Here is a 144179-nt window from a genome sequence, read left to right on the forward strand (position 1 = left end):
AATGCACTTTCATAGGTAAAACCTATTTCCGTTTCGGTTTTAGGTGTGTTTTTACAGATTAAACAATCAGTTTTATGAGACACACTAGCCCCTTAACATGGGGATAGTTGAGTTCAAAAGCAATCATTTTTAATTATTGTGATGCCAGAATTGGCATACACATATTTATTTTCTATCTTTTAAAATATCTTTCATTACTTAAGCTGATTTTTTATTAATAGAATTACATTTAAAATAAATCACAAACTTAATCTTTTCAAAACAAACATAAAATATTTATTTCTTCTCTTCCAGATCAATGTAACGGATACTTTTTTATTTCATTACTAATGCAGACTTATATATTCACTGTCGCCTTTAATCGAAAACAAAAATCTATTTATAACTTTTTATTCTAATTTTCCAACGGCTAAATGTTTCGGTTGCATGGTTGTAATAATTCACATAAATTTGTTGGCGACTCGTGATCGCCAAGGTATTATTTTAAACCCAATATTGATAGGCTGGTTGGCTTTGTTTTGGCTATGTAATATTTTAATAGACCGCCAATTTTTGGATCTCCTACCCATGCTTCTCCTGTGTCCGATCGGAACAAATTACATGTACTTTTAATTTGGCTTTTGATTAGGCAGGTCGTGGGGATTGTCTCCCATGGCCTGACCTATTTAGATATTACTATGCAAAACTTATTAAACTGAAATTCTTATGGATAATATTTAGTTTTGTATCTCGAGCTCTACAAATACTATACATAAAATAAAAGCCTTTTTATTAAATTCTAATCCAGCTCAAATATTGTTTTCATCTTCTTCTGTTTATCATCACCATCTACAATTGGTCAAAATCTCCAACTACGCCTAACCACCTGAATATCCACCATCACCACCTCAACATAAATTGGCACACTGAATATATCTTTATAAATATGGTGCCTAGCTACAAGGAGCGAAATTGGGTTATAAACGCAAAGTTAAAAATCATCGAATCTTCAATTCTTCATTCTTTTAATCTTTACGGCTACTTCATACTGGAGGAGAATGCTATGCTTAGCGGAGAATTTGCAATGCTGCGAATGAAATTGGAATTATGGAATTGGATGAACCTTGACTGTGGAATGGTTTACGATGCTCTATTTCGTCTGATGTTCGACATTCCCCCTCCTACGCTACTCGAAAGAAATATCTATTAATTTATGATTCATCATAAAGAAGAAACTAAATTTGTGTTTCCTTCAACTCTCGTCTTGCTTTTGATTTCGTTTTCATCAGGATTTCATCGAACAGTCATCCGTTACGTATCCTTTCAATTATTTATATTTTATGTTTACAACATTTAGTTGAATTTAAAATTTTTTTAGAAGTTAAAAATATAATAGAAAATTTTTAATTTTATTTAATTACAGCCTGAAATTTTGTAATTTATCCAGTTAAGCGGCATATTTGATTTTATTATTGGCCTTTTGGTGATGTTTATACAGGTGAAGAATTTATTGAAAATTGAATTATTGTTGGAACTAACTTGAATTCTGAAACGAATATATTTTCACAGGATTTGAATAATTTAGTTTATATTTTTATTTGCAATTAATTAATATACAAAAGAAATGATATGTAAAATCAATTTTTCCATACTTTATTTTCTATGCAAAAAAAAAAAAATCGAGTGTTATATATTTTGTTTGAGTGTTACGTATTTTATTAAGGAACATTAACGAAGTTTTCAGTGATTTTAAAGAATTTTTGTATATTCTTAGCAATAACATTTAAGAGTTTTTATTATCCACGTTTATTATTCTATTAAATGATATTTGAGTTAAGATTCAAATTGCTAACTCTTGAATTAAACTATTTTATTGTTTGAACAGAATTATGCAAATCTAGTATTGTTTTCAAAGAAAATGTTTTTGGTAAATAAGAAGGAATGTTCTTAGACTTCCTTGCGTTTTGTTTTATGATGTTATGGGAGCTTTTGTGTTTTTGCATCTGATTTTACCAGTAAGCAATTTGAGAAATCTCTTCAACTCTTGTATTCATATTACAAGCTATTTCTTCAAATCGAAACAAGAAATGATTATAGTGTTGGTTAGGTGTAATTTGCATGTCAGGTTTCTCTGGGTATCTTGTATTTACAAATCGTGAGGTGTTTGTCATTCTACTTATGTATAGATTTATTTTCAAAGATTAATTTCTGCAATCACATTTTGATATCTAATTAAGAATAACAGAACGTAAAATATTCATATCATATATTGATTCTTAAAAAGAATTTCAATTTTGTATGTTTTAATTGGTCATTTTAACATTATATATGTTACCGTTAATACCATTATCAATATCAAGATCATTATCAAGAATTGCAATTTTACAATAAAAAGAAATTGATTTTATACTGTTTGCCATAAAATGATATACTATATATATTTCAAGTGCATTTTTAAAATTATTGTTGTTGATTTACAAATGTTATTAAACTAAACCAGAAATGTATCTTAAATAATACTGATAATAATAATGATATATTTGATAAACCCTTATGCACACTTGAATTTTGCAATTTAAATTAGCTTCAAGCTAATTAAGTTACTTTGAAGTACTCATAAATATCAATAATTAACTCTCTATTTTTTTGAAATGTTGCAAATTTCAAATAAGATAATAATACTATAATATGAAATATTGACCTCTACACAAAAACACAATAGGGAATAACATGTTATTAAAATGTATTATAAGGATTAAGTTATCCCAAAGTGATTCTTAATCAGTACTTATAGTAGTGTAACATAATTTCACCCAGATTTTTTTAAGAATTATAAAGTAAAATAATAAACACACAATTACACACTTTTGTTATCTTATGAAACCATATTAATCTGATATTCCAATCCTTTAGAAGTTAGGTTGGTATGAGTGTTTGCAAATTTGAAAATTAAAGATTTCAGAATCTATATTTTTTCTTTAATTAAAAATTTAACTGTCTCATTGTTGCTGTTGTTTTGCATGGAGGCATCTGTGCAGAATAATTTATGGTGATTTTCTTTACTAGGGCCCAGGTAATTAAAATTCAGTAAGTGACATAAAGATATTTTTATAATAAAATGAACATAGTAATAAATAATTCATCTAATATTTTTTTCTAATTTTACAATAGCTATTATATTCATCACAAATAGTTTTTCTCTTAAGAAAGTAAGCTATTTTATTCAATGAAAGTGCATATTAAATAGGGTTAATTCAAATAGTTACTCACGAATATTTTGTTTTATCAAAACATAAGTAAATTCAGAAATTTTATTATTATATATAAAAATAAAAAATATTCTATTGATTTGAACAATGCAACTACTGAATATCTTGTAAGCATTTTCATTTTTATTGAATAAGTGTCTAACTGAGCTAAAAATAAATTCATGAAATTCAAAATGAGAATAATTGAGCATTTATATATAATATGACAATATTTCCCTTCATTAAAATGAAGTGAATTTTTATAGATGCAGTGAAAAATAAAATAAATAAAAAAAATAACTTTTATCATCTTGAATATAATATACAGCCATGATAGTATAAATGATAATACAATGCATCAAGCATGCAAAAATTCAGGTTAGAATCCTGATCATAGGCTTGCTATAACATTAATTCAGAAGTTGATGGGGTTAATAAAAAAAAAAACTATAAAATTACTTTACCTTGAATTTAATACTAGATAGCTGTGATAGTATAATTGTTAATACATTGTGTCACAAAGATTCAGGTTGGAATCCTGATCACATGCTTTCTAGATCATATTAGTTAGTTCAAAGGTTAAAAAAAAAAATTTAAAAAAAAATGTTAAATAAAAATATAGATATACATGCTGCATTTTTAGATAATTTTGCCTCTGAAATAATAGAGATGATTTTACCTCTTGAAATATAAGAGATGAAAATTTTGCCTCTTGAAATATAAGAGATGATAATTTTGCCCCTTATGAAAAAGGGATGACTAAACCTAGGTAAATAAAATAACAGTCTGTTCAACTGTTTGTTTAGAGCTAAAAATAAAAGCTCATATTTTTTTGAATGATATGCTATGCTCAGTATGTTTTTAATAATAAACTAAAGAATTTTTATTGACACTTATAATTATTTGAATATTTGATAGTAATAAACATTTTATTAAGTTATAATAAGAAATATAGAATATGATATGATAAATTGCACTTATATGTTTAAATATTTTAGATTGTATATGTATATCAATGTAAAAAAAAGTATAGATAATAAGGAAAATATTTGGTAAATGAAATGATTATGCAAATTATGTTGTTTGTTGCTGATAAAGTTTTCTCAAATTCGAGAGAAATTAGAATATCCTGTCCAGGTGATGACAATGCTCAGCTAATTTCACCTCAACATAAGATTTATTAACATGAGTATTGAAAATATATTTTTGAAGTATGTCAAAAAAAAAAAAAATTTGAATAGTAATTTTACTTTGATATTTAACTTTACATAAGTGTATATTATTATTTTGTTTCTTGAATATATTATGTTTCAATGCATAAAATTTTTTTGTAACATGGGGGAGATCCATTAATTAAAAAAAAATATATATATCTATATATATACATATTTTTTTTCTGTGTTCAGCGGGGATATATGTGATGCCAGAATTGGCATACACATATTTATTTTCTATCTTTTAAAATATCTTTCATTACTTAAGCTGATTTTTTATTAATAGAATTACATTTAAAATAAATCACAAACTTAATCTTTTCAAAACAAACATAAAATATTTATTTCTTCTCTTCCAGATCAATGTAACGGATACTTTTTTATTTCATTACTAATGCAGACTTATATATTCACTGTCGCCTTTAATCGAAAACAAAAATCTATTTATAACTTTTTATTCTAATTTTCCAACGGCTAAATGTTTCGGTTGCATGGTTGTAATAATTCACATAAATTTGTTGGCGACTCGTGATCGCCAAGGTATTATTTTAAACCCAATATTGATAGGCTGGTTGGCTTTGTTTTGGCTATGTAATATTTTAATAGACCGCCAATTTTTGGATCTCCTACCCATGCTTCTCCTGTGTCCGATCGGAACAAATTACATGTACTTTTAATTTGGCTTTTGATTAGGCAGGTCGTGGGGATTGTCTCCCATGGCCTGACCTATTTAGATATTACTATGCAAAACTTATTAAACTGAAATTCTTATGGATAATATTTAGTTTTGTATCTCGAGCTCTACAAATACTATACATAAAACAAAAGCCTTTTTATTAAATTCTGATCCGGCTCAACTATTATATTCATCATCTTCTGTTTTCATTACAATTCTTCAACTGGCCCACTATACGATACAAATTCCACCCATACCTTGATATTCCACCATCTCACCAATAATAAATGGCACTCTGAATATTCCTATCATTCCGTCTTCATAAAATTGGCACCTTCTAATTAAATCTTCTTCATAATTATTATTAAAAATTATGTATCTCAATGTACACTATCTAGCCATTAATGACCGGACACCCCTTGAAAGGCAGGTGGACTCGTCCTGGTGGAATAAATACGGAACCTGTGGTGGGGGAAAGACCATTTGCAGCCAGGCAACGGCCATACGAGCGTAAACAGTGAAAATGAGTGAACGGCGAGAGGTGAATGAGGCGGAAAGGGGCATGATCATAGGCGCCCACCGATTTGGTCATTCCATACGTGCCATCTCCGACAAGTTTCAGATACCACGGTCAACAGTTGGTAACGTCGTGTTGAAATGGGAACGAGAGGGAGTGATAAAACAGCAGTCCCGACCCGGCAAGCCCAAAATAATGTCCGACAGGGATCGACGATCTCTTCGAAGTGTAGTGAAGGCAAACCGACAAATGTCGTTGGGCACTGTCGCTACCAACTTCCGGGCTGCATCTGGCCGTGTTGCCAGTACACGTACCATTCGTCAGCAGCTGATTGCACAAGGATTCCATGGACGAGCAGCAGCACATAAGCCAAACATCTCTCCACCAAACGCCCGCCACCGATTTCAGTGGCGCAGAGCACGTCGCCAGTGGACAGTAGAGCAATGGAAAAGCGTTATGTGGAATGATGAGTCACGCTACATGTTGTGGCACTCTGATGGACGAGTGTGGACCTGGCGAATGCCCGGAGAACGGTACGTACCGGAGTGCATTGTCCCCATTGTGAAGTTAGGCGGTGGAGGAATTATGATGTGTTCCTGTTTCTCATGGTTTGGCCTTGGACCCTTGGTGTTAGTGCGTGGAACCCTGAACACAGAATGGTATAGAGACATCCTGAACAATTCCGCGCTTCCCACTTTGTGGCAACAGTTCGGTAATGGCCCGTTTGTGTTTCAACACGATAACGCTGCCATTCATAAAGCACATGCCATCACGGACTGGTTTGATGAAATGGGGGTGCAAGAGCTTGACTGGCCATCCCAAAGACCCGACATCAATCCAATTGAGCATCTCTGGGATGAGTTGGAGCGCCGGTTGAGGGCCAGATCACAGCGCCACAAAATCACCACTCAACTCTTCGCCATGTTACAGGAGGAATGGCGCGCAATACCTGCCGCCGTGTACCAACACCTAGTAGATAGCCTTCCTAGAAGGGTTAGAAGCTGTGATTCGGGCGCATGGCGGCCCTACGCCCTACTGACTTGATATTAGCAACTCATGTATCCGAAATGAGGGGTGTCCGGTCATTAATGGCCAGATAGTGTATTTTCATGCTGTAAAAAACGGAGCTAATAAAAATATAGTTTTAAATTAAAAATATGTGATTTTGATTGTGAAGTATACGTTTTTTAGGAAATAATGGATTAAAATTCACTCTATCTCATGTTCTGTTACATTAAAATCGATTGGTCTAGTAATTTCTTGAAACTGTTCAGTTTGAATTTTTTTTCAAATAGTTATATGCTTGTTCGGTTTTTATTCGCCAATATGTACAGTGAGCGAAACTACGAATCACCATGAATAATTTTTAATCTAATGAACGGATTTTCAGGTACTAAGGTTCAATTTTATTCATTCAAAGCCCTGACTTTAAATATGCTAAATAAGTAGTGCTGGCTATATTTTAAGTTACGAAATCAGACTGAAAAATGTACTTCCTCTGAAAAATATAACATTTTCTCAAAGGATTTGGATTTCTGACCCCTAAAATATGGGGGCATGTGCAATGCTTATTCAGAAAAAAACTTTTTTAAGTTTTATATCGTAACTTAAAACATTTTCTATAATTGTGAAATAGAGGTATTTTAGTTGGACCCTCAAATGATTAAGATTGAGTTTTTATTACGTGAAAATCCTATCATTAGGATCAAAAGTGATGTAGAGTGTTTCACATTTAATTTTCATTAAGTTCCAAACATTAGTAAGTACTAGTTAACTCTAAATGTTCGCGTTCACTCCAGTAATTTAATGTATTTTAATGTGATTATATGGCTAATAAACGATAAAAAAGCACCTACCCGTTTCTTTAAAGTTATATTGTCAGTTAGAAAATTTTCTAATTAGTTTTAATTTTATATATTTGATAACTTTTTGTCTATTTTAATTCTTTGTTTTTCAGTTTGTATTTTTGTTCCTCATTGTATATACTATACTCCAGAGTAGTTAGTACATTATATATGCGCCATTTTTATATTTTTATTCAGTTATATAGTTAATGGTAAATAAAAGAGAAATCACATATTTAACCCACCATCAGCGATGCACTTAGCAGATTATTGAGTCAAAGAAATTACTTCCGCTCAATGATAAATCATCTTTGGTCATCCACTTCCTGATAAAAGTTAAATACGCCAGAAAAGGATGATTTTAGATCCTATATCAATAACCATACAAAAACAAAACAAAAGATAATAAAATATTGTTTTTTTAACAAAACAGCATAGATTTTTGCCAATACTTATTGTCTCTAAACAACGCATAAATATATTAAATGAAATTTAACTGACTTTTTCAGATAATCAGTTTCATTATAAAAATGTTTTTTGCAAAATAAATAAATAAGCATTTTATACGAATTAATTCTTATTTTCAAAATAAATTTTCAAATTACAAATTTTCTTTTCTCTGTACATATAAAAGTGAAAATCTGTATGTATGTATGTTTGCTAATAACTCAACGGGTCGTAAACGATTTAAATAGCGATTTTTTTCAGTAGTTGTCTAATTTTCAAATAATGGTTCGTAACCAATCATCTCTTTCAGGCGTTATGTAGTTCGGGCACGGTATCGAATTTGTGAAATTTCATTGATCAAAACTATTGTTATAGTTTAAAATGAGCGCAACCACAGAAACTTCATTTTTGCAAAGTATCAAAAAAGAGCAGTGATGGCTCAGGGGACAGAGCGTCCGTATTCCAATGAGGCAGACCGGGTTCGAATCCCAGTCGATACGAATTACGCATCCGGCTTGCTCCAACCACAGTGCTGACGGGAAATATCCTCAGCGGTAGGCGGATCATGGGTTAGTGTCCCCTTGCCGTCAGACTAACCTTGGGAGGTTCTCGTGGTCTTTCTCTCCATGTAACGCAAATCAAATGCGGGTTAGCTCCTTCAAGAAGACCTCTACGAAGGCAAAATTTCTCCCAATACTCGTCCAGGTGTTCCCTTGTCTTCTGGATTGGGTTCAAAATTACATGGCTTCCGGAGTTGAGCATTGGTAATCATAAACCCATAAGATTAGGTCGGCTGCTCAACGACGGTCATGAAAAAAAGTATTAAAAAAACGCAGAAGCAAATGAAATTACTAGAAAAAATTAATAATTCTTAAGGCTCTCGAAACTTGTAGTTTAAGAGCAGAAGTAAAACGTACTGGAAACAAATATGTAAGCTAACATAAGTTTTCGAAAACTGAAGAGAGTTGAGAGAAGTTATATAATGTTAAATATTAATAAGTGAACTTTTATTCGTCAAACTGCATTTCAATTTCAAAGCTTTAAAATTTATTAAATTCTAGTATTAAAACTTTTTAATACCAACTATTATTCCCAATAAATTGTTCTCATGTTCATTGTTCACGAATTTTAAATTCCCAAACTTAAGATTATTATCCTTTAATCATAATATAATAAACTTTATAAAAAGAAAATCAGTACTTGTAAAAATGTTTCCAAAATTTTCTTCCCTTGAGTTAGTCCTTATTACACCGGAATTTTATAAAGTAACATATAAACTTCTCTAAATTTGTTTCTACGCTACTTTAGAATTAAGTCTAATTTTTAATACATAAAATTCCAAATTATATATAAAAATAAAAAATTTTAAACAATATTTAGCTACTTTTTTATCTTTTGCGCCAAAAAGCTATTTTGAATCACAGGATCTCATTTCATTACTAAAGCCTAAATTTGTCAAAAAATGTGAGAAAAAGTTATTGATTACCTTTTTACAGAAAATCAATTACCAATCAGTAAGTGGCAGTATCCTGACGGGATAATCTATATCCTTAATCAGAGATAATGGATCCATCAGTCAAAATGTCATCTTACACTTCAATTTAACTAATTACGTCTCTGATTTTAAAGGATTAATACCTGACTATTTTAATTGAAATTTCATAAAATCTAAGAAATAATATTTACTTGTCTTTAATCAATAAATTCTTGATAAAAATTATTTATTTGCAAGAATTTAACTTACGAAAATTTAAAAAAGCTCACCTTAAATGTCCTTCATTATTAATACTTCGTTATTAAAATGTTGAGGGAATAATATTTGTCAAATGGCTACTTATACTTAAAATAAATGTTTTTTTTTTCACTTGTAAATGTTTTGAAAAAGTTAAAAATTATATAAGTGTGTAATTAAATGCTGCGAAAGTGAGATTAAAAAAAAGTAAATATCACTCTTATGTACCATCTTTAATCTTCAATGAGAAAAAATATAGACGAAACTAACAAAATATGATAAATTTACTTTTTTCTGGTTCTATGGAAGCGAAAAAAAAAAGATTCGGTTATCGGTAATTGTTACCGATGTGCTTTGGTGGTGATTTTGTTTTGATTAATAATAAAATATTGTTTTATAAAGCATGATAAAGCTTGGGTAATGTGGAAAAATTTGGTAACTTTATCATTATGCCTTAAAACATGGCATGAAAATCATTTATTCGGTCAAATTTTCTTCTCAATTCCGTATATTTTACTAAAAATTATGTAATAAGAAATATAATTTTGAAAATCAGAATTTCCAATAAACTGCTACCATGTGAACGCAAAATTACCAAATAAATGGTTTAAATGCCGTATATTTTGCTTTTATTAACTAGAATTATGTTGTTTTTTTTAAATAGTATTACCAAATGTATAGTAATTGTACTTTAATTTATTTCGCCGTAAGGGAATAATGTCATATTAGGAAAATTCAAAAATGAATAACATTTTTAAAAAAAAAAAAAAATTAAGTGATTCGTAAAATTTCAGAATTTGCATACTCTACTGATTAATATTAATTTATTCTTCCAATTACCCACGAATATGAGTAAATATAGAGAAATATTAGAAAATATGTAGAAAAAGCCGGCATTAACTCATTGAGTGAGTAATAAATTTTTAAATCTCTAGTTTGCGTTAATGCTAAAAAAACGATTAAATACTTTTTGACCAAAACTTATTTAATTGCCACTGAAATTACTTCTACATCTCCTTCAAAACAGCTTTAAACCATGAAAGTGTTGTATTTTATTCGGAAAGAAATAGTTAATACTCTTTATAAAACTACGGTAATTTTTTAACATTTATCGTTAAGAATAACATAGCAAATTTCTATCAGTTAAACATAGCATAAATTTTTTTAAAATTTCAACAAATATAAGTCTATTTTTCTAAATATGTTTTTAAAAAAAACATTAACGTAATTTCATTTCTCTTCAAGAATATAATGTTTATCTTGTTTTATTCATATTTCAAGTATTTATACAAAGGGCAAATGAAGAGAATCTCTTAATGTTAATTTAAAACCCCTGACATGCATATTTTTATTACTTTAATCTTAACTTGGATTTTAAAAGTACATATTAAGGAATGTGGTTACAGAGCATCCTGATACGTTTCAAGTTAAATAAAAAAATGTATGTTAGTGTAATAGTATATTAATAAAGATAAAAAATGAATACAGTTGGCAACATCACATATTTTATTCTCACATTAAAATACATATTCTGAAATATTACTACAATAAAGATGTTCAGAAAATTTCAAGAGATTAATTTCATTTAAATATATTTTCGTACATTTTTTAATAAATTGAAATGAATAGATTAAAAACCTTTTTACATTTCTTTATTTCACGCACACTTTATAATCTTTAAAAAAAATTTCGTTTGAATAAATATTTTATTTTTTCATATTCTTCGGTTTTAGTTATAACTACTATTGAAACGAAGTATTATATATCCATTACTAATGAACACCGATACATAACATGTAACACAGACTTCATGAAAGAATTTGTCAAAATAATGCAACCATATAAGTTTAGAAAACAACTAGAACATCTATCATATTTAAATACCAAAACATCGAGTACATGCAGTAAATGGAACAGAAAAATTTAATAACAGTTTATTTATCTCTTAAAAAGAAGATAAATCATTTTTTTTTTCATATCTGTTCGGGAACTATTACGTTGTGTCACTAGTAATAGTAAGCAAAACTCAACAGCTGTTTTATCAAGCAATCCTTGATTAATCAGTAACCATAGTGATTTTGTATAGTAAGTAAAATAAATAAACATAGATAAATAAAAACAAAACATAACATCCTAAGGACCATTTGATATGTTAATTGGATTTTCACAGTGGCTTTTTGTTTCAATATACGTAGATAATTCCTTTAATATACATTGGCATTTTATGTCGCAGAAAAAGAATCAAAGAGTGTAATTTAAAACACTAATCCTTAGACTTAATAATAACATTATTTTTTTAAAGAGTGTGACACTGTTATGTGCCACTCTGCGTTAATGGATTGGATATCACAAAAAAAAGTAATTATAATAATAAAATGCATATGTAGAAATACTGGTCTTTGTAAAAATGTTTTAAAATAAATTATATGTGTAAGGTGACGATTAGTTTCCTTACGCATATTATTTATTCTAATAAAAATATAAATTAAAGAACTTTTGCAGTTAACAACTATATTCTGCAATTACATTCATGTACATTTTGAAATGTAGATTTTATATGAACCGAAAATTAATATAAAGTACAGGAATTCTGGGATGTACAGGGATTCAGATCAAAATACTTGTCGTAGCTTTTGTTTTCATGAAAGAATGCTTAAATATAACATTTGTTAAAATATAATTTAAACACCCGGTGACTGAGCGGTAGCGCTTTGCGCTGTCGTGCCACAGGTCCTTGGTTCGATCCTCGGGCCGGGCAAGGTTGACTCAGCCTTTCATTCCTTCAGTGGGTCGATAAATGAGTACCAAGCATAAACACTGGGGGTTCCGCGTTCGGCTGACCACCTATCCGGAACATCTGCTCCTGCACCCCAGAGCCCAGGGTCAAGAAAACTGAGATGGGCACAGTAGGCCTTGGCCCTCTATGGGCTGTCACGCCACTGAGTTTAGTTTAGTTTAGTTTTAAAATATAATTTGTAGAAAGGAACAGTCAGCTAATTTTAAATACTTAATAAACAAAACATTAAATTTTTTCTTTAGTTATCCTTTTCTTTTCATTAAAACATGAATAAGTTATGTGACACTGTTGTGAATATATTTTGTGATATTCAAAATAAGCCTCAACCGTTTCAGCGTTAAGTTACCGCTGATGCATGAAATGCCGGTAATCTATAGAACCTGTTCATTTTATAGAATGCCTGGTAAATTATAAAAAAAGAAAATGGTTTCATAAATGGCCTAGTTGTTGAATAAATTGCCTATACCTTGTATAAAATGACAAATGGACTTTATACGAAATATGAAATATTTAAATCTTCTTATACTTTTCCTAGTTATTGTATAGAATTCCTGTGGGCTTGTCAGGAATAGTTCTATAAAACACCTAGCAATGTCTGAAATATTAAATGTTTCATACATTTATCTTTTGTCATTCTATAAAATAACTGGGCAATCAGCGAAATGTTAATTATTTCCTACTTTACTGGTAAAGAGGCATTGTCTAGCCCGATTCCATGCATTGGTGGCAAAATAAATTGTTATCGTGAAAAATTGATTTTTTTAAAAATTAATTACACTCGCTATGACGATTTATTTTAAAACCATCATTGCACACACCACATTAAATTAATATCAGGTGATTGGCGAAACTCGATATCAAACCAAATAAAATAAAACACTGTTACATAAATATTACTATTTCTTCATTATAAAGAATTATCCTTCATTCCCTTTCCCTGTTTCCCGACATTTCGTACACATTTAATTTCTTATTTGTATATTGCTTCATATTAATACCTTATTCGCTTATTATAATTGTGAATTTCTTTTGAAAATATTTTATTGACTTTGTTGACTTTTTCGTCAGAATATATTTCTGTCGTTCAAAGTGTTTTACTTAAATTGATTAGGTGACTGCAGATGCTTATTCTAGTGTCTTACTCTCTGTAGTACCTGTTAAATGATAAGTTGAGAAAAATATTTCAGTTTCTTCTTCTTTTGGTTTTGATTTCGACATTAAATTAAGTTAATTGGTCCAGGTACTTTTCTTGGGTACTTGCAACTCGAGAAGATGTGATGTAATTATGCCTAACCACGTGATTCAAATCAGATTTAATTGGGTACCCGTGTCAAGCACGTGTGTCGAACTTGATTGGTTTTTGACTCGACAAATGCCATGATGAACCGACAAATGCGTCAATGACGTCATTTACAGGCATTCAATTATCCTTTAGTTACATTATTGTATAATAACAAAAAAATATTTTAGGCAATTTTTTATCGAGCATGAGGTTTTGCTTCACCTGATATTTTTATTTATTTTTAAGAAAATGCAAATGTTTATAAATTTTAGAACATTCATTAAAACGATACAAAACCACAGAGGTTTATACAGGTTTGTTTTCAACATCAAGAACATCTTGGAAACATACTTATACAATTACCAGGTAACACCTACTGCAAGGAAATATTGTTTGCTCATTTTTTAAATTCGTAACAATATTACTTAACATTGAAGATTAAATCATAAGAAAATAAAATATAATTTTTTTTAAAAATACTACTTATTCCTTATATGAATTGCAAACCATGAGAATGTAACAGTATAATTTATGTAGAAGAAAAAAGCAGTTAACGTTACAATAATGAATTAATTTGCCTTAAAAACTGCAGGAAAAATCTGGGGTATACATAGAAATTATAGACATAAAAGCCTGTAATTAAAAAAGGAAAGAAAAGCTTTCTATTAAATAACAATTAGCATACTGAAAATTAGGGTTTGTGTTAAAAACTATTTAATATTAGATAACTTTTAAAGTCAGAAATTTCTATAATTTATCACGAAATAATGTAATTTCATCTTATATTTGGAAAATAGTTAAATTTTAAAATATACTAATCATTCAATAACAGTAATTATTGACTTTAAATAAAAAATCATTACATTTTCAGTCATTATGTTTATTTATTAGAAATAAAAAATTGTTGAAAGCCAGAAAATAAGTATTGATGTTTAATAAAAATATATACTATATGTATGTGCTTTTATTAGAATTTTAGTTTTTTAGAAAAATTTAAAGTACAGTGCACAAAAAAAAGGACTACCCTGAATAACGTTTGATCTAATGATCAGATCTTCACGTTCTATGACTCAATTATAATGGTACGAGGAGGTGACCTCAAATATGCTGCTTAAATAGTACAGTCGATATTTTAAATTTCAAGATCAGACTTACTCGGAATAAACATACCTTTTTTTCAACGGATTTGGATTTCTGACCCCCAAAATACAGATTGAGGGCAGCCACAATCTGGGAAATGTGGTCCCAATAGTTTCGTCAGAAGAGAAGTCAAAAGTCTGGGTCCTGTAATGTAAATTTGATTTTTTGCGTAGTTCGCTATATCTAGAGAATCTTTTAAGAAAATTGAAAAAATTTTGTGCTCAATTATAAAATTTGTTTATCCGAAGACATTTAATGCAAAAAATAACTTTTAGTAAATATCCATTATTTTTTAATATTTTATTTAATAATGGTCGAAAAAAATTGAACTGTAAGGCATACTATTTTTGAATCATTTGAAAGAATGTAATTTCAAATGGCAAAATTCGAAATTTGAGCGAAATTGGCTGAATAGTTCCTGAGAAACTGATTTTCAAAAAAGTCAGATGCTTAAAATCTGGAACTATTCGATCGATTTTGCTCAAATTTCGTATTTTGCCACTTAAAATGATGCAAATAAATTTAATACATTATAATTTAAATTTTTTTTTTCGATTATTACTAAATAAAATACTAACAAATAATAAATATTTACTAAAATTTTGTTTTTGCATAGAATTATCTTTGGACAAACGAATTTTTAAATTGTATGCAAAAAAATTTAAATTCGCTCAAAAATTTTAATGAAATACTTCAAAAAATTTAATTAAAATAAAGGGGTTCAAACTTTAGACAGCTCTCCTGACTAAACTATTGAGATCATATTTTTCAGATTGTTGTAACCCCTATATTTTTGGTGTCTGAAATCCAAATCCATCGAAAGAAAAAGATATATTTATCCAGAGAAAGTACATTTTCTTCTCTAATTTCCTAACTTAAATTATCGCCTGCGCTTATTGAATAGCACATTTGAGGTCACCTCCTCAAATAATTAAGATTGAGTCCTAGAAAGTGAAGATCCGATCATTAGTTATGAAGGATATGACAAAAGTTATGAAGGATATTCCGTTTATATTCTTGCACACTGTACATTAGAAGCTTCATTCAGGTATTATTTTTAGTTCTATCTGAGTATTGAAACCAATTTCAGATAATTTAAACTCCAAATATTTATATAAAAAAATGACCAAAACTAAAATAGTCAGTTGGCAGTATGAGAAAAATAAATTTATAATAGAGCTCGGAAATTTAACTTATTTCCAAAAACGTATTTTGGCACCAAGTGTGTATAAGCCTTAATGCTTAACAGCATAGGCTTTAAAAATTGTGCTTGACAGTATTCATATACATATGTGCAATACAATTACAATTCAATTAGTGGGCAAGTAGAAAATTATCTGCATACATTGGTCGTCTTGTTCATATCAACAATACGTTAACTTTGCTTAAACAATGGAGCCTCATTATTTTCGCTCGTCTTATTCAGGAGTTAAATAGCGTCAGTAATGCTTTGCAGTCAGTTGGAGAGCATTATTAAGGCTGGAATATTTGAAAGATTCCACAAAACACTCTGAACCATTGTAGTGTTACCTCACCAATCGATATGTACCTTAGCAGAACAAAGATACTAATGCTATCGTGATTATTTTCAGTCACGTAAAGCAGTTTTTTTATCGTTACCTTCGTCTATTACCGTCTGTCGTTATTTACGGGAATCCTCTTCCCATTAATTGATAGTTTTCATTTTATATTCAATCTCTTCCAATATTCATTTAAACTCATATAATATCTCTTTGAACTTCCTCAAGGTTTATTGCAACTCTTTCAATATTAACCTTTTCAATATTTATTGAAACGCTTCCAATTTTAGTCAGAACTTCTCCACAACAGTGTACCCAACTTAAATAAAGCCATCTTGATTTCGTGCCAGTGCTTTATGTAAAGAAAATCGATGAAAACTTAACATATATATTAAGATAGTCTACCATTAGACAGATATTTACTAGGAATAACTTACTTCCTACTCCTCCTGGACTGGACTTCACCTAGGCTGTAATCACTTCCGGCCTAGCAGTGACGGAACTGATTCCCCCTAGTTTGGATGTAGGCTTTCTTAATATATACATTTGATTATCATTTGTTGTCTTTGTGTACAGTTATGGCACAAAATCAAGAGGCGAGACACATTGAAGGAGATTAGCATCAATATTTAACTCTCTTAAATATTGGCAAAACTTCAAACATTAATTCAATGTTTCTAAAACTTTTCCAACATTTGCCAGAATATATTTACTATTATCGCATTTTAATAATATAGCTACTTCATTCAAAATCATATTGGAGGAATAAAACACTTTCCAGGGATCTTCCGATATGCCCTTACCCAAGTCTGCTCTCCCAGTAGTCAGTCACTACTTAAGCCGAACTCGTTTTCTAGGAAATATGCAGATAATTTCAGACTTACCCTGACAGATATAAAGTTTAATCAACATCTTTGGTTGGAGATTTGAGGGGGATAAACTGGCCAGTTCTATCTTCTTCATTAACACCGGATGCCACTTTGGTTCTTGTCCAAGGATAGCGGAACCCTCGCAACAATCTATTATCGTTGGTATCTTCATGACATCGAAATGAGTCATCTGCAGAAAAGACAGCAACATTTTTAGAAAAGCTTAACTGCTGTTGACGGGGAATAGAAGTTGCTGGCGCTGACTGCTGCCTGCGGTACTGCTTGTTTCCCATATTCTGTTGTGACAAATCTGTAGAGTTTCCATCCCATGTTTTTGATAATGCTGGGGTACGAACACTGTATTTTCTTGAAGCTGCTGGACTTTCACCATCCACGGTTGTGTATCCTGTGTTCTGACACACAGAGTGGAGTCTTGTCAACCTACTTTTCAAGCAAGGACAAAATATCAGGATGAATGTCCTTCGGTATTTTTGACTCAAAAGACAGTAGAGAACAAAGTTTCCGGCGGCATTGACTGCTACCAGAAAGTTGAATATATTGCCCAAACCACGCAACAGAAGATCTTCATTGCTTCTGTCTTTGATATGATGGAATGCTTTATAAAGAAGGGTGATTGCTGTCGGAAGCTGGCACACAAGAAATAAAATAACTACAGCAATGAGCATCACAGTTATTTTGCTTTCTTGTCTCGCTTGGCTTTCTCCTTCTCGCTTTCTGGTCATTGTTTTCCTTCTCGTTTTCGAAGAATGAACTGATTTGATTAGAAATGCGTTAAAAACAGCCAATAAGAACAAGGGAATAAAAACGAAGAGAACGGAGATCACCCAATAATAAATCTGAACATAAACGGGATTGTTTCCCAAGTCTGAATACACCACTTGAATTTTTGTGGTGTTTGTTATTGTATCAATAACTTCAATTGTGTTCCATTCAAATCCAGTTGGCAACGTTACACAAAAACAAAAGATGAAAACTATCATTATCATTTTCTTAGCTCTAGATTCTGTGCATATCACTTTGCCTTTCATGGGATGACATACAGCGATATAACGCTCTATAGTGAATGTGACGGTTATCCACACAGAAGAGTTACTCGATACATCAGTTATTGTAAGCATGTAAGGCCACAATATCCAATAAAAATTGTATTCTTGTTCATGAATATGCGGATAGTGCTGCAATGATAATGCGAATGAGAACACTAAGTACGTTACGTCGAATATGGCTAGGGCCGCTAAATACCAGTTCGTAGAGCTGCGCATGCGCCTTTGTGTCATTATGAACACAGTCACAGTGTTACCAATCACTCCGATAGTCATGATAATGGGTACGAAAACTCTCTGAATCCAGAAGCGACTGTTTAACTGAAACGCTTCATATTCGGGGTCTGGTTCCATATCGTTAATATTTGGCTCGATCATGGTCCAATTTGTATCGTTGCAACTTACAACGGAAAAAGAGCAGTTTTTCCCACTGCAGTTGAGGTTCTCGAGGAACCTACAGTTTGTTTCTTGATCAGACACGTTTAGCATCTCGAATTGTTTAAATGCCACTCACAAAAACATAAATCAATTTGATGTTTTCCATTTTTGATGCTTAATGAAAGACGAACATTAAGTGATTAAATCGAAATATATTCTCTTTAGATTCATGGCTAGTAAAATCAATATGTATGAAGGGAAAATAGAATGTGATAAATCATTTTTTATCTTTAAAAGCAAATAAACAATACTGTGATTTCTTTTAACATAAAAATTTCTAATGGTCTTTCACCAGCCTTGGGAAATTCTAATGCCGGTTATTTTTCATGTTATTTCTATGACATGCAAATTTCTTACAATTTTTTTTTCTATAATTAAATTAAATTGAAGCTTCTTTTGTGGAATAAGCAGTTCATAAGTCGACATCAAAATTAGTCACCTGAAAATAAATAAATTCTTTTTAATAAACAATTATGCAAAGAAAAACAAAATATTATATAGAAAATTTCAAAACAAAACAATTTTTTTCACTTTAAATGTTATTCTAGAGACCAAACACAAGCGATGAATTGATGATTAAAAATAGTTGAAATTTTACTGTATAGACATGCTCGGTATAGGTCCATAAATATTTTTTATGCTAAATCAAATGATATTAGATCAAGTTAATTAGTTAAAATGGTTTTAAGTATAAAAAATTCATTTGTATTCGTTTATATATTTGGGATTTCTTTTGTATTCTTTTATATATTTTATATATTTAGGATGTTATGTATATTTATGCATAAAAATGCATGAATTAACATATTTATGAACAACACTCTCAAAAATTCGAAACTATTGGAATATGGTCTCATATATATGGTCTAATATATAATTGAATATGATCTCATTCGATTAAAATTTTTAAAAAAATGCCTACAAAAAATTGCATTCTCATCTGGTTTAGAATGTTTATGCTTCCACTCCTTTTGAGACCCGTTTTTAATAAAATTTACTTCAAAGAAGGAAACAAACTTTTGATAACTATATTAAGCCAAAATCACTAAAGCCACAACTTTCATAATTATTTCTAACTTAATCTTTGTTTTTGGTCCTTAACTAATTAAGAAATGGCCCATAACCTGTTTTTTCTTCAAAAGCATTAGTACTTATCACCTTTATTTAACTGACTACACTTGAAACAAGGTATAAAATATATATTAAACTAATAAAGATTGAAATGAAATAATAAATAGCAGAAAGAGAGAGAGATTACTAAATATATTGTTGTAAACCGTATGGTTGATTACTAATATATTGCTGTACTTCCGTCTCCCAGAGGTGTCAAAAATATTTAGTGGTAATATAGGTATTTATTTATTATATTTATTTTTTAAATGTCTTCCAGAATTTCATTAAATATTGAATATTTCTCATACGCAACATTTTTTTTAAATGATGATAGGTCGCGGTTTTTGATTCAAATTTTTTTTTCGTATGCCTGTTTAGGCAGTGGGGGTGCGATTGTTTCTGTTTTTCAGTGGCGCCATCTATGGCCAGGAATTCGACTTCTGTCACTCCATTCGCACTACCACAACCCGTTTACAGGGCGGATCACATTCACACACATTCACACACAAAGGAGAAAGAACATAGAACACACCGAGAAAGAAACGTCCATGCCTTGCCCGCGATTCAAACCCAGGACCTTTCTGATGCAAGGACAGTTCCCTGCCCCCCTACACAGGCCGGTCGGCTTTTGATTCAATCTTGATATAAAATGGTCTTTATCCAAGATTAATGCGAACCTCATTATGCGTAAATTAGTATAGTTAAATATAAGATTTTTTTCAAGCTTCCATTTTCTAAGCATTTGTAAACCTTATTAGAGTTTTGTGATAAAGATTGCTGCTACTTTAAAATCAACCTTACAATGCTCTTGGGATAGATTCATACATACTACAAACAAGAATACATCATGCATACATACTACGTACATGCACTACTGTACTGTATGTACAAAGATTATAAAATATACTCTGCCAACCCTCAATTAGGGATTACTTTACATTTTGAACAAAGCCGTTTCTTTGTATCTGACTGCATATTAAAAAAAAATTCTGCAAGCCCTGAATTAGTGATTACTTTATGTTTTGACTAAAGCCATTTCTCTGCATATGACTGCACTTTTCATGGAAACTTAATCATCATTGTTTTATTCTCATATTTTACACTTCATTTAAAGTCTCGTAAGAAGCCTTTCGAACTTCATAAAATATTTTCTTATTTTGCTGACTTAAAATCCTGAGAAGTATTTTTTATTTCCAATTAAATGTTTAATTATCGTATCTAATACTCTAAGATTTCTGAAAATCTCGAGTATTTGCTCTTCAGTTTGAGGAAACCATCTCAAGAGCAAGTTTTTAAGCAATTGAGATGCTTTTAATTAATGTCATACTTTAAAAGAAGAATGATCGATAGCATCACCAACCAGACGATTAAAGTATTCTTTGTCTGGAATAAAAAGAGATTAAAGTACATACACTTCATTTACCTCCTTTAAAATGCTTTGAAAGTTAAAATCTTAAACTTGTCGAATTTGTATGGAAAGTTTTCTTTTATTGAGAAGAATAAAATTAATCTTTAAAGTGTTTATATACACTTCAATTATTTTTTTTAAAAATATAAATAAAATTATATTTAAAAACTCTGCCCGAGAAAGATATTTAATATACTAAACTAAGAAAAACAATAATAAAAATGGGAGACACATAAAAACATTAATCATGGGCTCAATAAAGTAGAAAGAAAAAAATAAAGCTGTTGCTTGGAAAGGCTGCACAGTTTTTTCCAAAAGTAACAATAAATATAAAATCTATACCAAAAATTGTAAGTCAATTACTGTTATGAATGCAATGAAGAGTGTTTTGAATTATTTAAAAGTAAGAACGCTACAGAATTATAGTAAAAATTTTTTGAATATTTTGCTTTATAAAAAATCTGAAAAACCCTTTTTTCATTTCCAATTAAATGTTCAAATGACCGTATTTAACATTAAAAATATCAAACAAGAATCTTTGAAGAAAGAACAGCACATGGAAAAAAAGTAAAGACAGACCCAAAATCTTAGAAAAAAGCTATTGAAACTCTAAATGAATAGGTGAAACATACATAACAGTATAAAAAAAATTAATGCAGTGAAAATTAGTATAGACTAAAACTAAATTTATGGTCGTAACAAGCAAGATAGTTTAAACAGCTGAAAAAGACAAACAAATACACAGGGATAATTACAAAGTTAAATTAAAATTTCTTAAGAAACACATAAAAACTATAAAAACAAAACATGAACATGGGGATAAGAACAACACATGGGGATAAAAATGAAACCTTCACGTTAAAATTATGCATGTAAAAGAGCCGACACGTGTAGTATAAAAGAGAAAACTTTAAATTTATTTATTCTAAATTAAACAATTTTTGCTTGCAAATACACAAATTTCATATATAAGGATAAAAAAACTTAATTTAGAAAGCATATTTTAGACTTTCTATTTAAAATAATATATAAGATATAAAGTTGAATTTTTATTTGTTTATCCTCAAAAAATAAACGTAAGTATCAAATAAATTGTACCAAAAAAGAATATTTGATATAATCCCAAATTTAATTTACTTATTTTTTTAAAAGTTTAATTCTGCTTGAATAAATATGGTTTCGATCAAATTCTTTCTCATATCAAATTGATAAGGAGCACCTGTATCTGATGTTGTCAGCACAATGGATAAAGTTATTTTTATTTTTTATTGCATAAGGAAAACATAAATCCCTAATTTTGTGAATTCTGCAACAAATTGGGAATTTTTTGTCATTATCCAGGGAATGAATATTATTTTAAATTAGATAATACAATTTTGATAAATTTAATATAATTGAATAACTAATGATATAATTGGAATATATTTACTGATTCTGTAAAGTCTGTAGCCAATCGGGAATGCTCTAGTTATTATTCAGAGTATATGTATTATTTTGAAATAAGTAAATGATATAAGCTAAAAAAAGAGCTTTTTTTTCTTCTAAGATATATTATTTATGCATCATAATTATTTAAACATAATGCCTATTCTGAATATTTATTATTGACATTTTCTAGCAAATAAATGTACATTTCTATACTTCTAAATGCCTTCTTTAAACATTTAAATATTTCATTTGAAATATTTGAAATGAAAAATTTGAATGAAAAAATACAAATGTTAAACAGCATAAAAATAAAATAAATATGTACATCAGATAAACATTTCAAGATATAGATGATATTATCGTTGTATGATTCCATTATATGATACACGTTATATGATTACGTTAGATGACACACGCTCTATGATTCAATTTTGAAAATGGAATTTTTTCTGATTCCGAAACTAATTTTTAACCATGAAAATAGATTCCATTTCGGAGTTAAGTTTTTGTTTAGAAGTACATTTTGCGAAAAATAAATAAGAAAGTTTAATAAATGGCATAGAATATATTTATACATGTGATATGATTCCCTTTCAAAATGATATTTCCACTGATTTCGAAACTTGTTTAAAACTATAAAAATATTTCAATTTCAGAATTAATTCTTTTGTTAAGAAGCACTTTCCATGAATGAGAAATAAGAAAGTTTGATAAATGGCTTAGATATCATTCTATTTTTCAAAATGGTATTCTTCTGATTTCATAAATTGATTTTAAATTATAAAAAATAGTTCCATTTCAGAGTTTATGTTTTGTTGTTAAAAAGCACATTCCATAAATGGTAAATTAGAAAGTGTGATAAATGGCTTAGTGTGATATAATTCCATTATAAAAATAGTATTTCTTCGGAATAAAAAACTGAGTTTAAGATATAGCTTTAATGTAGAGTAAATATGTCTATAATTTTTCAGAAATAAACAGTACTTTGGTAAAAATCTTCTACAGAAACTAAGATATCATGAAGCTTAAAACCTCTATATAGAATAAACTGATGAAATGGAAAACATGAAATGAGCTATTTGCGTGCGAAATGCAAAACTTCTGCCTTTATAGTAAACTTCAAAGAGTTATAAAATTGAAGATCATTAAAAATACTACGTGCTACATGAGGTATAAAATCATTTTATGCTTTAGTTTAAGATTTTTGGAATGAAAGTTACATTAAATGTATTTATTTACTTCTTAATGCTTCCCGTAAACAGAAATATAAGTTCAGCCTTAGATTTTCTTAAGATTGAATGCATAAGATGTAACAACTTTATACACAAAACTGTCATTTGAAAATTTTCTTTATATAAATTGTTTATAAACAGTGTATAAATAAAAAATTGTTTCTTAATTTTGATTATATTTAGAGAGAAAAATACTAATTTAGAGATCATTAGCTTAAAACAACCTTGGTCTACTTAAGAAAAGACCCGAATTAATTTTAAAAACAGGAATTATTTGCAAAATTAAAATGATTAAAAAGTTAACAAAGTCTGCAATTTGCAATAATAAAAATTCAGTTTAATATTGCTCATTAAATAGTACTAACTTAACTAAAGATTTAAAAAAATTTCCATAAAGTAGTTAAAATCGAAAAATATAGCCAAAAACTTTTTCAGATTTCATTAAAAAAATTTCAATGAACTTAAAATTATAAAATATTTATAAGCTACTTTTTACTGTTATCTAAAATTTAATATATTCTATTCAGGGTAAATTTTGGAAGAAATTTGGCCCATTAAATAACCCTACAACCTTTTGAAAGATATAATTATTGTGTTTATTGTTTTCACACGGTAATTTTAAATTCACAAAATCATGAGTAAAATTTTCTGAAAATCGGACTTTTTATAAGAATCCAAGACGAATGTGATTTTTTTATTTTTAAACAATGTCTGGAATAACTTTTAGTATTAATCTTGTATTTATTAACCTCCCATTTTTAGTTGTTCTTTTTTTAAAATTGTTCTGAAAAATTTTGCACTTAGATATACCATTATGTCAATAGTTTTAAAATTAATCACTTAGAAGTGATTAATCAGAAACTTCCATCAGGTTTTGTTAGCTCTATAAAAATACCTTAAACTATTGGTTTTAAATTAGTGAAACTTTGTAGTTATATTACAGCAGGGTCTGTCTATACAGCTCAAAAGATTATCTATTCAGAAATTTAAAATCAGATATGGTTACGAAATTTGCCAATTTGTATCTGAAATTAATATTAAAATGCATAAACATTAAAGAGATTATAATAAGTTTTAATTTCCACACACTACAGAGTGTTCTGTTATAGCCAACCTAACAGTCATCCCCACACTTAACTCATTTTATTACCTGTTTCTTATCCTGTATTTACTATTCTTATCCTGTATTCAATATTTACTACATTTTTAACCAAAACATTTTACTGTCTGTACCACTTTCTGACTAATTAAAGTGCTTAAATGTTAGCTGAAGCTATCTAATGATAATAGAGATAATATAACAATCGTTTCCAGTCCAATAAAAGCATATATATATATATATATATATATATATATATATATATATATATATATATATATATATATATATATATATATATATATTATGGGTTTACGACTGCTAATGTTCAACTTCGTAGCCTCGTAATTTTAACCCCAATCCAGAAGACATTGGAACTCCTGGATCAAGTATTGGGAGAAATTTGCTTTCGTGGAGGACTTTTTGATCGAGATAACCCGCATTTGCGTTGCATGGGGAGGAAGACCACGAGAACCTCCCACGATTAGCCTGATGGCAAGGGGACTCTTACCCATGATCCGTCTACCACTGAGGATATTTCACGTCAGCACTGTGGTCGGTGCAAGCTGAATACGGAATTGGTATCGACTGGGATTCGAACCCGGTTCGTCTGATTGAAAGGCGAACGCTCTATCCCCTGAAACATCACGGCTCAAGCATAATTTTCGTAATTATTTTTGCAAATTATAATTAATATTCTCATTTCCATAACTTTCGTAATACTCTTCGCATAATTTTATTATCGTAATATAACCAAATGAAGTTCATGATCAATCAAAACACCAACTAATTCAAGATTAACTAAAGAATTCAAATTTTTACTGGAGCTCTATGCTGGAAGGCAATATTTTTCATATTTTCTAACCACTGCAAGAAGGAATTTATCCAATAATATCCTCATCCTGAATTTATTGCCAATCAAAGTTCTGACTACTATAAGATTAGTTTGAAAAGTAAAATTTCAACTGAAGTTCTGTATTAGATAACATTACGAGTTTCAATCGCTAAAAATAACCATTTCTGACAGCCAAAATTCGAATTTATCATTGATAGAAATTTCGACTACTTACGTGTCCTCTAAGTTTGATTATGTCCTCAACGCTGCAAGCAAAACTTTACGCCGAATACAACGCCAATCAGAATTTCCTATCGATATCTGACTAGCTAGGTTAATATATTCTCAATTAAAGCTTTTGTTAAATTATAATTTAAATTTTGACGATTTTACAATTTTACAAATTTACAAGCAAATTTACAGAACAAATTTACAAGCAAACAATTCAAAAGAAAAAGTAATAAAATAGAAAAAAGAATAAAAACTGCATATTTTTACAAGTAGAGTAAAAAGCAGAAAATAATTCTGTTTCTGACAGATCAAAAACGAAGAGCATAGAGCATACAAACTTGTATCACCCCTGAATGAATCTCCCCCACACTTCTACAGTTTTGGTTTTGACAAAAAACTTTTAATTTCTTCATTAATTCCATTCATAAGAGTATATTTTTATTCTAAAAAAACATTTTTATTTAGATATAAATAAATAAGCACTGAAATAGCACGAGAACTTTTATAAAATGTTAAAATCATTGTTATCAAAATCTAACGATTTATTGATGGTGTCAATCAATAAAAGTGGGAAAAAATCATCATAATCAGTTTCAATGATTATGATAATCACCATTCACTTTCATGATAGTCAATATGACTTTGATCTTTCAGATCATGCCATATTGAATAATTTGATTATGACATTTACAACTTCAACGGCAAATCTATTATTTTACATTAAAAAAGATAATTATCACATACAATGGGCATAATTTAAGAATATTTTAAAAATTTTTCTTAGAAAAGATCTCAACCGAACATTTGTGTTCTTCGAAGTAATAGTTTCAAACATTATTTAGATGTCATAAAAAACATTAAAACCAATTATTGTTTTTTTAAACCTTTCTCAGCTCGTTAAAATTAAAACTTTAAATTAATTAAAAGAATGCTCATTTTAAAATAGTTCTTACATATTATGCTTACTACATTTTAAGAATATTTTCAATATAAAAAAGACATGACTTGTAGACCATGTTATTGTCATATTAAGGGTCAAAACGCTTAGTCGCTATTTTGAAAGAAACATTAAAACCCATTGTTCTTATTTAAAATCCTCTTACAACTCTTCTAATTATAACATTTAAAAATTGTTTTTATTTTAAAATAGTCTTATTTATCTATTAGAAATAAGTAAGTTTGAATAAAAAATCCACATCAAAATAAACAGAAAATCTGATTTTATAAAATAACAAAGCTACCTCTTAATTCAATCGCAGCTAGTAGAAAATCTCCCGACAGCTTCCGTTTATAGCGACACCTTTTTTCTTAAATCTTTAAAAGGCTAGAAGAATTAAAAAATATATGTCATTGTCTTAAGCGATATGTTAAAAGGTGAATTAGATAAGATAAAGAAACTGCTTAACGTTATGTTTGCGTTATAAGGTTGATGGAATAAATAATTGTTTGTAAAGAAAAAAATGTTATCTAAAAAGATAAAACATGCTCATCTATTTAATTTTTTTCTTATATCTCATATATTTTTCGAAAGAATTGCGTACTTGTTTGCATGTAAGTTTAATCAAAGAAGAAATTCAATACAACAGCAAAAAATCCTTTTTTACTGTTATAAATTGATTTGGAAAGGCACTATTACTAAGAAGGAGTATAGAGAATAGTTTTTAAAGTTAAAATACGATGTTTGTTTAGTGCGCAAAAGGAAGGATGGCCTTGAACAATGTTTGATTTAATGATCAGATTTTCACGTTCTAGTACTCAATCTTAATGGTACGAAAAGGTGACCTCAAATATGTAGAGTTCCTAGGTTTGATCAGCGCCTTTCGAAGACTCCCCGTGTAGTAAATGGTGACTGATGCGCGTTAAATCTGTCTAGTTATGAAGTCCCTCATGTTCCCATAACAAGTCGATACCTCTGAGGATCCTGATTCAGGAACTTTCTTGTCTTCTGGATTGGTTCAAAATTACAAGGCTATGGAGTAAGCTACGGATATAAAATAATTAGTGTAGATCCGGGGTGGCTTAAGAGATAGGACATTCGCCTTTCAGTGAGGTGAATCGGGTACGAATTCCAGTGGTGGCTTATTGATACAAATTCTGCACTCTGCTTGCACCGACCACCATACTGACTTAAAATATAATTATTGGTAGACGGATCATGGGTTAGAATTCCCTTTTCCGTCATGCTAATCATGTGAGGTTTTCATGGTTTTCCTTTCCATGTAACGCTAATGAAGGTTAATTCCATCAAGAATTCCTTAACGAATAATATTTTTTCTCCAATACTTGATCCAGGAGTTCCCTTGCTTTCTGGAGCTTGGATTGAAAATTGCAAAGCTGCGAGGTTGAACATTAGTAGTCGTAAACTGAAAAAAATTTGGACGGCTGTTCAACTATGGTTGTAAAAATAAAAATAAAAATAGAAAAAATAGTTCAGGTCCGGGATAGCCAGCTTAGTAGGGCATTGGACTCGTGTACATGAGAACGGGAGTTTGAATAAAGCAGGCCGAAGAATCCCCCTGTATTAAATGGTGACAATAGATTATGCTTTTTATTACTGGAATATTTTTTTTACCAGAAATGTCATCACCATACACTACTCTGATTTTACCAGAAATTTATTTCTCTGCGTAAGCAAATAGTACATATATTATATACGCATGAAATAAAATTACTTAGACATGCTCTTATTTCACTAAAATAAGTCGAAGTAACAAAACACAGCTTAATTGCACACATTTCTGTTAATGTAAAATTTTGTTAGCAGCATATTTTTGTCTTCAGTATAATCTGAGAAAGAAATGCAAAATATACTATTTCTGCATCTTTTGATGGTCATGTGACCTACAGAAATATATGCCTGCTGTCAGAACCTTTCTGAATGTAAGTACCTCTTTTTGAAATCTTTTGACATGTGCGACACATGTCATTTTCTATAGTGAAGAAAGAAATCTCACGAGGAACACTTGTAAAACCTACGTGAAACTTATATGGTTGCAGGTGTCACTTTTTCACAAAAGAAAAAATAATAATGAAAAAATCTTTCAAGAAGTCTGATTTAAAAGGAAGAAAAGAAAAAATCCAAGCCAAAATCAGAAAAGAACTATCGTAATTTAGGTATAAATTTTTTGACGCAGATTGAAAGCCAGGGCTCTTTTTATGTATTTTTTTTCTGACGCTGAAAGTACAAGTAAAATGCATTTTTTTAATTTTAAAAAGTAGTCTAATAGTTGCAAAAATATCTGTTAGACATTTGAAATTATATTTTTACTAAGACATATAATAATAATATGATTTTTTTCCCTATATATTACAAGATATATCGATAATTGATTTAGTAAATTAAATAAATTTCAGTGATGAATAACTGTTTCACTTAGATATTTTCTTTTATTTCCAATGAGCTGCACAATCAGTCTTGCCGATGAGCAGAGCTAGTGCGTTCTCCAGAAGTGGTATCCACTCTTTCAGGACCACCACAATGGGTGATATACCATTGGTCATTTTAATTTGGACGTCTAGTTTCTGCCACACTAGATGGCAGCATCGAGACTATTTTGCCGGAAATGCCAATAGCCAATAAGGCACTCCAGGGATATTTTACATGCCGCATAATCATACGACATGGCCGGTGAGAATTTTCTGCATCCTGAAAATCCGGATTCTGGGCCGGGGATCGAACCCGCAGACTTGGGCTCAGAAGGCCGACGACACTTAGTTTCCCTTAGACATAAATTAATGAAAATAAGTGCAAATTGTATACGAGCCTTTTCATGAAGATTTTACCATAAACGCAGAAAAAGACACCACGTTTTATGCTGTCTTTCATTACAATAAATTTTTCACTTATTTTGTTCTTAAATAATACCAAATAATGAAAAAAGTTTGAAAAATTTGTTTAATAAAAATTCTGCATCAAGAGTTAAAGAATTTACTAATTCTATTTAAAAAAAAAGTTTAATGCTTAGTTAAATAATATTTTTTTTAAAAAGAATTGCCTATTACCTGTCATATTAAGTTTAAATAAAAATAAATTATTTTCTTTAATTTACTTTTTAGATCCTCTTGAGAAAAATATTTTTAGACATAAAGCCTCCTTAAAAGCCATTCATAGGACTCAGCAGTACTTATTTCCACGCTGCGTTTAGGACAGGAAATGAAAAATTCATTTTTCTATATGTGAGGCGTATTAAAGTGCTCTTAAAGAATTTTCAATGAAATCGTTGTAGGTCATAAAACAGTAATGAATTTTTATGGTCAATAGAGTTTTTATTGTATTTTATCTAATTCCATTTACTGCTTAAAAATACATTTTGAGCCACTTAAGCGAATAAAAATGCATCAAATGCATTTAAATACTATATTGAATTAAAAAGAGAAGTATTTTAGTACTCCTGCAAAATCACTTTATTTTGATCTTATAGTCGACTTTTAAATTTTACTTTTTAATGTAAATTCAATAGGTCTAAAGGAACTTTGATAGCCACCAGTATATTAAAAATAGTGTTAGTTCTTTTAAAGTATTTTTAATAAAAAATATCAAAATAAGTGCGTTTGAATGAGTTTTAAAATTACAAAAGTGCAATTATTAACTGAGTAACATTAATTTTGTAAGAATAGTGATAAGTATAGTAAAAAAATAAAAAGGAAAGTATCTAGATTAGTTATTATCCAATGATTAGTTTTTTTACTTATAAAGACTCAATATAATTAATATATATTATTTAGTTCTAGCTATTTAAGCGAAGAAAAACGGATCAAATGTTTTTGAATACCATGTTAAATTGTAAGAATATTTTAATTCTCTTTCAAAATCATTTTATTTTAACCCTATAGTTGAGTGCCCATTTGTTGCAAATTGAATAGATTTGAAGGGATTTCGATAACCAAAAGTATATTATATAAGTATTAGTTCCTTTTAAATTTTTTTTAATAAAAAATACAGAAAATATGCTTATATAAAATAAACGAAACTATGTTTTTCGTTTTCTTAACTATAGATTGAGCTATATTAAATTCATAAGGATAAAGACAATAACAGTGCTCAAAATAACAAAAGAAAAAATACCAATAATAATTTTTGAAGTAATGATCGGAATTTTTATGCATTAAAATTCGATATAATTAGATCGACAGTCTAACTTTTTAATTTTTAACTAATTAGCGAAGACTATATTTTGAGCTAAGAAATCATGCTCAATAAAATACTTTCACTGAATACGCATACTTTTATTTTGACTTATTCGAATTCTTGACTCTTAAAATGAAGAGGGTAGTCTCAATCTGGGAAATACAGTTCAGTAGTTTAAGCAGTTAAAAGTCCTGGCCCTTTACTGTTGTCACGATTTGCACCTAAAACAAGACACATTCCTGCATTTTTATTATTCAGCCACTAATCGATTGATTTCCATCACATTTTGGATTTTGCCATTTAAACCTAAATAGATAAAATACTGTGAAAATTTGTTTTTCTTCAATTTTAATTTATCTTTTCATTAAACTGATTTATAAAATTAAGGAATAATCACAAGGAATTAATTTTGCGTGGATTTAATTATCTTTGGGTAAGTACATTTTATGATCATACATAAAATTATTTTGATTCACTTAATTATTTCCGGAGATACAGCAAAATATACAAAAAGTGAAATTAACATTAAGGAGTCCAGACTTTCGGTCGTTCCCTTAGGCAGTAGCGCATAAGTAAAAATATAGGCAAGAAGGCTGTCTCTACATTCACTGTTAGAGTTTTAATTCTAAAATTATGGTAAAATAACCAGTAAAGATCATTTACCGGTTATTTTACCATAATTTTGTGCGGACAATTTTTACTTTTACGGTTTTGAAACGGTTTCAAAACCGTAAAAAAAGAAATGTAACTGAATATAGGAGCAAGGCTTTTCGCTCGATAATGGACAATGGACAGTGCAGGACACTGGAAATTCATCATGAGTTAAAGGAGAAAATACTGTGGCGTCGATGTTGGAACTCGAAACCCAGTTGTGTCGGTCATGAGACTGACAGATTAGCCCTGTCGCCTTTAATAAGTACCCACTACAAGAAACTAAGTTTTAGAATTTAGAAACAATTAAGTAAATTACTATTAAGTCAATTTTCTCAAAAAAATTTCGAACAGTGTATAATCATTCTTGAAAAAAGTACGATAAAAATACTAAAGCAGAGAAACATGGACTCATTCAAGATTCTTAATATTTATTTAACTTAACTATAATGTCAGTACTTTTTTCCATACTTTCAGTACTTTATTCTTTTAAACTATCAGTTCAAAGTTATATTTTATTTCTTATATATTCATATGTTAATATCATTTATAGTTTTTTGGAGCAAATATTTCCTAAATATGACTTAAAAGCATCTTTCAAAATATTTATAGCAAATTAAAAGTATTTATCAATTTTTTTTAAGAAATTAAATTTATCCTTATCAACACTGACATATTTCCTTTACTTACTGAATACATTACCTATTTCCATAATCTGATAGCTTGAATTGCATCTCATTCTACTCTAAACATGCCACAACTCTTATGAAGAATTAATCAAAGATGCGTTTCTAAAATCTCATGTAATTCCCGTAATCACCTAACATAGGTTCTCGATTTCTCCTTAAGTATCTTCATTTTGATTCTATAATTAACCTCGTCCGAAAATTTTCGGTCGAATCTCTTCGGAGGATTCTCATATCTCACCGAGGGTATTAAATGCTCATTATGCAATCTGCTATTCTAAATAGAGATAATCGTATCGACATAAGGTTATTCTAAAATCGAACTAAACTTTCTTCGGAATTAATTAGATGAGAGACAACTTAGTAACGTTTCTGTAAATAGGTGAGAGTTTAGATATGTCTGTTAAGTTTTTACCGCAATTAGAAATTGTTGTTGGTTTGAAAATCCTGTCGAGTGATTCTTAAGGAAGATAAAGTTTACTTTTAAATGATACTTTTAATTTTAATTATTCGAGATATAACACATAATTTGCTTTTAGGGAAAAATTATTGTAATTTCTTAAATATATTGTTCCTCTAGGCTAATAAAATAATACTTAAGAGAATTTTGAACTTTAACAAAATTAGTTAATAAAAAAATATCGTGAAATTAAATCTGAATTAAGACATAATGTACAATTTCTATTTTTAGATATTTGTTTTTAGATTTAAGTAAAGTTATTGTGTGATTCATTCTCATATACTGTCACTTATTGGTTTAATTTACTAAATAAATTGATAATTTTCATGCTATGATAGTCTATATATCTCAATTTAAAATCTAAATAAGTCACTCACTGTAAAAAAGTTTGTATCAAATAGCGGTATAAAATACCGTAAATCCGTGAAATTCCTTTTAACTGTAAAATATATACCGTAATACTTACAGTAATATTTACTTAATTAGAAGGTTTCAGAAAATTTAGAAAATTTAGATATATCAGATATTTTATTCCGTAGCATGTTCCAGTGAAAATGGATTTTTTGGTAAAAAGTACCATCAGCTTGTGTATCAGTATTTTTTACTGTAATTTGATCCAGAATTTCTTACAGTGCAGTTTCTATAAAATATAAATCAAAAACTATTTTTTGATGCTCTAAATAGGCTTTTCTTTTCAAAAAAAACTTTAGTAAAATCTGATATATATATATATATATATATATATATATATATATATATATATATATATATATATATATATATATATATATATATATATATATATATATATATATATATATATATATATATATATATATATATATATATATATATATATATATATATATATATATATATATATATATATATGGATATTCAAGTACGTGTCTACTAATTCTTCAAATTTTATAAAAAGGGATGTTCTAAGTTATGCATCATGAAGTACTTAGAAAAAAGTATGGGTAAAGCTAACAGAATATGGTAAAATTTAACTTTTACCGAAATGCTTTGAAAATGATTTTGGTAAAAATAACGATAGAATATAGTGTTTAATTGTGTAGGAAAATTCGGTAAATGTGGTAATTTTATCAAGATACCTAGATCATAGAAAAAGAGACATTAATTCGATTGAATTTGTTAGATTTTTTCACTAAATCTGTAGTTATAAAAACTATAATTTCAAAAACCAGAATTTCCGCTAAGTCGTTACCATATGAGCGTAAAACTATAAAAGGAATGGAAAAAGTACTGTATATTTTGGTTTAATAACCGGAATTATTTTCTCTTTACCGGAAATGTCATTACCAGAAAGTAGGGTAATTTAACCAGATTTTTTTTCTCCGTGTATAAAGGGCATTTTTGCATTCTTATCTAATAAAATTGGTTTTCATTGGTTTTCATTGCATCCAGGTCAATGTTACAAAAGTCAATGTTGCTTTATTTAATCCGAGAAAAATAAATGTGGCTTTGTTTAATTTTGGAAAAAAAATCACTGCGACTTTTTAGAAAACACAGTATTATATCTTATCACCTATTTTTTTATAAATCAAATCATGTTTATTAAAATTTTACCTCATTTAAAAAATAAAAACTGTTCTTATGTTCTACACTTCATTGATTTTCTAAACATTATTTAAGATGCATTTTATTAGCATTATTTTGCATACTTTGAATTGATACAAATGAGTGATACAATATAATGATGAAGATAAATGATACAAATCAAAACACATAAAACATAATATTTGATAGAAAAAAATTCTACGAATTTATTCGCATGCATAGACGATAACACCTGTAAATGTGTGTTATTTTCAATATAAATAAGCGAGATATATTTTACTCAATGATAAATATGAAATTTATTGGCAGGCTCTATAAATTTTTCTATTCTTCTGCAAATCTTCATAAATCGGTCATAACGCTTTTCGTAGAGCTTACTTTATTCCTTTGCACGCAAAGTAACGAAGAAAAAAATTAATTAAATTGGAAACTTCCAAATGCAGGTTTTTATTATCGACTAACTTACCTGTGAAACTCTTTCAAACAAAAGTAATACAAAACGAAAATGTCCGATAAAATGGCGAATTTAATAACTAAATTGCTTTTATTAAAATATAAAAGTGAATAAGAAAGCAATAATATTATGTAAAAGGCGCAGTAAAAATTTTCGATTCAGATTTCAGTAAAACGTATTGGCACTCAGGATGCCGGCACATTTTACCGTAAAATCCATTTTTACCGAAACATGTTAAGGAACAGAAAATTTGCTGTAACGCAACTTTTACAGTAATAATCACTATAAAACTACAGAATCCCATTAAATTAAATAAATTTTATTGTAAAAATTGAAATTTATGTTTTGCTGTAAAAAGTACGATACAATATTTTACGATAAAAGGGATTTTACTGATGATGCACCCAAAATGCAACTTTATACTGTAATTTGATCCGGAAATTTTGACAGTCTGGTTTAGTACAATTTAAAATCAAATTTATTCAAATCAAAAGTATTTACTAGAATTTTTTAGTATTATTTTTAAATTTGCAATATATTTTCAATAAAAATTAATAAAAATATTTATTCATTTAATCATGATAAAAAATATTTGGAGCTTGAACATCTCAATTCAGATTAAACAACATTTATAGATAAATGAATTTTTATAATAGCAAGCTCTTTAAAACGTACGAAGTTAATTAGCTTATTTTATTTTTCATTGTTGTCTCCTTTAAATAAAATTAAGTTTATTTCATTTAATTGTTAAATACAATAAACGTCATGGATTTTATTTCTGCAAAAGATAATTAATTGTAAAAAAATCGCATTTGGTGAAAAGATTTTTCCCTTTTTTTTGTTTTGATACAAGTCAAAAGAGAATTTGCTTAATTAATATAACAATATTTTTTTAAATTTAAAATCACACAAAATGCATACAATTTCAAAACTTCGTAATAACTAAAAAAGTATCCTTAATTAAATGGAGTATTAGTAAATGTATTTTTTGAGACAAAAAGACTTCTACATCCCCAGGAAAATGGTTTGAATGAAAGTTTTAATTGTTAGGTTTCTTTAATTACGATCAAATGTCTTTCAGAAATAAGAAAGTAAGCGTTTTCTGTTTATCGGCATAATTTTTAATATCTGTTTCTTATTGAATATTAAGTGATTTAAGGATAAAAATTGAAAATGTTTTTCATGATGGCAAAATATTATTCCGATGAAGTTAAAGCGTTATCAAAGTTAAAAAAATCAATTTAAGACATTAAATAATATTTAAATTTTAGATAATATAATTAGGTATAATTAGGTTAGGATAACAATAAAATATGCTTTTATAATATGCAATAGCATTTACTAAATCTGCTAAAATGTTATGATGATACTTAGAGCTTAGCATATTAACTCTTCTACTCGATTTACTTTTCAGCTTTGGATTTTTTATTAAATGTGTAGTAATAGGAAAATTGCTTTTTTTTTAAAAAAAAAAGAGATATTTTCTTGTAAACCATTACCATGTGAACGAAAAAATTTCCAGACGAATGGTTTAAAAACCATGTATTTTGGTCTTAAAAGCAGAATTATATTTTTTTACCAGAAATGTTCTTACCATACAGTACGATAATTTTATAGGAATTTATTTTTCAATGTGAAATGAAAATTAAAAACAGAAATTTTATAACTAAATATATCAAAACAAAATCTATGAAAATCCATATTAATAAATAATGAAATGAATTTTGAATAATGAAATATAAAAAAAAGTAATGAATTTAAGCAAATGATATAGAATAATCATATAAAAATGTAGATGGATTTTGAATAAAATAATAGTGAATGAATTAATACTGAATGATTTAAAATAAATTATAAATAAATGAGTTTTAATGAAATAATATAAATGAATTTTTGAAATAAAAGAATTTTACTAGACTATTATTTGTCTCCTGTGCTTATAAGATTTTAAATTTCTCTCAATGTTTGCAATAAAATAAAAATATTATCCCCGGACTCATTAGAAAAACTCAGCTACAATTTTTAATCAACAGCTTTCATATAGTGTTATTTATTATATTATTCCACTTATCCTGAAAATTTATAAATAAGATCATAAATTTTTCACAAATTATTGGTTTCAAAAATTTAAATGTTTCTTATCAGTATTCTTACTCTAAGATTTTGAAAATTACGAAAAATATAAATATTTAACGATATCCAATTCGAATAAAATTAGATAAGGAATGATGAAGCCTTAAAAGACGAATTCAAATTATCTTAAAATATATTAATATTCATCTTGTGTACATAAATTTATTCTAATTACCATGTGTTCTTTAAATTAAGTACACACATTTTTTTTAAAATTTACGTCAAAATTTATAATACAATAGAAAAAAAAAATGAGTCTGCTAAAAGCTAGGGATGTAATTTGCGAGTTCAGTGTGATCTTAAGATTCATTGTAATCTTTTTGAAAAGTTCAATGAAATATGTAGAACTTTCCCGAATTTTGAATGAATAAGGGCGTAAAATTATATTAAACTATTTCTGAAAAGTATACTTGAAAGTACATGAAATATACATATATATTCTTCCGTCATATAAGTGTGATAGTTTATGAAAAGAAATTGCTTGGGTAGAAAGTAATAACAACGTATCTACAATATCCAAGTACTGTGTAATAAAATTTTAAAGTATATTTTTAAAAATGGACTCAATGTACTTCATTGTAAACGTTATTTTTTTTAATTCAAAGTTGTCCCAGAATATTAAAATTGCAAATATTTCTAGTTCAGAAAAATAAAAATTCGCGAAGTATAAACGGTGAAAACGGAATGATCAATGATTACCCTTTATTTTTTAAATAGTTTAAAAAAATCTTGCTACCATCTGCATAATTACGCATGTATTAATTTATTTAGTTAAATCAAATTAAAAAGTGAAAATTGAAAATTAGAATTACATAGTTTCTACAAACTTATCATTAAAAGAATAATATAAAGGATATCTTTGTGATTTAAATCTATTTATCACTTCTAAATATTATTTCTATATTACTAGAATATTGTAAGCTTTTAGGTTTCTTAATTAAGATGATTTTTTAATTAATGTAATTAAAAAAATTATCTATTACATTTTTTTATGTTTAAGCCTACATTCTACACAAAACAATATATTGTTTTACAATCAGGTGCAGCATGAAATTATTTTTTCGGAATTAAAATTCCGGTAAAGATCCATTGGATACAAAATTGTCACCTTGGTCACATATTTTTAAAAAAAAAACTTTTTGAGCCACATTTAAAAATATTTAAGTCTTACAGTATGTTATAAACGAAGTTTAATTTCGTCTTTTTAAAAGTTAAAAAACATTTTTTTTCATGCTGAAACATAAATAATCTACATTATATAAAACGCTAATACGTATGTATCAATAAAACCGATGATATTTCTTTTCTCGCGTTGACAACAGTTTTCATTTTTAATTGATTTGCTTCGGCGCGCAAGAGCACGTAGTGAGCATCATATGGCCAATCTATATTATAAAAAAACTCTAATACGCTTTAATTGAAAGGCTTCCGCGCGCAAGAGCACGTAGTGAGCATCATATGGCTAATCGGGTGAATTCTCACTGAATTAACAAAAAAATTCTCACAAAATTATCTTCATCGAAGCCGATGCTTTACATGCGGCGTTCAGTACTATTTCATATTGTTTTACAACACATGGTTTTAGCCCTCTGGTGTGAAAGACTTTAGAACAAAACTTACAACAGTTACTTTTCTCAACAACTGAAATATGTGAACTGTTTGCAATTTCAAATTAATATTGAAATGCACAGGTATAGAATTTTCTACAGTGAAAAGTTTTCGGAACTTCAGTGTTTAAAAGAGTATACAAAAGCTAGACATTAAGAACGTATTCAATGAGCGAGCAAAGCGAGCATCGGATTGCGAAGCAATCCGAAATGAACTGCGAAAGCAGTTCCGGGGGTTGGCGAGCAGGGAGCGAAGCCTCCTAGCAAGACAAATTTTAGTTTTCAAGTTCAAAAACCTTAAGTAAAAAATATTATAAAGAAAACCGGTGAATGAAATGTAATTTAGCTCTCCTCAAAATTTTTTGCTCTTACTTTGTATATTACGAGGAGAAAGAAATTCTGGCAAACTTGCCATACTGTTTGGTAATGACATTTATGGTAAAAAAAAACATAATTGTGGTTAATAAAAAATAAACGGTATTTAAAGCATTCATTTTATAATTTTTCCGTTCATATGTTAACGGTTTTCCGGAAAACCTGGTTTTCAACATTGTAGTCTTTACTACCACACATTTAATAAAAAATACAAAACTGAAAAGTAAATTAAAAGAATAATTGGTTTTTTGGCCATGGCCATACTCCTAAGTATCTAAATTACCAAATTTTATCGCATATAATAAGACCATATCTTATTGCGAATTTTACCGAATTTATTACAAAAGAGCTTCTTTAAAAATTTAATAGGTTTTTTGGCGTTTCTCTATTGCCAGATACATGATAAATTTTTCCATATTTAATCCATGGTAAATTTTACCATACTCTGATAAGTTCGATCATACTTTTTTTCCTCACTGTAAACTCTTACTGTTTTTAACTTAACTAAGGTTTATTGCTATTTATACTATAAAAAATGTAAAACTTGCATTTCCGACCCCGAAAAAAAAATATTTTCAACCATCTCTAGGAGACTAAAATATTTCTCAAATTATTTAAAATAAAATTGGAAAATATGTGACCATAAAGACAAATTTTTATCGACTTGAATATTGCAAGAAAATATAACCTAATTTACTTGAACATTGCAAAAAATATATAACCTATTCATATAACCTAATTCACAAAAATTTATATCGAAGTAAGATGAACCACCACTCAAAGTTAGATGCTTGGAAATCATAATAAATCAATGGCTTCCAACAACGGATCCTCTCAAGGGAAAAGACAAAAGAATTGCTTTTCGAGGAACACTTAACTAAGATAGTTAGGAGAGTCTTAGTTAAGATAAGTACTAACATAACATCATATCTAAACATATATCCATAAACAAAATCGCGCAGTTATTTATTAAATCAGAATATGGTGCATTGATTCTACTAATCTATAAAATGATTGAGTTGCTTATATATCTAGAAAACTTATTTAACTCAAGAAAAGTTTTCTGACGAGTGCTTATATAAAATTATAATATCATTGATAAAGAAAAAAATATATTTACTTCATATATATGTAAGCACGTTTGAGCATAAATAGAAAATAAAATTTCAGATAAAACTATATTTTTTCAGATAAACTATATCTATAGCACATTTTTTAACTTGTTAATTTTATTCACATAATTTATTTTTCAGTTAATATATTATTTAACTGATTAAATTTATTCATATGTCAAGAAACTTTTTAACTCAAGAAAAAGCTTTGTTCCGAGCGCTCCTCATATAAGAGGTTACAGGCAGTTATATAAAATTAGAATATCATTGATAATGACTCTCTCTCTCTCTCTCTCTCTCTCTCTCTATATATATATATATATATATATATATATATATATATATATATATATATATACATATATATATATATATATATATATATATATATATATATATATATATATATATATATATATATATATATATATATATATATATATATATATATATATATATATATATATATATATATATATATATATATATATATATATATATATATATATATATATATATATATATATATATATATATATATATATATATATATATATATATATATATATATATATATATATATATATATATATATATATATATATATATATATATATATATATATATATATATATATAATTATTTAATTATCTAACTAATTAATTGTATGCATATGTATAGGAAACTTGTTTGACTAAAAAATAGGTCTTTGCGCCCGGCTGCTGTTATAAGCTCAGACTATCGGCTACTTATTTAAAATTAGAATATCACTGATAAAGTAGAAAATATATTTATTCAAAATACCTGCAAGTACAATTGGGCATAAATAGTAAATACAATTTCAGATAAAAATATATAGATTATATCTTTATTAATAACATACTTCTTCTTAACTAATTAATTCTATTCAACTAATTGATAGTCAATTTAATTTTAGTTAATTCAATTAACTAACAAATTAATTTTATTCATTTGTCTAGAAAACTTATTTAATTCAAGCAAAGGTTTTTTTAGCGGCTGCTCAGATAAGCTTAGGATATAGGCAAAATTAAAATGTGATTGATGTAAAATTAGAATGTGATTGATAATGAAAAGAATATACTTATTCAATACATATGTAAGTGCATTTATGCATAAATAATAAATTAAATTTCAGATAAAAATATATAAATTATATCGTTATTAATAATATATTTTTTTTATACTAATTGATTTTTATTCAGTCTATTTATGGAGAACTTAATTGTATGTTTATTTTATTATTTAACTAATAAGTTTTATTCATATGGTTATTCATAAGCTTTATTCATATGATTCTTACGTTTTAGGCTGCTTTTCTGAAATTATAATAACTATGATAATGAAGAAAATATATTTATTCAATCAACATGGAAGTGTGATTGTGCATAAATTGCAAATAAAATTTCAGATAAAAAATATGTATCAACTGTATCGTGAATAAAATTATATTTTTTTAGCTCTTTAATTTTATTCAGCTTTCTCATGAAATTTCAGATACATTAATGCTTTTCAATTTATTTTTTATTTGTTTAATGCTTTTTTAAAATTTTACTTTGGATCTTTCCATTCAGTAATTTTTTTAGACTTCATGAAAAAGAAATAAACATTTTCAGGCAATTATTTTTCAGTAACTTTCTTAATTTATTTCACGTCAATTAAATTTTATTATGTTTTCAGTTTATAATGTTTTCAACTATTTCAAATAGAAAAAAAAATGAAGGCAATAACTTCTTCAGTGTTTTTTAAAAGTATACCCCAATGTTTAAAACTCATAATGATATTTAATAATTATGAACCTCTTAATTTTATTAAACGAAAAAATAAATTCAGGTCAGAAATTATTTTAATTTATTTATAGCATTTAAAAATGATGTATAAAGCCTCGTAGTCATTAACTGGTTAAGATTAGTTTTTCAGCAATTTTTATCTGATTTAATTTTTTTATCGAAGTTAATTAATTCAGGAGACTACATAAAGTGTGTACGGTATCTCGTTTAGAATTTTCCTGATGACCTAAAAGAAAATTATTATTCCTTTGAATAAAGCTAGCAATAAATTCTAGTTCTATTCACCTTTCTTCATTTTCGTAAACAGCCTTCCCCGAAGTACTCATTAACTTTCCATTACTACGTTATAATAACTACGCCGCACAAAGCAAACTATAACATAAAACTCCTTTCGGGAATAATAGTTCTGCATAATCTGAGATTAGAACTAATCTTTTGGCTTTAGATCCAAATTATTTTGGTTTTAGTAAATTCTGCAAAATAATGGTTAGTTAAAATATCTGTATTAACAATTTTAGTATCATGATTTTTATATTTTTTGCCAGATAAAGCGATAAAGAACAAATAAATTTAGCTTTCAAACATTTAAAAGATGAATATTTTGATCGTAAATAGATATAATATGCTTAAAAAACAGTTTTAATATAAGTACTACGATTTTATTATAAGTAATACGCAGTATATCAATTGCATTTTGAATTTATTATCTATTAAATGAACCTATACTCATGACCCACTTATTAGACAAACAATAATCATAAAATAAATGATGAACTAACTAATTTAAAAGTTTTTATTGTCTTGGATACAAGACCGAAAGAGATGAAACTAATTAATAAGTCATTTAATATCCAAACAAATTTCTCTAAATAATAATAATAAATAAATAAACCCAAAATTTGTCAACAAACGATAGTTATTATGAACAATGGTACTTAATAAACATAAAATATTCATCTACTTAGTAAAATATTGGTAACATGTAATAAAAGTTTAATTATCATACATGGAATTGTGATATGTATGTAATTGCATAGTTACATAGTCTAAAATCATGAGCTCGTAGTCTACTAAGAAACGTGAGCTTTTGTCATGTGTAAATGCTTTGAAAAGTGTAAATGTCTCATATAATGTATCATATACAACATATCATATAAGTGTGATACACGTATTGTATATACGTTGCATATCCAAACAATACAGAAACTAATAATGTACTTCAAGGCATAAATTAATGGTCTAATCTTTAGACATTTAATCTCAATTTTAATAGAGATAAAATTAAAATACACTCAGAATAATCGTTTGATGTAAGTAGAGGACAAAAAATTATAATATATCTTGCAGACATTAGATTTTGATTTGCATTTTTGGTATAGGGGAGAGTCGGGTAGCCCCACCCAGCGGGTACGCCCGCCAAATGTCAATTTCATATGTATAAAATATTTTTTCAAGTCAATGGGCCATCCGACATTAATTGTTATATTAAAAAAAGATTATTTTCAAAGTTTCAAGTATTTATGCAGCTTTTAATATGGTAAACAATGATTTGGAAAATATGTTGAATACAGTAGTCATGAAATTAAGAAAAATTGGTTGAATTTTTCGATTAAACTTCATTTTAATACTAAAAAAATAATTTTTTTATACATACAGCATTAAAGTATGTAGTCTTAAGTTTAATTTCCACATAGAAAGAAGTTTATATGCAAGAAATTGTTCGAGTAATTACAAATTTACAAAAAAATTGGATTTCGAGTAGCCCCGCTCACATGAATGTCGGGCATCACCGCCCAATTTTATTTCGTCGATAAATGTACGATTGCAAAGATTATTATTTTATTGCTTCAAATTTGAATGTTATATGTATTTTTAACAACAAATATTGTTCTTATAAAATGATTGTTATTAAATGATAGACTTCACTAAAAGTATATAAATATGTAATAAATAAAATAATTTTGTGATAAAAATGATAAACGAGGTTTATCTATTGTCAATACATTGGTCATTTTCATTTACACCTGAAAAAATAGTCAAGAAGCATAATTTTTGTAACTGGGCGGGGCTACCCGAAACAGTTTGAAAAGAGCTGAAAAACATGTTTTTTTAAATTTCTATTTTTTTAAGTTAAACTATTCTTTTTTTTTGGTTTATTCTCTTTGCATTATTTAATTAGATGATAAAACAATAGAAACGTACAAAAATATTGATTATTACTCAATATTATTCAGAAATATAAGCAATACTCCTTAAGTGGGCGGGGCGACCCGACTCTCCCCTACCTGTTAAACTCATGAATTTTAGGTTTCAAATAATATGTATATACTTGATGTATTTTCAGTAGACTAAATCATATCCTTCTTAAATGAAGAAACTCTAGTTTCAAACAGGAAAGCACTGTAATAAAAACTGCATAAAAATGGAATTTTTTAAAATGAAGGAATTTATTTATTTTTTTGCTGTTGCAGAAAAGATAACACGTCTTTCCGATCCTCTCATAATATACTAAAAGAAAAAGAGACAGTGTTATGGATGATTTTTCCAAAACGGAAAGACAATTACAGACTGTTTCAGAAAATAGGTGAAATGAACGAGACACTCAAGCACCCTCTGCCCCATAGAATAGCTCAACTGAAGCACAACATTGTCTTAACTGTCAAGTCAAGGGCAACATCAATGACAGAAAAGAAAAGTTGAATCACATCTCTTAGTTCCAGACCCTGATGTATTCCATACTTTTTTAGTCTCTATTCCATTTTCTCTCCAACTGGAAAGCACCCTTTTTACTTTTATATACACAATGATAAATTTCATGAACTATCTAAGGGTTGAACCTTTTTCAAGACTAGAAGTATATGGTTTCTTGAAGGAATGGAAAATTTTGCGAACGGGATATTCTACAAATGATGACATATGTCAGGGTGCTCGATATAGAGCTGCACCGCTTCACTACTGTTTTTGGCTTAAACGTAAGCTTGGTTTGGTTTTTTGAAATGGAAAAAAAACGAGTTCCTTGAAATTCTACTTTTTTTTAAGAAGATTTCTATGTTGGAATTTTACTGCTTTTTATATACAATGACAAGCGTTAGTAGAGTTTTTATTAAATCCCTGTATGTCGTGACAGAAACAGCTGGTGAAATAATACTTAAATGTGAGATCTTCTAAGAATGTGATACTTTGAAGTTTCAATGTATCGAAACATTTACGCTAATAAAAAAAAATTCTGAAATTCTTAAAATAATCATTTTGTTGAGGACAGAAGAAAAAAAAACATATTTATAAAATTACTAGCTGAATACCCGTTCTTCTCATGGGGAGAATAAAATAAAAAGAAAAGAATCAATAAATCAGTACTGAGAAACACAACGCAATTATTCCATATACCGACATAATTAAAGAGCTTGATGGAAGAACTTGGCGAACGACATATTTAGGGTAATTAATGCATTAGGGAAAATAACATAAACATAATTGTTTGCTTTAATATGGGTACGTTTAATATAAAAGAACTGTTTCTGTTTTCACTTTCATCTTACCATAAATAATCCATATTAGTTTCTAGTAAGCTTGCATGATTTTTATTTCAAATTAGGCAGTGGTTAATCAAATAAATCAAAGAATTATTAGTCCCATTTTCTAATAAATTGAGAATACATTTTCTTTCTCCGATCTGAAAATGCCACTTACCTGGTTCTTTCACCACGTGTTTTAATTAATATAGCTAAAATAGTGCAATTTTTTTAAATTTAATATTATACGTCGTAATTTTCGGTGGTTTTACGTTATTTTTATCTTATTTTATATCCGTCGTTGAATAGCCGACGCAATATTTGGCCTACGACAATTAATGTTCAACTCCCTAGCCTTGTAATTTTGAACCAATTCAGAAGATAAGGAAACTCCTGGATCGGTACAGCAAGAGGTTTGATTTGTGACTCGTGGAGGACTTTGTGACTCTACAGATTTAACGTGCATCAGTCACCATTCACTACGCGGGGAGTCTTTGGCTGGCGGGTATCGAACCCATGACTTCTTGGACATGGGCTTAGTGCCCTACCAACTAGGCTATCTCGGCCAATGGTTTTACTTTATTGAAGTAAGCAAAGCTTGTTGTTTGTAATTCATACTATTGTTATAAAGAGAAGATGTATTTAGCGTCACTTGGCTATTGCTAGCTGCCAATTCATGACAGTTAAAATTTACCATTATTAAGTGATTTTTCTCAGGTACATATCCCTTACGAGGGGCCGAAAAACACTTAATTCCAAATTATCGGTACTGAAATAGATTAGTATTGGTGCAGTTTTAATAATCTCCAAATATATCAATATAATATTTAATACCTATATTAGTATACTTGTAGTTATTAAATGACCCACCAACGTGTGAACTGAAAAAAAATAATTGGAAGTATTCATCACTTTTGACAATAGAATAATTGAACAAACAGATAGTAATAATTACCTACAAATATTCATAAACAATTTTCGACCAGTGTTAATCATCATGTTCAATTTAACTATTCTACCAATACTACCTTACAACTAATACTGCAACTAAGTACTACAATTAATGGGAAATATATCAACTACTTCAATCAACAATATTTCATAACAAGTATTAATTTCTTTCGAATGAAACCGTCTTTTTAGTAAAATTGCACATATTATTCATTGAACTCAACTCAAAGGGCTAAAATTCGTATAAACAATTCGCTAACAATTATTTCATTTGAAATAAATTAATGTCATTGATAACGTCAACTCATATAACATATTGAAGTTCATCGTTTTCCATGTTTGTAATAATCCATGTTAATTCTTGAACCTACTGCAAAACTTTGAATATTTTACAATTGTAAAAACCAAGCAAATAAAAAATGTCACAATTACTTTTTTTTTTGCTTACGCAGACTATGAAAGGGATACATGGAGTAACTCATTGCGTTTGTCAATTCAGAAGTCAATCTGGTTCAAAACACGCGCTCAACGTCGCTTACAGGTGTCCAAATAAATCTGATTTAAATCGCATGGATAGAAATAATCCCTTCACATCTTCTCGAGTTTCAACTACATAATAGTGTTACACTTAAATAAAATTGAAAATGAGCAAAAGTCGGAGAATTCCTACATCCACATTAGCTGTGCTAAAAATATATTTCCTTAAAGGCATAATTAAACTGTTTTTTTTTCTTTACATTTTGAAATAAGTTTCTTATATAAAGATATAGTTAAGGTCTTACCAGAGTTACCTGTTCAACATTATCATTGGTAAATAAATAAAAAAAACGAATAACTACAATGAATAAAAATTCATTCAAAAGAAACGGAAAATCAGCTATGAGAAACAACTCGGGCCAAAAATAACATTTTAAATGTTGTAAAAATAATTTTTCTTTAAATAGTTGACACATAATAGGTACATACATCACAAGTCATTAAGTATCTAAGAAAGCCGCCATGACATTTTAAATGTAGGGCTTTTAAAGCTTTGAGATAAAGTACGTCTATTGTGATCGATTCGCTATTTTTATTTCCCTGAAACTTTTTCTCATATGGATCCGTTTTCTTGGGAGGGCTTTTATTCACATTTATTTCTTTTTCGGAATCAAAATGAAAACTGCAATAATAGCCGCATTTTTACAACCTCTAGTTTACCGTGTACAAATATGCCACGGAGCATTAAAATAGTTTTCAATTGATAGAACTACAGTTATAAAACAAGTATCTAGGAAATATGCGTGAAATTCCACTTCGGTATAAAGTGCGCATCCACTATAGGTTCGTTAAAGGTTACAAATTTCGATTCCTTCATAGTCTATCTTTCTGTTCCGCTGTTGAGTTCCACTGTTCTGTTTCACTGTTTTAGTTTAGAATCCTGATTTTTAATTTTTGATGAAAACACATTTATGATTCAAACTAGACAAAAGATATGTTTCATATATATATATATATATATATATATATATATATATATATATATATATATATATATATATATATATATATATATATATATATATATATATATATATATATATATCTATATATCTATATATCTATATATATATATATATATATATATATATATATATATATATATATATATATATATATATATATATATATATATATATATATATATATATATATATATATATATATATATATATATATATATATATATATATATATATATACGACAAAATGAATAAATACAAAAAAACACGAAGAAAATTAAGAAAAACAATAAGTTTCGTTTATTACGCATAAGCTGCAAATAAACAGAACTCATTAGATAAGTTCAAAATGAAGATAAAACAAAGGAAAAGAACAGATATATGTAAAAAAAAAGGGGAAAGAGAAATAATAATAAAAAAAATAACAAACAACTGGGGAGGAAAAAAAGAAAAGGATGAAATTTTTTTAAAAAATCATTTGTTGTAATTTTTGTAAAAAAAATTTTTGAGTACTCATCACACTATTGTATTAATATATTTTGCTTTGGCTATATTGATACAACATCAGAAAGCACTTTTTTTGCGGATATAATCGTGCGGGCTGATGAAAAGATTATATCTTTTATTTTCCGGATTTTTAAAAATATTTCATCCTTTTTTTAAGCTGTTTTTATTATTATTATTATTATTATTATTCCCCCTCCCTTTTTTTATATGTCTATAATTTTCCTTTGTTTTATCTTCATTTTGAATTTTTGAATCTGTTTACTTGCAGCTTATGCGCAATAAATATGACTTATTGTTTTTCTTAATTTTCTTTCGTGTTTTTTTTGCATTTATTTATTTTGTTGTATAGATACGTATTTACATAAAATTATTTTTAATATTGATTTAAAGTTCATCGATTTTATTAAAGCCATATTATTTAACATGTTTTCAAAAAAATACTGACATATGTCTATTTATTGAATTAGAAGGCGTAAAAAAATATTGAATTATTTTTACGAAGAATTTTCTTAAAGAATGAATAATTAAATTGAGTTTTATCTTCCTTTATAGAGTATTCTTTATTGCTAACTATATTTATCAAGTTTACATGGCAAGGCGAATAAATTTTGTCTGTCAAGTTAGAATAATAGCTCAAAACTTTTAGCTAAAATAAACTACTATTTCTCATTTTATGCTAGGACTTTTTACTCTTCCTTTTAAGTTATAAACTTGAATACAATGATTAATGAACTTAATTTTTCTCTATAAAAGAATTTTGAGGTTCATATAATCAAAATGAAATTAATAATTCAATAATGGTTAAATTTTGTTGAGGCATAAATCATGAACTATAAGAGAGCCATTCTTATTTTTAATGAAATTTGCATTAAATGGAAATGTATTATAGAATTTCTCAAAAGCCTAAAGCTTTATTAGTTAAACAAATCAGAAAAGATAAGAATTGATCACTAACTTTAGCTGTGGAAACGAAACTTAAGTTTCAGAAATTAAAAAGATTTCGTGTTGAAAAGTTAAGTTAGATTTATTCGTAAAATGTCTTATGATTTGGATTGATTCTAACAACGAAATTTGCTTAAAAAATTAAAAGCAAATTTTAAAAATATATATTTTATTTTGAAAAGAATTCCTCAAAAGCCGACAATTGGAAAATTTATTGTGTTTATTTAACTCTGCATTAAAACATTGATATCGGACTTAATATTGCTGAGAAGGGTTCAAAATGTAATAATCTATTATAGGAATTATTTAATGATGTAAAGGCGTCTTAATTAGTTTTTGATTGAAATAACTCGATAAATATCTATCTAAAAGTAATCTATAATTATGAATATCATCCAATAACAATTTTTCCATTTGAAACAATAATCAAATAAAGTTCCAAAAATAATCTCTCATAAAAGAATTTCTCAATAATCTATTTTTCAAGCTATTTATATCATTTTTCAAAATGTATAGAATATGGTGTGTGTCTTAAAGTTGGTTTTAAAAGCAGTTCCAGGACTTTTTCTGCGGTGATATAATAGCTATATAAATATTACAAGTGAATCAGTTATAGGATCATTAGAATATATAAAGAAGCGCATTATATTAACTAAATCAACTAATCTAATTTGACAATTCTTTCTTAAATTCTCGGTATTAAACTTTTCCCCGTTTTTGCTTGAGATACAAATTTAAAAATATTATTTCAGATCGCTTAAATAGAATAAAAAGAATTCGCTGTAATACTTATTTATTAAAAAAACAAACAAATGGACCTACATTTCCAAAATTTGGTTAAAAACTACGAATATCAAAATATGTAGTTCAATTCAATACAAAATTGTGTTAATTGTAAATTAATTAAAGAGTATTTTTACGTAAAAACATTTTATATAGATTTATATTTATGCTTATGCCATATATATATATATATATATATATATTATATATATATATATATATATATATATATATATATATATATATATATATATATATATATATATATATATATATAAATTGAACTATTTGATTAAAATAAGCATGTTAATTAAGATAACGTTTTATTTTTACAAAACATTAGGTTCAACAGATGGTTATAGGTTTTAATAAGTGCATAATTTCACATTTCAGTATAGCTCTCAAGGAAAAAAATAAGTTATTGTTGACATTTTTAACAAAAAAAAATTATCTTTAGCGTGTAATTTCTCACCGACTTTCTTACTATAAGAACTCAGAATAAATCGAAAGTAAGCGTTAAGAAGGAAACACACTCAGACATTTTATCTTAAAGATTAACAAGACAGCCAAAATATGATTTCCTAAGATGCTTTTTATCTTCCTTGTCATCTCTAAATGCTCCACACTAGCTATAAGTTGGAGTTTTCTCAAACTATAAACACGGAAAGTATGTATTGCTATCTTCTTAGCTTATCTTAGCCAAATACACTTTTTGATATTGGAGTCGAAATTTTGGGGTATTTTTACGAAACACTTTGAGGTATTTTTTAACAATAAAATATTAGATAACTTTATGATACTGCCATTTTGTATTACTTTAAACTTGAAATAACCAGACATACAGGTTGCAATATCTTTAAATTAAATTATTGAATATAATGGAAAAGAGTGGTGTTTAAAAACATGAAATGTGTTTTAAATGTACAGTTTGTAATTTAGTGTAGAGTGAGCAAAAAAAGTGGACCAACCTTAATAGCTTTTGATCTAATTATCGGATTTTCACGGTCTAAGATTCAATCTTAATGGTTAGAGACAGTGACCTCAAATATGGTAATTAATCAGGGCAGTTAAGAAAACATACTTTCTCTGAATAAACATCCCCCTATTTTGTTGGATTTGGATTTTTAACTCCCAAATTTATGGGGTCGACACAATCTTGGAAATATGGTCCTAATAGTTTAGACCCTTTAATGTTAATTTTCCTTTCTGCGTATTTCGATATATCTCGAGAACTTTTCAAGAGAATTGAAAAATTTTCGCATGCAATTATAAAATTTGTTTATCCTAAGATAAGACTTTGGAAAAATTAATTTTTAGTAAATACTTATTATTTGTTATTCCTTTATTTAATAATGGTTGGAAAAATTTTGAATTGTAAGGTATACAAGTTTAAGGAATATAATTTCATTTTTAAGAATATAATTACATTTTAAAGAATATAATTACATTTTAAGGAATATAATTTTACGAGGAAAAGTGCAAATTTTGAGCAAAACCAGCCGAATAGTTTCAGAAAATTCTAAATTTAAATATCTGACTCCTTTGAAATTCACTTTCTTAGTAACTATTTTACCAATTTCCTCTAAATTTCTTATTTTGACATGTAAAATTATATTTTTAAAATGATGTGAAAAATTAAATGCGTTACAGCTCAAAATTTGTTTGACCATTATTAAATAAAATAAAAAAAAAGATATTTACTAAAAGTTAATTTTTTGCATAGCTTTGGATAAACGAACTTTATAATTACGTAGAAATTTTTTTCAATTTGCTTTAAAAGTTCTCGCGATATAGCGAATTATGCAAAAAGTAAAATTAACATTAAAGGGTCAAAAATTTGGAGAGCTCTCCTGACCAAACTATTGGGACCATATTTCTCAGATTGCGGTCTATATTTTGGGGGTCTAAAATCCAAACCTGTCAAAAATAAGTATGTTTATTAAGAGAAAGTAAGTTTTTCGTAACTTGAAATATATACTACTCTTATTAATGAGCATATTTGAGGTCACCCCCTCGAGTCATTAAGATTGAGTCCTAGAACATTATGATCCGACCATTAGATCAAAAGTTATTCAGGGTGGTTTATTTTTTGTCTCACTGTACGTATTAGAATAATATAAATATCTTTTTAATAAAAATGCTTTTGATTTTTTTAGAATGCTCTCAGTTCGTCCAAGGGATCAAAATGTGTTGGAAAATAAACACTAACTGCAAACATAATTTAAAAACTCTTAATAAAACACTTAAATTTAAAAAAAAATTCTTTCTCTCAAGGATTAAGAAAGTGAAACCCGATTAATTTTTTCCACCCTTTTTAATGTCTTTAGACGAGTTTTAAATTAGTATTTTCGCCTTATATAAAAGGCGTAACGTTTTTTATTACTGGTACAGAACTCAAGCAAGATAGGAATTAATTTTTTTTTCTCATTAAAGCATATGCTATTTTACAAAGTGAACTCAAGAAAATTCAACTTTTTTTTTAAGTTTTCTAATTTAATTTAATGTAATTTTTTTATTTCCTTTAATTTTTCTTTGTTTAAAAAATATATTTTTAAAAAAATTAGTTGTCAAAAATTTACATTTCTTGGCAATTTTCTGCTTTGCCCGGCTAAGTGAAAAGTGTCGAAAATGTTTACATCAAAATATTTTTTAGGTTATATACAACAAGGTTTTATCAACACTGTAACCAAAACTAAAACATGATCTCTTATGAAGTTTACTATAGTTTTTTCTTATGTTAGTTGATTCACTTATAATGTAAACTAAATTATCCTATATAGTTCGGCGACATTTGCATTAGAGATTTATCATGTTTTTCTGACTTATTTTATAACAGCCTTAAATTATTTCTTAGGCAAGTGGTTGTAAATTTGACCAAAGTAAGGCTTAAATTTGACTTTAAGTCATTATTAGGAATTAAAAATGAACTTATTAACTACGCATATAGCATAAATACCTTATATTCTTAATATAATTAAATGTTTAATAATATTTTTCCCCTTCACTTGGAGATTTTTTTAGAATATACTTTTTTATTTCATAACCATCATTTGTAAATATCATTTGTTTTTTATTTCATAACCGTCACTCATAACCGTCAGCCGACCAAATCTCGGATTTACGGCTACTAATATTCAACTCCGTAGCCTTGCAATTTTCAAACGAATTTAGAAGACAAGGAAACTCCTGGATCAAGTATTGGGAGACTTTTGCTTTTGTGGAGGACTTTTTGATGGAACTAACCCACATTTACGTAACATTGAGAGGAGAAAACCACTAAAACCTCCCACGATTAGTCTGACGGCAAGGGGACTCTATCCCATGATCCGTCTACCACTGAGGATACTTTAAGTCAAAACTGTTGCCGGTGCGAGCCGGGTGCGAATTCGTATTGACCAGTCATCGCTGGGATTTGAACCCGGCTTGCCTCATTGGAAGGCAAAAGCTCTATTTTTTGAGCCACCACGGAAGAGAGAGGGAATAATTTAACTTTGTTGAAGAAATACTTTCTTGAAAAAAAACGGCTTTCGCAAAAAAGCAAAGCAAAGAGTGAGAAAGTCCATGGATGCATCGCTAGATTCGAAGTGGATGCATGACAGTGTTGATTTTTTTTAAATACTATCAATAATTTTACAATTTTAGAAAACTTACCATGGGGTTAAAACTTAAATCAAAAGTAAGCAATTTGATTTAGGCCAGTGGTTCCCAACCTTTTGTGGGCCATCACCCCCCTCTTGGGGTTGGCTGTCACATATCGCCCCTTTCTCTTTTTGCTCAAAAAACCATTCATTGTTACTTGTGAGCAACCAAACACTGAAAATATGCTATGTTATTTGATTTTAATTTAAATTGTAATATTGTAATGCAAATAAGGAGGCACATTTATCCTGTCATTTTTATTAATTTAAAAAAAATTGCACATCTTTTTTTTTCAAAAAGAAATGATATTTAAAACGGAATAATCAAAACAAAAGAACATTTTTTTAAATTCATATTTTAATGTAATCAAGAAAAAGTTAAAACGTTAACAACTAAAATTTGAGAAAAAAATGAAGAGGGAGAAAGTACACTTTCACCACTTCAATGACTGCTCTGTGCTTGTATTTCAAGTTAAAGCTTGAATGTCAGGTTTTATGCTCGTCAGATTTAAACGTGGGTCTCCTTCGAAGCAAATATCCAACCTATCTCTTTGCTTTGTGAGCAGCTGGAAGACAGAAATAAATCCTCTCTCCACTAAATATGTTGACGGGAACGAGATGAGAAGCGGCTCAGCTTGTTTCTACAATTGTGGATAAGTGTCCATAAGCTTTACCCAAGCTAACTCGTAACCGTATTTTTTAACGACGACTTTAGCCCCACAGTCATACTTCAAATCTAAAATCTCAGTCTACAAGGAGAAAGTGAGCTTATCCACAACTTCAAAAGCGAAAGGATCGAAAATCCAATCCGGAATTTCTAATTTCATCAAATCTTTAAATCTTGATTCCATAACTGATCAAGGTGATCAGTGAAAATTAAGATTTTATTTTCGAGAATCTCGATATCTGCCATTGAACACTTTTTAAGAGTTGGAAATTGCATTAGCTCTTTTCGACACATGTTTGACTTGTAAATATCAAACTTGGCGATGAATGAAGATATTATTTCCTTAGCCTTGATAATGTTCCTTTTATTTCCCTGAAGTTTTACTTGGATTTCGTTCATTTTTTCGAAAATATCCGTGAGGTACGCAGTTTCCAACTTGCGTTGCTTCAAACTCTCACTTAATACAGGATCAGTGGTGTCGAGAAACTCAGTAACCGAATCCAGCAATTCGAAGAAACGGCTCAGTTTCCTTTTGAAAGCCATCTCACAGCTGTATGTAGGAGCAGGAATTCGAAAGCTTCATCATTTTCATGGCAAAGTTCTCGGAACAAACGGTTATTAGGAGAATTAGCTTTTATTTTATTGATGCCAGAAATAACCAATTTTTCGCAGCCAAAAGTTGACGATGAATGACATAATGAATGATGAGATAACTTCCGGTACTTCTTTTTTAAGGTGACCAGAATCTGACGACCAGACATGGTTGGAGCACCATCTGTTTCACAAGCACTTACATTTGTGAGGGGAATCTCTTTCACCTCAAAATAATCTTTGACCAATTTAAAAATCGACGATCCTTTTGTATCTGTGTATCTGTGTTCAAAGTTCTTGAAAACAACATTTACTCGTTAATCTCCTTACTCTCATTTATGAATCTCACTTAAGCTGAAACAGCTTCGTTATCTATCACAGTTGGTTCATCAATCTGCAACGCAAATTTACCTTCTTTCAGAAATTTTTTTGATTCAACGTCGACGGCCATCTCATCAACACGCCTGGAAACTGTATTATTGCTCAGAGGAACAGAGTGACTTATCAGATTTCCGCCTGCGATACCAAATAGTATGACGAAAACGATCCTGCACTTGAATTTTTTTTAATTTTTAACTATCATTTATTTTTTAATTTATAACTATTTTTAATTTTTAACTACACCAGAACCATAGGTTTCATATATATTTTCAATTTCAATCTCAAATAGCTTTTATTATTAATATTATTAGCAATTTTTATCTTTTGAGTACTTGTCGCCCCCTGATCGCCCCCTTAAGGATTATCGCCCCCTTGAGAAGCTCTATCGCCCCCTTTGGGACGATTGCCCCCAGGTTGGGAACCACTGATTTAGGCCCACCGAATTCTCTAATTCTTACACTGGACATTTACCAATAATTCAGAGCAATGGTACTGAATATAATCTTTTTTGTTATGTCTTCAAATTTCTAAATTTATAGTAATAATATAAACGTAAAAACAGTTTAACTTCGAAGCCATTACTCTTTCTTATACCTTTTGCTGTCAAGTCAGTTTTAGTGTTAACTGTTAAAGACGAGGTGAAATTGTGAAAAATCTCATGGCTAATAGTGGTTAGATTAATTTACATACTATGTATTTAGATTACGTTTCACATTGAAGAGTAAGAAGATGATATACCGTGAAAGAAGATAATCAAGAATGCTAAGTAAATAAGACAAAAATGTATACCACTAAATAAAGACAAAGAAAGTAGTTGTAACGACAGTAAAAACACATTAGCAAAGTTGGCTATAATATAATATAATATAATATAATATAATATAATATAATATAATATAATATAATATAATATAATATAATATAATATAATATAATATAATATAATATAATATAATATAATATAATATAATATAATATAATATAATATAATATAATATAATATAATATAATATAATATAATATAATATTACCACATATAATGTTGCCAGCAAGATTTGAAAAATTTAAGTTAGGACAGTACTTTTACGCTAGTGTTAGTAGAAATATCTTTCTTTATGATACCGCCAAATTCTTAAGGGGTTCAGTATCATGGAGTTTTAATATTTAAATTTTAATGAAAAATAATGTATAGTACTGATTACAAAGGTATATAATATTTCATGGCCAGTTGAAACCCTGTTATATCAATGATGTCAATAATAGTTTATTTTTAATGGTCCCGGAAAGATAATAGTACTAAGTACCGAACTTATTATGTAAAGTAAATTTAGAAGATGATATGCTTTATATTTCCTCATTATTTAATACTACAGATAATAATAAGGTCTGAACAGTTAAATTCTGGAACAAACAAAAAGGTAAACAATAATGTCCATGCCTCAGTTTAAACATATGTCGTTGTTTTATACTTTTTTTCGTACTTCAACGAAAATTCCTTCGTCTCCAAATTCTGTTTATTGCTAAAAACTTCACGAACCTTCTAACGATTATTTCTTTTCTCGTATTGAAAAAAGGAATTGTTTTACTTGTTTCCTAATACCGAAAAGATTTGGAGATCATTACATTGAAAAAACTATGACATATGTCAAAGCACTCGATACAATGACAGAGAGAAAACAAAATCATAGCTTTTATAATGTAGCAGCTGCTATTGAAAAAAAAATATTTTGTCAAGATATTATAGAAAATTTCCTAGTTTCTTCAGAACATTAACGTCAAAACTTTTTTTAAACTTTTAATGTATTTGAAGTATTAAGTATTTTTCTTATTTGACATTTTCAAATTTCCCATTTTCGTAAAATCCTTTGAATCGAGCTCGTTAAAAGAGATCTTTAAAATAATATCTATGACTGAATTCACTTTTGTAACGGCTCTTTCAATGCATTGAATTGAAAAGTTCAGTATGATTTTATTTATACATCATTTATACATCATTATCATTATCATTTATACAACATTTATGAATAAAATAATTATTCTGTATACGATAAAATTAAAATATGAATATCAACATCCAAAATTAAAAACATGGCATAAAAAATTAATGAGATTTGCAGAATTTTTAAATTTTAAAATAAACATTTAGCATTTTGAAAATAACAAGACACCCAGAATTACAAAATCAATTTAAATTACACTAGAAAACTGACAATTTTAAAATGAAATTTTTTGGAGAATTATTACCGTTTTCTTACTTAAATGATAAAACATTTGCATCGCATTTATGACAAAAATAGAGTTTTAGGAATAAATCTATATTTTAGGGAGAAAAAAACGAACGCCGTATTATATTCATTCTATAAAAAAATATTAAACTGATTTAATTTTTCGGAGAAAGTAATCGGCTAGACACTGCAAAGGCAGATTAGTCATCGTCTACACTTGTAGAAAAATAACACGGCATTGAAAATCTACAGTTAATATTAAATTGATAAAATTTTTCCGATAATGTATTCTGCTATACACTGCAATGACAAACCAGTGCTCATCTACATTTGTAGCACATTAACGCCTTACTGTGTAAAATTTAGAGTTAATATTAAATTGATTAAATTTTTCTGAGAATGTATTCTGCTAAACACTGCAATGACAGACTGGTACTCATCTACATTTGTAGCACATTAACGCCTTACTAGGTAAAATTTACAGTTAATATTAAATTGATTAAATTTTTCTGAGAATGTATTCTGCTAGACACTGCAATGACAGACTGGTGCTCATCTACATTTGTAGCACATTAACGCCGTATTAGGTAAAATTTACAATTAATATTAAATTGATTAAATTTTTCTGAGAACATATTCTGCTAGACACTGCAATGACGGACTGGTGCTCATCTACATTTGTAGCACATTACGCCTTACAAGGTAAAATTTACAGTTAATATTAAATTCATTAAATATTTCTGAAATTGTATTCTGATAGACAATGCAATGACGGACTGGTGCTCATCTACATTTGTAGCACATTAACACGCTATTAGGTTCACCCTACAAATGATTTTAAATTGATTCCAATTTTCCGAGAATGTATTCTGACAGAAAATACAATGGCAGACTATTGCCCATTGTAGACCCGCCTATAGTATGAAAAAATATGTCTCATAAATAAAAACTTATTTTAAATAACAAAACTTAAAATCAATGTAATGTTTAATGCCAAAAGAGCAAAGTAAAAGTTTCTTATATTGACTTATAAAATTCTTTATAATTTGTATGTAATGCTATTAATATTTTACAATTCACTTTGAACTTGAATATTATACAATATGCATATTTCTGTAAATCGTCATAAGTAGGTTTTTCTAAATTTAAAATTGGAAACATAATTAATCACTAATTTTTTATTTATTGTATTAAAAAAATTTAAACATTTTTAATGAAATACACACCGATTTGTTTCATGAAAAAATTATTTTAATTACCGAAAACAGTTCGAATGCATTGCTTCAATTTATTTTTAATACTTAAAGAATTTTTTTTAAAATATTTTTTATATTGTAAAATTATTTTTCTTCATGCAAAAAGTTTTTATTTTTTTAGGTCTGTTTAAAATTATTACTGTTCATTAAAAAGATTCTGAAAAAATTATAAAAATAAACAAGCGTAACATAAAATCTATTTAGTAATGGCAGTTCAATTAAAATAATCATTTAAAAAAACTTGAAACGCATTATTTTCTCAGAAAAATAATTAGCTTAAAATTAAATTTTGTAATTGAAAATCCCGCTTTTAACTTTTTATTTTGTATTATAACAACTTTTTATGGTATTTCTTTTTAAGAAATTCAATTATAAATCCATTAAGCACAGTTTTTTTGTATCGATACAAACACATTTTTAGCTTATTTTCTGTATATTTAATTACATTTCAACAGAATCAAATACCTCCGTATAAAATTGCTTCAACCAACAAAATAAATGGATTAGGGATTAAATTTATTCATGTTAGAACTTTTTTCAGACAAAGAATAACATTTGCTATGTTTTTAAATTAGAAAAAATGAGTTTCGAGTCAAATTAACGTATTTAAGCTTTCAAATAAGCAATTTTATTTGAAAGTAGATGAAAAATATTACCTTAAAGCAGCGTTGAACATTAGATAAAAAATATTTTTTATTCGTTGTAAAAACAATTAGAATTTTTTTTAAAGTTCGGAAATACATGTGGTGATTCACTTTTGTAAGCTTGGTAAGCTTAAGGGTAAAAATAAAAAATTAAACTTTCTGAGTTGTATGTACTAAAAATAATTCTATCAAATTGTTACTGTCTTCCAAAGTTGTTATTGAAAAAAATAATAATAGTATACGTATTTTTTCTTCCATTTGTATTTTAAAAGAAAGGCAATATTTGGCCACAAAAGGTAATATTTGGCCTATGAGGTTGTGGCGGTAAGTCGCGAGAACTGTAAGGCTAAAGAGCATCATCGGATTAGTAAGCTGTTGGTTCTTGCTCTAAAAAAAAAACACTTTAATTTCTCACTTATTTGTCAATGATGTTTTACTTAGAAGGAAAATGACGACCTTAAAGAAATATGATAAAAATTCTGACAAAACTATGTAGATTATAAAACCGAGACCCGGCTGTTTTGACTTAACTATTGCCTCACTGTTTGAGTTTTCATTCTGAAATTACGCTGAATATCCGGCATTTGTCTGTCAATCGGATTAACTATAAAGTTCTTAATTAGGAACCTTTACGGTTTTGAAACCATTTTTACCTCTACGGCTTTGAAACCATTTAAAACTGGTGCGTTTTAAAAACCTTGAATACGAAACTAAACGGTTTTGTAACCATTTACAACTAACACAGTTTCTAAACCATTGAAATGAAACTTGAATGGATATTAGAGCTCTGCGGATGCTGCGCGATTTATGCATGGATTATGCTTTCGTATTTTATTAGTCTATGGTTACATACCGTTTGAAGAGTGAAGGATACCAGAAACTCTTCATATATTGAAGGAATGAAAGAAATATTTGAATTGTATTGAAGAATATTGTGCAGAAATATGTAACCCCTGTGCAATCGATCATGAGATTGAGAGATTATCCCTCTCAATTGCAACATGCAACCAGCTGCAATAAACAAAATAGCTTTATAAGGTGGGTCTATTTGGCGAAGATAGAATCTTGGTCACTAGACCGAATTAGGACAAAACAATCAATAAACGCTTTTTCTCACACTTAAGAGTATAAATATTATCTTTTTCTATGATTATTTAATGATTGGTTGAATATGGTAAATAACAATAAAATAAATTGCTATTTAAAACGTGTTGTCAAAAATGATCTCAAACTAGTAGCAGAAATACGCCATGCTATTTGGGATAAATGAAACACAGAGTGAGCAAGTGGAAAAAGCAGAGATCTGTAAATAGTATTTTTAAAAATTTGATTCGAAAACTAGTGAATGTTTTACTGTGCTAAATTAGTTTTGATTTTAGATGACTTCAAAATTTTAACACGCATTTTTTCATCTATTGCTTGCAATTCACATTTAAAAAGGGTTTCACATCACCTTTAAAATATGCTAAGCCTTTTTTCCAGTTAAATGATGCTGTCAGAAAAAAAATTGGAACTTTTTTAATTTGACAGGAATGATTCGCTGTTTTAATATTATTTCAAGTCAAAATACCTGGAAATGTGGATTTTGCTTTACACTGTCTAAACTATAAACGATTAACACTTGAAGTCCGAAGAGAAATGTGACTTAATTTTAATTTGTAATTTCTGTTCTTAAATTTGGATAATTTTCTTAATTTACAACTATTTACAAACATATTCCCTTATTTTAAAGGAGATTTAGAAGTCAATATTTCTTATATTCAATAATTAATAATACCTATAAATGAAGTTAATAATATTTGTACCTTTCACCCTTATTATCTAGTAAGATCAGTCGTAACATTACTAGCATGATAGAGAGTAAATCAAAAGTTATTATCTAAGATTATATATAATATTTATTTATCTATTGAATCAGGATATATTAATTAGTAAAAAGAAATTATCCCCAAAATTTTATGATTTAAATCTAAATCTATTAATTATGTATCAAAATAATGAACACATTAAATTAAGAAGTTAAGCACCATTCTTTAAGTAAAATTTTAGCTCATAAAAATATAAAATTATGTAAAATTATTTTACAAAAACAATTTTATGCGTAAGTTCAAAAATGCAGTAAAATAAAAGAAATTATTAGAAGATAAAACAACAAACTTTTTCGGTGGTTTCTCTGCGTTATATCGCAAAATAAATCTCCCAAAAAGCAAACGAAAAAAAATGAAAAATCATGGAATATTTAAAGAAAACTGATGCTACAAGAACTTATATTTTTTTCAACATGTCATACTTTTAGCTTATTAATTAATCAAAATAATCATCTGATTTTTATTAATTTTATTCAATTTATAAAATTTTAAACCATGTATGCTTAAAAATGTCTGAATTTTTTATAATTTGCCTACCATTTCTTATAATTTATCTGCCATTTTCAATAATTTTATAATTTGTATGCAATTTTTTGTAGTTTGTCTGAAATTTTTTTAAAATTTTATAATTCGTCTGCCGTTTTTCATAATTTAAAATAGATCGGCTGGTATTATCGAAACTCCTGGTTTGGATTAAAGAAAATGAAATAGATAATGAAAACTTAACAAAACTGAAAAAGTTCCATTTTATAAAAGTAATTCTAAATAATACAAAAAAGGAAGTTAATAAGGAATATCGTCTCCAGTTGACATAAGGGGTAAAGTTGCTTTTATTTAGTTTTTTTCTGCCACAGTGAGCTCTAAGCACAGGCATCTGCTGACAAACCACATCAAAGTGTTTCTCCATCCATAGTACTTTCCGTCAGATTGGAGACCTAAAAGAGTCGGATTGAAAGTTTCTTGATTTTCTGCCAGGCGCATTTTTTTCTCAGTTCAACATTTTGTTGCTTTGTAAAGTTTCAGAGTATGCTGGGGCTTTCTTTTTCTATAAATTAAATAGGTTAATAATCTTTTTTAGAATAGGAATTCTTAGTGAATTTCTTGAAAAGCAAAGAAAATCACTTTGTCAAATACAATATCAATTAAAAAAAGTATGTCAGGGTGCTGTTTTTTATCTTTCTTCATCTATGTAAGCAGATTTTTTTTATCCAATAGTGAGTCGTAGTCCTGTATAGGAAGTTTTATAATTCTTATATTTTGGTAAAGAAAAGCCTAGTGTGATAATACTAAATAATTTTGTTTTTTTAATAAAACGATAGTTTTAGATGTATTTTCCCCTGAAATTAAATTAAATAATAAAATAAAAAAAGCATTAAAACTAAGGAATATTATGGAATTTGTTTCGCAGTTTTTTAGCTTTTTAAAGGCTAAGGTATATTGTATAGGATATGTATATGTAAAACCTAAATTATTGTATACAATAATTTAGTTTTTTAATTAAACGATAGTTTTCGATATATTTTCCCTTTAAAGTTAAATTAAATAATAAAATAAAATAAGCATTAAAACTAAGAAATAATGTAGAATTTGTTTTGCAGATTTTTTAGTTTTTTAAAGGCAAAGATATATATAGAAAAATTTTAAAATTAAAAATTTATCATTAAGAAGTTTAAAATTTAACCTTTGATAATATTTCTTGTGTTACATAACAGTTGTAATATTCCGACATTTACAGAAATAAACACCATACGTTGAAGCAATTATTAAAAATTATCCTCTTTCTTTCAAATTTAAAGTAAATTTTGATTTTGTTTTATCATGTTTGTATTATCATATTAACATGCATTATAAAATTAATATACTTTTGCAAAAAAATTAGGACAAGCAGTTAAAAATTTTAAAATGCTATAAAGATGCAGATTATTTTTTATATTTCTATTGTGGATAATTTAACAATTTTACATAAAATATTTTAAAATTCTAATTATATGAAAGCCTAATACATAATTATTTCATAATTTTTACTAAAATCCATGAAGCATTTGCAAAACATCAAAATTCCTTCATTCATTAAAAATATATGGAAGAAGATCAAAATATTTATTTGGTAATAAATGCAACTTTTTTATAAAAGCAGAGAAAACAAAAACAATATAATTAAAATCGTCTGTTCTTTTAATTTGAAATCTTTTGTGAAAAACAATTGCAAGTAAAAATATTACACGAATTTAAACTTATTAAATTAATAAATAAAATTATTATATGCATAAGATTACATTGCGGAACTCAGTCAAAGTTTTAGACTAAATGTGCATGCAAATAACATGATGATACTCATTTTTTAATCAAAGAAATATATATGTACAATTTTTTATGTTATATTCTTCCAAAGTTATAATAAAAACTAACAAATTTATTTATTTTGAACAGTTTTGTTCCGTCAAAATCCTAATAACATATTTAAATTTTTTTCAGAATAATTAGAACTTGTGTTGAAAACATTTAGAAGTGATAAACGAAACAACAAACCCATCTTTGATGACGATTCACTATTTACAACCCATTAGCCTTGATTTATCTTCTTCCGTTACCTTCAACAACTAAAATTAGAATGTTTCTTCTCAAACAATGACTTTTAATACGCATTGCGATGTGCTAATTTTTTCATAAATGTATTTTTTCTTGATTAAATATTTTTTTTTAAATTCTCAGCATATTGCTCAGCGCAACATTTGTTTTAATCACATTTTTTGCAAAAAAAATTACAAATATTATCAAAATCACTCGAAATTTTTTTTTTTAAATTATCGTACTGCATAGTAATGACATTTCTGGTTAAGAAAAATTCTGATTACCATACTTATTGTACTAAAACCCAAAAGCCAATCATTACCATACTAACGATCATAATTATAGTTCTTATTATCAAACATTTAGTAAAACTACATAACTTAAAAGTAAATTTAACCAAATAAATAGTTTTTATGTCATGCTCAACGGAATCATTATAAAATTACCAAATTTTGCCACAAATATCAAATTTCATCACATATTATAAAACTATAATTTTTTGTTAATTTCAACAAAATCATTACCAAAATGCTTTGGTAAAAAATTTTGTGCTTTTTATTGTTCGCATAGAGCTAAAAACAAAATACATTTTATTATTTTAAGGCAGTTTTGACCATATTATAAAACTCTATCATATAACTATTGTTCAAAACAATTTATTATTATAAAAAGAAGCACCCTTCCTAATTTATAGTAAATAAGGAAGAAAATAATATACCCTTTACAAAAGATTTTAATTTACGAGCTGCGTAAATATGTGAATAACAACGTAATATCTTTTTATCTAAATAAATTATTACTGTATTCACAGTTTTACTTGTAACTCAATTCTCAATTTAAAAAACATAAATAAAACTTCTAGGTTTGAATCGCTTTGTTCCAAATCTCAACACAATTATGCAAAACATTTTCACTCTGCAATATAACTTTCAATAAACAAATGCACACTGGGAGATAAACATAACAACAAACTCATTCTTAACAACAACCCATTATTTACAACCCATTAGCCTTGATATATCTTCTTCATGCACCTTCAACAGCTAAAAATAGAATGCGTCTTCTCGAACAATGACTTTAAATACTCACTGCAACGAGCAATTTTTTTTTTCATTCCCTAGAAATCACAGCACATTGCTCGACGTCTGCTAACATTTGCTTCTTTTTTTTTTTTTTACTTATTCTACCTTTCCCTTCTCTTAATTTAGAAAGCAACCTGTGTGACAATATCGCAGATGGAAGTCATTCTCCAGTACTTTCAATGTTTGTCTTCCAGAAAAAGAGCAAATATCGTTTTATTCTATCATTATTTACTTTAACAATAACTCTCTGAAGGTAGAAAAGCGTCTTCCTTATTTATGCTATAACTTCACAGAAACCGTACCTCTAAAGAAGAAATGGAACGTCTTGTAAGGATTGTAAGTGAAATGGAGTCTTGCTGTTAGAATTGTTAGATTAAAAAAAAGGTTGCTTTGGACTGGATAAGTTGTTTGGAGAGATTTTTGATGTTGAGTGTGAAAACAAAAAAAGATTTTTTGCTGCTTCTGCATCTTAGAAAAAAAATTCTGGAAAAAATAGTGCTCAGAAGTTATTTGTATTTCTTATATATTTCAAAGGTTGTAAATTCAAATTTTTTTAAGCTGAGTGAATTGCCTCTTTTTTACTTCAAACATTTACTTTGTAAGCACTTCACTCGGTGCATGGTTAAGATAGAACAACACGACTATTTAGAAGAAAAAAAAATTTCAATGTTTTCATTAATTGGATAAGTGCATTTTTTATTGCATTTTTATCACCGGTATATTGAACAGCCTGCTCTTTGTAAAATTATGGCAATCTATGTTTGATCTCTCAGATTTGTAAGTTTGAACCTAGTTCAGAAAAAAATTAAATTCTGGATCAAACTCACGTGGAAGATTTTTCTCTTTTGTGACGCAGTGTTTTTGTCATAATCTCATGAATAGTCTGATAGCACGAAGATTCAAACTCAGAACACGTCTATCAATGGGAATTTTTTATGTCTTTGGGATTCTAACCTTGATCGCTTCATTAAGAGGGTATTCCTCAGAACTATTCTAGTTTTGTGTTCACATTTGAGATTATTGTCTAAAATTATGAGTTGAAAAAAGAGAATGTGTCTGAATAAGAAAGATGTAAAGTTGATGAGATGATGAATTATAAATGGAAGTTTCTCAAGACTACATTTTTCTATTTATATTCATAGGTATTTTAACAAGCTATTTTGTAAAATCAATTTTACTGAAAGTATAACAGCATGCATATAAGTAACGGAGTTTCCGGTAAATGTAAACTTTTTTTATTCCAGTAGTAGAGAATAAAGCAAAAAAACGTAAATAAAATACACTGAGAGGTACGGAAATGGGCATTTATATTTTCAGTTCTATGAGCAAGAAACATCCTCCGTGTCTAAACACAAAATGACTGTAAAAAATATCGAGACAAACATGCTATAGTAAAAAAGAAGAGATTTAACAGCAAAGGAAGAGGATAAAGCTTGAACAAGATGATAAAAAAGGAAAAATAAGTGTAAGGGGTTTGGATAAGAGTTTAGGTTTCATATAATCAGAATGAAATACACATTTCCATTATTTCCAAACATTTGGAAATAATGAAATGCTATGAAGATCATTAACTAGAAATTTTTCAGAATGCGGAATGATTCCCTGGACGCAAAACCGGCAAATGAAGATAAATGTTGAATGAATTTAGCAGAGTAATACTTAAACCTATGACTAGAATTTCGCTAAGTTGGATGGTGGAAAATCGGCAATTTACCTGGGTTTGGACAGATTTCCAAAGTTCTTAAGACGAAATTTAAAAGTACACTTAGTATTTTTCAGAAAGCACATATACCGTGGAATTTCTTCGAAACTATAGAAATTTAATCACGCTATCCACAAATTCACTAATTCAAGCTTTAACAATATGATTGTTTTACCTAACTATTTGATACTCAGTCCGCGCACTGAAATATGTTGAACAAATTTCAGTATAAATAAATTAATTTTATAAATTTGAATTGAATAAATTCCCTTGTAAGAAACTAAATTTCATTAGCCTTAAGGATTTTATTTCTGATAATGATAGTTGAGGTATTTATCGAATTTCTCGCTGACAAGAAATTTATTTACTTTCTTGTCCGTTTGCCATTGTGTAACTTGGAAGTATTCTTAAATTTTGAGTTTAGGAACTTGAATGATGTATTCAACGTCGGGATGTTGAAAGATTTTTCATCAACCAGCAAAATTGGAATTCTTATCATAAATTTGAGTTTTCTTCTGCTAAAATTATTAAACAATACTCTTTATCTACCGACCTTGATTTCTGGGAACCATTACACATTTTATGAAATTCTGATCTTTCTAGTAATCCAAATGTTTTCCTAATGTTTGGAAATCCGTTCTTTCATCTTGAACCATCTTGAACATTCCACCCACTCATCACCTATTTCTTATTTCGTTTCTTTTATTATCTTGTTTAAACTTGTATCTTTTACTCTTCTGACGTTCTCAATAGTTAGCACAAATTTATGAGTCTTATGCATATATCTATTATGCTATTCAAGATTAATAATCAGCCTAAGATATAGTGTAGTTAAAAGTTTAATTTGCATACATTTGATGAAGAAAAGTGTTTTGCGATTTCAGCATAAATATATTCTTAAAATGAAAGCAACAAAAAAAAATATTAATAAAAAATTACGTAGTAGTAGTTGTAGTACTTCAACTACGTCACACCGGAGCTGCAGACTGGGCTATTGACAACGGTCTGAACCATCCCTAAGGATGGTCTAAAGACATGCCATCACATTTTTGATCTCGAAGGAAATGGCCCCGCTGGTTAGGTATCCCGATGACACGTGACACTAAGTATTTTACCAAACAGTTTAACGAAGACCAAGACGGCAAACGCTGAGACCCTTCACAGGCTAATCCTACATAATTAGTATTCAAGTCATACGTTTGAGTTTCTTTCTGCTGAAATTATTAAACACTGCTTTTATTTACAGACCTTAACTTCTGAAACCATTCCACATTCTAAGAAATTCTAAATCTTCCTAGTATTCCAGTTTCTAGCATTTCAGTTTCTAGTATTCCAGTTTCTAGTATTCCAGTTACTAGTATTCCAGTTTCTAGTATTCCAGAATTCCATTTTCTAGTATTCCAGTCTAGTCTCTCTTAAGATTTGAAAATCTATTATTATCTATTTTTTTAAGAAGAAAACAAAAAATATTTTTGAAATAATTAAAAATTAAACAGTAATAGTTTTGGAACACAATTTGCGCATCATAAGAACCGAACAATGTGCTATTGAATGTGATCTGGGAAATATTCCTGAGGATAATCCCAAGACATGACACCACAATTTTGATCCTCTGCAGAGGGGATGGCTCCTCTATTTTGGTAGCGCAACGAATTACGCGCAATGATGAAATCTTTACTATGGAATATTACATCGTATAATACCATACATACTCAGTCTCTTCGTAGGATGATAAAAGTGGTCAACCATCCACACCGTCCTGAGCGGTAGTGGCTCAGGAGATAGAGCGTTCGCCTTTCAATGAGGTGAATTGGTTTGAATCCCAACGATGGCTGGTCAATACGAATTCCGTTCCGACCGCAATGCTGACATAAAATATCCTCAGTGGTAGATGGATCATGGGTTAGAGTCAACTTGCCATCAGTCTAACCGAGAGAGGTTTTCATGATTTTCCTCTCCATGTAACGCAAATACCGTTTCGTTCCATTAAAAAGTCCTCCACAATGACAATTTTCTCCCTATACTTGATCCAGGATTTTCAGTCTTCTATATTGGGTTCAAAATTACAAGGCTACGGAGTTGAACGCTAGTAGTCGTAAACCCAAACTTGGGTCAGCTGTTCAACGAAGGTTATATATATATAAAAAAAATGAACCCCCTCACAGACCGCTGTCAATGATGCTTGACTTTGATGTCCAGTTAGTCTTCCGCCAAATTTTACTATTTACTCAGTATCATTTTCTCGATTAAAATTTCCCTTATTTTATTTCGACCGGAGGTGCGTGTCTTAGTTGTACAGGAACTCCGTTGCTACAAAGCAACACCCCTCGCCCTTGACTTTGGTGTTCTACTGTGAACCTTGTCTTTATGATCAGTCCACAGTGGGACTGAAAATTCCTCCCACTGTGCATTTAATCATCCTAAAAGCATTTTAATCACAGCACAGTTGAAGAAGTAAGGTTCCCGCTACCACGGGCAGGTACTTCGAATTAACATATATCAAAAACATTTAAATGTTTCATTAATGTCAACTAAAACTGAAGTAATGTCAACGTTTTTCGATTAAAATTGAAGAAATTTTCATGTTGTACTAATACCATTTTATGTAGTAATAAAAACGATTTTTGATTAAGAGCAAGAAATATTTCAACACTTTAATATTGCTCTTATATTAATTATTGTTATAGTAATATCGAAATTTTTTGTTTAAAATCACGAATTTTTATGTTGAAGTGATATCAGTGTTGTTACAATATTAACGTTTCCTGCTTTTAAGCGACATAATTTTCAAGATTTTATGCTGCACTTACTAATTATATTATCATTAATGTAAATATTTTTACTGACTCAAGCTGCTACTAATGCTGCACTTACTAAGCTCTACTTATGCTGCATTTACTAATTATATTTCTACAAATTCAAGACTAAATAACGCAATACTAAAAATACAATACTTAGAATACTAAAAATATTTAAATTTAATTTCAAGATAATTCTTTATTGGGATATAAAACAAGTAAATGATTATACTTTAATGAAGCTATATAATGTATTTCTGTGTATTAATTAAAATATAACAAAGTGAGAACACCAAAAGTTGCTATGAAAAGAAGTATATATTTTCTAGAAATTCTATTTCTATTCTTATGCCACGTCTGTCTGATTTTTCTGTAAATCTATCTTACAATATTGAAAACACTCTTGAGTTCTAAGGATTATTATTTTATCTTTATATAATAAATAAATGTAAGATTTTTAAAAAAAAGTCAGGAAAAATGAGAAAAAATAATAAACACAGACGCTTCAGTAGACTTTAAAAAATAATCGGTAAGTTTCTTTTCGAAAAGAAGAAAGACTTTTCCAAACGAGAAAAAATGTTAAGTACTCGGGTGAATAATTACTATTCACAACTCAGTTTTTTATTTTATTTTTCTTAAAATAAAAGCTTTTTTATGCTTTTAAGAAGTTGGTTTAAATTTATGTAATGGTAATACATTTCATTAAATAAATTTCAAACAATTCTTTCAAATTATAAATCCAAACGATTTTCATTATTTCAAAGAACAGTAACAAAAAGAAAAATTGCGAAACAGAATTCGAACATATCGAGATATAAAAATATAATAAAATGTATTCAACTGGTTATTATGTATCGACATTTTATAATTAATAAATTGAAACGAACATTGCATGAATAAATAATAATTTATCTACGACAAGCAAGGAATATAGAAGTTCTATTTATTTGAGAAATATATAAATAGTAAAATAGGAATTATTATGAATGAGTATTAGAACAAAACTAAAATTCCGAATTAATTGTTATTTTTCTTTAAAAAAAAGCTTTTAAATACAAAAAAACTGGTTTAAATTATCGAGCACAAATTATTCGATTTCTGACATTTTTTTTCTGCAAATAATTAAATTCCGTGATAAAAGCTTTATAGTTAAAATCAATTAATATCCAATTTATCGATAAGGATAAAACTACTCATTTTTGTTTTCCTGCGTCCCGTTCATGTACTCATTTATGTTCTATTAATGCATCACTAAATATAAACTATAATGATCTTACATTAATTTTTATGAGATTGAAAAATATTTATTAAGTATTTAAACTGTTTATTTTTTATGAAAATAGGAAAAATGAGAAAATTTTTGACTTTTTTTCCATTTACTTCTTAATTTACTATTAACTCCAAAAACAAAATTTAAACAATTACAAAAATGTATTTAGAAGTATATTCGATACCTGTCAAAAGCTGAATCAAAAAATTCATTAAAAGTAATTGCTAACAACTTTACTGTTCATCGGTCTCGATATGAGGGCTATGATAATGTGAAATGTAGGGAACAAGAATAAAACTTATTAATTTTTTCATACGAAATCTTTCTCTAACTGTATTCTTTAAATATAATAGATCTAAAAAACTAAAAATGAACACAATGTCATTTGTGAAACCATTTGAATTATTTTAATAAAAACATTTAATTTAATATTAAGTCTAATTTTCTAGATCTTATCCAAAATCTTCATTAAATGATACTTTCAAGTATTAATAATAAACTTAAATATATTGCTCTTTTTGTATTAAATAATAAATTTAAAATTTTAAAAATAAAAAAAATAATTATTTAAATTCTTTATTATCTCAAAAGCATATCAATTCTCTGAAATAAAAATTTAAACAAACTTCCTTCAAGGTTTTCACCTAGTTATCGACAGTAAGTAAAGCAATTTTACAAATAGTGTACAATTAGTTTTAGATTTTATTTCATGGTTCAATTATTGAATTTAGATTATAACCTATTATTGCCTCCTCCTCTTGCCCATATCAACTAATAATCCACATTTAATACGAAAGATATGCAGCGATATGCATTCTACATTACACTAAGAGTGGATGTAAGACACACCTGCCTGTAAAATGTTTTTTCGGTTAGCAATACGATGGGTTCAACCAATACCTCCTGAAAGAGAGAAGCCCTCAGCACGGGTTACCATAAGCAAGAAATTTGATCCTTTAATAGTCCAAACGTAATGAAATCTTTTGTATACTCCCACTGCGCATCTCAGTAGCCTGAACGTCTTGGCAACTTTCTTATAACCTCTACTGGCAGTTGATCCGTGCTGAGGCCTTCTTTCTCCACGGTGGTGTTGTTTCAATACCACCCGCTACTTTTAGATGTCATGCCGTCTTCTTTCCTTCGTTTCTCTGTTTAAGAGCAATATTCTTCAAATTGTATGTATACATATCTTGCTATCATACCCACTAAAGTCTGCATGTTTTTGAAATTTAAAAAATTTCCCCCATTTTTTTAATCCTGAGGAAATATTTACCGTCACGATGGGTGTTTTGAGCGAATGCAAATATTATAAATTACTAAATATAAACAATAAAAAATGATAACGAACACTACTGCAAAAGATGGATAATGAGTGTGCATTCAACTTGAATAATAATGGGAAGATGTATGCAGTAATTAATTAACAAATAAATAGCATAAAGATAATAAAGATAATTGAATTTTATGTATAACTTGTTCATATCTATGCTTATACATATTCATGCTATTCTATATTCCATAGATATGTGTATGAGCTATATCCAAAACTGATGTAAAAAATATTTGGAAAAATATATAGTGTAATATAGTAAATATATAGTAAGTTAAAGAACTATTGTTTTTGAATTTACCATGATTTATATAATTTTTTAAACTGTATAAAGATTAATAACTAAAATCAGTCTACCATGAATATTTGAATACAAACATTTTATAAATGAAAGCTTAACATTATTTATTAAAAAGTTTTCTTTTGCTTTTTCACGTGTTTAAATACTTGTAACAGCTTATGTCGTAACTTAGTTCACTTTTTATGCTTCTTTTTCTTATAGTCTAAAATTGTCAAAAGTTTAATGCCTAAAAAATTCAAAGATAAAAAATCATTAACAACATTTCAGCGTCTGAGCTTCAATCCTTACATGCTAAATTTTTAGTTTAGGAAAAAGGTTTCTTTTATAGTTTCACTTCTCATTAGTAAATGCTATTAAAATACCAGTAGCAGGATACGAACTAAAAAAAATAAAAAATGAAAATACTTTTTTCGATAAGAAAAAATATTCTTTTACGAGCTCCTTGTAAGGTCTTTTTTTTATTTTCTTTAGCGTTAATTGAGTTTTGTTCGAAGACTGTCAGACACAGAACTACTAAAAGAAATAATATCAAAAACAAAAAAAAAGTTAGTTTTTTAAGCTTAGTTCTAATATTTCCACCATAATGATGGACCCTATTTAGCAAAAAAAAATACCTTCATTTTTAATTCTTCAGTAGTCTCTCTTATATATAAAAAAAATCTAAAATTAGTTTTTTAATAAATGAAGAAATTCCCAACCTTATAAGTATTAGCGTGACCTTTAGCAACATTTTGCCTTCTTTTCTTCTTGCAATGTTATTTTTATTAGTTAACAAGCGTCATCTTTATATATTTGCATAAAAAATACACTGAAGAAAGATTCGTATATCATGCAACTTTCTGCGTTTAAATAATGGTATAAATCTATCGAATATTCCTAATGTATTAGGACAATTTATATAAATATACTTTAAAATATAGACTATAAAAACTATTTATATGAAATGAATATAAATTATTTCTTTTGTTAATTTTGCTTAATAATTTTTTTAAATAATCAGTTTTTCATACTTAACAAATGTCATATAATTTTTCCGTGTAAAAAATATATTTTGAAATTGAAATTTCGAGTGTCATGCAACATTCTGTGTTCAATTACGAATAGAATAACTGTAGAATCGAATAGAATAACTGTAGAATTGAAAATAATGTATTAAGTTAATTTGTGTAGAATTATTTAAAAGTATGGACTATGACGAATATTTATGTAAAAATTAGTGAAAATTATCTTTTGTTATCAGCTTTACTGTTTGACTGTTTAACTAGTTTTACTGTTTAACTGTTTAACTAGTTTTACTGCTTAACTGTTTAACTAGTTTTACTGTCTAACTGTTAAATAAACTGTTTTTCATACTTAACAAATGTCATATAGAATTTTTGCGCAAAAAAAATTTTTCAAAATTAAAAGTGCACATGTCATGCAATTTTCAATGTTAAACGAAAAAAAATTGAGTCTACAGCACTATTCATAATATTTTGCTCTTTAGAACAAGCTTTTTTTTAATTCGATCAGTACTTATTACCAAAATTAATGAAACATCTTTGGCGTCAATTTTAATATTGTGTTTTTGTTTCTCTTAAATGAATAAGAACAATTTCTCCAGTTTTTCAGATCATAACTTATTTTGGTTTTTCAAAAACCATTGATTTTAGATTATTAAGTTTTATAACACAAATTTTAAAAACGTATCTATAAACAAAATAAATATGGGTTTTCAGATAAGTTTAAAAACATTAATTTAACGAAGTATACAACGCATTCTACCACCTTCACAATTATTTCCTGGTTTATCTGACGCAATGAATAATTAATTAGCTCACAAAGAACCTGCAAAAGCTTCATTTTTATGAAAAAGCAATCAAACATAAATGATTTTATGTTTTCAGATATTTAAAAAAAAGAATCGAACCGCCTAAAGTTTAATTTAAAGCAATGGCTAATACTAAACCAACCAGAAAATTTCATTTTTTAGACGGCTCTCCCAAATGATCTTATTGAAAATTTCGAAAGGATTTTTGGATCTAGAGTTAAAATTGGCCGTTGCAGCCGCAGTCCAAACTTCAAGACGATAGATCTGACGTTATAAGATAGACACACAAACTCTTTGTTTTATTATAGATAATTTACATATTATTATAGATTTTTATAGAATTACTTATTAATAAGGACCTTGAGACATCCATGAATATAAAAATGAATGCAAAATATTTTTAAGCAGCTAATGTACGCTTCGATACGTAATAGCTTCAATGTACACAACCATTTTGTATGGCGGGATAAATGCATGAAATAAAATGACACTTGAATTATTCATTATGTATTAACCAAATTTATATGGGATTGCTCAAAAACATGGGTCTCATGACATCTAATTACATCAAAATAATCATAAATGTTCGGCTATCTTGGTTTCTTTATAGAATATTTTTTTCAAATAAATTAAATCTGAAACTGCTCTGAAAAAGAATTTCATTTGTTACAAAAAACATTTAGACCAGAATACCAGCTGATATTTATTATTCCGACTAGTTTAACAAAAAGAATCACGAAATCAGTTCATAGATTTTTGTTTTACTTCAATTAATAACTAGTATTAACGAAATTAATTATCATTGGTGACAATAATAGTGTGGACGTTTTTTTTTTACATTTGATCTCAACGAATTTGTAATATTTCACCATAATTTCTACTTTATTTAAGTTGTCATTGATTTTAAATCATTTATTTTTACAGCAATACGTTTTAAAAGCATAACTAAGAAACAATAAACATGCGTTTTCAGATAACTTTAAAAATACTGGTTTGGTAAAGCAGTTCACTTAGGCTTCCACAATCAAGTTGATCATTTAGATAATCTGGCATAACGAATGAAAATAATTAAGATTTACAGAATGCGCAATAAACAACTTTTTTGATTAGAGCTGTAAGAGAGCAAACATAACTGATGTCATCTTAAACATATCCTAGCCTACTGAATTGTGTTTAGGAATATTCAAAATGTGGGGGGAGGAGCTAATGATTATGCCAACCTTCATCTATCGAAAGGTACCTCGTGATTTAATCAAGTTAGCATGTCTTATATACCAGTGAATTGTTGTTTAATAATCGTAGTGGTAGTTGCGCCACAATACTCCCCCACCAGAATTTTATCGGGTATAGAATTCGATGAGCTGATACCGCTAGTTTCTGTACGTTTGAAAGACCGGGAGAGCTGGATTTAAGGTCACCGGGTTTTTGAGTGCTGAATGTGAGAGGTGTATTAACTTCACGGTCGTAGTCGCTCCTGTGTTGCCTTTAGCAGTCGAGTGTATGCAGGCTGATGTTGAGTACGATCGAGATGAGACTGAGCAGCAACAGCGTGAGGAGGTGGATTATGTCGCAGTCACAAGTAGCAAGTCAACTGTTCAATGTGGACTATCCATAGAAGTGGGCGTTACTGCGTGTTCAAATCACGTCCGAAGGTCACCAATGAGGGGGGAGGAGTTAACGACTATGCCAACCTTCATCTGTCAAAAGGTACCTCGTGATTGAATCACTTGACTTGAATAGGTGGTTTGACGAAGTACCTGCCCGCGAAGCAGGCATCTCACTTCTTCATCTAAATGGGCCCTAAGGCGACGGTGACTATTGGCTTTGGAAATAGTAGTAATTCCACAGATGAAGATCTGTGGCCGTCTTCTTTGGCAGTGTCTCCTCGTCTAAGTCTTGGTTGGTGGGAGGAGGGACTGGATCAGGAAAACTAATTCCGTATCTTTCATGAGTTCCTGAAGTTCTCTCACGATGTGAGTAAATCTGGCTACTGGGTTGGCAGGAGTTCGATGTTGTTGTCTCTTCCTGGGTGCGAGCTTTCTCTTTGGCCTGGCTGGACAGCCTGTGAAACAGGCTGGGTGGTCTTTCTTGCAGTTCACGCATGATGGTGGCTCGTTCAGGGGTTTCGTGCATTTGTAGGTGTAATGCGCACCAGCGCATTTCATACACGCCGGCTCATCGGTGCATTTGCTCTGCGTATGGCCGAAGCCTTGACACCTATAGCATTGAATTTCGTGGCGGCCGCCACGAAATCTTTCCACTCTGACTGGTGTGTTCAGCAATCGGTTGATTCTGTAGATTTCCCGGTGTTTAGGATCATCGGGCAGGATAAGCAGGTCCGCAAAAACAATAGCTAACTCTTAACCTAGTTATCAATGTAGCAACTTTTACTTAAAGTTAGTTTTAGACTTAATCGCTATAAATGGATCTAAGATGCAACTCTGCAAAAAAAAAAATTCTATATATATTTCCCACCTAGGATTTTATGTACTTTGAACAAAAAAATATAGAAAACATTAATTTTTTTGATATATAAAGTTTAAGCTTAAAAATCCATTTTGAAAAATAAAAATGGTAAATCCGAATCTTTTTATTGCAATGATAAATTTTACTCAAGCTTATTTCTGTCCAAAGTTTTCATCTAATTATCTAACTTATGACAATCAAACAAACATATTTTAAAAATATAAACAGAAACAAAACAATAAAAAAGTTCCCATTTTTTTCACAAAACTAAAAATTTTCAACAAATTACTTTGAATTGAATTCTTCGTAGTATTATTAAAGTTTCCCGTCGCTGTCTAATAAATCCCAGTGAATTACCAGCTTCAACCAATTTGTATGTCCCACTTTCTTGGAAATTCTTTTATTCTTCAAGAAGGCGTTCTCTTTTTTCTTCCTATCTTTTTATTCTTTGCTTTAATTTAAGGAATATATTTGCAAGAATTCTTTATCATTCTTGGTATCTTTCTTGTTTTATTCTATAAGCTTTCAAATTATTAACATTGAAGCGAAAAAACGAAATAAAAAAATGTTTTGAGTAAATAACATTAATTATAAAGAATAAAATAAAATTTGTTATTTAGGATATAACATTATATCAAAAATAATCCCATGCTCATGTTTTGCTTATATATTTAAATAAGTAAAAGAACACTTTGGAGAAACTAATACAAGAAAGAAATGATTAGGATTTTCGAAATTATTTTAACTGTTTCAAAACATCAGCTTTCTTACTCACTTTTTCATTGATATATTTTCATTTTATCAAAGAAGAAACTTAAATGTAGTTTAAAAATTTCAATAAATAATAGCCAAAATTGAGTCACGATGGCGCAGTGGTTAAGATGCCGAATATCTGTTGTGAAGAACTGGGTTTCGAAAACTCAGCTTTAGTTGGAGGGAAGTAACCTTGCATAACCTGCGAATTACGCTAAAAAGTACAAGCACTCAAGATGTCGGGCTTTTCACCTTAAAATACATTTTCACCAGAACTTGTTAAAATTTGATTTGCCATAACAGTAGCAGTGAGAATCACTAAATCACTCTAGTTTAATAGATATTATTGTAAAAATTACGGTATATCATTTTACATTTTATGGTGAAAATAGATTTTACGGTAAAAATGAATTTTACAGATGCTGCTTTAAGGATGACAGTAATTTTTCTTGTAATTTAATCCGGAATTTTTACTATGAGACAGATGCATATTCAAATGAAATTGCCAGGTGGAATTTTTTTGCGGCGTAGAAAAAGCATGGGAACGGTCAAATATATCGAAAAAATTGCTTTGGATGGAAAATCTGAAAATACATATGTTTGCTAAATATACGTTTTTGATCTGACATGTATTTCTCCAGATATCTCCATATGCAGCGATATATATGCTATTTTTATTTCCCTTTTACAATATAACCTGTTTACCGAAATGCTAAACCATGTAAGTTAAATTGGGAACTTTCTTGATCTAAGGGTATCTGCTTGGAATTTTAAAAATAGAGGACTTCAATTACATTACACATTAACATCCATTTTATATGAATATCATTAAAACTTAACGATTGCACATAAAAATAATATTGTAATTAGCAATAAATGATTAGAGTTTCGAGTGAATTCTCAAAAAAACACCAAATACGATTGATTATTCCAATTTCAAAACGTTGACAAATTTAAATTTAAACACAAAACTATTTCCAAAAGAAGCGCGCAATTTTTTTATTAAATACTTACAATTTAACGTATTACATTACAGGGAAAATTTAGACTGTATTCAAACTTTACTGTTAAAAGACATCAGCATCAATTTCCAGAGCATTAACAGCATTAAAACACTGATCATTAGCATATTAAACTCCATGCAAATCCTCAGTAGAATAATCAAACATACTTTAGTCAATGTTAAAATCCAATGCCATCTTAAACTCGAGATTTGGCGACAACTATTATTAATGATTTCAAATCCACGTGAAATAGGAAGGTGGCTTTAACAACTGCTGCTAGAGACAGAAATAAAACTGTAATGATAGCTCCAGGGGCAGACGTAACCATGCGATATGTTTTCCACCGTTTTGGATGGTTACCAAACCTGCTGATGGGGACATTTTATTTCCGAGAGAACAGATGGGAATTACTGGTATTCATTTTTGAGTCCGTCAGTGAATTTCGGAAGTTTCATTGAAAGTTTAACACGTTAGTCATTAATATTTACTACTTATTTTTAAATTTTTTTTTTTCGCTTCGTTCACAAAAGTTCACGAATCTAAAGCAAACATTGTATCGTACATTGCTTGATATTAATGTTAGTTACGTTTAATTTTTATGTTTTATTATTATTTTATACATTTTTGAGTCCATCAATGAATTTAAAAAGTTGCATTACATATTTAACGAAACAGGCATTGATATTAACTACATACTTTTTTTTCGTTTAATTATGAAAAGTACACGAATTTAAAATAAGCATTGTATCGTGTATTTTTCGATATTAACGATAGTTTTATTATGATTATATTCATTTCTGAGTTCGTCGGGGAATTTCGAAAGTTTCATTGAAAGTTTAACACGTTAGTCATTAATATTTAATACTTATTTTTAAATTTTTTCGCATAGTTCGTAGAAGTTCACGAATCTAAAACAAATATTGGATCGTACATAGTTAGATATTAATGTTAGTTAGGTTTGATTTTTATGTTTTATTATTTTTTATGCACTTTTGAGTCCATCAATGAATTTCAAAAGTTGCATTACAAGTTTGACGAAACAGGCATTAATATTAACTACATACTTTTTTTTTGCTTAATTTGCAAAAGCCCATAAATTTAAAATAAGCATTGTCTCTTGTATTGTTCGATATTAATAGTAGTTTTATTATGATTCTATTCATTTTTGAGTCCATCGGGGAATTTCGGGAGTTGAGTAGTAATCTTAACACGTTAGACATTAATATAAACTACTTATATTTAATTTTTTTTTGTGTAGTTTGCAAGTTCACGAATCTAAAACAAACAATGTATCGTGTATTCATTCATTTTCATTTTTCATTTTTTTCGCGGAGTTAGGAAAAGTCCTCGAATCTAAGATAACGAGTAATTAATACATATAACCTGTAATGATTAAGTGTTGGTATCAATGACAATAATATCAATAAATAATATCCCCAAAGTAAATAGGTATTTTTTTTGCTCTAACTCTTTTTTAGTGGATAGGTAATTTTTTACTTGAAATTAACAACATCAATTAAGCATCATTGTCGTCAATAATAGAATGGCAATTTTTTACTGTTTCTCTTACTGTTGTTTTTATTGTTTACTGTTGATAAGAATCTTTACTCTATTAATTTTACCTTTTAGCAAATAGTTTATTAGTTCATATTTAAATATGCATTGTATTTCCTAAATGAATTAAGAATTTGCACCAACAACAGTACTGCGATTTTTTATGTTTCTCCTAAGCGAATCAGTACCATTTTTCCATTTATTTTGCATTTAAATACATAATATTGTTTTTCAAATTTAAATTACCAGTTTTTTTTAATTATTTATTTTTATAGAAACACATTTTAAGAGAATTAATATATTTAAAACAAACACGTGGCTTCAGAGATTTGAAATACTAATGATTACACTTTAATGTTGTTCATTAAATTTTATTGACATAGAGATTAAAATTTAATGAAATATTAATGTACGGGCAATAAACCTTTTTTGATCATATTGAGCTATAAGCTAGCAAAGTATTACTGATGCTATCTTTAAATTTTTTTTAAAAATTGCATCGTGTATAGTTAAATTTAAAGCAAGGGCTAACGCTAAACTAATCAGAATATTCAATTTCGTTTTCTTTCATCCCGCTTGAACAGCTCGTCGTAGACCGTTCTAATGTCGGTTCAGTGACCTTCCTTATACTTTGAACTATTTGTATGCCATATATAGCCAATCACAGAAGTCTTGCAGTTAGTAACGCACAGAACAGTCAATCAAAATGGAGAACGCATGCGTGTGAAAAGGTAATTTTAAATACTGCTTCCGGCTGAAATGTTTGGTTGTCATCAGCATAAAATTCATAAAAGTCGTAAATGTACTGTTTTTTTTATAAATATTTTTGGATCCTTAATTTAAAGTTATTTTCATCTACTGCTATTATTACGTTTCAATTTAAGAATTTAATTAATTAATTTCAATTAAGAAATTGTTCGTTTTTTTATTTATTTACCATTATATTGTAATTCTGAGCTACATTTTAAGATAAAGTTATCAAGGAAGGTGGTCTAATCTTACTAACCGTCTTACAATTTAAAATTACTTCTGTTTTCCAATAGATTTAAATATTTATATAATTGTACTAATTGGTAATAATATTTTTTCGTGGGAAGTGGAGACACAAGCAAACTGAATTACTTTCAATATATGTTAAGTAAATAGTTTTAATTTTAGTAGAGAAACTGTTTTCTTCCAAGAAGAGACATAATATTGTGGAGAATTCATCGGGGTTGCCGAGCAGTAGCGAACAGGGGGCTTAGCCCCCTAGTATATATATATATATATATATATATATATATATATATATATATATATATATATATATATATATATATATATATATATATATATATATATATATATATATATATATATATATATATATATATATATATATATATATATATATATATATATATATAGTTTGCTTGTGATATATATATATATATATATATATATATATATATATATATATATATATATATATATATATATATATATATATATATATATATATATATATATATATATATATGTCCCAAAATTCGTTTCTCAATTTCATCGGATTAGAGATTAAATTAAATTTAGTCGGTTATAATAAGGATTTGATCCGTGAATTTTTTTAAAAAAAATTTTTAAACTTTTTCAGTTAGTTATTTTTCCCCGAAAATACCTAATACTGTTTAAGAATTTTACGTAGTAATTCTGTATTTATTATTTTAATTGTTGTTGTTAACTTAACCCTGTTTCAAACAGAAATTATTATAAAAGTCAAAACATCTTATCATAAGAGTAAACATATTTAATCTACCTCTTAATATTTGAAAAATGTAATATTTTTTAATACAGTTTTGTCTCAAAATGGTGCATAATATAGCAAAATACTGTATGATTTATTGTTGTTGTTGTCGTGTCTATGCTAGTGCAAAGATTAGAGTCCTCCAAAAGTCTTGATAACAAGGTTTGCAAGTTCTGGAGCCTGATGGCTATGGAGAATTTCGATGGGAGTTGCTCCAAGTTGAAAGAGGGAGCCGATAATAGCCTGGCAGTCAAAAACATGGTCTGGAGTTAGTTGCAAAAGAGGACAGTACTTGCACATTGGATAGAATTTTATATGGGTGCGTGAGATCTTCATGCCCTTGAAATGTCCAGTACGTAGCCTAGCTATTGTAGAGGAGAGGTTTCTTAGACAGTTTAGATCGGGGATTGTTGCCTTGCTAAAATGCTGGTTGTATATCCTGCGTCTGGCCACAGCATTCGCATCTGCACAGGTGACAGCTCGAGGTTGATCTTCGTCGCGTGCTTCCTTTGCGCATTCGTTTCCCTCGATTCCAACATGAGCTGGGATCCACTGGAGAGTGCAACGGATATTTAATGAATGAAGAAGGTCATTAATTTCATGGGTTATTGATGTATTACCGTTACGTATTGCTTCGAGTGCTGATTTTGAGTCTGAGAAAATCACGATTTCTTTTATTGAGTCTTTTAGAGATTGGGAGTGACAAGTGTGATTTATTAATTATATAGTAAAGTGACAGTAATTTTAAATTCAATCCTCTAATTTTGAATAATAATCAAAACCAAGTAGAAAATAATACTAGAAAGAGATAAGCAACTATTTCTGGTAAGTACAGTTAAAAAAGGAATGAATATAAATTTGCAATTGTTTACTGCAATAGTCTTTTTTTTTAATTTTAGTTTGATGATTGCTTAAGATGTCTGAATCTTTTTTGTTTTTTAATGATCAATAAAGTGTTTTGTCTGTCCACTGCAAATGCAAATCCAAAAAAAAAAAATTTATGTAGCAAACTCATTTTAACTTTAGCGCAAATTTGACAAAATTACAACCTGTAACAAAAATCTGTCAAAAATCAGTCTAACTGAAGGAGTAAGCAGAAGTTCAAATCCGGAAGGAGAAAAAAAAATCTGGTAAAATTATCTCACTGTATGTACATTTCTGGTAAAACCAACCGTAATTCTGGTTAATAATACCAATATTTACGGTATTTAAACAATTCATGTGGTAATTTTTTGATTCATATGGCAAGAAAACAAAATTTAACCGAATTTAACCAAATGAATGGTTTTTCTACCACGCTCTGAAGTATGATGATAAAATTTCTACATTTTAACACATTTATCAAATTTTATCGCATATTATTAACTTACAAAAAAGTTAAAAATAGATTAAGTCTCTAATGCTACAGAAATAATACTACTAAATTCTATATAAATATATGCGCAAGAAATAAAAAAGTATGGTCAAAATTACAAGAATATGATAAAATTTACAATGCTTCTAGCTCTATGGAAACACCGAAAAGCTCGGTAATCAAATCGTTTTGGTATTGATTTTGAGAAAATTACAATACCATAAATTCATAGAATATGTTTTAAAATATACAATAAATTTTGGTAATTTTATCGCGATACTTGAGAGCATGGAATTCATGGAAACACTATTTATTTTTTTAAAATTACTTTTTAATCTTCATTTTTTACTAAATGTGTGACAATAAAATCTCTGATATTGAAAATCAGAATTTCCAGTAAACCGTTTCTATTAGAACAAACCAAATGAATGGACCGTATATTTTGATTCTGTTAATCAGAATTATGATTATTGTTTTTTACCAAAAATGTTATTATCATGTAGTACCGGAATTGTAATAGCATTTTTATTTTCTCCTTCGTGTAGTGTACATTAGTTCAAAACAGAGTTTCTTAAACTTTTCGCACCCTTGTACAGTTTCGAAATTGGTAATTTAATTGGAATTCAATAACTTATTTTATTTCTTCTTCTCACTGAACTTGAACAAATCAGGCTAAAGCTGCAAACTTCTTTCTTTTCTCAATGATAATATTTTTTCACACTCGTATCCCTGTATTAACTTGTTGAAAAAACATTCATGGAATTTGAAATACATGTATTTCGCATGTTTTGCTTTAAGTTGTTTTCAGGATGATTATTTTCAATTTACATAAATTGTTACAGAAAAATAATGACCGAAAAAAAACCAATAAAGTCCAACAGCAAATTCCAACAAAATTTAAATAACAAAATTTAATTAATGTTTTGGTAATTTAATTCAACTAATTAATCAATGTTTGTTGATATAGTATTTTCTGTGATATCAAAATTTACAAACATCGCTTTTAAAATTTAAAAATGTATTTTTTGCATGACTCACAGAAGGTTTGCAAAGAAATAATGTGTAATTAAATAAATTCCAAAAGCTGAAAAATTCAAAAAAGTAAAATTGAGCATTTAAATTCACTTCAAAAAAAATCCAAATGTACCTCTGAACATTTTAATTAAAAACTACGTCACATAACATTTAAATGGATATTAAAACATCATCAAGAGTTGAGGCTTCGCTCTTAACTAGGGAAATAAACTTTCTTGGTAAATCCTGCTTTTAAGTATAATCTATAATTTAAAAATCAAATTTTCTTTTCAAACCAAAGTTTCCGCTTCAGACTTCTGCTTCATAATGACTTCTGCCATTAGGAATGCGAAGAAAGTTATCGAAAGACCAGAATTTTGATTGAAAATCGATAAAACTTAATTTAAAGAAAATATCCCATAAGACTTTCATATAGATTTCTAACATACTTTTCCTCAAAAAATTATTTTTTTTTTTTTTTTTTTTGCATAAAGAAAGTTTATGATCGTAAGGTACCTTCACAAAATATATCTAAATGTATTAAGTTTAATTTTGATCGTTTACTTCCTTAATAATATAATAAAAACATAAAACTGTTTAAAAATTTGGATCGTGTTAAACTGTAATATCGTTCAAATTAAGGACAGTCGAAATGTGGTATCCGATTGAACCGATGGAACCTGTGGTATCCGATTGATTAAATTGCACGATTAAGTTAAATTACCATTTGATTACACGATAGTACACTGAGAAAAAAATATGGTAAAAAATACCAGAATACTGTATAATTTACCGTATTTGCTGACTCTATGGGAAAAAACAAAAGCTCGATAATTTTTACAGAAGAGTTTCGGTAATGAATTTGGTAAAATTAACCATAAAGTATAGTTTTATAAAATATGATAAAATTTGAAAAATGTGGTAAAATTCAGTAATTTAAACATACCTTAGAGTATGGTACAAAAACTACTTATTCGGTTAAATTTATTTCTTAGTTTTACATTTTTTACTAAAAGTGTAGTAATAAGAGCCATAATGTTGAAAACCAGAGTTTTAAATTTTTCAAACTTATCAAGAATAGCATTCTTTTTTCTTTTCTTAAATATTAAACCACTTTTGCTACAATTGCTGGTTAAGCAGTAAGAGAAGAGAACAATATCATCATTAAAAATAGGTTAAATTTACGAAGTCAGATTTATGAAGTTTTTGGTGATAAATTTTACTTTTTCTAAAAAGCCGTCAACTATATCCTGTTTTCAGGATTTCCTTCTCTTTTTTTAAATAAAAATAACAAAACGCTTACGTGCCATCAACACTCCATTTTAGTGTTTAAAGTTTCAAGCGTTCAAGACGAATACTATTTTTAATAAAAAAAACATAATAGTTTTCTCAATGCAAAAAAAACTTTAAAATACATATTGACGAAAGCTGGAAAAATCAATATTCAATCGCAATTTTTTTTTCTTATCCTGAGTATGTTTGTTTAGCTTCTCTTTTTACGGTCTGATTACGATTTTGTGCATTATTTGTGGAACACTTTTTACAATGTAACTGCTTTTTGTTCACGGATCAGTACTTTACAAGTTTTTTTGGAATTTCAAGTTGATAACAGCACAAAGAAATGAGATTTTTTCATTAAGCAGCCCTGAAAGAATATTTCTCGATATATCTCTTCGTAAATTTGTGGAATTTTCTCTAGATATCAGTATAGAACTCTGAAGTATTAGCTCACTAGACAAAGAACTAGTCATCACTACTCAATTAGAAATTTCTCAGAAAAAACAGCACTTTATATAATTGATAGTTTAGAATATTCAGTAGAAGCAGTCAAAAAACCATATAAGGTATTTGTAATTCAAATTGTTAACAACGAGAAAATCATTTATTGTCATATTTCATCCAATACGATTAAACACAAGAAAATTTTCAACTTTTCTCATCTTATGAAGGCACTTAGTTCCTTGCATCTGGCTACAAGGAGTCAACACTGTGGAATCAACACTGGGATCCTGGTGTGTATCCCAGTGTTGACATCTCAATATTTCTTTCGTTCTTTCAGCATATAGAGATTTTCTGATTTTCAAGGACAAGGAGAACTCTCTTTCCCTCCTAGATGGCAACCCTACAGAGCGGCTGAATGCAAAAACTCTAGTAGTCCATCTATGGTCTCTCACGATACTACGTAAGTAAGCTACTTCCCATTGTACATATACTAAGTAAGCTAGAATCCATAGTACACTTGACAAAACACAACTCAATCACAACCTAATTCCAATCTCCAGTTAGATTTATTACAGATTTGAACCTAGATTGTTGTAAATGTTTGAAAAATAGTTTGCATTCGTGATTTTTCAACCACACCAGTTGTAAACGGATTCAAAACCGTAAAGGTAAAGAAATGCTCCTATAACCTCAAGTATTACGTTTAAATGGATGAACAAACTAGCAACTGTATTTTATAGTAACTTTAGAATGGAAATTCTCACAATCTAAAAAATTGTAAGAATGCATTATTTGATACCGTATCATTTCATCTCTAGACTTAATATCCACATGAATTCTAATAAGAAGTTTGTTAGTTATGATATTACAAAGATAACACACTTTCACATAAATTCAGGAAATGTGTACCGATTGGTAATTCCTTAACAATATAACATTAACTTATTTCATGTTTATTAAATTTTTAAAAAATAAACGAAAATTACATACTTGAAATAAAATATTTGATCTCTTTATTCATATAAAGTATTTTATAGTGCAAAATGCACACAAATGAACTCGAAAAAAGGCATTCGTAAACTTAAGCATTGTAATTTATTAAAACTCTGCTGCAAATAACTCTTTTAATCAAAAAATGCTGAATCCGGAACTAAATCATTGGATCCAGATGTTTCGATTCCGGAATTAAAATGATCCGGATGTCTCCCTGACAGAACCATTAAATGAAATTAATGAATTGTCCCGTAGTACAAAAAGTCATTCTCGATCTTATGTTAAAAATGTTCCACGCAGTAAAAAGAAAAAAAGAAGAAAATTGCGTGTTCCCTTTCTTAGTTTGATTTATGCTGACATTGTAAACACGAAAAAATCTTTTTTTCAATTCATTTGATAAATATAAGTGTCTTTTAAGCGGCAAGAAAAAACGCGTTTTTCATATTTTAACACTAGAAATTTTTCTTCCTTTTGATAAGAATGCTATTTTGTAGTTGTATAAATATATAAATATTATACCATCGTATGTGATACTTTATAACTTGTCGCAAAGAAGAATTATTTGTTGACATAAATATTAATAACTTATAGCACTCCTATAACTTATGTCAAATAACTTTCACCATTTTTTGTTTTAGCATTACGAAAACAACACAGCACTGATAAAATAAAAGTAAATATGCATTATGAAACACTGGTATAACGTTATATGTTGTTTCAATGTTTCTAAAATTGTTTTATACTTATCTTGATTCACACACACTGTTTACTGCTATTATAAAAATCAACACTATTTCTTTTTGTTCTAGTATTACAAGAAAACACAAAACTAATAAAAAACTATTAAATCTGCATCATTATAATCGATGTTTTTTTATTTTACTTTACTTTTATTTTATGCTCTTTTTGTATATTTATTTTATTTAATTTATTTATTTATTTTGCTTTTAGGAAATTTAAATTATTTACTGTGCAGATATACTGGTTTACATACATTTTTGATTGGCTTGCGATTTGGATGTAAGGTAAAAAGATATTTTTTTCCTTATGAGTACAAAATTAATACTTACGCAAATTAGAGTTTTTTTTTATTTCATTTGAAAATTACTCAAATTTTTTAATGTGAAATTAAAACTAGTGTTCCCGCTTGTTTTCTGTATTGATTGTTTTAAATGATCATACGAATTAGTGTATTTATTTTTTATTTATATGCGATTTAATGCTTTAAACAAATCTTCATATTCATATCCACCTTCGTCATGGAGAGGTTGAAATACTTTAAACAGTTAAATAACTTTTATAAATGTGCATTTGATAAAATGTTTGGAAAAGACCCCATTTAAGTATATTAGCAACAATTATTGATACAATTATTTTTGTATCAAAATTTTTTAAACTACTAAAACTCACGAAAGAAAAAGATTTAGATGTAAACTAAAAAAAAAATAATAGCAAAAACATGTGAGTAAACAATTTAAAAATCATCTTGAAGTATTACCCTGCCTAGAATTTCGTTTCAGTTTGTTCGGCCAGCAAACCAGTTCGCTGCGTGCTATAAAAGATTTCTTTAAATTTTTTAAAAACTATTGACCTGGTAAAAAATGGCATATAATTAAATGTAAATGATATGAACTAAATATGACAGAAGAAAAAAAAGAAATCATAAACTATTTTTAGAGAAATTTAAATCCACCAACGTTCCCGCCTCCATGGAATATTTTTTTATCGTTGAAATGAACCCTTCACTAAATATCCTGTCTTTATGAGAGATCCTTCGCAAAATATATATTATCTCAAAAATGTAACATTTACAAAACTTTTCTTTTGAAAAACGGAATCAGTTGTAGATGTACGAACAACCCTATTTTCCTCTAATATCAGGTAAATTCCGCATATTACGTCATTAAGTAATTATTACGTATTTACGCGGCAAGGTGTACAGTCCGCAAAAAAAATATATATATATCACCCTGAATAACTTTCGTTCTAATGATCGGATTTTCACGAACTAAGTGCCAATCTTAATGGTTCCGGGGGGTGACCTCAAATATGCTAATTAATTAGTGCTAACTATTAATTAAGTTACGAAATCAGACACAAAAACGTACTTTCTCTGAATAAACATATAATTTTTTTTACATATTTGGATTCCTTATCATCAAAATATAGGGGTAGCCGCAATCTGGGAAATGTGGTACCCATAGTTTGGTCAGTAGAGCGATGCAAAATTTTGACCCCTTAATGTTAATTTCGTTTTTTGCGTTTTCAGTCATATTTTAAAAACTAATGAAGCAATTGAAAAAAAATTGCACCCACTCATAAAACTCATTTACCCAAAGATAATTTCATGAAAAAAATAATTTTTGATAATTATTTATTATTTTTTATTATTTAATTAAAGTGAGGATGAAAAAATTTTGAATTATAAGGTAGGGATTTTTTTATACCATTTTAATCTACATATTTTTCAATTGAAAAATCCAAAGTTTCTATTGTTTTTATTTATTAGAAAATGAGAAAAATTAAAATTAATTATTTAAAAAAAAATAATTTGGCGACAATGAAGAAATGATTTAATGGGGCGATTAATATTAAAATGTGATAAACTTACGATGAACTTGACTTAGCGCGAGTGGCGTAAAATTTCATTCATATTTTTTTCTCTAATAATCGTTTGCTAATCTTTTTATTTTTATTTCTTTAAAACTATAAAATACGATATTTCTTTTTTAGTCGTCTAAAATTCTCTTTGAAATTTAGTAAAGAAATTTGAATAAAACATTTTAATCAACGAATGTCGAGTTTTATGAAAGCATGCTTGTGATAGTATATGATTATACACCAGATTTTGCTTATTTAATGTGATTATTTTTTAGTTTTTAGTTTTTTTTCTCAATAACTGATACAATTTCTATAATATACATACGTATGAATAGATTTGGAATAAAATATTTATCAATTTCTTGAATATATTTTTTATAAATATTAATAAAAATACATAGTCAACATTTTTAAGCATCTCTCACATCATTGCAAATTTCTCATCATCTTATATATCGTCTTAATCTTAAAAATAATTTTTTAATCACCTGTCCGGAAGTGTTTCGCAGAACTATTTTACCAACTATTTAATTAAATTTTAACATTTTTAAAAATCTTATTCTTTACCCTACTACGTTTATTATTTCATCATTAATATACTAATAAATTTTTTTTAGTACTTTAATTTAGGTTTTCTTTAAAGTAACGTTCCTTTTTAAATTATAGTCAAGTTTTTTTTGAAAGAATTATTGCCTGCTAGCTAATAAAACCTTGTTGAGAAATTAAAAACTTTCCGCTGTTTAATAATATTAAATGCAAAACAGCTGATTATTTACTAAGCATACTATTTTTTTCGAAAAAAGAGTATAAATTATTGATTGTCTTTTTTTGTTTTGTTTCTTGTGACTTCAACATAGATTATCTAAAATAGTATTGATGTTTTAGAAGTCACTACAAAGAGTATAAAGATACTGATCATAAAAAGCTGTCGAATACGTAACCAAAATTTTTAAGCGTCTTAGAATATCTCAGCACCTTAAATGCCGTCCTAACATCTTAGTTGTGAAATTTAATTATCTGACCACGTGTGATTCACTTATTATTTCATTATATCTTTTACTCTTTCTTTATGATTCGATGTAGATTTTTTTCCGGATAATATACTAAACTATTTTGTTTAATTTTTTACTTTAGCAAGATTCCCAAGATATTATTGTAGTATAAAGTGTTATCAGGAAAAATGCCTTATTTTGTTAAGAAGGAAATAATCCTCATAGAACAATCCCTGACTTCTGTAAGCTACTTGAATATAGTTGCAGACCAGGTTCACCCATTCATGGCAACAGTTTTTCCTGCGGGGGATGGTGTTTACCAACAGGATAATGCACCATGTCATAAGGGTCGAATTGTCATGGATTGATTCGAGGAACATTCCAGTGACTTTCAAGTCATATCTTGGCCCCCAAATTCACCTGACCTTAATCCAATAGAGCATTTGTGGTCCTACTTGGAAAACTAAATTCGTGCTGCCGCGCTACCCTCTCGCAATGTGAGCGAATTGCAGGACCAGTTGGTGAGCGCTTGGTACCAGAGACCTCAGACTCTATCAGCACCTTGTGGAATCAATGCCACGTTAAGTGCTAGCAGTTTTGAGGGCTAAAGGTCGTCCTACGTGTTATTAGCAGGGGCGCTATAATGTAATGTCTCTTCGGTGTATATTTCACACATTTCCTAGGCATTCTATGGAATGCCAAATGAGAAACCGGCAAAGTATAAAATGCATTCGTCAAAATGTCATTCAAAAATGACAATTAGGTTATTTTCTTATTTTTTATATGAAAATTTTGTTTCCCTTAATAAGACTGGCATAAATTATGTCTTGCACAACTTTTTACTTCTCTTTACACATTTTGGATAAATGTTTTTTAATGGAACTCTCTTTTTTCTTTTTTCAGAATGACATCTTTATTTTTGAGAAATGCATGTTACTCTGAATGACCGAAATCTGGAGAATGTCGACTTTCACCGGTGAATGTCAAAAATCACACAGTCGCCTTGATGATTGTCTGAAATATTTTTTACATCCGATTTGATATGAATTTATTCGCTGATATAATTACATTTATTCAATATTTTAACACTCACTGACGGTAGATTAGAAGAAACATCAGTGTAGGGTAAACCGGACAAATGCATACCGGGCAATGGCACTTGACCTAAAAAAAAAACTTCAGTGTAGGGTATACCGGGCAAATGTATTACCGGGTTGTGGCACTTAACTAGACCTAGTATATATTTCGGACATTTACCAAAGGTCTAGTCATACTAGTTCTAGTTAATTGCCACTGCCCGGTATACATTTGCCTGGTATACCAGACACTGATGTTTTTTTAAGGTCAAGTGTCACTGCCTGGTATACATTTGCCCGGTATACCAGACACTGATGCTTTTTTAAGGACAAGTGCCACTGCCCGGTATACCCTACACTGAAGTTTTTTTAAGGTCAAGTGCCACTGCCTGGTATACCCTACACTGAAGTTTTTTTAAGGTCAAGTGCCACTGCCCGGTATATCCTACATCGATGTTATTTTAAGGTTCAGTGCCATTGCCCGATATATATTAGCCTGATACTCCAAACACTGATGTTTCTTATAATCTATCGTCAGTAAGTATTAAAATATCGAATAAATGTAATTATATCCACGAATAAATTAATATCAAATCGGATGTAATAAATATTTCGGACATTCACCAAAGCGACTATATGATTGTCAACATTCACCGGTGAAAGTCAATAACCACCGATTTCGGTCATTCACAGTAACATGCACATCATTAATATAACATGACCTCATCAGTATGTTTTTTTCATATTTTGCCCAAATAACATTTGTCATTCTATAGAATGCCTAGGGAAAGTATGTAATACCTCTCACATTTCATACTTTGCTGAAAACATCCGGCATTGTATAGAATGCCTACGCATTCTATTCAATACCGGCGTTTCATACTTTGTCCGGTAACATATATAAGAAAACAAAAATAATCTTAGTAGCAGTATTTGGAGGTAAATGAAGCTGTAATCGTATCTGAAGAATATTCTCTGCGACATTTTATGGTGAATTTGCGAATGTAAGTTTCAGAATGTATCGAAAGATGAGGATGGTATTCATTTGCTAATCATCTTTATCCAAAGAAAGCCTTGTAACCTAAATATCTAGCAGAATGAAGCGATTTTTAAAACAATTAATCTTACAATATGCAACATATTATTTCAGTATCTTATTCTTAAACATAACATATTTCAATGTTTTTAAAATACCACTAAGCATTCTGCAATTCCTTGAGTTATAGAAAAAAGAAATATCGTGAAAACCTTGTGAATGCGCATTAGAATTACTATACAATATATATTTTATTTTTCAAGCACTTTTTTTTCTTCAAACTTTCTTGCCTAGAGCACTCGATTAAAGCTGTAAAAATGATTATCCCTAAAATTTTGTATATATAGCCATAATAAGTTATGTTAATTCGATTTTAGTATGAAATCCTCGAATAAGTATAACAAAAACAATATAATCTTAATAATATCAGATAAAAAGTTCATGTATTTAAATTCTAAAAACTTAGAAAATTATAAATAATTTATAAATCGTTTCGAATTTTCTTTTCAAAGGAGATTAAAATAAAAAAAATTTTGCTTTTTGGGCAGAAATTAGCTTTAAAAATTGTCTATATCCTAGAAACTTTGAGATATTTTCTATTAACTTTCTATTAACTTTGAGATATTTCTATTAAACCTCTCCGAGCAATCACAGAGCATTATTTAAATTTTTTATCAGTCAGAAATTGGTTGCTTAGCAACCTAGTGAAATTAAGTCTTCTTCTTTTGAATTAGTCAATGGGTTACCATAAAATATTAATTTGCGCTGGCGACTTTTTTTGGCGGTTTTCTGGACTATCGCCAAATATATAAACCTTTATTGTGACCCAATTTAAGACCCAATTTTTTCAAAATTTTGTCTACCCCCCCCCCTAATTCAAGTGTCTGGATTCCAAATTTGTAAAAAAAAATACATGTTTATTCAGAGAAAGTACGTTTTTGTGTCTGATTTCGTAACTTAATTAATAGTTAGCACTAATTAATTAGCATATTTGTGGTCACCCCCCGGAACCATTAAGATTGACACTTAGTTCGTGAAAATCCGATCATTAGAACGAAAGTTATTCAGGGTGATATCTTTTTTTTTTTTGCGGACTCTACATTAAATCTGATGTAGTTGAAACGAAGAATATAAATAGAGGGAAATGGCTAGCTTCGATGGACCTACTGCAAATCAGCCCTTGGTGTGGTCCTTGTGTATAAATGGAAAAACAACATTTAAGGACACAGCAGCGGGGGATTTTGAAACGGGTTCTCACCCAACCACTATTAGGGTTTCAGAGAAGAGAAGAAGATTTCTCTTTTTTGATTTAATAACATTTGTTCTGCATTTTTGCACTGTTTATAAAGAGTACTGTACTAATGAAGATATTTCTTTGAGAATACATTTATATCATCCATTTTGATTAAAACTTTTAACATATTTTGTGATAGATTGTCCAACAACCGGTTAACAGGTGACATACTTCCTGACTGTCACTTTGATCCTTATGCACATGCGCGGGATGCTAGTACACATGATGCTGTATCTGAGTATGTTGCTCACCCTGTAAGTTGTTTTCGTAATATAGCATATCGCTTCGAGCAGTTCTCCGTGTTAGTTACGTATTCGAAGAGATAGACTTCTCCTTTCTATATTCTTTAGTTGAAAGACCTCTTGGTAGTTGTGGTCTAAGAGTCTGATAAAAGAGATACCAGCTCAGGCGTTGTCCATGTTGTCTGACATGGGTTAATATTTCTTGGTCTTCCAACCATGGCCGTTAAATGTTAGATGCATGGCCATGGTTGGGTAATGTTATGTGTTACATCATTCAGACTCGAAAGAGGAATCATCGATATAACAACTGTGCAAATGCCAGAGAGGGCGTTATTGTTATTTTCTTTTTTCTATGCTCAGACAGCATTGAATGTTCTTTACGTTGCATTATGTGGAATGTTAAGTTTTGCAACTTGTGCTCAAATAAATCTTTATTTGCCGGATATTGCTTTCGTCTTCCTCAAGTTCAACAAACAGTAGAATCATTAATAATTATAATTTTAAATTTAAAGTCTTTAAAAAAAGTCTGAAATAACCCCTGATTACATTGTTTCTTCTGTTGTTCGCATTTATAAGTGGGGATTTAACGACAAAAGTTTTTATTTTTATTTCGGTTTTTTTTTTCTTTTTTTTTGCATAAATCTTTCAATGACTTACAACTTTAAAAGTCGCATATAATTGCGTACTTGCAATGTTTGAAGATTAAAAATAATTAGAAAATACCATTATCATATTGATGAGATAATAAATTAATTTCGTTTTCTAAGCAAGAAATAATGTGCGGCCCAAAATCGGGACTTTCCTAATATTTATTATCTTTTCTTCTTACAGGATTCTCAGAATAGATCAATACAGCTCGTAACAGTTTGTTCTGAAAGGATTTTGTGCATCTTGCTTGACACGTTGTTTACTTATTTAATTATTCGGGAAAATCCGAAAACATATCATTCCTTTATATCAACCACAGCCATTGCTAAAAGCTGTTACACTATTCTATGAAAGAAATCAAATTATAAAGAGATTGCATAAAGAGAAAATATAATCCGTTCAGGGATAATACAATATCTGAAACAAACCTTCTCTTCTGATTAGAAATCTTCAAAATATTGTGATCAAAATGCAGCTTAATTTTCGCAACAAATAATCTAAATTTGTTTCCTTAAATTTTAGTCATTAATTTAAGGAAAAGTGAATTGCATTTTTAACTAATAAAACTAGCGCTTTTTTTCTGATGCCATATTTGAAACTTCGGATTAGACTATTGAATATTTTTGTCTAATTTTTATTATTGTTAAACCAAAACTAATTATGTTTGGTCTTGATTGATAATGATAATTAATTTCTATTGGAGCGTTTTTTTTTTCTTTTACTAAATAGCACAGAAAAAGTTATATTTTCCGTGTTGGAAAACAACCATTCAATCTAGTTCGCGAATAGTATTTGAAAGGTTTTGGCTATAATTTAAAATTAATAATTAAATTGCTCCACAATAATTCTAGTCTTTAAATAATATCATTAACTCATTTATTAAGCATTATTTATTCATTTAATGACATTGAAAAAATTCTTTGTTTATGCAGCGATTCGAATTTCGTCGAAGTTTGTGGTCGACAGAAAATGTTAATTAATTAAATATGTAGAGCTTTTAATTCGATCAACTCAGAATGTTCATTACTTACAATCATTGAATTAATAATCTTACCTAATACGTTCATTAATTATTACTTTATTATTAGGTTACAAAAAAAAGTCTTCAATTCCGTAAGGAAAAGCAACTATTCAAATTTCGTCTAAAAAAAGAGAAATCACGATTAACTTTTAAAGTGTTTACTAATTATGCAGAAGTAAATATAATTAGACACACTATAATTTAAATTACATTGCAATGTTTACTAAGTTTCAGTTTTTATTAATAGTATGAGTTAATTATTCCAATTAGCATTGTTATATTATTGAACTATATCGAGAAGAAATCTTTTCTTTTCTGACACTCCATTTAAGTTCTGTAGATAGTGAAAATTCAGCTATTGATAATTTTTTTAAAGTATGTATTCATTTTTAGTATTAATTTTTTAAAATGACTAATTATTGAATTTTTCGAACAATTGTTTTTATACGATTCTACTACTTATAAGCTATTCATTTTGCTATTTTGGAAAGAAAAATATTGAAATTCAATGCTAAGAAAAAAGATAGTGGCAACTAAAGAGTAGTTTGATGAATTTTAATAAATTATTATGTTATTAAGTCGTTATTTTCTTACTATTAAGTGAAATTTTTTGCTATAACGAAATACAGAATCAAAATTACACAGTAAGAGAAATCTGTTAGATTTACTGAGAAAAAAATATCAGCTAAGGTGCCAGTATAAAACCGTTTATTTTTAAAAAAAAATACTGTTCTTTTAAAAACGAACATCTATGTACCGTTATTTTAAAAAAAAATTAAATTCTCGTATTTTAGCAAAAAACAATAAAAAATATCTATGTCAGGATCGTGATGTGTGCCAACCATATATGGCAGTACTTTTACTTTCGTTACTTGTACCGCCGGTACAAGTAAAAAGTACGTACTTTTACTTGTACTTCGTTACTTTTTAAATTTAGTACTTTTGCTTGTACTTTCGTTACTTTTTTAGGGAAAAAGTACAAGTATCTGTAACGGAAATATCGAATGAAATCGTTACTTTTTTCTAAAACTCGATAAGCTTTCTAAAAAAAAAAAAAGAAATAAAAAAGAAATTAAATTAGAAGAAAATGTTTATGTTCTTTAAATTTATAAAATTAATGTGCAATATATATGCATTCACAGCTAACTTCGTGTTTAAATACCTTCTGTTTCAACTTATACTGCAGATTCAATTATTTTTTACTAGCTCAAAGTTCACAAAGCTATCTGAAACCCCGTGTTTGCTTTGTTTATGTTTGTGCTTTTAAAACGCTCTTCTAAAGAGTAAAACAATTTTAAATCAATGGTAATTTAAATAAATAAAAATAATAAACTAAAAATTAAAATCAATAGATAAAATTTCTTTTTCGTGCAAATCCGTAAAAAGTTTGATATTAAAATTATATTTGATTTTAAAATTATATTATACGATTATATTATAAAATTACATTATAATATTCTTCCGAATTTAAAAATAAATTAAATTAATAATAAATTAAATTAAATATCCATAACTTTCAAAATTAAAAATAATTAAATAAATAACAATTTTGCAAAAACATTAAAGAGCATAAGAATATTATTCAATAAAAGTTTAGGTTACTTTGAGTTTTCGATTTCCTAGAAATGTACTTTTAAATCGTTACTTTTTTTGTTTAGTACTTGTACTTTTACTTGTACTTTTTACTCGTTACTTTTTAAAATAAGAACTTTTTACTTTTTACTCGTTACTTTTTAAAATAAGAACTTTTTACTTTTTACTCGTTACTTTTTTTTAAAATACTTGTACTTTTACTCGTTACTTTTTAAATGTAACGTTGCCATATATGGTGCCAACTCATCACGATCACGAACTCATCACGTTATGAGTGTTCAATATATTTAACACCAGTCAAAGCTGGGATTCAAACCCCGGCTACCTCATTGAAAAGCGAGAGCTCTGTCTCCTGAACCACTTCAGCTCCAAGAATTGGCAATGAATAAAATTATTAAACTGTCTTTACCTCAGAAATCTTTCTTTTTTAAATCATTTTTAAGTGTATCAACGTTGAAAACTACAGTGGCTCATCCATATAAAAATGTCTAGTAATTTGGCTTACTGAAAGATTATGTCTAAAAACAAATATTAATCTGGTAGAATATCAATTTTATAAGGAAGTCACATCGCAATTTTATTTATGTGTTCAAAACAATAAAATAATTGTTGAAAAGTAAAAGCAAGTATAGAAAATAATCAGAAAATAATTTGAGGGAGAATAAAATTTTCTTACCTTAAGCTAACCTGCATGGCAAAAGCTAGAATTTCAACTGACGGTTTTAATCCGGTTATGTATTATGATTAGGATGAAAATTTGTGAAAAACTGTATTGTGAAAACAGTTTTTGAAGGTGAAATGTACTGGAAAAATCTTTAAAAACAAAGGGTGTTTTTTGCAGTATGGGGGTAACGATTATAAGGAGAGAAAAATCTGTATTTATCTTTCTATAGTTTATATTTTTTTTTCTGTGAAAAACATTTTTTTTAGCCTCCAAATAATTTGAAGTATAATAAAGTTATCTTGCGGTAAGCAGGATTAGACAATGGCAAAAACTAGAATTAAAACTGATCGTTTTAATTCGTTTATGATTAGGAAGAAAAACAGAGAAAAACAGTTTTTATAAAAAAAATCATTAATCCGTCAAATATACAGTGAAACTCGAATATTCATAGAATAATGGAATATACACAAAAAAATGAAAATCATTCTCTGTATATTCAGTCAAATATACAGAGAATAATAAAATTTTTGAAGCGCATAACGATTAAGAAAATCTTCATTTATGTTTAAACATTTTTTTTGTGTTAAAAACATGTTTTATTCTATAGAATTAACTTCTTTTACAGTGTAAAGCATTAAATCTATTTTATTTATTGCTTAGAATAAAAGAAATAACATACTTTTAACTTTTTCCTTCCAATCTACATTAAAAGCGAAGTAAAGTTACATTTATGAAGCAATCCTTGTTATGCAAGTTAATAAAGCTAAATCACATAGGCTACTAAGTTTACCAGTCATGTATGATAACAAAGGATGGCTCTATAGACTTCCAAAAACCACTTATTATGCAGAAAGCGTCTGCTTAAGCTCCCTAATCACGTGGAAGCCGATAGAAGATTGTGAACACATCACAACAGATTTCATGCTATTTACAAAGTAATCTTATTTTGTTAGAAATCAACTCATGTTTTTAACAATACATTGGAAGGCAACAAAATGAAGTTTTGCCAAGCAATAAAGATACTCATTGGGGGAAAATACTTATTCTAATAGAGGTATTATTGAAGAGAAATTTGTTACGAATTTTTATTGATTTGTATTTGTACGTCAATTTAAGTAATAGTATCATAGTTTGTATGTATATTAACAAAGGGTTAGTTTAGGTAAAATATTTTTGTTTTTTTATGATTAATAACTTTCTATATCATTCACAAGTAAATAATAATATTTTTAAGTGATAACTAAAAAAAAACATTATTCGTTTTAAAGTTAAAATTATATACCAAATATACTCTTGATCGATTTTGTTTTCTGTATATATAAATTAATATTGAATATATAAATCCAATATTTTTCCTTAAATAGTTTTTTAATAGTCTTTTTTATAAAAAAAAATTAATTTCCGTTTCGGTTTAAAATTATATACCTGATATTATCTTAATAAATTTTGTGTTCCGCATATATATAAATATTGGATTTATACACTGAATATATATATATATAATTACAAGAAAACACTAAGAAAGTTAAGAAAAACAATAAGTATCATTTATTGCGCTTAAGCTGCAAGTAAACAGCACTCATTAGATAAGTTCAAAATGAAGAATAAAACAAAGAAAAATTATAGACATATGAAAAAAAGGGGGGTGGGAAATAATAAGTAAAAAAAATAACAAACAACTTTTTATTTAAAAAAAAAAAAATACTGTTAATCAAAAAACCGGAAAAAAAAAGATATAATCTTTTCTTCAGCCCTCACAATTATATCCGCAAAAATTTAAATTAAATAATTTTTAATAAAAATTAATAAATAATAAAAATTAATAATTTTAATAAAATTTAATAAAAAATTTTTTTATAAAATAACTACAAATAAAATAGATCATAAAAAGTGAAAATAACATGTAAAAACAGATAATAAAATAAAATAAAAAGAAAAAACATTAAAAAGGGGGGACTATAAAGCGAGTAGCAAAATCATAACAACTTACATGGACGGATATTTTTCAAGAATGAGTCCCCCCATTTTTAATGTTTTTTCTTTTTATTTTATTTTATTATCTGTTTTTACATGTTATTTTCACTTTTTATGATCTATTTTATTTGTAGTTATTTTATAAAAAAAAATTTTGAGTGCTCCTCACACTATTGTATTAATATATTTTGCTTTGGCTTTATTGATACAATATCAGAAAGCACTCTATTTTGCGGATATAATCGTGTGGGCTGAAGAAAAGATTATATCTTTTTTTTCCCGGTTTTTTGAGTAACAGTTAATTTTTTTTTTTTTTTAAATAAAATGTTGTTTGTTATTTTTTTTACTTATTATTTCCCACCCCCCTTTTTTTCATATGTCTATAATTTTTCTTTGTTTTATTCTTCATTTTGAACTTATATATATACACAATATTTTCATCAGGTAATTTTTAATAGTTTCTTATAATAAAAAATCACTATTTGTTTCAAGTTAAAAGTTATATTCCAAAGTTACCCTTACTCATTTTTGTTTCCTGCATGTATAAATTAATATTGAATGAATAAATCCAATATTTTTCATTAAATAGTTTTTTAATAGACTTTTTATAAAAAAACAATTTTCGTTTCGATTTAAAAGTATATATCGAATATTCTGTTAAACAATTTAGTTTTCTGCACAAATAAATTAGTATTGTATATATAAATCCAATATTTTTTATTAAATAATTTTTTAATTAATAGTTTTTTTATACAAAACACTATTCATTTCAAGTTAAAATTATATACCGAAGATTCTCTAAATCATTTTTGTTTCCTACATACAGAAATTGTTATTAAATATATAAATCACATATTTTTTGTTCAGTAAATATTTCATTTTTCGTTTATAACTGAGATAATCATTTTAAGAATATTTCCTGCAATATTAATTTCACTTCTTATGAGTTAAGTTTTATCTCTTTACAGTGTAAAAAATTCTGGATCAAATTACTGTAAAAGGTATTGGTACTCTGTGTGCATGTACTTTTTACAGAAAAATTTATTTCTACTGGAACTTGTTATGGAGCAAAAAAATTGATCTACCGTAATTCTTACAGTAATAATTACAGTAAAATCATAAATAACTCTAATTAAATGAATATGTCTGTAAAAATTACGGTATAGGTTTTACGGTATTAAATAGATTTTACGGTAAAATGGAGCGTAACGTAAGAAGCATCCAAATGCTGGTACTTAATGCCATAATTTGGTCAGAAATTTTTCGCCATTAACTATTTACTGGAAAAAAATTTGTGAAAAACAATATGGAGCTGCTCCTATTTTTAATAAAGTGATGTATAATAATGTAAAGTATTTTTTTTTAGTTTTAAGTGAAAATATAAATTTTTAATCAAACCTTTCAAATTATATTAGAAACAAATATTTTAATGATGACTTAAACTTTAATTTCGTTAATAATTTTTCTTAAAAAAAATTTAATTTTTATTCTATGCATAATCTCTATAATGAGCCAAAATTCGTACTTCGTTAGTAAAACTGCGATGCTGCAAAAAGAATCCATAATTTCTCAAAGCTATATTTTGTTGTTGTTGTTGTTGTTATCCTGTGAAGATTATCAAAACCCAAATAAAATTTTATTTTCATTTTTTTTGTTCGTTTTTTGTTTTGTTTTCTTTTTTTTCTAATTTTCAAAAAGAACGTGTTCACAACAACAACTCATAAAATTGATTTCTAAATGGATGACAAAACTAATGAGCGAATGTGTAAACAATCAACGAATCAATAAATCATGAAATCGATGAAACTGGTACACAATCTGAAAATCAATGAATCAAGTATGCAGTAAATCGAGAAATCAATGAATTTATAAATAAATTAGCAGGTAAATGGATAAATAAGCAAATCATAAATCAGAGAGTTAATGACTCAGCTGGCAGAAAAAAAATATCGAATACACGAATAAACAAAATGGTAAGTCAAAGAATGAAAAAACAATTAAATCAGTGTATGGAGCCGATAAATGATTGAATCAATGAACCACAGAAATAATGAGTCTAAAAATCAATGAATCAAACAGTCGACATGTTGCTAACCCAACGAACATAATAAATAAACGAATCAGCGAGTAAGAAAATCACAGATTCGTAGAAGTGTAGTTTTAGGGTAACTCATCTATTTATTAATTAATTTGGTTGGCGCTCAGATTTTTTGTTTTGCTTTTACTTTCTTTTATTGATTTTCTAATTCGTCTATTTCACAAGCTTTAATGGCTCTATTCATTCGCCAATTCCCTCCTTTCGTGATATGCTTCTTTTAGCTCCTCAATTTTTTCAGTGATGTTCTAATTATCACAAAAGTTCAATAAATAAGGAAATTTATCAGTAAAAAACTATATAGCGAATGTGCAATTCGTCGTTTCGTTTATTTATTGATACGCTCATGTAATGATTTAAAGATTCGTACTGTTAGAAATTTTTAAATTACATGGTAAAACAGCAATTAAAAAACCGATTTCTTGAATTTTTATTTTATCATATTTAAACAAAACAGTCGAATAAACATAAATAAGATGGTATTCAGGTGATATAGATTTCTTAAAAGCCATCAATCGTTAATTTAACCAGTGAATTAATGATATTTTTAGAATTATCGTGCAAGCTTGTACTTTTAAAATAAATAAAATGCGAGAAAACTCATTTGTTAAATTTTACGAAAAACTTAATAATATTTACTAATTTGAAAATACTTTTATGACAATTAAGTCTTTTTGAGACAAATATATAAAAGAAAATTAATAAAAAAGTAATTTCATTGTTTTTCCAACACCCATGGGACATTAACTTAGTCTGCACTGTTAGAAATTTCTCGGAAAAATGGTCAAATAGCAATTTATTAAATTTTTATTTTACCATATTCAAACAAAACATAAATTCTAATAATCATCATTAAGATGGTAACTGTGAGAGAAACTCTTTATTATCAGCTTTCACCCAATAAGGTTAAACAACCGGAATTTTACTGCACTAACTAGGCTCACTTAATGAAGTCATTTATTTCTATGTGACTGAGCACATTTTATAGCTTTCAGTGCTAATCTGCCAATCTCTAAACCAACGGAACGAGATTCGAGTCCCAACGTTAATATCGCAATATTTTCTCCATTCCCTTCAACATATTTGAGTTTCTAGTGTCCTGCACTTCCTTGATTGTGACGCTGGACCATTAGAATATGATGCTCTTATTAATGCACAGATGCCAGCATAGCGCCCTGTTAAATTTTTTTTACGGTTTTGAAACCATGTTAGTTGTAAAAGGTTAAAAAGTCGTATAGTTTTGCATTAATGGTTATTTAATCATACTAGTTGTAAAGGTTAAAAATCGCATAGTTTTGTATTAATGGTTATTTAATTATACTAATTGTAAACGGCTTCAAAACCGTAAGGGTAAGAAATGCTCTTTACCGCAAACTTACAGTTCGCTAGATAGACTGACTGCTCCTGGTTATTTAGCCATAATTTTTGAATAAAAATTATTACAGCTCGTTGAATTCTTGATTTTTCTCATTTATCTTCCTATTTGTTCCTTTTTTTGTGTAATTCGGACAGACATTACAAAAATGTTCCAACTTAAGCCATGAACTTTTTAGAGATATTGTCTGAAAAAAATATTCAACCTTTAAAATAATGTAATTAAGTAGATTTTTTTTTCAGATTCTAAAGATATTTATCATATTGCTTGAAAGACATACATTTAAAAATTCAACTTGTATTTTATCTTTTTTTTAAATCTATAGGGAAAAAATGGTTGTTATCGAGCCAATTACAATTTCTTCGCAATCCCTTTTAGAATTCAAATTTAGGCGGCAGACGTATTGAAGTTTTCATTTATTTCGGATGAAATACCTAGGATAAACGAGTTAAAAGCAACCAATGTGCTCTATTTTGCTGATTTTGCATATTTTACAAACAAGAATTTGAATATCTTTTAAATGTCTATTCACTCTCAAGTACCCCATTAGAAACATGGAGCTGAAATTTATTCTTGCATTTTTATAAGGCAACTATACTGAGTCCTGATTATCGAGTCAAAATTTATTGCCAATTCATAAGACTTTGTAAATAGGAAAGTAAAAGCTATTGTAATTAGTCTATTAGTCAATTTAAAAGCATCATGTGATAAAAAATTGACAAAATAATTATGTGAAATTTTATAAAAATACCATACAATATTATTGAGATGTTATTTCAATTTTTCGGAAAAATGTATCTTAAAGGGGCAGTGGACCCTTTAATATTTTATTACATGTAAAATACATTAAAAATGCCTAATTTATTTTATTATTAATTATTTACATTTCATTATTTTTGTTCAAATGTCAGGCACTGAACATTATTCTTCGCCTTAGAAGATGCCGGAATTGTTACTCATTTCACATTACCCAGTGGGCACCTGTGAACCAAAGTCACGGAGGCGAACAACATTACCCACGCCACACTGCCACAAACGCGTTTACAGGGTGGGCCACACTCACATTTCACACGCAACAGAGGACAACACATAGAGAGAAAAACATCCATGCCCAGAGCGGGATTCGAACCCTCAGCCATTGGCTTCGCAGTCAGGAGCGCTAACCGCTCAGCCACCTGGCCAGCACATTTCATTATTTAGTTTACATACTTTATTATTTATTTTATTTTTTCATTACTTATTTTACTTATTTTATTATTTATTTTACTTATTTTGTTATTAATTATACATAATGAATTATTTTATGACAGCTATAATTATTCAAGGTACTATGTGTGCGAAGTGTAGTATAAAGTACTGACACTGATGGCATATTTTTAAGACAAGGAACATTTTTTAAATTCGACTTTGTCAGAATAGTTTTTAATTATGATGTTAGTTAATATTGAAAACTTGGTAATTTAGGTATCATCGCAGATACGCGAAAGCAATTAAAGTACTTTAAGATCACCTTAAATAAAATTATTTAACTAATTTAAGACTTACTTTTAGAAACGATTAAAACTATTAAGATTTTTTAATTACAGTAATTAGATTTTCCCGTGGTTATTGTTTATAATGCTTGCTTAAAGTAAATAAATGGATTATTGGAAATGAATTCAAATACAAAAAATTTTAAATATAGATTAATTTATGAATTTACAAATTACACTTTCATTAGTGACAGGATAGTCAACATTTCAAAATTTTGATATCAAAGAAAGGATTTTTTTTCCATCAAGGTAATGATTTTTCTTTCTTTTTTTTTGCTATCGAGGTAATGTTTATTTTTAATGTTAGTATTTTTTACCATACACTGAAATATGGTCGAAACTACAAGACTATGGTAAAATTTCACTGCTCGGTAATTTTTACCGAAGAGATTTGGGTAATGATTTTGATAAAATTAAATATAAAATATGGTTCATAAAACTATATAAGAATGTATAAAGATAAAAAAATATAAAAATATCTAAAGATAAAAAAATATAAGAATATATAAAGATAAAAATATATAAGGATATATAAAGACAGAAATATATAAGAATATGTAAAGACAAAAATATATAAGAATATATAAAAATATATATAAAATATGATTAAATAACATTGAATTGCGGCAAAGGGGGTAATATGATTATGGCACCTTAAAACATGGTATAAAAACCATTCATGCGGTTAAATTTACTCTCCTGTTTTGTATATTTTACTAAATGCGTGGTAATCAGAATTTTAATTTTGTAAACCAAAATTTCCGGCAAACCGTTACTATATGGGTGGAAAGATAACTAAATGAATGGTTTGAATGCTGTATGTATACCGTATTTTTGTTTTATTATCAGAATTCTGCTTTTTTTTTACCAATGTAATTACTATATAGTACGGTATCAGTACCATATAGCTTAATTTATCTATAATGTATAAATTATTTACACTACAATGCCAATTTTGTAAAACATTTTTATTAAAAACCTAAGATTCCGAAATTAGTTTGTTCGAAAAAATTAAGAAAGACTTTAAAATTTATAAATAAAGTTTCATTTTTTTCTTTTATTATAATTTAAAACACATAAATTAGTTGCAAAATAGATTTTAAAAAGGCATTTGTAAATTTATAATCAAAATAAAAAATTGTTTGACGGAGTTTTTTTTTTCAATTTCATTTCCAGACTTTTAAATGAGGAAGATACTGTGCAATCGTGTCCTGACTGGCGCCTCCCTATGATAATAATTTAAATACGAGACATGAAATCTATCAATTTTATACTAAAGCTGCAAACCATTAGTTTAAATATAATTATAATAAGCAAACAGCTATTTTTATTTCCATTCATTTTTTTAAAAAAAAGATATTAAGAGGGATTCAAATGTTTATTCGTAACAGCACCAAGCCGGCCACAACCTTCATCGTCTAACCTTGCTCTGAGCAAAATAACCTTGGTTTGATTATAACACGAGCGAAAAATACTGAATAACAATGCAATATGCAAAAAGATTGAAGCGTAATGTCATAATTAATTACATCAAATAATTCTTTCATTTTTTTTCAATTTCTTTCTCAAATGTTTCGTCTTACATAACATTTATTTACAAAAAGAATGACATTCATGATCTCTTAAAGATTAAAACTAATATTGCTTTGTATAAAATCAGAACTTAAAAAGCTCTTGATTAAATCAAGTATCATTTTCCCAGTAAAATTAATGTTTTTCAGGTCTCGTATTTGTATTAATTGCACAAATCACAACAAGCAAATCGTTCAGTTTACATTTAAATAATAAAAAATGACACTTTTTTAAGTAAGACATAAAGCTACTTAAATGTATACAATTTATTTCTTCATTTAAAAGATATATTAACAAAACCATTTTATTGCAAGTGCTGTTTATTTTTAAATTTTAAATAAATATTTATATATAAGATAGATCAAATTTCTTAGAACATGGAAAATAACTTGAATCAAACAAATTACCGCGAAATGTAATATATTCGACGCACAATAAACGAAAACTGCTAAATAGATAAGATATAATTATAAAAAAAATATCAATTTGCAAAAATGATGTGTCTTATAAACTAAGAATTAAAAATTATTTAATTTGTAAAATAATTTATGTAAATATAATCTAATAACTAAAATAACTTTTTTTTCCATAAAAGTAGTTTAATATAAAAAATGTGTTTTTCTTTAGACAATTAAAAGAAAACTATATTCAAAACTGTGTTTGAGTTTATTGTTTTTAAATTTGCCCGATCCCTTGTACGAGATTTTCTAGCACAAGTAAATAAATTTTTTTAATTATGCAAATAATGTTAAGTATTTTGGCTTTCAGGCAGTAGGCCAAAAAAGCTTATGATGTTGCCAAATGAGTTCGACATTATAAAGAATCTCGAACATTAATATTTCCGATCAAATTGTTTATTAACCGTTTAATTTATATAAAGAGTTTCCAAAAAACAACGAAAATTTTAAATAAGAGTCTATAATAGTGACCTATCTCTATTTATGAAATTTACACAACAAAATAAGGACCGCTATTTCAATTTACTTAAGCCACTTTTCAATATCAGACATTGGTTATTTCTAGAGCAATTTCAAAAGAAATTAATTATTGCTAAACTTAGGTAAGCAGTTATGCTATATGTATACACGCATGAAGTTTATTTTAAAACATATAACTGAAAGATAAAAAAATAAATAAATAAAATAAAACATGGTAGTTCAAGTTACTCCTAATTATGAGGTAACTATAATTGGAAGTAAAATTTCAATAGCTAGCTTACGTTAGTTGGAAATAGAGTTGAAAGATTTTTTTTTACATTTTTATAGTATTCGGTATTTATTTAAAATTAAAAGGTTCCATTTTATGATTTAATTCTTGTAAACAGGATTAAATGGGAAAGTATAATGTTCAATATTGATGGTGGCAGTTTTTTCATAGCCTGTTTCATTCCACACAGAAAAAAAAAATTTTCTTCAAAATATAAAAAGAAAAAGAAATATATAATCAATAAAATAAAAACTACTGTAAAAGAATTGTGTGACATTATGTTTAAAAATGACAAGATAGAGTTCAACTTAAAAATACTAGATCAAAAGTTACATATTTAAAACTTTTATATTTGCAGTAATATTAATAAATATCTATAGATTTATTTATTTCAAAATGCATGCATAATTAGACTATATAACTGATGGCACTAATATATGTAATTCACTAATACATCCAACTGATGTCGTAAAAGCTAACATTAAACTCAAAACAATTTTACAAAAATTATAGTCCAAAATTTAGACAGAAAAATTACTTTAGTGACCACAATGTCTTGAGTAACCCTGGATAACAGAATTATGAGTCTAATATCATCAAACCTAAATTAAGTGTTTGAAGTTACTCTGTTTACAGAGGACTGTTGTAAAATACAATTGTATTTAAGACAACTTAAATCTACATTGTCTTACGAAAACAACATCATTTTGTGATCGACGCTATTATGAGTCTAAAATCATCAAACCTAATTTAAGGGTTTTAAGTCACCAGAGATGATCATAAGTCACTGTTATAAAAGTTTCATTATTTATTAGGACAACTTAAATCCATGTCGCTTTAAGAAAAGTTCTTCGTGGCAGTTTAACCTGAATGCAGATCTCACTCACTGTAAAAAATTACAGTGAAAATATTTGGCATCCTGAGTGCAGCATTCGTAAAATCCATTTTACTGTAAAATCTATTTTTACCTTAAATTGTCTACTGTAATTTTTACAGTAATATTTGTTTGATTACGATAATCCAGTTATTTTGCAGTAACTATTAGCGTAAATATCACAGTATATCTGATTCCTTTCCGTACAATTTAACTGTGTCTTCTTATTTATCACAGTTTCATTTTAAGCATTTTAATATCCAAACACTTCTTCTTAAGGCATAGACAACCCCCAATTTAAAGTATTATTAATTTTTTTTTGATATTTAGTCTATAAATATTTGAATTTTTTTCTTAAATTGATAATTGAATTGATTTTAATTTTTATATAGATATTGAGGTCAAGGTACTGATGTAACTGACTGATACAGAGATGATAATGCATTTTGATGAGTTTGTTATAGTACTGTTTCAGTCGGAAATTTATAAATATTTAATTGATTAAATATTTGTTTTTTGAGTAAAATTCCTTTACTAATTCCTGTTTTCAAACCATTGCCTGTGTAAAATGTGTTAACTTAAATGTGTTTCTCATTCGTAAATTCTTTTTTTAATTTTTAAATTTCAAAAAAATTTCAAAAATATTTCCTAATGAATAGCTACAAATCCATTTGATAAATATATGCACTAACCGAGCGTAACAAAACATATCGCGATGCTGATAAAATATATATTTTAAAAGCAATCTATTGATCTAACATATTTTTATTATTTAATTTATAACAGAATCAAAGTCATGTGCCAAGTAACTTAGATTGGTTTTTAGTAATGGAACAATATTTTCAAAGGTACATTCTGTTTATTCACTTGCATATTGCTATATTTTCTATTATATATTAATTTTGCTATATTAGATATTGATTTTTAACTTAATCTTGACTTTGTGAGAGAGAAGAATGTCAGGTTTTTTTTTATTGACATGATACCATATGAACTTCTCCTTCAGCTAATATATAGTTATTTGATAACAAGGATTTTTATAATGAAGTAAATTCAATTTTTATTGAAGGTTTCATATAAAAAAAACATGAATATCATATAGATTCTTTGAAAGACTTCAATCATCTATTTAACAGGTGAATTAAAAATGTTTTTAGAATTATCTGCTCGAGCTTGTATTTTTAAAATAAATAAAAAGCGAGAAAACTCCACTGTTAAATATTACGAGAAACTTAATAATATTTAATATTTTCATAATAATTAAGTTCTTTTGAGATAGATAGGTATACGAAAATTATTTAAAAAAATAATTTCAATGGTTTTCTGACACCCATAGGACATTAACTTACGTTGCACTGTTGGAAATTCCTAGGAAAAAATGGTCAAATGACTATTCCTTTAATTGTTATTTTACCATATTCAAACAAAACAAAAATTCTAATAATCATCAATAAGATGGTAACTGTGAAAAAACTGTTTATTAACTGCTTTTACCGATTACGTTTAACAACCAGAATTTTATCGGATGAACTAGGCTGCTCTAATGAAGCCACTTAGTTCCTTGCAAATATGTACATATTATAGCCGAGAGGGTTAATCTGTCAATCTCGTGATCAACAAAATGGGGTTTCGAATTCCAGCGTCAATACCGCAGTATTTTCTCCATTCCCTTCTTTACAAGAATAGTTTCTAGCGCGATGCATGCTGGACTATTAGAATACGATATTGACACAAAGATGACCGCACCATGGCCGGTAATATTTCTTTTTTACTGTTTTGAAACGATGCTAGTTGTGATTGGTTAGTAAACCTTTTAGTTTAATATTCATTGTTTTTAACCACACTAGTTGTAAATGATTTCAAAAACGTAAAAGTGAAAAAAATGTTCCTTGCCGTAAACTTTACTGTTCATTCAATAAACTGACAACCGCCGGTAATTTCACCGAAATTTTAGAATATAACTTCTAACAGTGTGGTGGTATTTTATACCAGTAATTGCAGGAAGTAGTATTAGAGTCTAATAGCCTGTCACCTGGATTTTATCGAGCTTTGTATTAGATATAAAGAACGAGAACTGTAGCTTTTAACTGTATGGTTTAAGCATTTTTACTGTGGAAATTCTAATGCTAGAAATATAGTACATATTCCTAGTTTTAAATGGATAATAATTAAGCATTTTTCTAAATTTTACAAAATTTTTTGCTAAATTTTTGTTTGAATTTCGATTGCTTACAACATATTAACCATAACTTAAAATATTAATCTTTTCTTTAAGTTAAAGACTTGAATAACACCTTTATACATAGTTGAGAGAAAATTACTTTCATCTAAAAAAATAATTAGTTTTAATTGTGTCAATTTGAAATACAGTAATATTTATAAACACTAAAAAAACTTTCATTGGGAGCCCAACATCAACTAGACTTAAGAATGCTACAACTTAAGAATAATTTAACACTTGGGGTATCTATACCGGTACATTGTAATAAATAGTACATTGTAATAATTGGATTTTACAGTTAAAAGTCCTGGCACTCTCAGTGCCAGTACTTTTTACTGTAAAATCCAATTTTACCGGAACATGTTACAAACAAAAAATATAATATGCCATAATTTTTACAGTAATTATTACCACAAAATCACTAAATCTCTCTAATTGAATAAATATTATTGTAAAATTTATGGTATAATATTTTACGGTAAAAAGGATTTTTTAGGTAAAATGGATTGTATGGACAATGCACACGAAAATCTGATATTTTATAGCGTAATTTGAGCCGGACTTTCTGACAGGTAGATGATTCAACAAACAGCATGACCAGGATTTGAACTCTGCATAACGTATTAAAAATTACGTATTAAAAACGAGTAGTGCAAGTGCGAGCATGTATTAAAAATAGACCTCTGGTCGATGTGTCTTACTCCTCGGAGCTGCCCAACCTTTAAGTCTATCTATCTATACATTCTAAAGGAGAACTATAATTTTTAACCGTATTATTTCATCATAAACTAAATATAAAAATTTAACATATATAAAACATAATCTAATAATTAGAATTGAAATTAATCGAGAATTTTTGGAAAACTTTAAACATCGTTATTTTTTCTATACATTGAACATAGTAAAAAACTTTAAATACAAACTAATCTTTATCAAGAACCTACGTACATGATATTGCATATTCCAAATTTAACATCATTAAAATTGAAAAATGAAATAAATTGCATTTACATAAATATTTCTTATTTTATACCTCACTAAATTTAAAGAAAAAACAAATTGAATTTGCACATAAAATATTAAAATACAGAATACTTTTTTCTTCTAAAATATAAAAATTATTGCCAGAACTCCTCCTGAGAATTACAATGCTAGTCTAAATTTTTACAAATTTATATTATTCTTTTAAACTTCATAAATGAATTAATTAAGATTACATTTAAAGCAAATATTTTTTCATTATTATTAAAATTTAAGTTTAACAAAAAATTTAAAACTAGATTATCATGCTAAAATTGCTCTTTGTAATAAAGAAATTATTCCTTTGCAAGATAATTATTCTTTTTAAAATTATTATATCAATTACTGCATTCACAAATAAGCATTTTAGAGATTATTGTTATCTAATATATATTAGTCTTGTTTTATATTTTAGAGAAAAAATTCTGCAATTCTTTGATGTTGAGTTTCTTAAAAATAATATCTAATAGTTGAGAGACAAAACTTTTTTTTTCTAAACAAGGAATTGTTTCTGAATATAATTTCCTTAAATCACGTATTTTGGGCGTAAAAGTAGCGTAAAAAGTAATGATTTTTTAATAAAAAAATTAGCAAGATTTTAAAAATTTCGTTTAAAACAGACATTTTAGGGAGTTTTTTTTATATGTAAACTACAAAATGATTTCAGCAACAAAAATTAACAATTTTTCTAGTTTGTGTTTCTTACTTGAATTTAGAGATGGTTAAAAATCAAAAATACGCATTTATTCCTGCTCATAAGTTTTGTTGTACAAAATAATTTACAAAACCAGTATTTATTAATTTAATAATTACTAAAATATAATAATTGCGTATTATAAAAGAATGCATGCATTAGTTAAAAGTGAAAAAAAATTATTTCTGAACAAGATTTCATACAAATGTAATAAAAAGTAAAGAAACTTTACAATAGGTAAAAAAACTTAATAAAATATAACTACTCTAATAAAAATTTATACAACTTTAATGCTTAATAATCCAGTCTCTAAAAATTATATTTACAGAACTTTTTTTTTATATAAATTAAAAAATACTATGTTTTGTAATTACTTTATGTGCTTTTCATATTTTACATGTCATATTATTTTTTATTTGTAAATATGTCCCTTTTAGTTTTTATAAATATTATTTTCAATGTATATAGATAGTATACAATTTATTTATATTGTGGATATTATTTATACTGTTTCTTGTGTATATATAAGGATTTTAAAAATGCATGCATTAATTAAAAGTAAAAAATAGTTTTTTATTTTTATAAAAAGATTACGTATAAATGAAATAAAAATTTAAAAAAACTTCACAAAAAATAAAAAAAGCTAATAAAATATAAATACTTAAAGAACTTATATAACTTTAATATTTAGTAATCCACTCTCTACTAATCATATTTACAAAATGAGTTTTTTTTTTTTACAAATTAAAAATAAAATGTTTTGTGGACAGATTAAAATGCAAAATACAATGTTTTGTGGACAAATTAAAATGCAAAATACAATGTTTTGCGGACAAATTAAAATGTAAAATACAATGTTTTGTGGACAAATTGAAATGCAAAATACAATGTTTTTACAAATTAAAAAAATACTATGTTTCGTAATTTTTTATGTGCATTTTATATTTTAAGCGCTATATTATTATTACTATATTATTACTAGTAAATATATCTTTTTTTAGATATTATAAATATTATTTATAATGTAGATAGATATTATACACACTATTTATATTGTGTATATTATCTATGTTGTTTCTTGTGTATATATAGAGGGATTATTAAAAAATGCATGTATTAATTAAAAGTAAAAAATAATTCTTAATTTCAATAAATAAAAATTTTACGACAGGTAAAAAAAGTTAATAAAATATAAATAATTTAAAAAATTATATATCTTTAGTACTTAGTAATCTAGTCTCTACTAGTGAGTTTTTCTTTTACAAAGTATTTTTATGTAATTCTGTAAACATTTTTATGCACATTGCAAGGCCATATTATTTTTAATTTGTAAGTATATCCTTTTTAATTTGCATAAATATTATTTAGATTGTGTATACATTTACAATATTATTTAATTTTGAAGGTTACTTTTTTATATTTATGCATACGGAGAAAAATATAAAATTATTTCAATATATGTTTCTTTAAGGGAGACTTGTCTTGGTTTAGTTCCAAAACAATTGTGGTTAAAAATTCGAGAAATAGTTGAACAATAAAAAAAAATAATAACACTCACCTGCTTTGAAAACACTTTCTTTAAGTGATGTTGATTCAAAAAAATTAAAGTTTCTATAAAAAGATGAAGTGGTAAAAAGTTTATTTAAAGAACCTTGGATCATTCTTAGTTGAGGGGGGTCACCGAATTTCGAAACAGGACGAAAACTGTAAACGGTTGTCGTTCTCTCACTGGGCCAAGTTCAGAACTAAGCGCGTATTTTGTAGTTACGTTGGCAGCGCCTCCTGGTGGATAACAGGTAGTATTTGTGTGAGTGAAAACGTTCCTGTAGTTTAATAAAACTGTTGCGTAATCAGGAATAGATGCGGAAATAAACTCAAAACGATTTTTCTGCTACAATAGGAAAAGAGAAGTGAAATAGTGAAATAAAGACGCTCCCTCGTGTGTCAGCATGTTAAATGTTTTAATTACTTTCCTTAATTGCTCGGCTTAGATTATTAAAGGTATGCTCTGCAAAACTTTTAGTGACACTCACAAATAAGAAGAACAATAGATGAAAGCGCGCTCCAGCATTTGTGTTATGAAGAGCTTAAGAATTTTTCTTTTATATAAATCTGCGTCTCTCTGCATAACAATGTATTAAATGTATAATAGAATTATGAAATTAAATAGCTTTAAAAACGCTTTTTTAGTTACGTTGTCAAACAAAATAATGCCTATTCTGTTAATGATATTAAATCTACGCTGCGCTATTTAAAAATGTAGAGCAGTATGTAAAAGTAGTTAATAATTTCAATTAATGTAAGAATAAGAAATGGTGCAAGGAACAATAAATAAGATTTTGATAGTGAAGACGGTTATTCAATATTTTAAGTTATTTGATTATTTTTTAATTCTAAATTAACAGTGATTTTTAAAATTAAGATATGAAAGAAAATTTGTTCAACTTGTTACTGTGTTATTTCTTTTGCGTAGTTTATCTTTTGGTGCAGAATTTTTATTAAACATATCAATTTAAGACAAAACAAGTGAAAAATAAGTGTAAATTTTAAAAACGTATGATTAAGATATACAGCATAAAACACTGAGGTCATTTTTTTTTATTAATTAAAGATAAAATCTTTCAAGCAGGGGTCCCTTCCAAACACTAATTTTTTAAATTTACTGTTTTTTTAATCTAAGAGAGAGTATTTAAATCTAAGAGAAACAATTATTCATCATTAAAATTTATTTAATTTATACAATCAATTATTGATACATTTTGAAATATGACTGAACCACTTTTTGCAAATTGCTTTTTCTAGATTTTATATTTTAGTAGAAATATATTCCAATTACTTAACAAATTTTTTTGGAAACTATTAGACAGTTTTTTATAATTAAGAAATACCAAAATATATGCTTATTCATAAGTAGAGCTTCAAGAAAAAATATATTTAAATGGGACACTGGTTGTCCTATCAACGATAAAGGGTTAGCTTATTTACCAGTAATTTCATTGTATTTAATTTAATTGTTATTTGTGAAATAATTGAAAAAAATATTTAGGTATGAATTAGTTTTAAATAGTGGGTTCATCTGCTACTTATATATAAGAAAGCAAGTTTTGAAATTAGTGATTTAGAATTTCTTAAGAAAATACATTTCGCAGATGAAAAACTTAACACTTTTAAGATCTGACAAATCACGATACAGGAATGCGAGTGTAATAAACAACTGAAAAGGTTTAACTGTGGGAAACAGTCCAAAGCTAAAAGGAGGTTATTAAAAACACTTCCTAGCTTCAACCTCCAATTAAACCTATTTTGATGCTTAATTAAACAGCTGACCTCTATTGCAACTAGTCATATTTTGAAAGCGGTTTTGTTTTATCCTCATAAAAGATTAGTTTTCAATTCCTAGTGCTTATACACTTTGGTTTTTTATATACATACAGATTCTAAAAATACATGTTAAAGGTGGTTTTAACAGAACATCTTATTTGGATTGGAGCAAAACAACGAAAATACATCAGCACTTTCTTCATCGTAATATTATTGTTATTTTGAATTCCATGCTTAAATTTCCATGTAAAATTATTTTTATCCCTTTTTAGACAATCGTAGAAATATTTCAATTTACAAAAATATTTACAATTTCAAATTTAACGAGAGAAAGTAGTGCTGTTTTTTCTGAAACTATTCCTAAAAACACAGAGGAAAAGCACGTATTCTTTAAAAATCAAAATAAAAAATAATACAAAATAAAAAAATAAAAGAAAAACTGAATTATGAAAACTAAATAAATTCAGTTCAATATGTTTAATATAATGTATTAGATTTTCTTTAATTGGTTCATGTTTTTTCTGATTGTTTTTAAAATAAAATTTTGTAAGATAATAGCAATTATATATTAAATAAGTTAAAAACGTATCATGCACGCAGAGAAAAATACAGGTAAAATTACAGTCCATGTATAGTAATGAGATTTCTACTACAAAAACCAAGCATAATTTCAGTAATAAAACAAAAATATGCAGTATTTAAACCACCCATTTGGTAAATTTTACGTCCATATCTCAACTGTTTACCAGAAATTCTGTTTTTTTAAAACTATATTTCTTATTATCACACATTTAGTAACAAATACAAAACTGGAAAGTAAATTTAACAGAATAAAGGTTATTCATGCCATGCACTAAGGCAGCGCTTCCCAAACTTATGACTTTTGTGTATACCCTTTCTAAATTTTTTGAAACGCTGAGTACCACTTAAAAAAATGAATGTATTTTTTACTATAAAAAATTGCACAAAAGTTAAAAATCACAACTGGCTGTTGACACCACTAATTATTAAATGTTAACTCTGAAAAAAGTGGCCAATAGAAAAATACGTAATCGTAAATTTTCATGATAAATTTTCATAAATTTTCTTAAATTTTGTTTTTAAACAAAATTTTTTGAAATTTTCGTTTGTTGCAAAATATTTCACATAAGAACGCGTATCCTTGCTAAACAGTTCCCGTACCCCTGGGGGTACGCGTACTACACTTTGGGAAACACTGCACTAAGGTATCGAAAAATTCAAAGCCTTGTTACATTAATTACCAAAAACCAAGATAATAATTTTACTGTTAATTTTACAAAAAGTCATTACAAAATGACTTAGGTAAAAGTTACAGTGCTTTATGGCGCTCTCTTAAAACCAGAAACACGGTAAATCTTTAAACATTCTGGTAATTATGACCATACTTTTTTCGAGTGTGTTTTTTTTTAATTTCATTAATTTATATTTGCATTTTCAATTAAGAACACCATTTACCCGCTATGTAAAGTTTAGAAACAGCTATTATTGCGTTTTATGAACAAATAATCATACAACAGTATAAGTTCATCCGTTAGTAAAAAATTTTATATTTATACATTGAATATTTCTCATCACTTAAAAATGAGAAGAATGCTTTCAATATTTCGTGTTTCTTTTAGGTATTTTATCACTCGCATGGTAATCCCTAACAGTATTTTAATCAAAAACTTTCCAATTAATTTTTAGATAGCCAATAAATTTCACAGTTTTAGAACGGATTATTTTTTTGCCTAGGATTTTGTTAATAAACTAACTGGAAATAAGGGATACTTCTTTGGAATTAATTAGCTACTAGCTGATAATAAATGTTTTTAATAGTTAGGATATGCGTGACAAGAATTTTAAACCATAAATTTTTTTGTTACACTACTGTTTAGGAAAAATTTACTTAAAATAATGTAACTGAAAACTGTTGAACTTTCGGAAATAAAAATCCAGTTCAGAAAAAAATCAATACATTCATCTTTGTAATTTAAGTATTTTCAATGCTTTCAATTTATTAAAATTAATTAGGTTCTTCTTACTTTTTTTACAAAAATATCACTTTATTTAAAAAATTTGGAGGTTCATTCTTCAAACTCCAGTGGCGGTGAAATCTTTTTACGTGAGTTCGAAGTAACATTCTCTAAAAATTGTTCCGTATTTTTTATCTTCTGACAGCCTTTGAATTTGAATTATTTATTTTCTGACATTTAACTTAATTTATTTCTTATTCTTTTTCACATGTTTTGCAAATTTGTCACTTCTCTACTAAGACCTTTCTGATTTTGAGGTTATTAATAATTTTCATTCATTTATTTTGCTCTACAAAATTATTTAATGCATTATTTCATTCCTTTCTTCAGCGTTAACCGTAACAATTATTCACCTATAAATATTTATTTTCAATTCATCTTTGAATTTCAAAAATTACTTATTTATTTGCTCTTTAGCTAAAAATAAGTTCATATTCCAACTGTGAGATCAATAAGGGAATCAGTTACTGAATATTAAGAAACTGTTATATATTTCGGCCGTATTGCACTAAAAGAGAAAAATTTTGATCAATATTACCACAATATCGTAAAATTTACCTTGTTTTTGACTTTATGTGAGCATCAGAAAGCTCGGTAATTTTTACCGAAGTGCTATGATAATGATTTTTGTAAAATTAACAATGAAATATGATTTTATAATATGTAATAAAATTTGGATATTAAATAGTACTAATTAGTGCTTTTTTTATATATATAGATGGCACACGAAAGAGAGGATGGCTCCCACCAGATGAGTTGATTTTTTCCGAGGGACACATTAGGGATCCGGGAGTCAACCAATAAGGCAATCTATTGCTCCAGACAGGATCAGATGGAGACATCCTCGGGTTGTCACAAGTCTGTAGTGCTGAAGCGAAAAACAAAATTTGGTAATTTTATCACGATACTTTAAGGCAAGGTATAAAAACTAGCTATTTGGTTATATTTACTTTAGAGTTTTGTAATTTGTACTAAATCTGAAGTAGTAAGAGCTATAAATTTGAAAACCAGAATTTCCAGCAAACAATTACAATAGGAAAAGAAAATCTACCAAATGAATGGTTTAAATATTGCATGTTTTTGGTTTTTAATACAACTACCAGAATTGTCATTACTATACTGTACGGTAGTTATACCAGAATTTTTTTTCTCTGTGTACTTAATTGTTTTTTGTGATATAAACTCTTAACATTTAACTATGTGAAAAACATGGTTTTTTCCTTCCCAAAACAGTCTTCTGAATAACTTAAATATGTAGCAAATCATTATTTTGCACCAAACACTTCATTAATTTTGTCTGATTTTAAATGGAAATTAATATTCTAAAATTCAAAGCAAAAACAAAATCAGATGGTTTAAATCAAAGCAGCTATTTCAGTACTACAATAAAGTACCATACGTAATGAAGAAGTGAAAATCTCTTGACATAAGACATAAATTAATAATACCAATCAATCTTTTGTGCTTTTTATTTGTGCCTTTGTATTACTTTCTAAGATATTATTATTGTTGGTTTTATGGAAAAACAATATTGCTGTTGTTTTATGAGAAAGACTTGATAAAAAAATTTTTTATCGTATTTTATGGGATATATATGATAATTTGATTCCGCATATGACTAAGCGAATTCTGTGTTTAAGTTCATAGAATGGTCAGATAAAGATAAATATGCTAAGAGGATGTAGCATTTTATACTTATTCGACATTCTCATCTCATGTATCGTAACTCAGTTCAATTATGCCTCGATACAAGAGGAAAAAAACAGTTAAATTTATTTCTTCTAAAAAAGTTTTTCTATTAATAAATTTGAAGGGTCACCGCCGTTGTTTTAGGTACTCTATTTAACGTTACTCTTTTGTTTGCCATACATTAAACTACGAGAAGTAGAAACCTTAAACTACTCTTGTATATATATATATATATATATATATATATATATATATATATATATATATATATATATATATATATATATATATATATATATATATATATATATATATATATATATATATATATATATATATATATATATATATTATGTCGTTACTTGATATGTCGATTCTATACCACCACCTCTATACCACTTTTTTTAATTTATTTATTTTAGTATAACGTCTTTGGCAAAATAATCCCAGTCACCAATAATAAAAAGCAAAGGCCAATGCCTTCCAATTAAAAAAAAAAAAAAAATTATGCGTGGCTCTCATTTTCCTCTCTCCAATTTTATTGTAACGATAAACAAAACATTATGTCAGCATACGACTTAGTTTAGAAGTTCTTATTGATAAAGAATGTTTTTAATGCTAGATAATATGTTTAATGCATCATAATTAAAATTGATAAAAATTGCAAATTTTAACTAAATTAAGCACAAAAAATAAATTGTTTAGGTTATAAAATACTCTTGATAAAAAAATAAAGTTTTCAAAAATGTATTCTTTTAATATATAAAAATTTTAAAAATTAATGTTTAATTAGTTTAACTATCTATTACATTTTCTACCTTATGTAAATATTATCCTTAATTAGTGTGGCTAATTAGTTTAAGTGTGACTTTTTATGTAAAGTTTAAAAGAGACTATTATGAAGTTAATTAATGAGTTTATCTAGCCTATAGAATATGAACAAAAATATTAAAATTGGAAAAAAAAATTCTTTTATTTAATAAATTATACTAAAAGAATACTGCTATAAACCACTTTTTTTTCTAGAGGCAACAAAATAAAACAAAGATATATAAATTTTTCCCGTTATATTTACTTATACTTTGAAATAGATTATAATTTTATTTTAAGGCATATTGAAAGACTAATGAGATCTTTTTACAATATTGCATCTTTTTAGATACTATAATAGATATTTTAAAATAAAATTCAAATAGTGCAAAAATGTATAAATAAATCATAACTTTCCGGCTTATATTGTAACAATCAATACAAAACCATTATGTTTTTCGAACTTTTTAAAATATTTTCTTTGCTTTTGAATTTTTTGAAATCTGTTTGTTTCTAAATTTGTAAAACGTAACGACATTTTTGTCTATAATAGTTAATAACATTTTTAGCCCATTTATTGTTGAAATGTACGAGTTTAAGAAAGTTCCATAATATCTTATAGTTTTATACTTCACGTAAATGCTTCAACAAACTTCTAAAAGAGTTAGGATACATGATCAGGATTAAAATTACACAGTAACCCATACCCGAAATGTCGTCATACGCCGCAAAAGACGCTTTTCTATCGTGAACTCTTTCTTTGCGTACTTATAAGCAGATAATAAGGGGAAGTGCTCCTAATCACGGACAGCGTCATTTCCGTAAATGGGATATTATTCAATTTTAATCCTGATTATGCGGCCTAACCATCCTAGATGTTTGTCACAACAATTATGTAACCCCTTTTTATACGTAATATTTTCAAACTTAGACATTTTGACAAAAAAACAGACTAAAAATGTCATTTAAATATAGCTTTGGAAGCGAAATTTCAGATTTGAAACCTGAATTAATGAAAATCAAGTATTTATATAAATGCAACAGAACATTTGCCCCCTAATGTTATTAAATCATCTATAATTTCACTTTCATCAAAAACAAATAATGCAAGGAAATATTTTTGATTTTTTCCCATTTGGCAAAATTAAATATGGATTTAATAACCCTATCAAAAATAAAATTAAGAAATTTTTTTTTCAAATATTTTATCTCGTACAGCCTTTACAGGCAATTTAAATCAAGTTTCATATTTACAGTAATATAAGAAAAATGTAACTTTACCTTTTATATCCATTTCAAACTTTAAAAGTAAAGCGCAAAATAGTTTAAAAATTATGCACAGTATTAAAATTTTTAGCCTTTGAATTATGGTGTTCACAATAAATTAATAATATTTATAAAATTTTATACTAATGCATTCTAAATCTTATGCAGTCTAAAGGAATTGTTTGAATTTTGACAACTGAAAAAACTTTTGCCTAAACTTTTTCTGTCACGCAGTGAACTGATCGTAAAGACACGGTTCCCAGTAGAACACTGAAGTCAAACATCACTGGCTGCGGTCAGTGAGCGGATGGGTGACCACTTTGATTATCCTGCTTAGGGACCGAAGGAGCACGGTATCGGTCCTCGTTAAACAGATCGACTGTAAAGTGCTCGGGCTACCAAAGCAGGGCAGCCATTCCTTCTGCAGAGGATCAAAATTGCGAGAACGTGTCTTCAGATCATCCCCAGGGATGTTTGCCAAACCGTCGTCAATAGCCCATTGCTCAGTTTTAGTTCGACGTAAATAAAGTACGTACCTACCTAAACCTTTTTTTCGTTTAAAATTGTTTTGTTGGCTGCAAAAAATCCTGAAAATATTGTTTTCCCTTCGTAAAAAATTATTAATCAAATTACTGATAAAAGCATCAAATTACTGTTATTATAAAATCCATTTTATTGAAAAATCCTATTACCGTGAAATTTTAAACCGTTATTTTTGCAATAATATTTAAAGCAAAGGAATTCAGAGATTTTACATGAAATACTACAGTAAAAATGCGGTATATCAGATGTTTTGCCCGGAAAATGTTTTTACTGTAAACTGTACTGGCAGCTTTAGTGCCGATACTTTTTAGCATAATTTGATCCGGTAAGAAATTGGTTTATTAATCCTACTCAGTATATTAGTTCCATTTTACTTTATTGCTTTAAGAACATTTATTCTAACTCAGAGTTTAAAATTCATATAATTTTTTCATACAAAACGAGAAAATTTATATAATAGTTTAATACACTGCCTAATAATAACTTCTTCTAAAAATTAATACCTACCTCCTATAAAGATATAATACTCCTCAGTGGTCTATAATCTTTCTTGGAACTCAGATGGAATTCTTCAACGCCTACTGATATTGCCTATTTTTGGAATCTATAATCTAGAGGCATATTCGAACAAGAAATATCAATAAAATATCATCTTTTCGCATAAACTGTTTTCATCGACAATTTAAGCTACTGTTTTTAGCAGAAAAACAATCTTTCACGGTTTTCAACTCTCTGATATCTTATTGATGAGAAAATCGTTTACGTTTTGCTTCATGGGAGCAAACCAGTTTCTCTTATTTGCTTTTTACTAAGAAGAATAAATACACTGTAAAAATTTTCGAATCAAATTATGCTATAAAGTACAGTTTTGGTTGCATCATCCGTTAAATCCATTTTATCGTAAAATATTATAACGTAATTTTTGCAGTAGTATTTATTTTTTTAGAGTGTTTTAGGTATTTTCTATAATTAATACTGTTAAAGTTAAGGTATATTAATTTTTCTTTTTGTTCCGTATAATACATCAGTTAAAAATTATTTAATGGCGAAAAAAAAGTACCGGCATCGTGAGTGCTTGTTTTAATTATCATAATCTGTTCCGTATTTTTTACAGCGTAGTGTCTCTTGTGTTTTTAGGAATATAAAGAAATCTTATCAGATAAATTTACAGTTGTGTCATCAATAGAAAATCCATAAAAATTTAAAATGAAATTTTTTTAATAATAATTAATAAAATTATGAAAGAATGATAAATTATAAAAATATTCTGCATTAAATGGTGAAACTTAGACCAAATTGCATTAGATTTGAGAATATTTTTAAATTAATATTATTCTTGAGCACATTCTCTGGTTTAATTTGTCTCTTAGGAACTAACTACGGTCGCATTTTTGTCTAACTATTTTACTAACTAAATCGTGAAAAGAAAAGCACTTTTACATGAATTGTTTTTTTGCTTATTTATCAGCTTACTGAAATTTCTACTTAATGTAATTAGATTTTAGTAATTAGATGTCTTAGATTTTCTATCTAAATATTTTAAAAAAGCAATCATTCGTACCGTGCTTGATGATTAAAAATGTATTATTCGTTTAAGATCCTAAGCAGCTATTTAGATTTTGCTTTATATTGTCCATATAAACTGAATATCACTTATGGGTATAAAATAATATTTGCCCCTATCTAAAGGCGAAAACGAAATTTAATGTAAAGTTTGACTCTTGCAAAAAAATTTCTTAATAGAGAAAAATAATAAATATGTTTAAATTCAAAGGACTTAGTATGTGTAAACACTGATGATTAAATTATAATTTGTTTCAAACAGTAGTTCATTATATGTAGCAACTAGTTTTTTAAAATAAATATTTGATTTTTAGACAAAAAGTAGGTGATATTAGATTAGTAAAAAGTTAACTAAAACTAATGTACCAGCATTTAAAAATTTAATACTTTAGTTATATCTTAAAAACCATGAGTTATATCATAAATGCAAAAATAATAATTCAATAATAATAATATTGCAATAATAATGCAATAATAATAATAATACTGTAATACGGCGTTTCTACATAAGAAAGGCAGCCGACCAGGTATCCGAGTGGTTAGCGTGCCTGACTTCGGAGCCGATGGTTGCGGGTTCGAATCCCACTCAGGGCATGAATGTTTCTTTCGCTCTGTGTTCTATGTCCTTTCTTCTGTGCGATTGTGTGAATGTAACCCGCCCTATAAATGGGTTTGGCCAATGGAAAGTAGACCCAAGTGCCCGCCATTAACCAATATATATATATATATATATAATTAATAAGTTTTATTAACTGCGCATAAGCTGCAAGTATATAGAACTCATAAAATAAGCTAAAATATTGAATTATCCTGTATAATATTATTACCTTGCGCGCATCCATTTTCGGGCCCACCCAAGGTAACTAGCAAATTAGACACGCTTCAGTATTGCAGTAAGAACGTGCCATAGGATATCACTTTATTTATGCTTCTGTTTTCATATTCTGTAATCTGACAATCTTATTACGAGAATATTTTAAATCATTCTTGAAATACTCCGCCACGCGTAAGTTCATTTTATTCGCTCCTCACTATGTAGATTTCCTTTTGTGTACTGTTCTCTACTGTTTTTTGCTTGATATATTTTTTTGTTTTTTCGTATATATTTTTTACTTAATGTGTTCTAATTTCGTTTCGATTTTTTGAGTGCTCCTCACACTGTTATATTGATATATTTTGCTTTGGCTATATTAATACAATATTAGAAAGCACTCCTTTTTTGCGGATATAATCGTGTGGGCTGTTGAAGAGATTATATATTTTCTTTGTTTGTTTTCCGGGTTTTTTAATTGCTTTCCTTTTTTTTCTTTTTTTTAAATATCAAAAATTATATTTCTTTAAATACTTTTGAAAAATTATTTTTAGTAATTTTCTTCTCTTGTCATTATTTTTTATTTTTTCCATATTTTCTCAATATCTTAGCTTATTTTATGAGTTCTATATACTTGCAGCTTACGCGCAGTTAATAAAAGTTATTAATTTTCTTCGTTTTTCTCTTTGTTTTTATTGTGCTCTCTCTCTCTAACTTTAATAACTTTAATAAGAAAAAAGTCACTACATAAAAATTTGCATTAATGTATTGCTCAGAAATAAATATATTTTAATGTAAAATAATTAATACATCTATGAATTGAGACAAAGTACTTAACATGTATTTTGGACAAATGATCCTTCAATTTAAGCAAACTCTGAACTGTCAAAATAATTCCGAAACATAAGCACCAACTTATGTTTCATAAATGTTTTACACAAAAAAATCATAATTCTAATACTCTTTTGAAAATATTTCTATGTTATGTTCTTGCAATATAGCATATTAATAGAGCATTAAAAATTCTTTCAATGATTTCTTTAACATCAAACAAATATTGTCAATCCTACTATTTTATATTTTTGGAATAAAACTTTATTCCAAAGTGCTTATCTATTTAAAAATTATTTCGATATTTTAGCTTTCCAATCGTGCATAATGTCCTTGAAATTGCATGAAATTAAGTGGATGTCATCTCTTAAAATGGTTCAAAAGGCACTGAATAGTTATTTTATATGAAAGAGCTGTTATTTTAATGGTTGAGTGCAAATTCATAGAATTTCTCTCGGGATTTAATGACTGCGTCTTAAATGACTCTTAAATTTAAAGCGTGCAAGTAAATGAAGCATTGCTTACTTTATACTTAGTTAAAAACTGCTTCAACTTGTATCAACAACTAAAAGACTTTCCTGCATTTATTTAGTTTGACTAAGTGTCATTATGCGTTTCATGTTCACCGTTATATTTACGAACCCTTCTATTTTTTTTTTAAATATTTTTAAAATTATTGCAATTTTTTTTAAAAATTCCTCTTCTAGTCATCAAATATTATAAAACTAAATAAAAATGAATTTTAGTAAAGCATTTAATAATAGTTTAATAAAAATATTGTAATGCTCATCTGGGGAACTTGCATGAATTACTTACTGTTTTTACTCACCTCTGTTCTGTGGAACTTTTTTGTTTTTGTAATTAATTAAAGAATCGCGCTGAATTAAATTGTTAAGTTCACAATATGCTTGCAATATTATACATGTTTTGAGCAAAAGTTAAAAATAAAATGAACTAAATATTGCAATAAGATTTTAAAGAGATTTTGCCACAAATACCTTCCAATTAATTTCTTCTTTAAGCAACTAGATTTACACGTGTGAAGCCATTATTTGACAAATTCACACTGCAAAATAGTCTTTTAAATAGGTAGACGAAAAGAGATAACCAATCGCTAGTGGTATAAAATCTCTCTAGAGCTAAAATTCTATTTAGACGCATTTGGGAAAAGGCAAGCACCTCTTTTCATTTTAATATGATTTACTAAAATGTTTTAGAGCCTACAGTAATGTGATGCATAAAATTAAATTGCAAGTACATATATTTTTTTAAAACATCATTCAAAAAAACTGAATAATATTTTATATATATATATATATATATATATATATATATATATATATATATATATATATATATATATATATATATATATATATATATATATATATATATATATATATATATATATATATATATATATATATAAAAGACCGAAAGACCGAAATCGGTGGTTGTTGACTTTCCCCGGTGAATGTCGACAAACACCAAATACGTCTGTGAAAGATCGAATATTTCATTACATTCTTGTACATTCGGACCCTCACCGGTGTATGTCGACAATTACAGATATGCTTTGGTGAATGTCCGAAATATTTATTACATTCGATTTGATATGAATTTATTCGTGGATATAACTGCAATTATTCGATATTTTAACCCTACACTGATGTTTTTTTAAGGTTAAGTGCCACTGCCCGATATACATTTGCCCGGTATACCCTACACTGATGCTTTTTTAAGGTTAAGTGCCATTACCCGGTATATATTTGCCCGATACTCCAAACACTGATGTTTCTTCTAATCTATCGTCAGTAAGTATTAAAATATCGAATAAATATAAATATAATAATATTAAATAAATATAATAATATTATATATATATATATATATATATATATATATATATATATATATATATATATATATATATATATATATATATATATATATATATATATATATATATATATATATATATATATATATATATATATATATATATATATATATATATATATATATATATATATATATATTTTAACATACATTGCAAAATGACAGAAAGTTTTCCAAATTTTTTTGCTGGTCAACTTGCAAAGGTTTAGCTTCTATATTATATAGGAAAAATTCCGTTCTTGATAATTGAGGTCAACATATATATATATATATATATATCAATTGAGGTCATATATATATATATATATATATATATATATATATATATATATATATATATAAAGAGAGAGAGAGAGATTTAAAAGGCACTACAGAAATATTTAAAATAGTTCCGTGTTACATCATAAATGAAGCTTTTTTTCCGTGATGTAGATAATGATCTGACTCGTTCATCAATGATAAAGAGAATATGCTTGACATATAGCAGGTATTATGGTTTCTGTGTATCAGGTACTATAGGTTTAAATTATAGGCTTCTGTGTTATAAGAAATAATTATGTTTTTTTTTCAATAAGATTCAATAGTTCTTGAAAGATTGAATTTATAGAAATTGCATGTTTTAAATATTTCAGAAACTATTCAACCAATTTCGTCCATACATACAAAAGTACATTCTTTAAAATGATATTAAAATATGTATACCTGACTATTTAAAAGTATTTTTCAACCATTATTAAATAAAATATTAAAAAGAAGTAATAAATATATTTTATTTTTTTTGTGTGTGGAATTATCTTTGGATAAACGAATTTTATAATTGAGTGTAAAAATTTTTTTGATTAAAAAATTCTCGAAATATGGCAACATTTTCAAAAAGTAAAATTGACATTAAGGAGTGATTAAATTAAAAAATAACATTAACAAACAATGAAAATTAACATTAGCAAACTTTGGACACCTCTCCTGACCAAACTTTTGGGACCATAGTTCCCTTATTACGGGAATTAAGAAGTCCGAATTGGTTGAATGTTTATTCTGAGAATGTGCGATTTTGTGTGTAGCTTAAATTATCATCTGTACTGACTAATTTCATATATGATGTCACCCCTTGAACCATTAAAACTGGCTTTCACGAAATTAACTTTTGTTATATAATTCCGGTAACACTACACTGTAAAGAATTCCGTATCAAATAATGGTGTAATAATGTACTGCCAATTTGGGAATATTATCTATAAAATCCATTTTTACTGTAAAATGTTGTACCGTACATTTTGCAGTAATATTTATTTAATTAGTGTGATTCAATGATTTTCCGGTAATTATTACTGTAAAATTTACGTTTAATTATATTTTTTAATCAGTAACATGCTCCGGTGAGAATGGATTCTAGGGTAAAAATTACCGTCACCCTGAGTGCCTGTACTTTTTACCTTATTTTTTTACGGAGTACTTTAAAAATATTATGTAAATATCACATTTTTAAACGATCCAGAAAATAATAGAAGTTAAATTTAACCATAGCTATACTAAATATATCTGTCCATACGTTTGTGCCAAATCATTTTTTTTATTTACTTATTTCGTTTTTTTTAGTTTTTTTAAAGATTAATTCTCAGCATGTGACTGGCACTTTATTCAGAAATGATTGTTGTTGTAGGAATTAAAAACTCCGATATAATGTGCGTGTACTCTTTGAATTCAGTTTAAATTCTTTTACGAATGCATCGATTAGGATTTGTTTGATCGTATCTAAAATTGCTTCTTTAGTTTGAACAGAAAAAATTAGCTATCTACTAGAATATCATACATCAAATGCTAAATACACTAGCGTTTCCGTCGCACTTATAAAAATCAAATACTCACTGAAATCTTTGCTTGAGGACGTTTTACTGGTAAACCGATGTCAGAAATAATATTCCAGAAATAATATTTTTACTAAAAAAAGTTAACTCTTTGAACAAAATTCGGCTAGATTAACTTTTCAGAAGTCTCAATTTGGTGGTAATTTTTATTCCAATGTTAAAATAGACACGCTCTGAGAAATTAGCAAGGTTTTGATGCGGGCTCTATTAATTGGTTTTATTCATCCAATGGCTCTATTTTATTATAAAAAAAAGCTCACAGTTTATTCTAATTAGAATGCTGCGAATGAATTAATTATTACATTACAAAATGCTTGTATTTCTCACAATTTTTCATCAGTAAATATATGTGACCAGATAGCATATCAATATTTTATTCACTTGTGTTCGGTGATGTCAAAACAGTTTTTCACTTTTTACGAATTTCTTCGGATTTGCGATTTCTAGTTCGTAATACCTTGTGATTATGTTGGTTTATATTGAAAATATTAATTACTAATTTGAGGGTACATCTGAAAACTAACAGTAAATCTCTATCATTAAAAAATTTTACATTTTCATTAAATATCTGAAAGAAGAAATCTGAGCAAATAATATAAACAGGCAAATTACTGATCAATTTAGGGATAGGTACAAGTATGTGTGATTTGATCAAGAATTTTTTACTGTATACTCAACGTTAAATGTCATTGTTAAACGAAATTGTATTTTGATAAACTGGATTTTGAAAACCTGAAATTTTTAATTAATTCATTTTTTTCTATTCTTATATTTTCTCTATTCTTCTATATTTCCATGCATAGATGGAAAAGAAAAAAGATTTTAAAAAAAGCATTTGATAGTCTGCCTCGGTTTTATATTAATTTTGTCCGTCCCGGTTTTTTTTAATTATATTTTTAAAATTCTGAGTCCAAAAGCAAACTTTTTCTTTAAGAATACTCCGAATATTTTATATCATTTACCAAGCAAAAATTTAAAGTTTCTAAAGGAATATTTTTGAGAAAGTTTCCTCTATTATAAACGGAAATTTCTTTCTTTAAAATCTTGCAGCATATATTTTGAGAACGATGTTTGAGTTATGACCGTTTAAATTTACTTTTTTGCTAGTAGTTTTTCATAAGTTTACCTAGAATCGTGTAAATAAATTTTCCATCAGTGGATTTCTGTGCATTAGAATTGCTAAAGCATTTCTTATACTAAAGCTCCAAGCATTTTCAAAAATTGAAAGGAAGCCGTTTATTAAAGGATTTAGTTATAAAAATACTTTCTACGATTCTTTTCTATAAGTTTTCAAGACCAGATCAACGCAAGACTTGATAAATAAAACTTCTTACTTATTATTTATAAATTTTCAATTTAAAATTTATACAAATGTAAAGGGAAAAGAGGAAATCTATAACGCGAATTTATATCGATATGTACCGTATGTAAATTCACGATTCTGAACCAATCCGGCAGGTCGTCGGGCTACCGATGCAGGGGTGCCAACCCCTCTGCACAGGATCAAAATTGTGATGGCATGTCTTCTGCTATATAATACCTGCTATATGTCAAGCATATTCTCTCTATCATTATTCGCCTTGATGAAAGAGTCAGATCATTATCTACAGCGAGAAAAAAAAGCTTCATTTATCCCCGTTATGATGTAACACTGAACTATCTATTATATATAATTCTCTTACGTGGCTCCCAAATTTCGGCTGTATTTCTTTTCCGCCGGTGGCAACGTTTGCTTTGTTTTGTTTACGTTTTGAAAACACCATTCTGCCTTTTAATGATGTGTTTCTGATCTAATATATATAATTCTCTTACGTGGCTCCCAAATTTTGGCTGAAGTACTTTGTACAACTAAATAAGATTCTTTTCACAACACTTAAGTATTTACTTTATTTTCTTCATTTATGGAAAGAACAGTCGGCAAAGAATTCTGTAAGGTTAAAAAACATTTCGCTAAAAAAATAACGAATTCTAAAAGAAATAAAAATAAACAACTTAAAAAATAAAAGTGCTGTTGCCAGCCATAGAATTTTTTGAAAGTTAACTTAGCAACATAAATCATAATGACATAGAAGCGCAACTAGATCAAAATTAAGATACCTGAACGCTTGACGTAACAAATCCTTCAATTCTATAAGTGTTTTATCGCCAAATGCCCAAATTAACAATTGTGTTTTTAAAGAAATTCTCTCTCCCTCTCTCTCTCTCTCTCTCTACTACTCAGACTACTATTTCATATTGTTTTACAACACATGGCTTTAACACTCTGGTGGGAAAGACTTTAAAACAAAACTTAAAACAGTTACTTTTCTCAACAACTGAAATTTAGAATAATGTGATTAAGAAAAATATGTGAACTGTTTGCAATTTCAAATTAATATTGAAATGTACAGGTTTAGAATTTTCTACAGTGAAAAGTTTTCGGAATTTTAGTATTCAAAAAAGTATACAAAAGCTAGACGTTAAGAACGTATCCAATGAGCGAGCAAAGCGAGCATAGGATTGCGAAGCAATCCGAAATGAACTGCGAAAGCAGTTCCGGGGGTTGGTGAGCGCCAGCGAGCAGGGGGCGAAGCCTCCTAGTTTTAAATATTTCTGTAGTGCCTTTTAAATCTCTCTCTCTCTCTCTCTCTCTCTCTCTCTATATATATATATATATATATATATATATATATATATATATATATATATATATATATATATATATATATATATATATATATATATATATATATATATATATATATATATATATATATATATATATATATATATATATATATATATATATATATATATATATATATATATATATATATATATATATATATATATATATATATATATATATATATATATATATATATATATATATACAGAGAAACCTGCAAGTTGGACACCTGCATAAGTTGACTTCAATTATCAAGAACGGAATTTTTCCTATATAATATAAAGAAGCTAAACCTTTGCAAGTTGACCAGCAAAAAAATTTGGAAAACTTTCTGTCATTTTGCAATGTATGTTAAAATTTCACTTGTTTGGTGAAATAGTGTAAAAAGCTAATCTGAACCCTTTTGTGAGTTGACCATCTGGGGAAACTGCAGGGGTTCAGCTTTTGACCATTTCTTTCATTCATTCATTGAAAACAGATGTGTTAGTTGAAAAGTTGGTCTTCCATTTGCAATAGTGAGCAAATAGGTTTGTAAGTGTAGTAATAACAGGATAAATTTTAAAGTGTTCAAATAATTTTGTTTTCTTAAAGTTTTCAAATTACATGTTTTCGTGTTCTGATATTTTAAGAAATTATTTTTATTAAACACTTCTCGTGCATAACTAACGAAATGATTTTTTTTAAAAAGTTAGTTAAATATTAGAATTATTTATATGTTACAAATAGAAGTTTATTTAGGTTTAAACAAATTTCTGAAGATATTGATATAGATTTCTTGAGATTTGGCCATTTTTCTAAATAAAATTCTTAAGTTAAGTAAAAAAAAAATTAAATATATAGCAACATGATGTAAAAAAAAAAAAGTAAACAATGGCCCACCCCCTATATATGTTGCCCACTTGTCTAAATTGACTACTAAAACAATGCACCACAAGTGGTATATACCACAATATAAATTATCAAAGAAAAAATTTTCAATAGATAATTTTAACACGGATTTGCCCGAAATGGATTTGCACAATTTTTCCATGTGCAAATCCATTTCGGGCAAATCCGTGGCTAAAATTATCTACTAAAATTTTTTCTTTGTTAATTTTTCCATGTGCAAATCCATTTCGGGCAAATCCGTGTTAAAATTATCTATTGAAAATTTTTTTCTTTGATAATTTATATAATTTTTCCATGCGCTAATCCATTTCGTGCAAATACGTGGCTAAAATTATTTTCAAAACAGGCAATTTATGTTTCTCTTTTCTATTTTATATTTTTTCTTAAATAAGCATCTATTTTCTAAAACTATTTATGGTCAATTTTTAAAATTATCCAGTATAATATTACCTTGCGCACATCCATTTTGGGCCCATCCTTGGTAACTAACAAATCAATGCACAGAATAACAAATCACTTCAGCAGTGCAGTAAGAACGACACTTTAAAACCCTCTTGTTACACTCAATTTGCGCTTTTGTTTTCATATCTTGTAATCTGGCAATCTTCCTGCGAAAACATTATTAAATCATTCTTGAAAAATTTCCGTCCATGTAAGTTGATCTGATTTCGCTACTCGCTTTATAGTCCGATTTTATTGTTTTTTCTTTTTATTTTATTTTATTTTCTGTTTTACATGTTGTTTTTACTAATTTTTACTTTTTGTGTTCTATTTTATTTGTTGTAACTTTTGTAGAAAAAATTTTTGAGTGCTCCTCACACTTTTGTATTAATATATTTTGCTTTGGCTTTATTGATACAATATCAGAAAGCACTCTGTTTTACGGATATAATCGTGTGGGCAGATGAAGGTATTATATCTCTTTTTTCTGGTCTTTTTTCCCTGTTTTTTAAATACAATTTCATCCTTTTTCTTTTTTTTTTAAACTGTTATTTGTTATTTTTTTACTTATTATTTCCCCCTTTTTCATATGTCTTTCATTTTTCTTTGTTTTATTCTTAATTTTGAACTTATCTAATGGGTTTTGTTTACTTGCAGCTTAAGCGCAATAAATGAAACTTATTGTTTTTCTTAACTTCCCTCGTGTTTTCTTGTATTTATTTATTTATTATATATATATATATATATATATATATATATATATATATATATATATATATATATATATATATATATATATATATATATATATATATATATATATATAATTATCAAAATTGAAGTAATTTTTTTTGAAAACTAAAATTATTTGACATCCCTATACATTTGTTAACTTTTTCTTCAATTACACTTTTTTTCATTTTTTTCATCTCATTTCCACGTTATCCGTTTCTAATAACTAACAGGTTTAAATAAAAATCATTTTATTGACTTCTGTTCATTATGTCAATTTATAAATTTTTTTTTAAATATTCGATTGCAATAGCTTAAAAAATGGAAATTTAATTAGAGAAAGAAATCTTGCCAATAACAAGAAAAGTAAATAAAAAAAATGTGTGTATTTATATCAGCAAAAAAGTTTTTAAAGCATGTAAAGTGTACTGAAAAAAAAACTGATTTCAAGGAATAAAGAGTAAAATGTTTTACAAATTAGAGATATTTTTTTAATATGTATTTTCTGATGGCCAAAAAAGCAGTTTTAAATCAGCTAATATAAATTACATTAAGAAATTATTTTTCAGGAGAAGTTTTATTTTATCTGCCGTGTATGAAATAAATTTAGAACAAATAAAATAATAATTAGTTTCCCCTTTTCGTATTTAGATATTTAAAAAAAATGCTTAGAGAATAAAATTAGGAGCAAATTAGAAGATTAAATAAAGTAAAAAATAAATAAATGCCAGATCAATTTTTTTCAAACACAAAAAAAGATTTTTCTTTGGCATTTCTATGAAGAAAACATGGTAAATATGTAGTGTATCAAGAAAAATAATATAATATTTGCTAAACATTTTATTAACTAAAAATTTATACGTTTTTCAAAATAACGAAATAAGAAATGGGACAATTAAAACATGTAAGTACAAGGTAGTAAACTTAGCAGCTATAAAGTAGCTTATGACAAGGGGGCAAGGGTTTAAAAATTACATGCTTAATATAAGAAAGGTAGCGTTCGAAAAAAATATTAGTACTTAGAAAACGTAAAAAGAAAATAACACTTTTTAAAAAAATAAAGAGAATAAAAAATAGAAATAGAAAATAGAGAAGCCAACAGTGGAAAATATAATGAATAATCAAAAATTGTAAACTGAAATAACTAATGAGTAAGAAGTATAATGGTAACGAATGAGAAATACAAGCAGAACGTGAAAAGGTTGACGATTAAACAACACAGAAACAAGATGGAAAATATAATATACATAAACTGCTGGAACAATGTAAAAAATATGAAATATAAAAAATATAACTATTCGAGGAAAAAATCAATATTTGAAAAATGACTTTAACGATCAAAAAGTATAAGTGCAAACTGAAGAAATACCATCTTAAATGTACCTTTATTGTTACCTAAATTGTAATAAATATATAGTATCAAAATTAAAAGAAAATTAACGAAAAATATTTTTGTATTAAATTACTACTACAGTATAATTCATTATTAAAGTATTCATTAACACTAAGTTAAAATTCTAAATATTGTTAACGTATTATTTATTATTAAAGAATGGTTTATTATCATTATCAGTAAGTATACAAGTGATAAAAAGTTTGTTATTAGCACATATATAGTTTTTAATGTAAAAATGGAATTTTCATGCAGTAAGACTCAATTTTAATGTTTCGATAGTGTGACCTTAAATACGCTTATTAGTTAGTAGAAATGAAATTTTAAACTATGAAATCAGGCACAAAAATGTTTTGTTTTTTCTGAAACATACCTTCTTTTCGATGGACTCGAATTCCTTACCCTCAGAATATAGAGGGTAGCCACAATTTGAGAAAAATGGTTATAATTATTTATACAGGAGAGCGGTGGAAAGTGTGGGTGCCTAAATATTAATTTTACTTTTTGTGTATTTTGCCTAATCTCGAGAACTTTTTAAGCAACCTAAAACTTTTTGCAAAGTTATTGTTGCAACGTTTATCCGAAGATAATACCACATAAAAAATAATTTTTAATAATTATGCATAATATATGGAAAAATTTTGTATGGAAAAAAAGTTTGAATAGAAAAGGATAAAAAATTTTACATTACTGTAAAGAATATAATTTTATAAGAAAAAATACAAAATTTGAACTGAATCAGTCAAATAGTTTCTGAGCTATAAAATTTTTTTTTAAAATGTCGTTTACTTAAAATTTGTTTTCTTAAGAGCTATTCGAACTATTTAGTTCAAATTTTGTAATTTGTTATCAAAAATTATGTTACGTAAATACACTACTCAAAACAATTAGAGGATATTCTGTAGATATTGGATAAAATAACGGTATTATCAATTTTGTTTTTACATAAAGTGGAAGAAGATAGTCAGAAATGCAAATTTTTCTTATTTTCAAACTTTGCAACATGCAAACTTTCAGTTTGACGTCGACGCTTTAGTGACAGTGAATTTGATTTGACTTTCAACTTAATGGAAGAAAAAGTGGTAAGGAATGATCGAAATTCAATAACAGCATTGCTGTGATGCGTGTGATGTCTCAACGAAATCATTAAACGAATCAGAAGCTAGGCTAGTTGTTGACCGATTAGAGGGAGGCAAAACACAAGCCGAAGTAGCAGAAGTCATTGGAGTTTCACAAAGTGTGATTTCCAGTATCTGGGACTGTTTTTTGGAGACTAGAAATGCAAGCCGAACATCAAGGCAAGAGAGTAGACGTGCACCAACAACCAATGAAGATCGTTATTTTACTCTAAAGGCCCAGAGAATCCGAAGTATGAATGCCACTCTTATTCAACAATACTTTCCTTCGGCAACTGGCACTACAGTTTCGACACAAACTGTTCGAAACGGCTTCAACACTGTAAGTCTGTATGCTTGCCGATCAATGGTATGTGTAACTTTATTAACACGGCACCGTCATGCCCGCAGGGAGTTGACAGCAGAGCACGTGAACTGGAGGATAATGAATGGCGCAATATTCTTTTCTTTTACGAGTCACGTTTTTCTGCTCATCCTGATAATAAGTGTATTTTCATTTGGAGGGAACGTGAAGCTATAAAAAATCATGAGTGCACGAAAGTGTAAGATTTAGTGGTAGGGAAGTGATGATCTATGCTGTCATCCCCATGGATGGGCGCACAGGTCACCTTATCATGAAAATGGAGCACTGACCAGTTGTCGATACAGGGACGAGATTCTGAGACCTGTTTTAGTCCCTTACGCGGCAGAAATTGGAGATAACTTCATGTTAATGAATGACAATTGCAGGCCACATTATGCTAACTTTTGGAATGATTTTCTTTTGGAGGAAGGAATCATACAAATGGATTGCCCAGCATATTCTCCGAACATAATCCCAATCTAGCATGTTTGGGACAATCTAGGCAGACAAATTGTTGGACGCCTACCAAACCCAAAAACTCTTCAAGAACTGGAAAGAACTCTTCTAAAGGAGTGGGACAGAGTACCCCAAACAACCTCATTAGAGCCGAGATGGCTCAGGGGATAGAGCGTTCGCCTTCCAATGAGGCGAACCGGGTTCGAATCCCAGTGTATACGAATTCCCCATCCAGCTTGCACCGACCACAGTGCTGACGTGAAATATCCTCAGTGGTAGACGGATCTAGATTTAGAGTCCCCTTGCCGTCGGACTGACAATGGGAGGTTCTCGTGGCCTTCCTTTTCATGTAAGGCAAATGCGGGTTAGATCCATCAAAAAGTCCTCCACGAAGGCAAATTTCTCTCAATACTTGATCCAGGAGTTCCCTTGTCTTCTGGAATGGGTTCAAAATTACAAGGCTACGGAGTTGAACATTAGTAGTCCTAAATCTATAAAATTGGGTCCGCTGTTCTACGACTGTTATAAAATATAAAATAAAAACAACCTTATGGACTCGATGCCTCAAAGGTTTTCAATGTTGCTGGCCGTTCGGGGATACCATACGTATAATACGTATAGACTAAAAACGATTTTTTTTTTAAGAAAACACCATTTTTAATTTGTTTTCTCAAGCACACAAATTGTGTTTTTTTCCTGTTGTACCCAAATGCACAATATAACTCATTTTTTTCTGCCAAACAAATGTCATTTTTATCTCATATCTACGTCTGTCGATAATGTATAAATCATTCAAACAATTCTCCAGGAGCAAGATTAACCCACAACCTCAATATCCTTTAATTGTTTTGAGCATTGTATAATAATAATAATAATAATAATAATATATTTCATTAAAAACTTTTGAAATTATAATTACTCAATCCTATGCAAACAACATATACACAACATAACACGAGAATTCCTATCTAAAAACAAATAAAAACCTGGGCGATGCTTTAAAGCATAGCGACAGTCCTTTAATGTGACAATAATAGCTTTCCTCCTATGTTCATTGTAAATCATGACAGAAGTCATTAATTCTCATTAACTAAGATTCATTTCCATCCGGTATGGGAACATTATGGCTTCTGTTTCCTTCAATTATGTTTTATCAATTTTTTTCCTGTTGCTATTTACGATGCTTGTTTTGTTGTGATTGAAAAATGATAAATAACCACAGACAAAACTATTTTCGAAATTGGATTGAATAAATGTAATATAATTAGCTAAAACGATAAAGAAAAAAAAGTGAAAATTAATTAATTCTTGTATGCCAAGTGAGATTTGTAAGCTGTTTTGTTAAATATATAGGTAAGGTTAATACGTCAGTGAGGACATAGAATAAATCTTAACATAAATGTAAGAGAAGATTTTAACTTAACTCTATTTCAGAATTTACGGTTATATAGAGTGTTTTATTAAGACCACCCTTAATATTTATTTTTCAAATACTTAATAAGCTAAAACAAGAAAGAGTATACACTGTGGTCACAAATTAATATGCAAACCGAAAAAACCGAAATGCTAACAACATCATAACATCTAACAAATCACACTACAGGAAGGTGGACGGAATAACACAACACAACAGGTTTGACAAAAACAGGTTTGATTGAGGGAGGAAAAAATAATCTGTTGAAAAACTTTCATTAGGAACACCATGCATCTCAAACCTCCAAGTTATACCTTTTTTGATATTAATTACGACCAGCTCCTTTATTTTTCCTCAGATTTTGATAAATTTTTGGAAAATTAAAAGCAAAATCAAACCTACTTAAGAAAGAAACAGATAATAAAAATTTGCATAAATATATCATTTTTAAGTATCTAAAGGGTTTTCTGACTGAGAACAAAAAATTTATAATTAATTTACGAATGATTAACGACTTTTTTAAAAATAATTAACTACTCAATCAGTTTATTATCAATTAATCACGGAAGAAAACAATTAATCATGGATTATCAATTGATCACGGAGAAAACAAATTCTGCTAAAATTTAATTTCCGTACTGTATGGTAATGATATTTTTGTTAAAAAGAAGCCCCTATTATTCTGGTAATGAAAACCTAAATATAGATCATTTAAATTATTTATTTGGTTTCTGAATTCTGGTTTTCAAAATTATAGTTCTAGTCACCTCACATTTAGCAAATAATACAAAACCAAAAAATAATTTTAATCTACATAATATTTTATACAATTCCCTAAGGTATCATGATAAGATTATCGAATTTTCCACATTTACAAAATTCTATCGCGTATTATTAAAAAAATATTTTTCTGTTAATTTTACCAAAAGCATAAGCCAAAAAATTACTAAGCATAAAAATTTCCGGACTTTTTTGGGTTCCCATAGAGTAGAAAACATATTAAATTTTACAATATTTTGGTAGTTTGGACCATATTTTCTTCCTCCATTTAGTTGAATGCTGAACTTTTGAATCTTTTATTAAAATTTAATAAAGAACACGTGTAAAATGCATTTTAAGGCAATAAACGTATCACATCTCGTCTCGAAATTAAACAGATATTTACTTTCTCTATCTGCATAATATTACCAAAATAAATATTACGTTTTTTTTAAATCAAAAATATTAACTATAAATTTAAAAAAAAATATTTATTGCAACTATCAATGTCAAAAAAGTATTAAACATCCGCATTATTTAGGTAACAAATATCAGTTTCTAAGGAAGTAGATACAATCCAAATTACCGTTACCACATTCTTTAAGTCATAATCAATTAAGTTTGAATTAAATTTAACCAGAATAGTTTTCGCCAACCTTAAATGAACCTAGCTTGTTAAAGTTCCATTTCGGGGACTAATTAAACAACAGAAGTTAGTTTGAAATATTTAATGCTTTATAAGCAATTGTATCAAACATAAGATTAATTATGAACCCTTGAAGTTTTGGCAACAGTTTTACGTAACAACTAGCTTTACAATATGTTCTACTGCTAAACTTTTTTTAGCAATATAATCAATGTACTAGTTAAATAAAATGAAAAATATGTGTTTTGAGCTAACTATAACTTATTATTATAAATATTTCATACAACTATATGCAAACATAATTTAAAGGACAACGTCAAATGTATTCTAAACTATAATAAAACTATGTATTTATTTTTGAAAGTCTTATGCCTTATTTTAATTATTCGAAAACCTTCGTCAGATCAGCTAATTTTTTCTAAGATATTACAAGCAATGTGTTTGTTAAAGTAAAGCGTAAATATATATTTTGAACTAAATATAACTTTTTATCACTACTGTACATACATACATATATATATATATATATATATATATATATATATATATATATATATATATATATATATATATATATATATATATATATATATATATATATATATATATATATATATATATATATATATATATATATATATATACATGACAATTCACTGTCCCTTGCTCCAAGATCTAATACTATAATACTAAAAGAGCTTTTTTTTTTAAAAAAATTAATAAATAGCATATTGCTGTTAGCATTTTAAAATGACTTTGCACTAGCATTGACTGTTTTGTATACTTAAAAAATTTAATTGAATATCAAAATGTCATTTTCCTGGTATGTCCCAAACAATATTTCCAATAATAACTGGCTTCAAAGCTTCCCATACATTTTTCAAAATCTAATTTTTTTATTTTATCCTATGTAAGCATTTCCAGAATATACGCAAAGGGTATTGTTTACTAAAACTTCGTTTAAATAATTTTTTCTGTCAATAATTTGTCTGTCCCATGAAAATCTGTCATTTTCCTGACTACTTTTATTTAGTGATTTATAACCGAAATAGATAGCGCCAGGAATCAATATCTTATGTTAATAGATTAATTAGATACCCTCCTATCTGAACATGTCTTGTTGCATGAATAAGGAACCAATTTTCTGGCTCAAAATCTATTTCAAAAAATTTTTCAAGGTGAGTAGGTTTTTATGCTGTCATTTTCCTGGCTTCTTGAAATCATTAATAACAAAAACTACATAGATTTATCTGAGTTATTTTAAGAAATACTGTTGTTTTCTGCAGAATATAAACATCTTCGGCCAAAATATTACATTAAAAAAAAGTTATATGCTATAAAATGGCGAATTTGTCATTATCCTGGCTGTCATTTTCCTGGCTTATGAATGGACATGGAAGTGTTACCAGAATTTTTTTTTATCTGCTAATACTGTAAGGAGGGAAAGCAGATATTAACCTAATAACAAGTTCATGTATGATTGTAATATGCTTGAGTGTAATCAAAGTTATTTATTTATCTAATGATTGATTATTGTACACAATTTTATTCTGCACATATCAGCAACAAAAAAATTTTTGATTCTTCCTACAGTGGATAAAAAGAATTAATTTAAGCAATTTATGGTCCATGTAACATAAAGGCCTAAGTTGAGTTACTTACTATTAACTTAAAATGACTGTTTTTCAAACTTCTAAGGTAATATGAAGTACTTTGTACAATTAAATAAGATTCTCTTATAAACAAAAACGAACGAATTCTAAAAGAAAAAAATAGTCAACTTAAAAAATAAAAATGCTGTTGCCAGTCATAGAATTTTTTGAAAGTTAACTTAGAAATGACAAACCAAACGATGTTAACAAAATGACGTAGAAAGCGCAACAAGATCAAAATTATACAAGCGCAACTAGATCAACATTGTAATACCTGAGCTCTTGACGTAACATAATATGTCATTTTCCTGGCATTCAAGATTTGGAGAATTTCTATTTTTTTTTTCCTCGAGCAAATGTCAATAAATTACACTGCTGTCTAAAAGATATTAATAAGTGTAGCTAAAGAAGTATACAAAGAAAAATTTAGATTATTTTGAAGAAATTTTTCGATCCGAATTGTCTTGTTTCGTGAGAATCACCCATATATATATATATATATATATATATATATATATATATATATATATATATATATATATATATATATATATATACTTGTGGTGCCTCGTAATCCTCACCCTAACAACAGAAGAAAAATAGATAGCAGAACAGTGATATAAATTACAAACTGAACGAAGCGGGATTCGAACTTGGGATCTTCCTGGCATGATGCCAACTTCTTAACCACTATATTGTCCGGTCTTCAACTACTTTTTCTACAGGCAGTTCTTCTATTTTTTATCGTCTGGTCTTCATTCTAGTTTCGTCGTTCTAATTATAAATTTTCCACAATGCACTTTTAAGGATTCGGAAACGTTTTCGTCATATATTTAAGAGTTCGAGTTTCGTCACAAATCAAAGAAATGATTCTCAAAATTAACGAAATTCATTTCAAGGATTGCTGAAGTAAAAAAAAAGAAAGTTATACTTCTGAGAGTGTATACGCTAAAAAAATGCAATGATCATAAATATGTTTAAAAAAAACATATATAAAATTCGATAGGTTAATTAAAACGTTTCTATGTTTTTTTTCGAAAAGTAGATAGTATGCTATTTATATTACTTTATTTTCATATCTGAGAACATGTGAAAAAGATTGACAATTTCGTCACCACCCTAAATGGTTTGATTTGTCATTACTGACTTTTGAAACGACGATATTTCTTAACTAGACACTCTTTAGCTTAAGTAATTTTCATCCACGTGGGAATTTGTTTGATTACTTCCTTAATTTTCTAAATTTTTCTAGTTATAAATCATTTAGTGTACTTATTATAAAACTTACGGAAATGATTGGAATTTCCCCATCTTGAATTGTAAAAATCATGCATAACTTAAATAATATTGACTATTTCATCCTCTATTAGAAATGCTACAAAGTACAGGATCGCAAACTAACAACTCTCTGAAATTTTTTTTAAAAAAAAGCGTAATAGGCAAAAATGTTGAGAAACATATTTAATAGATTTAAAAAATGCTTTCGCCTTAGAGCATTTAGAAAAACCTCGTGCATAAGTAGCAACTCTTTTCCTGTTTATTTCAAAAAAATTCCGAATTCTACCGAGAATTCTGAATATTCCAATCTCCAAAAAAAATTAATTTCCTCCTCTTATAACTAACCACATCAAGTTTTAAAATTAAAAAACTTAGTATTTTCTAGATGTAACGCAACATATTTAATTTCCCATCACATTAAATTGTTATTCAATTTTTAGGGAACATATTAAGCATCTTTTTTAATAAATTAATAACAAAAATGAATTTAATTGCAAATTTAATTTTAATATAATTTGAACACATGACAAATTTTTTGGCATATCTTGTCATGGCGTGATTAGAATTTACTTAAATCCAATAATGAATACAATTTTCTTTACTTTAAATTGAAAAGTTGTGTCGAAATATTAATATATATATATATATATATATATATATATATATATATATATATATATATATATATATATATATATATATATATATATATATATATATATATATATATATATATATATATATATATATATATATATATATATATATATATATATATATATATATATATATATATATATATATAATTAAATATATATATATATATAATTAAATATATATATATATATATATATATATATATATATATATATATATATATATATATTTAAAAATGTGTCATAACTTTTAAGTTCTAATTAAGTATTT

At 27.6% G+C, this 144179-nt stretch overlaps 1 protein-coding gene across 2 annotated transcripts; it reads right to left on the reverse strand.

Moving 5' to 3' along the window:
• Positions 1–16305: 16305 nt before the first annotated feature.
• On the reverse strand, positions 16306–114553 carry LOC107448206 (FMRFamide receptor). 2 transcript variants are annotated; one of them, XM_016063322.4, is made up of 3 exons: positions 114371–114553; positions 27355–27437; positions 16306–19206 (listed from the first exon to the last, which is right to left on the reverse strand). In XM_016063322.4, the coding sequence occupies exon 3, from the start codon at positions 18816–18818 to the stop codon at positions 17298–17300; it is 1521 nt and encodes a 506-aa protein (XP_015918808.1). In that variant the 5' UTR covers positions 18819–19206; positions 27355–27437; positions 114371–114553; the 3' UTR covers positions 16306–17297. The 2 variants fall into 2 exon arrangements, with proteins under 2 accessions (XP_015918808.1, XP_015918809.1); XM_016063323.4 differs by lacking the exon at positions 27355–27437 and having other exon boundaries at positions 114371–114547.
• Between the last annotated feature and the right edge of the window lie 29626 nt (positions 114554–144179).

This window comes from Parasteatoda tepidariorum, chromosome 4, assembly GCF_982258835.1.
Source record: "Parasteatoda tepidariorum strain Cologne lab strain chromosome 4, Ptep-v5.0, whole genome shotgun sequence".
NCBI lineage: Eukaryota > Metazoa > Arthropoda > Arachnida > Araneae > Theridiidae > Parasteatoda > Parasteatoda tepidariorum.

Coding starts and splice junctions, on each gene's coding strand:
- LOC107448206 (XM_016063322.4), bottom strand. CDS start 18,818: ATGCTAAACGTGTCTGATCAAGAAACAAACTGTAGGTTCCTCGAGAAC.